Source organism: Helianthus annuus, chromosome 17, assembly GCF_002127325.2.
Source record: "Helianthus annuus cultivar XRQ/B chromosome 17, HanXRQr2.0-SUNRISE, whole genome shotgun sequence".
Classification (NCBI taxonomy): domain Eukaryota; kingdom Viridiplantae; phylum Streptophyta; class Magnoliopsida; order Asterales; family Asteraceae; genus Helianthus; species Helianthus annuus.
The window spans coordinates 119,951,156-120,095,334 of record NC_035449.2 but is presented as its reverse complement, the minus strand read 5'-3'; the positions used below and the strand labels follow the sequence as shown (position 1 = coordinate 120,095,334).

The 144,179-nt window shown below is 37.3% G+C and overlaps 4 protein-coding genes and 1 long non-coding RNA gene across 5 annotated transcripts; 1 reads left to right on the top strand and 4 right to left on the bottom strand.

The window, feature by feature from the left end:
* The first annotated feature begins 58,145 nt into the window (after window positions 1-58,145).
* On the top strand, window positions 58,146-59,105 carry LOC110869743 (protein PFC0760c-like). The gene has a single exon (XM_022118969.1). It carries the CDS (start codon window positions 58,146-58,148, stop codon window positions 59,103-59,105), a length of 960 nt encoding a protein of 319 aa, XP_021974661.1.
* A 5,060-nt stretch (window positions 59,106-64,165) lies between these two features.
* LOC110872413 (putative receptor-like protein kinase At4g00960) lies at window positions 64,166-87,471 on the bottom strand. Its single transcript, XM_022121204.2, has 7 exons — window positions 86,617-87,471; window positions 69,502-69,657; window positions 67,336-67,460; window positions 65,666-65,876; window positions 65,243-65,480; window positions 64,671-64,821; window positions 64,166-64,582 (listed from the first exon to the last, which is right to left on the bottom strand). Exons 1-7 carry the CDS (start codon window positions 87,440-87,442, stop codon window positions 64,238-64,240), a joined length of 2,052 nt encoding a protein of 683 aa, XP_021976896.1. The 5' UTR covers window positions 87,443-87,471; the 3' UTR covers window positions 64,166-64,237.
* A 1,766-nt stretch (window positions 87,472-89,237) lies between these two features.
* LOC118489181 lies at window positions 89,238-90,301 on the bottom strand. Its single transcript, XM_035986861.1, has 2 exons — window positions 89,854-90,301; window positions 89,238-89,528 (listed from the first exon to the last, which is right to left on the bottom strand). Exons 1-2 carry the CDS (start codon window positions 90,181-90,183, stop codon window positions 89,523-89,525), a joined length of 336 nt encoding a protein of 111 aa, XP_035842754.1. The 5' UTR covers window positions 90,184-90,301; the 3' UTR covers window positions 89,238-89,522.
* Window positions 90,302-91,913: 1,612 nt separating this feature from the next.
* Window positions 91,914-92,508, bottom strand: LOC110869744 (protein TRANSPORT INHIBITOR RESPONSE 1). Its single transcript, XM_022118970.2, has 2 exons — window positions 92,294-92,508; window positions 91,914-92,088 (listed from the first exon to the last, which is right to left on the bottom strand). The coding sequence occupies exons 1-2, from the start codon at window positions 92,416-92,418 to the stop codon at window positions 91,914-91,916; spliced, it is 300 nt and encodes a 99-aa protein (XP_021974662.2). The 5' UTR covers window positions 92,419-92,508.
* Window positions 92,509-104,189: 11,681 nt separating this feature from the next.
* Window positions 104,190-105,733, bottom strand: LOC110870945. The gene is made up of 2 exons (XR_002553365.2): window positions 105,298-105,733; window positions 104,190-104,427 (listed from the first exon to the last, which is right to left on the bottom strand). It is a non-coding gene; the product is annotated as an uncharacterized LOC110870945 (long non-coding RNA).
* Window positions 105,734-144,179: the final 38,446 nt, after the last annotated feature.

Sequence of the window (144,179 nt, the reverse complement as noted above, 5' to 3'; positions counted from 1 at the left end):
TCGCGGGAGAGGGTAACGGTTCTTGATGGTAACCTTGTTCAACTCACGATAGTCAATGCACATTCGGAACGTGCCATCCTTCTTCTTAACAAAGAGTACCGGTGCTCCCCAGGGTGATGAACTAGGGCGGATAAATCCTTTATCCAATAGTTCTTGTAGTTGCGTCGAGAGTTCCTTCAATTCTGCGGGGGCTAGACGGTAAGGTGCACGAGCTATAGGCGCTGCTCCGGGAGCTAGCTCGATTTGGAATTCGACCTGACGGTGGGGAGGGAGTCCAGGTAATTCCTCAGGAAATACCTCGGGATAGTCACGCACTACTGGAAAGTCTTCAATCCTCTTTTCCTTTTCCTGCGTGTTGGTAACAAGTGCTAAGATAGCGGTGTGCCCTTTTCGTAAACACTTCTGGGCTTTCAAGAAAGAGATAACGCCGGAGATTTCTCCACCTTTGCCACCTTGTACAATGAGGGGTTTGCCAGAACGGCGAGGTATACGAACTGCTTTCTCTTGACAAAGGATCTCAGCGCGATGCTTGGATAACCAATCCATTCCAATAACGACGTCGAAGCTTCCAAGAGTAACAGGGAAAAGGTCGATACTAAATGTCCGACCAGACAACTCTAGTTTGCAGCCTTTGATAACATGTGAGGCCTCGATGTTCCTACCATTAGCTAACTCGACGATATGAGGAGAACTTAGTAATGAAAGCGGACGCTTAAGCTTCTTACTAATACGTAGGGATACATAACTAGCATCGGCACCGGAATCAAATAACACAGAAACATAACGATCATCGAGTAGGAACTTACCCGTCACGACATTGGGGTCATTCCTTGCTTCTCCAGCTCCAATCACGAAAGCCCTTCCTCTAGCACCATTCCCAGCATTGTTGTTTTGATTGTTGTTCCCAGCTCCCTGATTATTGTTGCGATTCTGATTCAGTTCAGGGCAATCCTTCTTAAAGTGCCCCTCAGCTCCACACTTAAAACATGCCCGGTTGTTTCCCTGCTGCTGTTGCTGTTGGGGTTGTTGCTGATTCTGTCTAGCTGGGAACTGACTTCTACAATCCTTGGCTTCGTGCCCCATCTTGTGGCATCGCTGACACTGGCCCTTGTTACATGCCCCATTATGGTGTCTGTTACACTTGTTGCACTTTGGGTAGCTTCCCCGGTAGCCACCCTGTTGCTGGGTGCCTTTGTTGTTTTCAGTTTTCCTTTGTTGTGCTGGGGCCTGAGTGGGGTTAGCATCCTTGCTTTGACTTCCTTCCCACTTACGCTTGCTGTCACTAGAAGTTCCGACAGTAGCACTGATCCTTTTGGGCAACCGGCCCTCTTCTACGGCCTGATCAGTAAGTTTGTGAGCAAGTCGAACAATCGGCTGAATGGTAGTGTGGTTGGCTGAAGTGACATGGCTTCGAATTTCTGGAGCCAAACCCTTGATGTACAGTTCGATTCTTCGGTACATTGGTCGAGACATGTTTGGGCAAAGAGCAGCATAGTCATTAGACAGCTTGGTGTAAGTTTCAATTTCCGACCCAACCATCTTGAGCTCATAGTACTCATTCTCAAGCTTGTGGATGTCATCCCGGTGACAGTATTCATCCTTAATCATATCCTTGAAATCCTCCCATGCAGTAGCATTAGCAGTTTCCAAACCAAACATCTGAATCTGCGCCTTCCACCAAGAAAGCGCGCTTCCTTCAAGCGTAGCAGTAGCAAATTTCACCCAATTTGCAGGGGGACACTCGCAAACAGCAAAGACAGCTTCAATTTTCTCAATCCAATGCAGAAGACCTATGGCACCCTCAGTGCCGTTGAAAGGGATAGGCTTGCAATCCATGAAAGTTTTGAAAGTACACACTGGTGGTTGCGCAGGTGCATGCTGACCTGTTCGTGAGAAGCGAAGCGTATAGGTTTAGAGGCGAAAAGTCGATGTGGCGGTAGGATCTAAACATCCTAAAACAACGAGCTTACCTATAGGGTGAGCTGCGAAAGCTGCAGCCACGGTGTTGAGCAGGTTAGTGAACTGAGCCTGTGTCATGTTAATGTTTCCCCTTCCGCGTCCACTCATTATCTTCATAACCAGAGAACACAGTATGAGTGTGATGTCGTAATGTAGCGAGAATGAGATAGAAGAGAGAGGTGTATCTATCTAGTTTAGGCACACTAGTACGTATAGCATAACAGGAAACATAAAGTAAGCAACAAGTAAACACTGGTCCGAGCTATGAGGTCAAATGTGTCGAGCCTTGCACTAGGAGTGTAGTGTCGTTGCGAGTCACGGGTTATAGTCTGGTTTTCTCCAAAAAGATTTTCCCCTTTTTAAAACCAAGTTCACTATAACCAATGGCTCTGATACCAATCTGTCACACCCCCAAAATCCACCTGCGGATAACACCCGCTTCGAGGGCGTGACTGACCAGGATCCAGCCATCAATTACACTGAATATTTAAGTTGATAACAAAAGTAATACTTACTAACCATAGATTAGCAAATATCAAGTTCAGAGTTTAAGGTTTTAAGTTCAAACAGTTAATAAGTAGCGGAAGCATAAGTAAAGTAGTTTAAACAAAGTTCATAATTCAAAATAAGGTAACACCCAACACGAGGGTGAACAGACACTACACGTTCCCAAGCAGCAAGCTCCTTCGTCACGGGTTACCTGCAAAGCATGCAGTAAGGGGTCAACAATAATGCTGAGTGAGTTCACTAGTTGTCCAGTTTTAATTACCAAAAACTTGTTTCACCGGTTAATTTATCCGTTTATACATGCCATGGGGAGCTACCCCAAAAGTTAGCGACTAAACTGTTTTTCCAATACCGAACACTAAGTAACCGTTGCGTATCCGCAGGATGCCCCGATGTCAATGTTCTATCATCATTGACGGATATCTGAGTACATTAGTTCACGACCGATCCCAAACCAGGGCACGGTGTGAGGCTGGTAAACACCTAAATAGCGCTATCAACTAATAACCCGTTCGCCTGATCCCGGCGACTAATCGGTATTTGTAGTAGGGACTTGAGTGATAGAGTTTCGTTTAGTGCCGTTAGTTGCAATCCGTATAAACAGTAATTAACCAAAAGGTTTCCCAATACCAGGGAAGGAAAAGTAAGTTTTGTTCCCAATAACTAGGGATGGTATGTAAATGGTATCCCCTTTTACCAGGGGATAGGGTTGTTTTAGTCTCGTGTCCCAAACCACCGGGACGCATGCTTTTAAGTTGTGAACTCACCTTGGGTTGCTCGGTAGGTTTAGGTTACTTGTCAATCACGTTGGTCACCACGTCCTAACATGGTTACCGGTATAGGTCAGGTTCGGTGTACAAGCATTCACGTAAAACACATACAAGTACGTAACATGCATACAAGTAAATAGTCATGGGGTTATTGGGCCGGCCCTAACAGTAACACAGTCAAACAGAACACAGCAACACATAGTCCATTTAGATAGCCCAAGTTAACACAAAATGGCCCAATAACCAAAATGGACAGCCCACTCGCAACCAGCTGGTCTCGAGTCGCAACCAGGAGGTTTCGGCTTGTCACGTTATGGTTGCGAGTCGCAACCGTGGTCTCGAGTTGTCACGTTTTGGTTGCGAGTCGCAACCGTCGTAGTCTCGAGTCGCAATCGTGTGGTTTCGACTTGTCATGCTATGGTTGCGAGTCGCAACTGCGTGGTCTCGAGTCGGAATGCTGTGGTTGCGAGTCGTAATATGTCCCTTTCATGTACACGTGATGATGCAGATATGACAGTCCAAATTGTACCAAGAATTCAGGCCCAGATTAGGAAACAACCAATAATATTTCACTAACACTTTTCCTAATCTGCCCATATACAACAATAGATCAAACATTACCATTTTAAAATCTTCAAGCTATCTTCAACAAGTTCATCAAGTTCATAGTTTTTCTAGGGTTTTCATGTTAATCATAACCATGCATTTTGAACCAAAAATCATATATTTCAAACAAGATTGTCATGTAAGAACAAGAAACATATTATTTGTAGCCGAAATCTTAAGTCTAGCAACATCATTTTGCAAGAATAATAAAGCATAATATGTTTGGCTATGAACACTTTTAAACTACCCTTTTTCTTGCCATTTAAACATGTTATCACATATATTCAACTTCACAAATCATCCTAAATTCATACATAACACTATGAACCAAGCATACAAGTCCATTCAACATAACATAAATCCTATGCACAAGGATAATACTAACCGGTTGTGAAGAAGAAGAAGGAGCCGAAAACAAAGAGAAAGGAACCGAGAAGATGGAGTGTCCGAGTGATGATCTTGACCGAGTTTCTTGTCCGGGATTCTTGCTTGGACCGAAAATTTGGAAGAGTTTTGAGGGGGATTAGAAGTGTGTGTGTTTGTTGTTTGTGTAAAATGAAGGAAATAAGGAAAGGTGGGATATATATACAAGGGGTGGTTTTCGGGTTGGGCTTGGGGTTTCGGCCCAAACCGGTTACGGCCCAAAGGCCCACTCGCAACCGCCCGGTTGCGAGTCATGGTCTCGACTCACGTACATTTATATATAATACGTACATTCAACACACATTAAGCAAATAAAGATCACGTTTCCATTTAATAATATTTATATACACAAAATATTACAAGGTGTTCGTTCGGAAAAACCTAGAGTGTCACAATTATAGTAACTTACTACTAGCTCGAGGCTAGGGAAGATTCTAGACGCAAAATGAGTGGATAAAAGCAATGAGATGAGGTCCTTCGCTTTCCGAATGCACCAAGCCTCCTCGTATATGATCCTTAACACTTGTATGATCTTGGAATGAGATGATCAAGGCTCGAAAAATTGATGGATGATATAGGGGAGTTCGGCCGAAAGCTTTGAGAGGAGAGGAGAGAGTTTTTGTTGAGAGTTTAAGTGTTGGAAAGAATGTTGTGTTAAGCCTTGTTCTTATAGACAATTTCAAGTTCACTAACCTTTGGTTTCTATGCTTTCTTGATATGGGACAAAAGGATTAAAATAATCATCATGGTACAATGGGTGTCCCCCTAGGGGACGGTTCGGTTAGAGAGGGGGGGGGGTCTTGGTTCATTTCTAACCATTTAGTTAGTGCATAGTTAGGTTAGTTTAGTTAGTTTAGGGATTAACCCGGTTATTAGTGTGTTGTGCATTACAGTGGGTGTTAGGGTATTCAGGGACCCTAACTGGCTCAGAAAAAGATAAATAATGTTAATGGCAATATTTTTATGTTCCGGGTATAGTCCGGTTGTTCGGTTGGATAGTAATCCGTTAAAGCGCTTAATAAAGCTTTAAAGTGTCGTTATTATTATTTTTAGTGACACAACTTATTCCCGACACTTTGGAAAGTGTCTAGTAATATTTTTCTCATGTTTTGGCACTTTATGAGTTAGCCAAATGCTGAATTTTTAGTTAATGTGCTGAATTTTGTACTTAGAGTACGTTTTAGGCACATCCGATCACTGTAACTTATTCCTAGAGACGCAGTTCTACAACCCTTGTATCCCTACACTCACCACTAGTGTAGTAACTATTTCTGGCTCATGCAGGCCTTAGAGGCAGTGCCTGCCTGGTGCTGGCTATATCAGCACGTTCAATAGGTTATCCGTTCATTGTGCTACTGTGCTTTTGTGCATCATGTTTGTCACTAAGGTTCAGCATGTAAATAATGTAGTGACAGTAAATAAAGTATGATGCAAGTATATACATGTATCAGTATTTCAAGTAGCAGCTTATTCTCTACTTGAAATTCTCATGAATTTAGGATATTCGAAATTTGTTGATGCATGTTCGTTATATGATGAAATAGGAACATTGTAGTGTCTAGGAGTAAACCCTAGACAAGCATATGATGAAATTAGGTCTAAATCTTGTGAATTCATGATCACCATTGAAGGTGATAAGTGTGATGATGCTAAATTCGTGTAATGTGATGTTTTTAGGGTTTTTGATGGCTAAAAATAGTGCTATAATATCATAAACATGTTTCGATTGAAAACTGAAACAGCTTCTGATCAGAATTTACAGCCGAATTGTATTGGCTGTAACGTGGACAAAACCTGACAAAAACGTTTGCTTCTTGAGTCTAAAATGTAATTCCAGGAAATATCTTTAAAACCCCACTGGAATCGCATTTTTTCGACTAAAATTGAGCGTTTTATGAATTTTTCCATATCAAAGGTTCAAGCTGCGTTTTCTGGCAGAATTTGCAGCCCATTACGAATGTCATAACTCAATTTAGGAATTGAGTTATGATCTCAAATTCTTACTGTAGAAAGTATTAAGTTATTAGAAGAATCTCCAATTGGAATTTCGTCAATCGGATAAACGAAGAATTTTTAATGAATTTTTCCGTAAGCTGCAGTCAGAAGTGACGAATCTGATTGCAGCTTAGTAGATGAATAATCCTGGTATGTAGCAAATAAGGAAAAAGAGATCACCAATGGTTTGCAAGGCCATTGATATGTGTGAAGTGCAAGTAGGGAGACTCAAACCTAGCGGATTTATGCGTTGGGCACAAAGTCACCCCGAGGTCCGTACTGTTGGGCCTGGGGCTGGGCTGGGCTCGCTACACGCAAGTAGATCTACCGCTCCTGTCCCTCGGTCCTACCCTGAGGATTAATGGCCTCAAGTTTCCGCCTACCCACTCACATGATCTAAGTAGTAAACCTCCTTACGCTAACCATACCATGTATAAAGTATTCGTAAACATTGTAACATGCATTTCACCCCCGCAGTTTAGAAAACTGAAAACAATTAAGAGAAAAGGGGGACATGAACTCACAGTGGTGCGTCTCTACCAAGTATACCTCCTGATCAAGCAGCTGTGCGACGACCTACACGTACTAACTCTATTAGACGGACGGCCATGCCTTAGCTTTATGGTTTAAGTTTTTGAGAAATAGTTAGACAACTACTTCGTGTTTACATTCTGTATATACTTGGTGATTATTTTTCCTTCCCAAGGATGGGGGATTTAATACATGTGCGTTCGTATACTTCGGAATATATTATTAAGTCTCACTTAATATATATCTTACTTCTTATTCCAAAATATAAATATTCTTCCCAAAAATATTATATTTTAATACATATAATTTTCCCAAAATAATACCTTGACAAAAATACGCGTTCATAAATATTTCCTTAAATGCGTAAGTTACGTCTTAAAGATCGAGTGGTAATAATAATTACCGGTGTAACTTAAATAATTATTGCGAAGGCGTTCGTATTATTTTGGAGTCGTTAACATGATATTATTATTTTTACCCTAAAAATAATATTTGTATATTTCACAAAATAATCATAAACACATAACAAGTGACGTTATGAAAAATATATACTAAATATATATTTACCAAGTTTTATTTTGTGAAATCCCACCTCCGATATTTTGTAAATAAAGTCGTGGCGAAATCTATAATTTGAAAACAAGTCAAAATGTATTTCTAACACTTATAGTGAAAATATTTCTAAGTGTTAGGTTTTTGGAAAAATTTCGTCAGAGTTTCCTCTGTAACTGGAGGTGGCCACGCTTTCAAGCGTATCATTTTCTTTTATAAATCAAACCAACAATTTTCTCATTCAATCAAAACAACGTTCAAAGCAACAAACTAGTCAATAAATATGTAAATCGCAAGAATCACATGAACTTGTAGTTTTCCAAAACTATGAAGTAAATCTCATTACTTTTAGTGGATCTTTATATATATCAGTCCGATTTCGTAAAAAGCCTCGTCTTTAAAGAAATTCCATCTTTACAACTTCTTGTAAAATTTGACAAAACTAGTTCTTTGTCGAAACTTAGTGTTACACAAGTGTTTACACACTTGTGTGTCTTACAAACCATTCTTGTTCATGTAAGATCCGGCTTTAGAAAAATATGATTTCTTGGACACTTGGTCCTTTGAAGATACCGCTTGTAGATCCGTAGATCTACTAGTTTTAAACACTATTTCATAAGTAAAGTCACTTTTACACAAGTTCAAGTTTCTCGTGTGGTAGAGTTTCATCACTTTGCCCTTGTTACACTTAAACAAGCTTTATGTCATGATCCATGATCATGACCAATCCGGGTTAAACGATGATCCGAGCTACCACAACATAGATCGGGCCCAAATAACAATACAAAACAAATCCTACATGATTTACACAACAATCTAGCTTTTAACCATCACTTTTAGTATTTTTAGTAGACTTTTACGGATCATTTTGTATGTCCACGAGTTTTAACCGTCATATTCCGTTTTAACCACTTTAAAATAGATCGAGAGTGTGATTATAGTAACTTACTACTAGCTCGAGGCTAGGGAAGATTCTAGACGCAAAATGAGTGGATAAAAGCAATGAGATGAGGTCCTTCGCTTTCCGAATGCACCAAGCCTCCTCGTATATGATCCTTAACACTTGTATGATCTTGGAATGAGATGATCAAGGCTCGAAAAATTGATGGATGATATAGGGGAGTTCGGCCAAAAGCTTTGAGAGGAGAGGAGAGAGTTTTTGTTGAGAGTTTAAGTGTTGGAAAGAATGTTGTGTTAAGCCTTGTTCTTATAGACAATTTCAAGTTCACTAACCTTTGGTTTCTATGCTTTCTTGATATGGGACAAAAGGATTAAAATAATCATCATGGTACAATGGGTGTCCCCCTAGGGGACGGTTCGGTTAGAGAGGGGGGGGGGTCTTGGTTCATTTCTAACCATTTAGTTAGTGCATAGTTAGGTTAGTTTAGTTAGTTTAGGGATTAACCCGGTTATTAGTGTGTTGTGCATTACAGTGGGTGTTAGGGTATTCAGGGACCCTAACTGGCTCAGAAAAAGATAAATAATGTTAATGGCAATATTTTTATGTTCCGGGTATAGTCCGGTTGTTCGGTTGGATAGTAATCCGTTAAAGCGCTTAATAAAGCTTTAAAGTGTCGTTATTATTATTTTTAGTGACACAACTTATTCCCGACACTTTGGAAAGTGTCTAGTAATATTTTTCTCATGTTTTGGCACTTTATGAGTTAGCCAAATGCTGAATTTTTAGTTAATGTGCTGAATTTTGTACTTAGAGTACGTTTTAGGCACATCTGGTCACTGTAACTTATTCCTAGAGACGCAGTTCTACAACCCTTGTATCCCTACACTCACCACTAGTGTAGTAACTATTTCTGGCTCATGCAGGCCTTAGAGGCAGTGCCTGCCTGGTGCTGGCTATATCAGCACGTTCAATAGGTTATCCGTTCATTGTGCTACTGTGCTTTTGTGCATCATGTTTGTCACTAAGGTTCAGCATGTAAATAATGTAGTGACAGTAAATAAAGTATGATGCAAGTATATACATGTATCAGTATTTCAAGTAGCAGCTTATTCACAATTTCAAGTAAGCATAGTAATTAAGCAGTAATTAATTATTAATTAAGTCGTACGGATACCTGATTTAGTGAGGGTTGTCACAAAGGGCTTGCGTTTTAGGTCCGCGTAACTCTTTTGACGGCTTCTAGCTGTCTGAAGGTTATCACGAACTTTCTTTACCTTATCTGTTGTCTCTAAAATGAGGGCAGGTCCAGTAAGTTGACCCTCGCCGATCTCATTCCAGCAGATTGGTGAACGACATTTTCGACCATAGAGAGCCTCGAAAGGAGCCATGTTGATGCTGGAGTGATAACTGTTGTTATAGGAGAATTCAATCAACGGAAGGTGTGAATCCCAACTACCACTAAAATCGATCACACAAGCTCTAAGCATATCCTCTAGTGTCTGGATTGTTCTTTCTGATTGACCATCCGTTTGTGGATGATAGGCTGTGCTTAGATTAAGTTGGGACCCCATAGCAGATTGCATGGTTCTCCAAAAATGAGAAGTGAAACGAGCATCTCTGTCAGAAATGATGTTCAAAGGAACACCATGTCGAGCTACAATTTCATCTACGTAGATTTGAGCAAGTTTGTCAGCCGAAAAATCCTCACGGATTGGCAAGAAATGTGCTGACTTAGTAAGACGGTCAACAACTACCCAGATGGCATCGTGACCTTTCTTTGTGCGCGGGAGTTTAGTAATGAGATCCATAGTAATGTTTTCCCATTTCCAAACTGGGATCTCCGGTTGCTCCAATAATCCGGAAGGACGCTGATGTTCAGCCTTAACCTTAAGACAAGTAAGGCATTTGGATACGTATAAGGCAATGTCTTTCTTCATACCAGGCCACCAATACTGAATACGAAGATCCTTATACATCTTATCTGAGCCAGGATGAATAGAATAATGAGACTTATGGGCTTCATCCATAAGCAAGGTACGAAGATTATCTTGGCTTGGGACCCACAAACGGTCCATGAAGTAATACGATCCATTGTCCTTCAGTTCCAGAGCAGGAGTTATGTGATAAGGAAATTCCTTATCCATCAAGCCTTGTGAAACACAAGATTGTTGAGCCTGAGAAATAGGGGCTTGGATATTAGTTTGCGCTTGAATAACAGATTGGACACGAACACAATGAAGCCTAGTACGTTCCTTGCGACTCAAAGCATCGGCCACGACATTCGCCTTACCAGGATGGTAGCGAATTTCGCAGTCATAGTCGTTTAGAAGTTCAACCCAACGTCGTTGCCTCATGTTGAGCTCTTTCTGATTGAAGATGTGTTGAAGGCTTTTGTGGTCAATGAAAACCACACATTTTGTACCGTACAAATAGTGTCTCCATATCTTGAGAGCGAAGACAACTGCACCCAACTCAAGATCATGAGTGGTGTAGTTTTTCTCATGTATCTTCAACTGCCTTGCTGCGTATGCTATGACTTTGTTTCTTTGCATCAGGACGCAGCCAAGACCTAATTTAGATGCGTCGCAATAAACGACGAAATCATCATTGCCCTCAGGCAAAGTTAGAACAGGCGCGTCGCAATGTTTTTGTTTCAAAGTCAGAAATGCTTCCTCTTGTTTGAATCCCCAATCAAATGGCTTGTTCTTCTGAGTTAGAGCAGTTAGAGGAACTGCAATCTTTGAGAAGTTCTCAATGAAGCGGCGGTAATAACCCGCTAGACCAAGAAAAGAACGAACTTCAGTAGGAGTAGTAGGTGTATCCCAATCCTTAATCGCACTGATCTTGGAGGGATCTACATGAATACCTTGTTCGTTGACAATATGTCCTAAGAATTGAACTTATTTAAGCCAGAATTCACACTTGGAGAATTTGGCGAAAAGTTGCTCTTTCTTTAGGAGTTCCAAAGTAAGACGAAGATGTTGCTCATGATCAGCTCGCGTCTTAGAATATATCAAAATGTCATCGATGAAAACGATGATGAACTTATCCAAATAAGGTTTGCAGACCCTATTCATCAAGTCCATGAAAACAGCAGGAGCATTAGTCAAACCGAATGGCATGACTGTGAACTCATAATGTCCATAACGAGTGCGGAACGCTGTCTTGGGAATGTCTTCTTCATGCACACGAAGCTGATGATATCCAGATCGTAGATCAATCTTTGAAAAATAAGAAGCGCCTTGCAATTGATCAAAGAGATCATCAATGCGAGGTAGGGGATATCGATTCTTGATGGTAAGCTTGTTAAGCTCACGATAATCGATACACATCCTAAAAGATCCATCCTTCTTCTTGACAAAGAGAACGGGAGCACCCCAAGGTGAAAAGCTAGGACAGATAAAACCTTTGTCAGAGAGCTCCTGAAGCTGCTTAGATAAATCTTGCATCTCTGATGGTGCAAGACGGAATGGAGCTCTTGCAATGGGATTTGCACCAGGTACGAGATCAATACGGAACTCGACATGGTGTGCTGGGGGTAGACCAGGTAACTCTTCAGGAAATACTTCAGAATAATCCCGAACGACGGGAATATCTGAAATAGTCTTACCCTTGCCTTTATCTGCTGTAACATGTGCTAAGAAAGCCACATAGTTCTTCCGGAGATACTTCCGTGCTTTAAAACAAGACATGAGTTTGAGACCACCGGCAGGCTTCTCACCACGAACCTGTAGGATCTCGCCTATCGACAGCGGCACACGAACAATCTTCTCAGAATAAACTATCTCTGCGCGATGCTTAGATAACCAATCCATACCCACTATAACGTCGAAGCTTCCAAGTTGCATTGGCGTGAGGTCAATAGGAAAAACATGGTCGTTAAGGTTCAACTGGCAGTTGCGTAGAACAGAATTAAGAACAATGGGTTCACCACTGCCAACCTCTACTGTCAAATGTTTACCTAGTTTCGTTCTAGAGACGCGAAGCATTGGCTCAAAAGACAATGACACAAAACTCTTGTCGGCACCCGAATCAAAAAGAACAGATGCAGGCTGATTATTAATAAAGAACGTACCGTTCACCACTTCATTGTCTGCTTGTGCCTCTTGAGCGTTCATGTTGAAGACTCGCCCTCGAGCCTGAGCCTGATTCTGGTTTGCATTCTGGTTCTGGTTGGCTAGCCTTGGGCACCAGTTTCTGTAATGGGTCAGATCCCCACAGTTATAACAAGCACCTGGTGGGTATTGTGGTCGTGCAGCTTGACCCTGTTGCTGAGCAGGAGGCTGAGCAACTTGTTGAGCCGGGTTCAGAACTGCGCGATTCTGAGCGAACCGACAAACATCGGCAAGATGACCTGACTTCCCACAGTTAGTATAGAAACGGCACTGATGTTGCGGCTGATGGTGACTGTTGCATCGATTGCACAAAGGTGCACTTCCTGAATAGGGCTTCTTTCCTGGAGGCTGTGCGGCTTGGTTGGGAGCTGCCTGGTTAGCTTGGGCAGTGACAGCATAGTTTTGGGAAGCCTTACGCTTCCTTGACCCCCTTGAGGAACCAGAATCCTTTCCCTTCTTGTTTTGACCTTTCTTGCTATCTTCCTTGTCAGACGACTGTTTCTTGCCCTTGTCACCCTTCCTGTGTAATTTATTCTTCCGAATCTGCGACTCAGTTAATGTCGCTGATAACTCGATTGCCTGACGGAGTGTGGTAGGGTTGCTACCAGTGATAATGTCTTGTACCGAGTCAGGTAGGCCGTCGATGTATCTTTCGATAGCCTTGTCGAGTGGGGCGACCATAGTCGGGCAAAGCAGACTCAACTCCTCAAACCTATCAGTATATGCCCTGTGCTCGCCACTATCTTGCTTCAAATCATCAAACTCTTTCTCGAACGCTCGTTGCTCATGACGAGGACAAAACTCCCTCATCATAAGAGCTCGGAGTTCAGCCCACGTCTGTGCTAGAGCAACTTCTGCACCACGGTCTCTCATTACCCCATTCCACCATGTGAGAGCCTTCTTTTGAAACACGCTCGAAGAGAACTCGACCTTGCGATTATCCGGACACTGCACGTGGCGAAAAGTATTCTCGATGCTCTCGAACCATTGAAGAAGCCCAGTTGCTCCCTCAGAACCACTAAACTTGAGTGGTTTAGCCGAGTTAAAGTTCTTGAAATTGCATGTACCATTGTTGTTGTTGCTGGCCTGGTTCCATTGAGCAAAGAGATTTGGGAATTGAGCAGCCATCTGCTGCGCAATAATTTCTGCCAGCTCGGCAGTTGCTATCTGGTGTTCGCGTCGAGGAGGCATTCTAAAAGAGGAAAACATGAAAGGAAACGAGTGAGATGATTGGATGAAGAGAATGAGATGAAAAAGAATCAACAAAAGCAAAGATGGTGGTTCCGCATCGCAAAGCAAACAAGCGACATGAAACGTCTAGTCAAAGTAAGTGGGTCAAAAATAATGTCGCGAAGACATGTTCGCCTATAAGTGAACACTCACTCCAAGAGTTCCCAGGTAAGAGTGACTGGTCCGATTATGTGGATTTATACGAACACTCTAGCCTTAGATAGAAAACCCAGGGTACAGGCATTCACTCTTCCAGTTCGCACGTGTTCACACTATTTAAGCCCAAAACTTCGACGAGATTTTGAAAATTCAAAAGGGTTCAAAACCATATAACAGAGGGTTCAAAACCTAGTAATCAACCATCCTAGAACAGATGATTAATTTTCAAAGCGGATTCGGAATCGAAGTTCTCGTTATGGTTATCACCTAAGGATAGGTGATGTGCATGTTTTAAAATCTAAACACAAGATAACTTGTGTTAGGGTCCTAGAAAGTTATAGTCTAGGTCAAAGCATTACTAATAACCTAATTCCCTATAACCATTGGCTCTGATACCAACTCTTCTGTCACACCCCGGCTGCGTATAACATGCAACCGCGGCGGAAACGCCGGGGAGTGTTGGGACAGAATTAAATTGTTTCATAACCATGGCATACAAAGTTGTATTTTATTTATAAACAAGAGTGATATATTGTCTTAAACAGGAAAAACAAAGAGTTTAGAACATAATTAAACTAGTCTATCTTCATTTTTATTCTCTAAGGCACAGGTCTGCCCTAGTGTCATGATCATCATCCTATGGAATAGCTCCTGAAAACACATGTGAAAGTAGGTACGTCAGCATAAAAATGCCTGTGAGATACATAGGTTTTGTGAAAATGGGATTCATGACTTGAGTTTAAAGAAATGTTTAATAACAGTCAGTCATGAACCTTGTAATTTGTCTTGCTTTGTAAACCATTTGAAAAACGAAAATATCAGATGACATGTATAGATAAGTGTAAGGTTAAACGAGTAACCAAGTAAAATGAGTTGAATAAGATAAGTTATTTGTAAAAAATAATGTCTTGTGAAGAGTATGTTATTGTGTAAAATGTAATGTGTCTAAACTGAAATGACTTAGATAACGCTACGATATGTAATATTATACAAGCATTTATATATAGGAAGTACCAGCGGCGTATCCACCATGTTTGTATCATATTACATACGCCACGTTACTCCAACCATTTACCCAAACCAACCACCATGTAAATTGTTCATGTATAAATCAGTTGTCAAGTGTTATTGTGTAAACCATATCGAAATGTCTATGTTCAATGTAAACCACCAAATGTGTATATCAATGTCAAAATGTTTATGTTTAATATAGATCATGTAATGTGTACCCAAAATATATCTTGTATGGTAAGTGAGATGTATCAACTAAACCATATGTAAAATGCACAAAACGAGGTGTTGAAGTAAAACATGGTTTAAATCAACGTTATGTTTTGTGGAACAATGCATGCTCTACTGATATTAACATTTATGCGGTATTGTGAAAATGCATACATTCAAGCCTTGAGACTGTGGCGATAAACCCTTAAACAAATTAATGGTTTATCTAAGTTATGTATATCGAATTCGGTCATTCCTTCCAGTCCAAACAAACCCAGGACTTCAGGAACGGGAGTTTTCAATTCCTATGGTACCACTACCTACTAACGAATGGCGTGATCAATGTTAATGAATGTATTGTTCCATGTTAAACAAACCAAATGTTATACCAAAATGAAGGCATGTGATGTAAACAATTGTACTAAGTATGCACACAATGGGCATAAATAGCATGAAATGCAATGTGAAACAATGTACTAAGTACGCACACAATGGGCATACATAGCATGAAATGTAATGTAAAGCAATGTACTAAGTACGCACACAATGGGCATACGTAGCATGAAATGTAATGTAAAGCAATGTACTAAGTACGCACACAATGGGCATACATAGCATGAAATGTAATGTAAAGCAATGTACTAAGTACGCACACAATGGGCATACATAGCATGAAATGTAATGTAAAGCAATGTACTAAGTACGCACACAATGGGCATACATAGCATGAAATGTAATGTAAAGCAATGTACTAAGTACGCACACAATGGGCATACATAGCATGAAATGTAATGAAATCATGTACTATAATGTACTAACGAACATAGCAGGTATACGATGTGAAAACATGGAAAGCATGAAAGTAACAAGTAGGCACATGTGTTTCACCCAAAACAGTTTGGAAAACAGCAAAAGAGGGGTTCAATGTACTCACCTAAGATTGCTTTGAAGTTCTTGTATAATAACCAGATAATGCTAGAGATCACGGAATATCAAACGGCACCTAATAGGTAGCTATATTAATATACCGGACCAAAATCGGAAGGATCGGATAGTATGCGGGTTCGTAAACCAAACGAGTGTGGAGACTCGTGAAATATGGTTTAACAAAGCCTACATACTAAAATGAAACCTAACCTAAGTGCTTGCGACCCATTACGACCCGTTTAGGTAGCTTATGCTACCTTAACGCGTCGATCGCGTAGAACGCGTTTGGAACGCCTAACATCATGACCACAAGGTATAACCTCGGAAGGTTACAGCTATGGTCACCTAATGTGTTTGGTCGGATCCTAATGATCGACCAAATGGGTCGGGTTCGAAAGTATAAGCGATGGTTTAGATCGCTTACCTTACGACCCTATATATGCACTAAACTAAAAGTGACGAGCTAAGCATGTTAGGACATGCTTAACTAAGTTTAGAAAACAGGTTTGGCATCAAAACAAACGGCTTTGATGCTCACGAGTAGTTTGGTTACAAAATACGCAAGAATGCGCATTTTGGCCGAAACTACGACTCGTCACTGAGCCTAGATAACGTGGTAATTAGTAGGTATAGTCGCCATGGACTATGACCATCGTGATCACGCTCACGTTATGAAGTTCCATGAACTTCGTGTTGACCATAGGCTGGTCACACAGAAAGTCAAGCAAAACTTTGACTTTCGGACTCGAAAAGCGAATAAAAGAACGAAAGAACGCTTACGAAGGGTCCCCGAATGCTAATCTAGATCAAAATGGCTCAGGTATGAAACAAAGGTTCCAACTTAGAGCTTTTGATCAGATTTTTGTGGGTTTTAACCAAAGGGGGGGGGGTATTTATAGGAAAAGTAAATCCGTTAGGATCGTTTCTTGAATATCGTGCCACGATCCAAGCCGTACACTTGTCAAGATGTTGTGGTGGCTTAATGTGACCCTAACTCTACAGATTGTGAAAGGGCATTGCCCTTTGGAGTGTTTGAAAGGCCAATCTTTTCAAGAAAACAAAGTTTCTGTTACTGAAGGGGCCATGCGGCCCGCATCAGGATCAGACAAAACTCAGGCGGGCCGCCTGGCTATGTCTGATCTGCACAAAGTTTCAGAAATGGCAGTTTTGGTCCCTGTTGCATGTTTATGCCATTTCCGACACTTCTAAGGCCCGTAAAGCCAACTTCAAGGCCCTAAAATGATGCCTAAACATTGTGGACATGAAACATGCTCAAAAATGTGTCGGATGTTGGTTCGTTTGGCCGTACGATCGCGATGTTCGGTTAATTACGACGGAATGCGCATAAGCGCGAAAAATGATCCAAATGACGCGACGAATGGATTTTTCTCATGCCAAACACTAAGGCATAATATTATAATGCTTACATAAATTTTTGGATGTCCGGATTTATTCAGAACGTAAGTTATGCGCGAAAGTGCAAACTTGTGCACTTTTTGACACTTTTAGCCCCTGAATGATCCAAAAGTTTATTTTAGCATACCAAACCTCTCAAAGCCTATTTCTAAGCTATGTAAAGGATATTTATGGTATGTTTAACTTATGGACATGTTTCGGAATGTTCGTTACAGTTCAAATTGGCATACTTTCGCAGTTTGTCAAGTTTAGTCCTTGTAAGCGAATTAACTTGTTTTTGCCATACCAAAGCCTTCAAAACCAATTTCTAAGTTATGTAAAGGTTATTTAAGGTATGTTGAGTATATGTTGATGTTCCGGAGTATTTGTCGCATTAAACTGAGTACGTTTACCCACCAGTTTGCGTATAATTCTCTAGAAAGCGATGTAGAGTTTGAAATTGAACAAAAGTCAAAACATGAAAAATGTAAAACACAACCAAACAAACATTGGGATCAAATAACATTGTTTTATTGATAATAGAACTGTTCATAATGATTACAAGCACAAATGTTACAGTGAGAGTGGTAAGCGGCACAGCGATTTTAGAGAATCCTTCGATAAATCGGCGATAATAGCCTGCTAGTCCGAGAAAAGAGCGAACTTCAGACGGGTTCTTCGGTGTAAGCCAACTTTTAACTGCTTCAATCTTCACGGGATCGACATGAATACCTTGACTATTGACAATGTGACCGAGGAATTGAACCTCCTCCAGCCAAAATTCGCACTTGGAGAACTTGGTATAGAGTCGATTCCCCTGGAGTAGCTCGAGAACCAAACGTAGATGTTGCGCGTGTTCGGCTTTCCATTTGGAATAGATCAAGACATCGTCGATGAACACGATGACGAAACGGTCAAGATATGGTTTACACACCCGATTCATCAGATCCATGAAAACCGCGGGTGCGTTGGTTAAACCAAAAGGCATAACAATGAACTCATAGTGGCCGTATCGAGTGCGAAACACGGTTTTGGGTATATCCTCCTCTTGAATGCGTAACTGGTGATAGCCTGAGCGTAGATCGATCTTTGAGAAACACGTAGCACCTTGTAGCTGATCAAACAAATCATCAATTCTAGGCAGGGGATAGCGATTCTTGATCGTCAACTTATTTAACTCCCGATAGTCGATGCACATCCTGAACGACCCATCCTTCTTTTTGACGAAAAGGACTGGTGCGCCCCATGGAGAGTTGCTCGGGCGAAAAAAGCCTTTATCAAGTAATTCCTAGGGTTGACTCGAGAGTTCATGCATTTCGGATGGAGTGAGTCGATAAGGAGCTTTGGCAACAGGGTTGGCTCGAGGAATGAGGTCGATACGAAAGTCGATATCACGACTGGGCGGGAGTCTAGGAAGATCATCCGGGAATACCTGAGGAAATTCACGAACCACAGGAACGTCTTTCACTTCGGTCTTCCTTTTCTTTTCCTTCTCCGCTACTACAATGTTAGCCAAGAAAGCTCTGTATTCCTTGCGGAGATACTTGCTAGCTTGGACACATGACATGAGCTTAAGTGTCACACCCCTAATTTCCACGTGTCACCGGTGGGCCCGGTGGGGGATTAACGTGACGTAGTAGATATCATCATAGTCAAACAACACAGATTATAATGCACAGCGGAAGCAAAGATAGATTCATTTCAACTTAAATTATTGTAATATTCGAGTATCACAAAATGTCGAAATAGAATCCACAGGCAGAATCAAATAAAGAGGAAACTTTATTTCAACAGACTTCATGCATCCTAAGCTTGCGAGACTTCTATGGATGCTTAAGGAGTGGCCAGCCTATTACGCGTAGTACCTGCACTTAGTCTTTTTTGGAAAATACGTCAGTTTACACTGGTAAATACAATTTAACTGACTCATTTTGAAAATGTAAAAAAAATTGATTTAAATGCTCGTGGCACAAAACTTTTATAACTTGGGATAATTATTTGCTTAATAATCTTGTAAAAGAATTACATGTTCGTTCTGCATTCGGTAGCCCGGGTCATGCCGGGTTAAAGATATAGACACACCACTTAATATAATTCTGCCGCGAGACTTCTCTCGTACCGACGATTATACATGTTGTACAACACTACGGGTGTACGCCTACACCCGAGTGCTAAGGTCGTGGCCATTCTTTGAATGATGCCAAGGATATCCGGGACATGGTCATTAAGCCCCCAAAGGCGTTAAACAAACAAAACAGCATTTTCAAACGGGTTAATTTGACTGCACATAACCAAGACCGGTTAAGGTCAATTCCCCGACCAAGCGGTATTTTATATACCGTACCCCAAGCCCGTATAGGGAAAATAAGTTAAACGTATTTACCTGAGCAAAGTATAAACCAAATATAACGAGTGCACGTAGCTTTTACTGGGCTCCTAGATCTGGAAATTAAGGTTTTAATAACCTATTAGAATCCTAACGGGTCTTAAGCTTAGACCGGTTAGTTTTATATAAAGATTACGGTTTTAAACGCACAATAAGGCGAAGACCGTTTTAGAATGTGGTTTTGTCCCAACAAGTTTGCACACTTGTTTTATATGGGTAACATAATCACATTCTGGATTTTGAGACCAAAAAGATATGGTTTTACCCGTTTCGGCTAAAATGGCCAAACTAGTCACATAAGCCGACCCGAACGCGTATAATGCGTAACGAGTAACCATAAGAGTCAAATACAAGTTTCTGAAGTCAATATGCTTAAAATATGTTGTGATATTAGAATGATACCTTCCATTATGCCCCAAATGATTATAAACCAAAACTATGCCTCAAAAGGGCGTTTTGGTCATTTTATAAGGTCTAAAAGGGTTAAAATGATAACCTGAGTTACAGGTCTAATTTAATTAGTAAATATATTTAATTTACTAAGTTATAACAGTAGGGTATCAAATTTATGTGAAATTTATTATCTTTAACCTTACTATGCACCGTAGGGGCATTTTGGTAATTTCACATGTGCCTAAAAGATCAATTCTGGAATTCTGAGTTCAAAACATTTGCCTACTGTTTAAAATATAAAATTTCACTAATTACATCAGTAGGTTCAACCCCTTAAGCTTAATAAGGTTCTAGTGCACACTTATGCGTTAAAAATGCCTAAAAAGGCGGTTTAGAGCCATTTCTGGATTTTCTGTAAAAAGCTGATATTTTTAATATTCCAGAAGGCTCAAAATAATTTATTTATCATAACAAATCAGTAGAAGTTGGTTTGAGGTCAAAAGGATTTGTAAAACTCATTTTATGGCTAAAAAGGGCAAAATCGGCATAAACCGAATAAATCTTAGATCATTAAGTTATGCTCAGCCTAAAAATAAATAAAAATCACCAAAAATCCCAAAATATTATTTTACAACAGTGGGTAAAAAGTTTGGTATAAAAATTTGATAGGCTATACATAATTTACGCTATTTAATTATCAAAGAAGCCCTTAATTACGCTATTGAGCATAACTCTTAATCTAGACCTCAAACTGACTTCAAATTTTGGGTGCAAGTTTATAAATCAGTAGCTAAGGTGCTTACCCTTTTACATTTTCAAAAATCACGTTTTAAGGTCAAATGGGCATAATGGTCAACATATAAGCGATTAACGAAAACATGCATGTGAATAGGATATCCCATGAACCAAGTTGTATAATCTCAGAGAGTTATACTAACATGTAAATAGGTTCAAAAGAAGCTCTAAGGCAATCCTAATCTTGGCTTAAACGGGTCAGAACTGAAAGTCAAAGCAGAAGTCAAACTTTGCGACTTTCGGTTCCAAACCAAGCCTAAACTGAAAATTGTCGAGTTGAACATGTTGGAACATGTTCTTATATTAATTACCAAGTTACTTTACTGATCAAACAGGTTGCATGTAACCTACATTGCTAATTATGCATTAATTCGCAATTAACCTTTCTGTTGACTTTTTATAATAAGCTTTGACTCGACAATTAGCATAGTTAGAGTGGGATTCTGGAAATACCCTTTTGAGGGTTTGTTACCCACATAATTACCTACTTATAGGTATTTTTAACTCGGGATATTAGTGAGTAATTATAGACTAATCCCAAAGTCAAACCTTAATTACGATGGTTTGACTTTTAGCTAAATAACTAAGCTAAAAGTAATTAGAGAGGGTTAAGGACACTTACAAGAGTCCTAAGAAGGATTAGGGATTTAATAAGAACTTGATGTTGTCCAGAAAAGCTCCAGAGAACTCTTGAACCAAAGTTGCAAGTGAGCATGTAAAGTGTTCACAACTTCAAGCTCTTATATAGTGAACCTTGAGGTCCAAGATGATGCCAAGATAGCCTAGAGTGGTTACAAGATCATCCCAGGTGTCTCTATGATGCTATATACTGCCTAGCAAGTCCCTGGTTTCGAAAACCACTCATTTAAGTCGGTGTAACAGGCTGAACAGACAGCTGTCCATTTTCTGCTGCCAGCGACTGCCTTACGGACCGTAAGCTTAAGGCCTTGCGGTCCGTAAGACCCTCTTGCGGACCGTATGCTGAAAAGTTACGGTCCGTAACCGACCCTTGCTGAAATCGCCCAGGTACCCTCCTTACGGACCGTAAGACTAGGGCCTTGCGGTCCGTAACCAGTGGTCAGAAAACAAAAATTTCACAAACTTCAAGTCTTGACCATGCAACCTCGTGGATTCCGAATTACATGCTAACTTTCTCAGTTGTGGGACCTAGTGGCTCAGCCATTGCATGCTTGTATGTCCCTTACATGTTTCTACAACCTTGGCATCTTGTAATATTTTAAAGTGACGGATATTTCTAAGTCTTGGATTCTCACAAGAGTTGGTCATGTTAGTTAACTATTATTAATTTCTTTTACACAAGAATTTTATTCAGCATTTTAGTAACAACATTCCCAATAATCCAAATTCCATATAAAAGATGGAACTTTAGAAACGACCGGTTAATACATATATATATATATATATAAGATGTTTATCAAACGATTTAAGGATCTTGGGATTTATAAATTTTGGTCGCTCAGAGGTATTTTAATAACATGTCGCCCTTGGGTCGTTCAGAGGTATTTTGAAATAACATGACGCCCTTGCATTTAAAATCCTACCATACATCTTTATATTTAATCTGGTTTCCCTGACACGTTTGTCCCTCATGACACGTGTCTTTATTTTATTGGACAAGAATTTCCGAGGTGTTACATCCTCACCCCCTTAAAAGAAATCTCGACCTCGAGATTTAAGGAAACAAATGAGGGTATTTTTCCTGCATTTTGGACTCTAACTCCCATGTATATTCAGGACCTCTGCGGGCGTCCCACTTTACCTTGACAATAGGTACAAGCTTTCTTCGAAGCTTTTTCACCTGTCGATCTTCAATCGAGACAGGTTTTTCCACAAATTTTAAGCTCTCGTCTATATGCACATCCGTGTGTGGTATGACTAGCTGCTCGTCAGCTAGACATTTCTTCAGATTGCAGACGTGGAATACATTATGAATACCATCGAGCTCCTCAGGTAAGTTTAACTTATAAGCCACTGATCCTACACATTCGATGATCTCGAATGGTCCTATATACCTTGGGCTTAACTTACCTTTCTTGCCAAATCGCATCACCCCCTTCCAAGGTGATACTTTGAGCAAAACCTTATCGCCAACCTCAAACTTGAGAGGCTTTCGCCTTTCATCCGCATAGCTCTTCTGCCTATCTCGAGCAGCTTTCAGGCGGTCGCGAATTTGGACAATCTTGTCCGTTGTCTCGAAGACTAAGTCAGGACCTGATAATTGCGTATCTCCCACTTCTGCCCAGCAAATGGGCGTTCTGCACTTTCTACCATATAGTGCCTCAAAAGGCGCAGCCTTAATGCTAGTATGGTAGCTATTATTGTAGGAGAACTCAACCAACGGTAAATGCCTGTCCCAACTTCCTCCTAGATCAATTACACATGCACGCAGCATGTCTTCCAACGTCTGAATGGTACGCTCACTCTGCCCATCCGTCTGAGGATGGTAAGCCGTACTGAAATTTAATTGAGTGCCCAGAGACTGTTGGAAACTCTTCCAGAAATGAGATGTGTATCTAGTATCCCGATCTGAGATAATAGATATTGGTACGCCATGCAAGGCCACAATCTTATCTACGTACAATTGGGCTAGCATGTCCGAGCTGTAGGTCTCTCTAATGGGCAGGAAGTGTGCTGACTTAGTCAGTCTATCAACTATGACCCATATAGTATCATTTCCCTTCGGCGTCTTAGGCAATTTGGTGATGAAGTCCATCGTCACCATTTCCCATTTCCAAGTGGGAATTTCAGGCTGTTGCAGTAAACCTGACGGCTTCTGATGTTCAGCTTTGACTTTAGCACACGTCAAGCATTTAGCTACATAAGCAGCTATAGACTTTTTCAAGCCTATCCACCAATAATTCGCCTTTAAATCCTGGTACATCTTATCAGCTCCAGGATGGACGGAATACTTGGAACTGTGGGCTTCCTTGAGGATAACGTCACGAAGTCCTCCATAAACAGGAACCCATATTCGTCCATTTAATCTCAACATCCCGTCTTTGTCGTAGGACAACTGTTCTTCAGTCACTCCTAACTTCTCCTCAGGATAGTTAGCTTCCAACACAGCTTCCTTCTGTGCAGCTAACAACCTTTCATTCAAACTGCTCTTGATTTCAATGCTCTTGGCATTGATCCTTATCGGCTTCACCCTTTCCTTCCTGCTCAAAGCATCTGCGACTACATTGGCCTTGCCTGGATGGTACCTTATTTCACAATCATAATCGTTCAAGGTTTCCATCCATCGTCGCTGCCTCATGTTCAAATCCTTCTGATTGAACAGGTGTTGAAGGCTCTTATGGTCGGAATAGATTACACACTTCGTCCCATACAAATAATGCCTCCAAAGCTTTAGTGCAAATACAACGGCACCCAACTCCAAGTCATGGGTGGTGTAATTCTTCTCGTGCACCTTTAGTTGACGTGAAGCGTAGGCTATGACCTTGCCCTTTTGCATTAACACACAACCCATTCCGGTGTGTGATGCATCACAATATACTACAAATTCTTCAATGCCTTCAGGTAGAGTTAGCACTGGTGCGTTACTTAACTTCTGCTTCAAGATATCAAATGATTCTTGCTGCTTAGGCCCCCAATTGAACTTAATGTTCTTACGCGTTAACAAAGTTAAGGGTGCAGCAATTCTTGAGAAGTTTCCAATAAAACGCCTATAGTATCCAGCCAAACCTAGGAAGCTACGAATCTCTGAAGGTGTCTTTGGCTCCTGCCAGTTCATGATAGCTTCTATCTTTGCGGGATCTACTTGAATTCCACGCTCACTCACAACGTGTCCAAGCAACTGGACTTCGCAAAGCCAAAATTCACACTTAGAAAACTTGGCATAGAGCTTCTCTTGATGGAGCAGCTTAAGAATGCACCGAAGATGCCTCTCATGGTCAGCTTGGTTCTTTGAATAGATGAGAATGTCGTCAATGAAGACGGTGACAAATTTATCCAGATAAGGCTTGCATACGCGATTCATGAGATCCATGAACGCGGCAGGTGCGTTAGTGAGCCCAAAAGGCATCACTAGGAACTCGTAGTGACCATAACGAGTCCTAAACGCGGTCTTATGTACATCCTCCTCCTTAACCTTCAATTGATGATAACCTGACCTGAGATCTATCTTAGAAAAGTAACTCGCTCCCTGTAGCTGGTCGAATAGATCATCGATTCTAGGCAAAGGATATCTCTTCTTGATAGTAACCTTGTTTAGCTCTCGGTAATCAATGCATAGACGCATTGATCCGTCCTTCTTTTTAACGAACAGAATTGGCGCTCCCCATGGAGATGAACTAGGTCTAATAAAACCTTTAGCTAGTAAATCATCTAGTTGTGTCCTTAATTCCTTCATCTCTGTTGGTGCTAATCTATATGGTGCTCTGGCTACTGGTGCAGCTCCGGGGATGATGTCAATCCTAATTTCCACCTGCCTATCTGGTGGCAACCCAGGTAGTTCCTCCGGAAAAACCTCGGGATAGTCAGAAATGACTGGTATGTCTCCGGTCCTGGGCTTCTTCTCGTCAATGGTTACTCTCGCCACATAAATGACACAACCCCTACTCGTGCATCCGGACGCCTTAAGCATGGCCACACGCTCTGGCATTCCGTGTTGAGTATCTCCCTGAATAGTGAGCGGCTCACCAGATGGGGTCTTGATTACTACTTGCTTCATGTTGCACACTATCTGGGCTTGGTTACGCGATAACCAATCCATTCCTATTACTACATTAAAGCCTGCTAGCTTAAAAGGTAACAAGGATAAAGGAAAAGAGTGGTTCCTAATGGATAGGACACATCCATCTAACACAGTCGAAACTGTTTCTATTGTTCCATCAGCTAATTCCACTTCGTATTTCATACTTAAAACTTTAACAGGTAATTTCAACAGTTCACAGAACTTATTATCTACAAAGGACCTATCCGCCCCAGTCAAATAATACCCTTGCGTAGACATCATTAATGAGAAAAGTACCTGTTATGACATTATCGTCCTGAATGGCTTCCTTTGCATCCATGCGGAAGACTCTTGCATTAGTCTTCTTTCCTTCTTCTGTTTTCTTGGCAAGCTTCGGGTAGTTGGGTCTAATATGTCCCTTCTCATTACAATTGTAGCAGGTGGCATCCTTAAGCTTCTTGCAGTCTAATGCCTTATGATCCGGGGACTTGCAAATCCCACATAATTTCTGCTGAGATTGGGATCTAGACTCCTGCCTGCATTTCCCGAAATGGTGCTTCTTACAAACCTTGCACCTGGGCTTTTCACCCGACTGTTGATCTCCCTTCTTGGATCCCGACCCTTTCTTGTGGTCGTCATTGCCCTTACGCTTCTTATCCGAGCGTCGCGAACCATCATCTTCGCGTTTTCGCTTCTCGGCATATGCGGCTCTTAGTGATCTCTGTCTAACTGCGTCTTTTGTAAGGGACAGAGATATGTCAGCCACTGATCGAAAAGTAGTGGGCCGAGAGGCCTTGACGCTTGCTTTAATTTCTGGGGCCAGACCCCCAATGAAACGGGCTATCCTTTTTGGTTCAGGTGTTACAAGGTAGGGAACTAGCCTTGACAAGGTATTGAAGGTTGTGAGGTAAGCCTGGCAGTCCAGGTTCTTCATCACCAGTGACAAAAAAATCAGACTCTATTCCTTCGACCTCGTGCTGAGGACAGTAATTCTCCTTGATTAGGGCAACAAATTGTTCCCAAGACATGTTGTACAGCGGTATCTTTCCAGTGGCTTGAATCAACGACTTCCACCATTGCAGTGCATCACCTTTAAAAGATTGTGTCACAAACTTCACAATATCTTTTTCAGCACAACCACTTATATCCACTACTGTCTCCATTTCATCAAGCCAAGTCATACAGTCCACTGCCCCCTTCTCCCCAGTGAAATCCCGGGGTTTACAAGACACAAAGTATTTATACGTGCAACCCTTGGCACGTGGGGCATCATAAAGCACAATCTTCTTGGAATGGTTATCATTCTCATTCGAAGAGTGTCTATCATCCTCCTTCTTGGATTCCTCCTTTTTAGACTTGGGTTGGACAGAAGGTGGCTTGCTGTGAGCCTCAGAATGAGTCTTAGACTTATTATGCGGTTTAGACAGGGTTCTACTGTGGGTCCCACTGTACTCACTGTACTGTCTTTCTAATGCCTTTGTAACCGCGTCATCCACCAGTGCTTTCAACTCCGCACCAGTTAACTGTATCTTTGCATTATCGTGGTTCTCCACCGGATGACTATTCACTTCATCCGACCCCGCCATGTAGCTTCAATTGCTACATATAAACAATAATGGGCAAGGTTTTATTTAATAGCTAATACAGTATTTTATGTATTTTATCAACCATGGTTTTAAATAGCCATTGCAGGTTAATTTATTAATCAAATATTAATTCAGGATCTGTATTATAATCCTATATTATAGTTAAAAGTTAACATATAACTTAGTCACAAGGACAGTGTTAGTTTATAACCCGGATTCTTACAGAATCAAGGTATTAGGGTCTGAATCACAGTTCATTACCCTATTCTAGACAGTGAGTTGCAGACTCAAACTGTCTCTTAATCCCTAGAACATTAATTATTACCCGTAGGCACTTCATTCTCAAGGAATGGACATTTAGTTACAGGGAATTTTAAATTAACCCAATTTTCAATGATGGCTCATGTGACTTTTACTATGTCACAATTTGCCCAGTATATTAACATACTTACAGATGTTAACAGAATTTGGAATCTTCTAGACAGGTTCTACCATCTTGGCCATGTCTGTGACGACACGTGGCTAGGTCTTACCCCTTAGATTCTCTTTATAACGCAGATCAATCCTAAGTTGAGACGTTAATTATGGACCTGAATCTAATTATGGAGATACCATCTTGGACTTGTCTTAAAATGACATGTGGCTAGGTCTTGTCCCTTTTTAGATTTTGCCATTTATATTAATGGTAGGTCTTCTTTAATTTATGAAATGTTATGTTCATTTTTACCTTTTTATTTAAAGTTTATTCATATACTGATTTATAGCAATAATCATGAAAATCTAAAGGCAACATTTCATTAAATAAAGACTCAATAGTACCATACTTGCCCTAAACGGGACTTCTACAAATAACATGCCCACGCAGGGGCGAAATACAACTAACAATAAACAAAATAACAAACAAACTCACGCAGGGGTTAACTGAAATACATGCCCACGCAGGGGCAGAATACAAAGAGACAAGCTCGCGCAGGAGCTGAATACAGAAACAACAAGTCCATGCAGGGACTGATTACAACTAAGCAACAAACAACAAGGTCTTCAGTGACCCCTCCTCTTGGACTTCCCCTTTAGCAAGTCTGATAGACCCTTGAAGAAGCCTTTCCGCTCTCTGCGGTCTTCTCGAACTTCTTGTTCGACCTGGTTCAACCTATCAAGAACCTCCTGCTGACGCTCCGCGGGAATAAGCTGTGGCTGCGGCGGCTGGTACAACGGCTGAGGAGGTGGTGGCTGCTGGAACACATACGGAGGGTACCCGGTAGTCCAAGGACCACCATAGGGCCCTTCAGGGTGTCGAGCGTTGTAATCCCAAGCCTCCTGATATGGGTCCACGTTGGCATAGTTAAAGCTGTTGTGGCCCGGCATTTCAAACGGGTTGTATGCCGCAGAATAAGCAGGAATTGGGTTGTCAAAACCCGGCGGAGGTGCCACAGGCACTGAGTTGACTTCTGGTATAGGGTTTGATGGACCCCCCATTTGTGGTTCTTCCTCTTCCTCCTGAAGTGGCGGATAATGGCTGCCACTTGATGGTTGGGGTGTGCTGATACGGACACCCCCTCGCACGGACATCCGTGCGTTCGACCTCCTCCGCCTCGGTGGCTCCGGAGGCGGCTGCTGTTCCACTGGTGGTGGTGGTGGCGGAGTGACTGCCACGAATCGTTGATCCTCAGAAGGATCTTGCTGCTGCTGTTGCTGATACGGGGACGAGTGTTCAGAAGGCGTGAAGTACCAGTCCCACTGCTTGAACCTCTCTTGATAACTATCCGGACCGCGGTATGGTGATCCGTGGAAAGATGACCCATCCGAGATTTCGATGGGGTGGTTCGGCATTCCTCTAGCAGGCTCCATTGGATCAGTATCCTCGTCCATGTCATTATCCCCAGAGAAGTGGTCTTCCGGTCCGAGTGGGTTAAGACCCCCGGGTTCTGGAAAAATGTTGGCCGGGTTGAATCGGCTTTGAAAACTGGGGTTGGGTCACCAAAGGAATGGTGCGAGTTGGATCTCTGTAACGGTATGAAAGAGGGTGGTTGTTCGTTGGGCTCGTTTTCCGATTGGGGCCCAAAGGAGTGCTGCTAAGAAGGTGAAGAGCTGAGGGAAACTGGCCGTCTCCCGGGTTCAACATAGAGCCTCCACGGCTCTTGTGGACTAGTGCTCATGGTGATGGACGGGGTACGCCGGTGCGAAGGCCCGGCTTCGTGATCATGACCCGTGACTGGTGCTTTGCCTCGACTGCGAAGAAATCTTGGTGGCATGTTGACCTGCATACAAGTTTTAGATAACAACAACAACATAATAATAAGACCCAAAAATAAAACAAAACAGAGTTTGTCCTTTGTTCTTTGTCTAGACTCGGAACTCGAAGAATGTGCAATTCATGTACTAAGACTAAACACAAAAGGCTAGTGTTTAATTCACTCAGTGTTGGCTCTGATACCAACCTGTCACACCCCTAATTTCCACGTGTCACCGGTGGGCCCGGTGGGGGATTAACGTGACGTAGTTGATATCATCATAGTCAAACAACACAAATTATAATGCACAGCGGAAGCAAAGATAGATTCATTTCAACTTAAATTATTGTAATATTCGAGTATCACAAAATGTCGAAATAGAATCCACAGGCAGAATCAAATAAAGAGGAAACTTCATTTCAACAGACTTCATGCATCCTAAGCTTGCGAGACTTCTATGGATGCTTAAGGAGTGGTCAGCCTATTACGCGTAGTACCTGCACTTAGTCTTTTTGGAAAATACGTCAGTTTACACTGGTAAATACAATTTAACTGACTCATTTTGAAAATGTAAAAAAATTTGATTTAAATGCTCGTGGCATAAAACTTTTATAACTTGGGATAATTATTTGCTTAATAATCTTGTAAAAGAATTACATGTTCGTTCTGCGTTCGGTAGCCCGGGTCATGCCGGGTTAAAGATTAATAGACACACCACTTAATATAATTCCGCCGCGAGACTTCTCTCGTACCGACGATTATACATGTTGTACAACACTACGGGTGTACGCCTACACCCGAGTGCTAAGGTCATGGCCATTCTTTGAATGATGCCAAGGATATCCGGGACATGGTCATTAAGCCCCCAAAGGCGTTAAACAAACAAAACAGCATTTTCAAACGGGTTAATTTGACTGCACATAACCAAGACCGGTTAAGGTCAATTCCCCGACCAAGCGGTATTTTATATACCGTACCCCAAGCCCGTATAGGGAAAATAAGTTAAACGTATTTACCTGAGCAAAGTATAAACCAAATATAATGAGTGCACGTAGCTTTTACTGGGCTCCTAGATCTGGAAATTAAGGTTTTAATAACCTATTAGAATCCTAACGGGTCTTAAGCTTAGACCGGTTAGTTTTATATAAAGATTACGGTTTTAAACGCACAATAAGGCGAAGACCGTTTTAGAATGTGGTTTTGTACCAACAAGTTTGCACACTTGTTTTATATGGGTAACATAATCACATTCTGGATTTTGAGACCAAAAAGATATGGTTTTACCCGTTTCGGCTAAAATGGCCAAACTAGTCACATAAGCCGATCCGAACGCGTATAATGCGTAACGAGTAACCATAAGAGTCAAATACAAGTTTCTGAAGTCAATATGCTTAAAATATGTTGTGATATCAGAATGATACCTTCCATTATGCCCCAAATGATTATAAACCTAAACTATGCCTCAAAAGGGCGTTTTGGTCATTTTATAAGGTGTAAAAGGGTTAAAATGATAACCTGAGTTACAGGTCTGATTTAATTAGTAAATATATTTAATTTACTAAGCTATAACAGTAGGGTATCAAATTTATGTGAAATTTATTATCTTTAACCTTACTATGCACCGTAGGGGCATTTTGGTAATTTCACATGTGCCTAAAAGATCAATTCTGGAATTCTGAGTTCAAAACATTTGCCTACTGTTTAAAATATAAAATTTCACTAATTACATCAGTAGGTTCAACCCCTTAAGCTTAATAAGGTTCTAGTGCACACTTATGCGTTAAAAATGCCTAAAAAGGCGGTTTGGAGCCATTTCCGGATTTTCTGTAAAAAGCTGATATTTTTAATATTCCAGAAGGCTCAAAATAATTTATTTATCATAAGAAATCAGTAGAAGTTGGTTTGAGGTCAAAAGGATTTGTAAAACTCATTTTATGGCTAAAAAGGGCAAAATCGGCATAAACCGAATAAATCTTAGATCATTAAGTTATGCTCAGCCTAAAAATAAATAAAAATCACCAAAAATCCCAAAATATTATTTTATAACAGTGGGTAAAAAGTTTGGTATAAAAATTTGGGTTTTGATAGGCTATACATAATTTACGCTATTTAATTATCAAAGAAGCCCTTAATTACGCTATTGAGCATAACTCTTAATCTAGACCTCAAACTGACTTCAAATTTTGGGTACAAGTTTATAAATCAGTAGCTAATGTGCTTACCCTTTTACATTTTCAAAAATCACGTTTTAAGGTCAAATGGGCATAATGGTCAACATATAAGCGATTAACGGAAACATGCATGTGAATAGGATATCCCATGAACCAAGTTGTATAATCTCAGAGAGTTATACTAACATGCAAATAGGTTCAAAAGAAGCTCTAAGGCAATCCTAATCTTGGCTTAAACGGGTCAGAACTGAAAGTCAAAGCAGAAGTCAAACTTTGCGACTTTCGGTTCCAAACCGAGCCTAAACTGAAAATTGTCGAGTTGAACATGTTGGAACATGTTCTTATATTAATTACCAAGTTACTTTACTGATCAAACAGGTTGCATGTAACCTACATTGCTAATTATGCATTAATTCGCAATTAACCTTTCTGTTGACTTTTTATAATAAGCTTTGACTCGACAATTAGCATAGTTAGAGTGGGATTCTGGAAATACCCTTTTGAGGGTTTGTTACCCACATAATTACCTACTTATAGGTATTTTTAACTCGGGATATTAGTGAGTAATTATAGACTAATCCCAAAGTCAAACCTTAATTATGATGGTTTGACTTTTAGCTAAATAACTAAGCTAAAAGTAATTAGAGAGGGTTAAGGACACTTACAAGAGTCCTAAGAAGGATTAGGGATTTAATAAGAACTTGATGTTGTCCAGAAAAGCTCCAGAGAAGTCTTGAACCAAAGTTGCAAGTGAGCATGTAAAGTGTTCACAACTTCAAGCTCTTATATAGTGAACCTTGAGGTCCAAGATGATGCCAAGATAGCCTAGAGTGGTTACAAGATCATCCCAGGTGTCTCTATGATGCTATATACTGCCTAGCAAGTCCCTGGTTTCGAAAACCACTCATTTAAGTCGGTGTAACAGGCTGAACAGGCAGCTGTCCATTTTCTGCTGCCAGCGACTGCCTTACGGACCGTAAGCTTAAGGCCTTGCGGTCCGTAAGACCCTCTTGCGGACCGTATGTTGAAACAGTTACGGTCCGTAACCGACCCTTGCTGAAATCGCCCAGGTACCCTCCTTACGGACCGTAAGACTAGGGCCTTGCGGTCCGTAACCAGTGGTCAGAAAACAAAAATTTTACAAACTTCAAGTCTTGACCATGCAACCTCGTGGATTCCGAATTACATGCTAACTTTCTCAGTTGTGGGACCTAGTGGCTCAGCCATTGCATGCTTGTATGTCCCATACATGTTTCTACAACCTTGGCATCTTGTAATCTTTTAAAGTGACGGATATTTCTAAGTCTTGGATTCTCACAAGAGTTGGTCATGTTAGTTAACTATTATTAATTTCTTTTACACAAGAATTTTATTAAGCATTTTAGTAACAACATTCCCAATAATCCAAATTCCATATAAAAGATGGAACTTTAGAAACGACCGGTTAATACATACATATATATATATATATATATATAAGATGTTTATCAAACGATTTAAGGATCTTGGGATTTATAAATTTGGGTCGCGCAGAGGTATTTTAATAACATGTCGCCCTTGGGTCGCTCAGAGGTATTTTGAAATAACATGACGCCCTTGCATTTAAAATCCTACCATACATCTTTATATTTAATCCGGTTTCCCTGACACGTTTGTCCCTCATGACACGTGTCTTTATTTTATTGGACAGGAATTTCCGAGGTGTTACATTAAGACCTTTCGAAGGAGTTTCACCGTAAACACATAAAATATCACTGTTAGCGAGCGCGAATCGAATCATCTTATCAAAGCACACAACTTCAACATGGTTTTCATGAAGAAAGTCCATGCCTACTATGATGTCAAAAATTCCGAGCTGCATCGGAATAAGATCGATCGCAAAGATGTGATTGTTGAGTTCTAGAGTACAATCATGAAGAACGGAATTAACAACAATGGTTCTTCCAGTGGTGACTTCGATATCGAACGTCGAGGAGAGATGGGAGCGCTAACGATTTAGGAGCTTTTCAAACTCAAACGATACAAAACAGTTATCGGCTCCAGTATCAAACAAACACGATGCATAAATACCATTCACAAGGAACGTACCATTGATGTCACGGCCCTCGGCCCCGGTTTGACCCGGTCTAGAGCCGCGAGGAAGGAAATCCCGTGGTATTTAATTTAGGCGACAGCGGAAGTCTTTTTAATGAAAGATCTTTTGATATTAAAACTGCCTGTTTACATAATTTACATGATTTAGGGATAAAACCCTATAATTTATAATAATGCGATTTCCCTGGGAAATCTTTATTTTTCAAAACATGTTTCTTTTATTTATTTACATTGAGCCACGTCTCTAAGCTTGTAGTGCTCCATGGCACTTTTTCTTTGCTCACAATAGATCATCTGAAACATGTTTGAAAAAGGTTTTGTCAGCGGGAAATACTGAGTGAGTTCATTCAGGTTTTATAAAATGATCCTTAGTTATAAAATTACAGCATAAGAGCGATTACAATGGTTTATATCTTATTTTTATCTGGCGCCGTGTCACAATGGTGACATGTCACAATGGTGACGATGGTCATACCACTATTAGGTCAATGAACCCAAATAGTGATGATTATCCCTAGTAGGTTAATGAACCTAACTGGGAGAAAATTAGTAATGTGCACAATACCCCACTAGCCAGTGATTCAAGATATCCACGACTTAGTCTTTGTAATTATAACTTTTGAAAATAATTTGGAGTATTGTAAAACAGTTGATAAAAAGAGAATGACTCACATTGCAGATTTAACGAGCAGAGTATAAGCTTTACTGATTAGCCTAATTTAGATAACAATGCACACACAAACGGGGTTAGTAACTAATACAGCAGTTACGTCAATTCACGAGATTAAACCCTCACAACGATTAACAAAGTGCAATACTTAATAATTAAGCGGATTCACAACGAATGACAGAGTATAGTCCGAGTTTGGACAGCACTCAAACATTCAAGTCGAAATCACGATGAATAACAAAGTATAAACTCAATTTGAGCAGCACTCAAACAATCGTTGGATAGTTACAATCGATCGGACGTTGAATCGTAATAGCGATCGAGTTATTACCCTGATTGCGGCAGCACTTCGTGAATTGTGTGTGTTTAGGACTGATTCTACGATATCTTAGTGTAGAATTAGAGTTTGGACGTCGAATTATCAGCAAACTTCAAGCGCCAACATCCCCTATTTATATCTGAAAAATGCCCCCCTTCGCGCCACGCGAAGGATTCCCTTGCGCGCGTCGCGTGGCGCGACGGGTCTATTTTGTAGCCTACGTTGTTTCGTGTCCCAGATAGCCTAGATGAGTCAGTGTGTGATTAAGTTCAGTTTCAACAACGAATTTAGAAGATAAATATCGATTAGGGTTTATCCCCCTTGGATTTTAGGGGCCCTGATCCTAATTCTGATTGTTCTGAAAATTTTAGGTTTTAGGCAGAATTGCTTGGGTTTCTCAATTAGGGTTTCCTTAATAGACAATTAACATACTAAGTATTAATTTTAGTGAGTTGTTACAATTGACCACGTTGTTGTCAGCCTGGGCTTGGCGCGCATTGATGTTGAACGTTCTGGTGCAGGCGGCTTGTTGCTGTTGCTGTTGAGGCTGTTGCTGTTGAGGCTGTTGCTGTTGAGGCTGTTGCTGCGGCTGTTGGTGAGGCTGCTGCTGCTGGGGCTCTTGTTTCACAACCCTGTTCGGGCACATGTTCGCAAAGTGGTTGGGATCACCACATGCGAAGCAGACTCGGGCGTTAACCGCGGGTGCCTGAGCCGCGTGTTGGCCTTGAGGGGCGGGGAGCAGAGCTTGATGAGCAGTGGCTTGAGCTGGGGCTTGACGGGGACCAGTACAGCAGTTTGCAGTGAAGTGGCCGTACATATTGCAGTGCGCGCAAAAACGGCAAGCTAGACCCACTTGGTGATGGTAGGAGCATGTCGGGCAGGCAGGCTGAGGGCCTGTGTATGCACGCTTTGCATGTGGTGCACAGGTGATTGGAGCTGGAGCTGATCGGTGTTGTTGTTGTTGAGCTGGTACCGGTTGAAGTGGAGCGGCGGTAGTGACAGCACAGTTCTTGTTATTAGATCTGCTATTGTTGTTCTTCCTATTGCGACGAGAGGACTTTGATGACTGCGATGCGGTGGCGCGGGTGTCAGCGGTTGGTGCGGCGGTGGCTTGGTGTAGGTTCTTCGAAGCTTTGTCCCAAAAACCAGCTTTTACTCGCTTGTCATTGATTTCAGCAGCAAGCAAGTAAGTTTCTTCGATCGTTACTGGCTTGGAAGCTTGCACAAAGTCGGCAACACAATCCGGCAGAGCGCAGATATACTTCTTGATTGTCATGTCGGTCGTCTTGACCTGATCGGGACAGATAATGCCGAGCTGCTTGAAGAGAGCAGTCAGGGCAGCGTTGTCACCTTCCTTCTGCTGAATATGCCAGTACTCATCCTCCAGCTTTTGGTGCTCATGGGGAGGGCAGAACTCTTCGAGCATCACGTTCTTCAACTCGTCCCATGACAGACCATGGGCTGCATCATTTCCACGCTTGTTCCTTTCGGCCGTCCACCAGTCTAGAGCGCGGGACTGGAAGACGCCGGTCGTGTTTAGTGTGCGGAGATTATCAGGACACCCGCTCTGTCACAGGGTGACTTCGATCGAGTCAAACAATTGGAATAAAGCTGTAGGGCCTTCTTCTCCGGTGAACTCTTTCGGTCCGCATGCCTTGAATTGCTTGAAGCTGAAAGCAACTTTGGGATTAACCTTGGGAGCTTCCGTTCTGGATTCCTCGGATGATTTGTTCATGTTTTCGTACAGTTCGTTCACGATCTGAGGAACAGTCTTTGCCACTTGCTTAGCGATCATGGCGGCGAGGCGTTTTTCTCTCTGTTCTTGACGAGAAAGTCGTGGGTGACGGGGTCCAGATGACGACATTGTCTGCAGCAGACATTGTCATAGGTCTTAGGCACAACATAGTCGAATCTCACCTCACAATCCTAATACTGCTAAGCTCAGGAACACGTAAAACACATAGACACATAGACACGTATTCACATAGGCACAGAAGCACATAAGCACGTAGGGCATAGAAGCACAGAACACATATGCACATAATCACAAGAGGCAGTCAGAATACAGAAACCTATCATTCCAAGTTCGTAAGCGTTCGAGATTAGCGATCGCGAATAGTATAGCGAATAGCATAGTATAAGCGTATAACCTAGCATAAGGTCGTCCATAATTAGCGATTTGGTAGCGTTTTGAGATAAAGATGCAGTGCGAGTTGTGTGTATCAATCAAAGCGAAAGGTGAAAAGCGAACGAATCACCAAAAATCGTAACATATAAACAGGTAAAATCACATAAAACACATAAATTCATATAAAATAGCAAACATCAGAATCGGCAGTAGCGATCTCAGAATCGAAACACATAAAAATCGAGAACTAGATTGTCTTCGGCTAGATAGACATCGACTAACCAAAGTGATTCGACTATTCACAAGGACCTTTTGTACACACTTTAACTTTCGGGACTGTGCTCTTGCCTCGAATCTGGGCGAATGGCACTTATCCTTCCAGTTATGGTGGGACTTCAAGTCATTGGAGTCCTTCGAGACTTTGGTGAGAGTTTTGTAAGACAAAATTTAGGGCGTAATAAGTCGTCAAGGTTCGAGTTTCACCCTTAACTTAACAACTTTGCTCCTGTTTTCGATAAAAATAGAGACGAAAACCTGCGTTAAAGTACGGATTTCACTCCTAATTCAACGCAAATTCTCGTGTTTTATAGATAATTACAGATCAAATAAGCAATTTGATTGAGAGTTTGCGGTTTTCACACCTAATCTTGATCAGATTACTCGTTTATTTTCGAATAATCGTGCAGTGATAGTGTAGCGTGAGCGAGAATGGCTAGAATAGTAAGCAAATAGGCTCGTACAGCACCCCTAAGGGTACGCACAAGTCGGTCTGTTGGTACCTAAATATAGACTAGGTCATTTCTAAGACATTTACCCGGACTAGGTCGAGTCTTGCCTAATTCCCTATAGGTATGGCTTTGATACCAATCTGTCACACCCCAACCTATGGCGGAATCATCAGGGCGCGGCACTGAGCGAAACAGATTGTCCAGAAGTTTCCATAACAACTATATTTACCAAATATTTAAAGCAACATGTCCCATACCATGTGATATAAGATAATACAATTATTACAGAAAAGATCTAGTCAAATTGTTCTGTTCCGACAACTCAGATTTTTATTACAGACAATTTTTTATTGTTGACCTAGGTCTTTCCTAGCCTCGATTTCACAGCAAAGAAAGCAAATAAGCATCCTAAGCACTTGACACATACGTTAAAGTAAAAGTCAACACACATAGACTAAAGGTGAGCATACAAGTTTAATAGATATAATAGAGTTCGAAATTGATAACGCATAACCAGGATTTTCAAGAATACAAAATCCTAACTTGGATTTTCTGGTATGCTTTATTCTTATACTTCTTTATCTTATTGACTTCACCCTGAACCTTGCAAGTAAGGGTATATGACTTATTTACTTGTATCTAATCTGATTTTATCTATGATTGTTATATACAAGAATTGGCAAATTTTTTAACAACATGAATTTTTCTAAATTCTTATAAGGTCAAACTTATGATTTTTCACAAACAATCTATTTGAATGGGGAAACATAAGCCTATCAAGTAAACTTTACCAAACAAATAAACAACACCAAGTATAGTCAAAAGGCTAAAATTTCTATTAAAATCCTGCTAAGGTTCTAATATCCTCAACCCGAGCTTTGCCAGCAATCTGTGGCCCATCCACTCGGGTTGATGCAGGGTGTTGCTAATCGTTTCAAAATGCAGGAAGGTTAAGAGAGAAGGGTCTAAAAGGCTTGATCCTCCACAAACAGAAGGACTATCTGATCTTTTAAGAAAAGGGAGTTAACTCTAACCCTATATTTCGCAATGATGATTATAGCAGCTCTTATCAGTGACGTCAGACAGTGTAACGGCTAGTTACATGTGGCAACGGCTAGTCCGCATCCACCGGAAATATGACAGACTTGATTCACATCTTATCTGCCATATTTGGGGTGTCACACCCCAACCGATGGTGGAATCATCAGGGCGCGGCACTGAGCAAAACAGATTGTCCAGAAGTTTCCATAACAACTATATTTACCAAATATTTAAAGCAACATGTCCCATACCATGTCATATAAGATAATACAATTATTACAGAAAAGATCTAGTCAAATTGTTCTGTTCCGACAACTCAGATTTTTATTACAGACAATTGTTTATTGTTGACCTAGGTCTTTCCTAGCCTCGATTTCACAGCAAAGAAAGCCAATAAGTATCCTAAGCACCTGTCACATACGTTAAAGTAAAAGTCAATACACATAGTGTAAAGGTGAGCATACAAGTTTAATAGATATAATAGAGTTCGAAATTGATTATGCATAACCAGCACGTACACATAGTGAAATGAGGCATGTTAGTTATCGACATGAAACTATCGATACCAATGACTGCGGGTTGACTGCCTAAGGCAGTTCGCGATACATACTCACCACTATGAGCCATGTAGGTAATTGTCCTTAACAACCCCCGAGTGAACGGGTGCTGAGTCCAAACTAATAGTACTATCGTTGCTAAGGCAGGTAGACAGCATCCATGTGTAAACATAACAAACAAGCACTCATTAAGTCACGTATAACATGTGGTAACGGTTAGTGTTAAAAGTATTACGTAGTGTGATCGATGTGATTTAGAATAAGTAATGTATGTAACACCCAAAAGTGCATAAAGCAAAAAGGGATCGAGTATACTCACAGAGGTTGATGGATTGAAGGGAGCGCTCGAGAGTAGGGTTAGCCTGAACAGATTGATAGCATAACGATAAGCGACGTGTAAAACGGAACAAGTGAAGGTGGGGTCGATCAGCAGTTCGATCGAATGGTAGTCCGATCAGACGGCCGGTCGTTCGATTGACAGTCCGCTCGGATGGTCATCAGGTCGGGTGACCTTTCGAGTGGAATGCTTCTTCCTTTGAGAAGGATGCGTTTGTGTATGATGGTTTGACCTTTGAAGTTTTCGTTGTAGCATTTTGAAAACGTTGAAGTATCTCTACCTTTCAGGTCGGTCGGTCGGACGGCAACCCGATTGGTTGGACACTTTTTAGAGGGAACAAGTTTACAGCAGGTTGTCACTCAATCGGACGGTCGTTCGATCGGGTGGCATCCCTTGTGCATTGAACATGTTGAAAATTGTTTAAGTGTTTGAAGTTTCGGAACACCACATTGTCGGATGGTCGGTCGATCGAGTGGTAACTCGATCGGACAACAGTCCGTTCGGTGTCCCCAAAACTCTTGAGGATTGATTTGAAATTTAAGGTGGGACCAAGGTGCAAGTCGTTCGGATTGGCCAGTCATTCGGATTGGCTGTTCGAACGGACAACAGTCCGATCGGACGGCTCTCCATCCTGGTCGACCTGTTTGTGACAACCTGCAATTAACGGCTTCTAATTACGCAATTAACAAGTGTTTAAGGCGATAATTAACAGTGTTTAAGGCACGAATTAACCTAATTAGGCTTTAGTAATGCCTAGGAACGCCTACTCGACTTTACAATACGCGAACGATAATCTGCGGAGAAATCGATGGATATTAAACGAAAACGAGCAGTAACCAAACAAAATACTAACAACGCCGTCAAATACGAAGTTTATACATAATGCTTATGGATTCGTTTTGTGGAATTATTGTGTTTTCGAGCGACACAAAACACAAACGTGATCGAAAAATGGATTTAAAACGACAAACGAAACGTTTTACGCGTTTTAACGCAACCGACAAAAAACACATCTAATAACGATATACGACACAATTTTAGGTGTTTTGACCCTAAAATTTTATTTTCCGACGTTTTGTGACGATCGTGTTCAAAAAAAAACGGATTTTGGAAACATATCGGGCCGCGTGAAACGGGCTTGTGGGCCTGGGCCCAAGCCCACTTAACAACCAAGTATAAATAACCACTTATAACTTTCAAAACCCTAACCCTTCCCCTCATTTCACTCCAGCCGACACCCCTTTACATCTCCCCTCTTCTCTGCGTTTTTTTTTTTTTGGTGAAACCCTAACACAAGTAACCGCACCCCCCCCCCCCCCGTTACAAGACTGAACGACCACCACCACCACCACCGTCTGGTGGTGGTGCGGCATCGGAACCGAGAGAGAGAAGGAGGGTGGCAACGAGAGACAGAGAGAGAGAGTCGGAAAGAGAGGGAGCTCGAGAGAGAAGGAAAGCCGGCGAGCCGGCATCGAGCTCCGACGAGGGGCGACGGCGGCGTAGCCGCGACGGCGGTGGGGAGAGCTTTTGGTCCGACGATTTTTCACTGGTAAACCCCTCCCGATCTTTTCTTTTCTTTTGAAATTTTTTTTAGTCTCAGCTGTAGTCGATGGCGGATGGTTTTGTTTCGTCGATGACGATGAATCACAACGGTAATGGTGATGTTATGTTCAGGTCAGGTTCGTCGACACCAAGCCTTGTTCGATTCAGTTTTGCTTCGGGTTCGGTCAACATTAATTGACAGAAGATGGGGTTCGGTTCAAGGATGATGTTCTGGTCAGCTTATTACTCGGGTCAGCAGCAAGTCAACTCAGTCAACGACTTGGGTCAACAACGGTCAAACAGTCAACCGCAGTCAACGGGTGGTTTCGGGTCAAACCCGGTCAGCCACGGTCAAATCAGTCAACACAGTCAAGACTCGGTCAACTCTGTTCAGTTTTGGTCAACGCCCGGTCAGCTTAGGACCCGGTAAAGTTTAGACGTAGCAAAAAAATTTATTACGTTAGATTAGATTTTTAGATTACGCGAACCGAGCTCGAACCATCGTATTATAGTTATTACGTTTAGTGACTTATTACATTTTCAACGTATTTGACGAAAACTATATATGGGCTATTGAATTGTTGAATTTTGAAAAAATGACGACAACTTGAGTCGTCGGGTTATTCTAAAAACAGAGGAAACTCTGCCCGATTTTTATAAAAATCTGAAGCACGACACGCAAGTTCTAAAAAGGACACTTAACCGAATTCGAGTTTTATTATGAAATAACAATAAAACTATCTTTATTTTGACGACGATTTATGAAACACGAAATGAAAATTTTAAACGTTCGACAAACATGATTTCTTAAGTAACGAAACTCGAAAACTTTTATAACATAGATAATTATTTATATTCATTTCGAACGCCCAAAACCCGGAATTTATTTTGTAAAATAAATATAATTGCGTATATTTATATCCAAACGTCGTTATTCGTATATTTTTATAACATAAATATAATAGTTTATATTTATTTCAAATAACGCGAATTCGAATATTTATTTCAAGCGTTGACGGCTTGATTATTTTCGAGTGTTTTTATAACAACTGTATAATTGTTATATTCGTTTCAAGCATCAAGTTTTCGAATATATATATATGTGTATATATATATATATTTATTTATTTCCATCCTACGAAAACTACAACGGTATAGTACCGCACCACATACGACCTTTCGGATACGTACCACTATTCACCTACGCCTTCTAACCGCGACGACTAACACAACTACGTACATATATTTTGTTATATATAAATATATATATTCTAAATCACTCGGAAAAAGTAAGTCGATCTCGAGACTTAGTTTTATCCCGATTATAAATGGGATCAACTAACAATAGTTTGGTTATTTCAAACCAAAATAATACCACCTTTATAGAATCGCTTAGTTAACGATTCGGTAGAGCTCGGACACGTAGTTTATCTACGTTTACATTAGAAAACTTATAAGTATTCCTTCGTAGGAATGTCGTAGTTGCACGCTAGCTACTTCACGACTTGGAACGACACTACAGAATCACACTAAGCTAGCTTTGCACAGGAATATCCAGGTGAGTTCATAACCCCCACTTTTTACTGTTTTACATTTTTTTTAAATGTTTTCGGGGGTGGAAAGACATGCAAGTTTTTGCAAAAGAAAACACTATTTCGATGAACGAAAACACATTTTTATAAACTATGTTGCAAATGAATTTCAACGAACTCGAAAAGTTTACGAACGAATTATACTAAACATACCGGTTCTACAAAACGTGCATGATTTTCATGACTAGTGACGAGAATGTCCTAGATACAACAACGGGACTGGGTTGGCCTGCGTACGAAAAACGAGACAACTCAGTGAGATCATGTCCCCCTTTTCTTTCAACGTTTCAGTTTACAACTTTCGGGGGGAAATACATTCAAACTTAGGTATGATTAAGCTATGGAATGAACTCTTAGATCATGTGAGCATAGGCTGTAACTGAGGTGCCATTAATCCTTTTGAGGACCAAGGAACAAAGGTTAGATCTAATGGGTACGGGCGAGCCCCACTCACGGTCCATGGGTGACCACTTAGAGTGCTGTTGTGTCCAGCGTCGAGAGTTCGACACTTAAATTGCCTACGCGGGTTGAGTACCTCCTATGTCGTCGCATATATTAATGTCCTCGCGAAACATTAATGATCAACATGTTCATAGACGCTTTACATACCAACTTACAACACTATAACTTTCAAATGTTTTTAAGATTCATTTGACGCAAACTCATAATACATGTATTTACAAACTTTGATAATGTTTTCAACTTATGTACAAGTAAGAGGACATGTTGGTCCTGCTTACAAATACTCTTTTGGGCTTGGCCCATTATCTCTCGTACAATGCACAAAGATTTTTCGTTGGCTAGACTCACATTTTTCATATATCATGCCGAGAAATGATTTTATTATATTTTCTCAATAACTTTTAAACCGGTTATCAAAAAGATTTATTTTAAATCTTTTCAAAACAAACTATGAACTCACTCAACTTTATGTTGATTTTTCGCATGTTCTTTCTCAGGTTGCATTTTCAAAAATATGGAACGGTTGGAATAGGAGAACCCATGGGAATTCGAGTACTTAGCGGCGTTCATTGTTTAGAAGTCCTAGCTTTTTGCTTCCGCTGTGCAATGAAGATACCGGTCCAGTCACGCCATGCTCTGATATTTCGGGGTGTGACAGATTGGTATCAGAGCTATAGGTTTCAGCGAATTAGGTTTCTTTAGAGATACCTAGGCTTTAACCTCACTTTCCTTTGGGACATATATATCAAGAATTGAGCACATACAGAACGCCTAAGACTCGAATATGGGTTCCAACCGTTGCCAAGAACAATGAGTCAACATTTTTGGTTTTAAACATACACAAGTGTTGTGTTGGATACACGGTACATGAAACGATTACATACAGTAAGCAAGACTTTGAGAGTTTTCATAACACGCATTTAGGACCTTTGGAAAACTAATGGCGAAACTCATTAAGGGTCCTCACTTAGAAACCGTAACTAACAACTCGGGCATACGCCATTATCTATATTGTCTGTGCTATTTTAATTATCCGAGCAGATAATCTACGTGGAACGAAACGCTAGTGCGCGAATACACGTGAAACTTAAACTATACGTTAGCGGACGTTGAAATACATCACACACGACTTTCGAGGCAAGGCCTTTGGAAAACATGATTGAGCATGACAACAACGATGCTAACCCCGTCAGTGGGAGAACTACTGATCGAAAGCGGCAAATTGGCAAGTGATCCTGCAAACGACACGAATCACACTAAGGTACGCTTAAACAAGATTTCATAACGATCGATGCTTAGTCTAAAGAGACTCACAATTATTGGCGCTGCAAAAGAAGTCACACATCTTCGCATTTCCCCTACTTCGTTATGGCGATTACGCTATGTTCGACATTCCATGGTAATGTCATGTAACAATCGGTCATCACACGAAATTCCAGGTAAGTTCCTTAAATTTCTTTTATTGAAATTCCGACTTTTGCATCTAGTGAGTAGATTTTGCATTTCTACTCCCCCTAATGGCCATTGCATCACGAAGATTTTATTTCATGATAACGAACACTTAATTGCTTCATTCTTGACAAATTCATATGTTACACATGCGTTGTTCGTTACGCATGTGGCTTCACTTGAAATTGTTGCTTTATCAAGTTCAAATATTATTTCGCTATCTTCACTCCTTGCATTGTGATCTAGCTAAACCACATTATTGCATAATGTTGACTTTTTGATATCGAGTCAACGAACTAGTCGAAACTCTTTTCTTTTGAATACGTTACATGGTTTGTTCATTGTAACCATGTCGAAATCTCTTGTTAACACATGCATTTATCGTTGGAATGTGACTAAACCAAGTTTAATTGTTGAACTTGCTCGTAATATATATTCGATTCAAGATTCCATATGATGGATTGAGGCCATCATATTCTAAATAATCCCAACAAGCGCTTCATTTACTTTGAACCATAACATGCTTGTTTGGTCTTCGACTTCATTGAATCGTTTTCTTTGATCACGATCACCTTGTGGTGGCGTTTTCACAAGTTTGAAGCTTGCGCTAATCTCTTTGCTTAACTCATGTACGGATTTAATTATTTATTTAGTTGTTTATTGATATTAAATCCGCTTTGTTAATTATCATGTTAAAACAGTCTTAATACAATCGTGTGTTAAGATAATGGTACACAAGTTCATGTCATATTTCGGTGTGCCTCTTAACGGATCTTTCATCATCGAACGAACATTTTGGTGATATTCATTGCTTTTCATCTTTACTCGAAAACATTATTTATTTGTTTCATTATCAATTGAAAATCTCATGATGTTTGTTTAGAACAAACATTCACATTTATTTCGTTGAGCCCTTCATCTGATTTCATACACGGTGATACTTGTTCGGTCACCGCTATTATTGAATTGTTTCATTCAATACGACACTTTGTGGTGTTGGTAACCATGATCGAGCGTTTCATGCAAAACACGGTGATGCTTGTTCGGTCACCGCTATTATCGAATTATTTCATTCACTACGACACCTTGTGGTGTTGGTATAAACTTGTAGCTTGGGCTAATCATAATCGAGCGTTTCACGCAAAACACAGGTGATACTGGTTCGATCACCGCTATTATTGAATTGTTTCATTCACTACGACACCTTGTGGCGTCGGTAAAAACTTGAAGCTTGTGCTAATCACGATCATTTGTTTCATGCAAAACTATATATGCTTTTCGTTTGACTCGTCGTTTAAATAGTCTTAATGCAACTATGTATTAAGATGACGATACACCAGGTTCGGTTGTATTTGATTTCGGTGTATCCTTGCAACACGTTGATTTTATTCATTTAACGGTTCGATTGTTGATAAATCATTTTTATGACCCTATTTATTTATACTTGTTAAATTCGAGTTTCAATCATACAACAACCAACACCAGTTTCCGTTGGTAGTGAATTCTATTGTTTCAAAAATTGATTTGCAGTTTGTGAACTTTCATTTGGAATTCTATTGGTCGAAATTCCTCTTTTATTGGACCCTTGTAAACTTGCTCACATTGGTGATAGTATCACTACGCTTCGTTCACTTGACATCGATTTTTGAACAAACTCAGTTGAACCGTTGGGTTCTTATCAATGCAAAATGTCCCTACATTCACGTAATCTGAATAGATTTTGATTCAATTACGTGCTCATTCATTTTGGTATTATTCGGACTTACCTAGGAACGACACAGCTCTGAGGAGATAACATAGACTAAATTTCGAGGACGAAATTTCTACAACAGGGGGAGAATGTGACAACCTGCAATTAACGGCTTCTAATTACGCAATTAACAAGTGTTTAAGGCGATAATTAACAGTGTTTAAGGCACGAATTAACCTAATTAGGCTTTAGTAATGCCTAGGAACGCCTACTCGACTTTACAATACGCGAACGATAATCTGCGGAGAAATCGATGGATATTAAACGAAAACGAGCAGTAACCAAACAAAATACTAACAACGCCGTCAAATACGAAGTTTATACATAATGCTTATGGATTCGTTTTGTGGAATTATTGTGTTTTCGAGCGACACAAAACACAAACGTGATCGAAAAATGGATTTAAAACGACAAACGAAACGTTTTACGCGTTTTAACGCAACCGACAAAAAACACATCTAATAACGATATACGACACAATTTTAGGTGTTTTGACCCTAAAATTTTATTTTCCGACGTTTTGTGACGATCGTGTTCAAAAAAAAAAACGGATTTTGGAAACATATCGGGCCGCGTGAAACGGGCTTGTGGGCCTGGGCCCAAGCCCACTTAACAACCAAGTATAAATAACCACTTATAACTTTCAAAACCCTAACCCTTCCCCTCATTTCACTCCAGCCGACACCCCTTTACATCTCCCCTCTTCTCTGCGTTTTTTTTTTTGGTGAAACCCTAACACAAGTAACCGCACCCCCCCCCCCCCCGTTACAAGACTGAACGACCACCACCACCACCACCGTCTGGTGGTGGTGCGGCATCGGAACCGAGAGAGAGAAGGAGGGTGGCAACGAGAGACAGAGAGAGAGAGTCGGAAAGAGAGGGAGCTCGAGAGAGAAGGAAAGCCGGCGAGCCGGCATCGAGCTCCGACGAGGGGCGACGGCGGCGTAGCCGCGACGGCGGTGGGGAGAGCTTTTGGTCCGACGATTTTTCACTGGTAAACCCCTCCCGATCTTTTCTTTTCTTTTGAAATTTTTTTTAGTCTCAGCTGTAGTCGATGGCGGATGGTTTTGTTTCGTCGATGACGATGAATCACAACGGTAATGGTGATGTTATGTTCAGGTCAGGTTCGTCGACACCAAGCCTTGTTCGATTCAGTTTTGCTTCGGGTTCGGTCAACATTAATTGACAGAAGATGGGGTTCGGTTCAAGGATGATGTTCTGGTCAGCTTATTACTCGGGTCAGCAGCAAGTCAACTCAGTCAACGACTTGGGTCAACAACGGTCAAACAGTCAACCGCAGTCAACGGGTGGTTTCGGGTCAAACCCGGTCAGCCACGGTCAAATCAGTCAACACAGTCAAGACTCGGTCAACTCTGTTCAGTTTTGGTCAACGCCCGGTCAGCTTAGGACCCGGTAAAGTTTAGACGTAGCAAAAAAATTTATTACGTTAGATTAGATTTTTAGATTACGCGAACCGAGCTCGAACCATCGTATTATAGTTATTACGTTTAGTGACTTATTACATTTTCAACGTATTTGACGAAAACTATATATGGGTTATTGAATTGTTGAATTTTGAAAAAATGACGACAACTTGAGTCGTCGGGTTATTCTAAAAACAGAGGAAACTCTGCCCGATTTTTATAAAAATCTGAAGCACGACACGCAAGTTCTAAAAAGGACACTTAACCGAATTCGAGTTTTATTATGAAATAACAATAAAACTATCTTTATTTTGACGACGATTTATGAAACACGAAATGAAAATTTTAAACGTTCGACAAACATGATTTCTTAAGTAACGAAACTCGAAAACTTTTATAACATAGATAATTATTTATATTCATTTCGAACGCCCAAAACCCGGAATTTATTTTGTAAAATAAATATAATTGCGTATATTTATATCCAAACATCGTTATTCGTATATTTTTATAACATAAATATAATAGTTTATATTTATTTCAAATAACGCGAATTCGAATATTTATTTCAAGCGTTGACGGCTTGATTATTTTCGAGTGTTTTTATAACAACTGTATAATTGTTATATTCGTTTCAAGCATCAAGTTTTCGAATATATATATATGTGTATATATATATATTTATTTATTTCCATCCTACGAAAACTACAACGGTATAGTACCGCACCACATACGACCTTTCGGATACGTACCACTATTCACCTACGCCTTCTAACCGCGACGACTAACACAACTACGTACATATATTTTGTTATATATAAATATATATATTCTAAATCACTCGGAAAAAGTAAGTCGATCTCGAGACTTAGTTTTATCCCGATTATAAATGGGATCAACTAACAATAGTTTGGTTATTTCAAACCAAAATAATACCACCTTTATAGAATCGCTTAGTTAACGATTCGGTAGAGCTCGGACACGTAGTTTATCTACGTTTACATTAGAAAACTTATAAGTATTCCTTCGTAGGAATGTCGTAGTTGCACGCTAGCTACTTCACGACTTGGAACGACACTACAGAATCACACTAAGCTAGCTTTGCACAGGAATATCCAGGTGAGTTCATAACCCCCACTTTTTACTGTTTTACATTTTTTTTAAATGTTTTCGGGGGTGGAAAGACATGCAAGTTTTTGCAAAAGAAAACACTATTTCGATGAACGAAAACACATTTTTATAAACTATGTTGCAAATGAATTTCAACGAACTCGAAAAGTTTACGAACGAATTATACTAAACATACCGGTTCTACAAAACGTGCATGATTTTCATGACTAGTGACGAGAATGTCCTAGATACAACAACGGGACTGGGTTGGCCTGCGTACGAAAAACGAGACAACTCAGTGAGATCATGTCCCCCTTTTCTTTCAACGTTTCAGTTTACAACTTTCGGGGGGAAATACATTCAAACTTAGGTATGATTAAGCTATGGAATGAACTCTTAGATCATGTGAGCATAGGCTGTAACTGAGGTGCCATTAATCCTTTTGAGGACCAAGGAACAAAGGTTAGATCTAATGGGTACGGGCGAGCCCCACTCACGGTCCATGGGTGACCACTTAGAGTGCTGTTGTGTCCAGCGTCGAGAGTTCGACACTTAAATTGCCTACGCGGGTTGAGTACCTCCTATGTCGTCGCATATATTAATGTCCTCGCGAAACATTAATGATCAACATGTTCATAGACGCTTTACATACCAACTTACAACACTATAACTTTCAAATGTTTTTAAGATTCATTTGACGCAAACTCATAATACATGTATTTACAAACTTTGATAATGTTTTCAACTTATGTACAAGTAAGAGGACATGTTGGTCCTGCTTACAAATACTCTTTTGGGCTTGGCCCATTATCTCTCGTACAATGCACAAAGATTTTTCGTTGGCTAGACTCACATTTTTCATATATCATGCCGAGAAATGATTTTATTATATTTTCTCAATAACTTTTAAACCGGTTATCAAAAAGATTTATTTTAAATCTTTTCAAAACAAACTATGAACTCACTCAACTTTATGTTGATTTTTCGCATGTTCTTTCTCAGGTTGCATTTTCAAAAATATGGAACGGTTGGAATAGGAGAACCCATGGGAATTCGAGTACTTAGCGGCGTTCATTGTTTAGAAGTCCTAGCTTTTTGCTTCCGCTGTGCAATGAAGATACCGGTCCAGTCACGCCATGCTCTGATATTTCGGGGTGTGACACTGTTCGTCTTACACTTAGTTGTTTTGATTGTTTGTCGTTTTATCGAGACGTTTTGATAACGTATTAAGCAACAAAACTTTTTCAATACTTGGTACCCCTGATCGGACAGGAATCACCCAACTCCGACCAGTTAACTGTTCGAGACGGTGTTCCATGTTTAACCCGAAATCGGTAGTCTCGTGGATAGAATCCAGATCTTGAACAACACAACCTCATGAATGAGTAGAAAGTCAGTACAAGCTCCGATTATATCGGTTTTGAGTGCATTGAGTGTAAAAGAGTTGAAAGAAAGTTGGAAAACTATCTTTCAATCCTTTTCATTGTGAATATGTTTAGATCTTATGAAAGATCTTTGTTTGTTTATGTGGAAATCGGTTTGATCTAAGTTGTTCTTGGTGGATTTAGGCCAAAACATGAAGTTCTTCAAGAACACATGATGACATCATCCTAGAACACCTTGAATCTTGATGATTTCAAGGTTAAAAGTTAAGATTAAAAATTTAGAAAGGTGTAGGAGTGCGTGTAGATTAAGGAAGTACAAGATTTAGGACGAGATCTTACCGAAATTGAGAGAAATCAGAGAAAAAGCAAGGATAGAGCGCTGGTCGGACGTCAGTTTGCCAAAAGTGGAAAGTATGATGGTGACATGGGGTATTTATATGGTTACCCAAAGTGGAAAGGATTGGAGAGGGGTTGCTCAATCGACTGGTCACCTGGTCGATCAGTCACCTTGTTTGAGTGTTTGGTGTGACGAGTTTTGCCATTTCGATTTCGATTGTGAGCGTTTCGATGCGATAGAGTTTCCTAGTCAAATTACTTTTAATCCCAACTACTATGTCAACATACAATTATCCGTATCTCATATTCATTTAGCATTTGCGATTCGATTGCGATTGAGTTTGTAGGATCGTTTTACCGACCAATTGAGTCAATAAGAGGCAATACACATTGTTTGAGAGGCGGAACCAATCAAACAGAGTAGAATCAGTGAAGAATGGTGTAGAAAACAGAGATATCACTTTAAAACAACTTTCTCATTAAAATTGAACTTGATTACACGACAGGATTTTGGCAGCACTTCGTGACACTGTTCGTAATTCCGTATCAAATGAGAATGCAAACACACATATATGTAGTGTCCTAATTCCACACGAAACTATAACATGTCAGTTCATGCGGAATTACCTTAAGTAATTCCGTGCGGAATTAGGTCATACATCATTCATGCGAAATTACATAAACAACCCTAAACTATATAGTTTTGACACTCTAGACCCCTAGACTTAAGACGTAGGCTTTAGACATCGTGCATTAACAAACTCCCCCTTGGATACAGCCGGAGTCTTTAGTCTAGTCTTCTGCTCTTGAATCACAGCGACTTAAAAGTTTCTTCCTTCTGCTTAGGCTTTCGTGCCAACATCTTCCTAAGCTTCTCGTTTGCTTCCACTACTTGTTTTTCTTCGGCTGCCATTCTCTGGTTAAGAGTATGTCTCATCATGTAATCTTTGTCTTCTTGTGCCTTCCGTTCTTTCTCTCTTTTTAACTTTTCCTCTTCTTCAAGCTTCCACCACTTTGAATTCCATTTGTTGTCAGCATTAATACCCTTTTGAAAACAAACAGACATAACTCTCTGAAACTGCATAGCTTGTTCTCTATCTTCAGCTTTAAACCATATCTTGTTCATAAACAAACATTCGATGTCTTTTGCAGAAAAGTTCATCAGCCACAGAGGATCATACACAAAGATTTCCCTTATCTCATTCTCTGCTTTGTAGGTAATCACAGCTTCAGTCGAAATACAGCTGTATACCCAACATACAAAACCCTTATAGAATTCTTGTTCCATTTTCGGCACAGGGATATTTTTTATCACTCTCGGCTTTTTCACATGTAATATCGTCTCTTCATTACCAGTTTCAGGATTAACTCTTCTCACCTTCTTTGGTAATGTGGCTTCCAGTGCTTGAAGTTTTTCAACGACTCATACTTGATCAATCCCCACATAGGCACATCATTCTTTCTAATAGGATAGCCCAGCGTTCTCACCTTAGACAATTCTTCTACATCCCACCAAGGTAGGGACATAACATTATACAGACGTTCAAAATACTGCACACCGTATTCTCTACGAATAGCATATGCATTAACATGAGGCAGAAAGCCCCAGCTAATGATATCACCCAGCGACACATCCCTGTCTCTCTTGTAGAACTTCAAAGGACGCTTGAACTTCCTTTCAGTATCTTTACGAAACCACTTCTTTCTTTCTTCTTTCTGTGGGTCTTTTGTTGTTCCGTCAAAGTTTTTATCTTTCAAGATTTCAGCAACTTTCCTCCTCAATTCATCTCTATTTTCTTGACTAAAGAATTCAACCAGAGTTGGAATTCTGAAGTATCTTCATTCACATTCTCTTCATCTGTACAATCCTCAACCTCAACCCTGTCATAGACATCTGCCTCTTTGACATACTTGTACTCATACTCAGGTTGTTGATTGATATCGAAAGCATTCAATTCTTCTTCAAAATCAAACTTGAACTCATCTTCATTAACATTAAACATTTTGAGAACTTCATCCAGAGTATACGTATGCCTGATTTCTCCTTCTTCTACATCAGGCTCAATACGAAGAATTAACTTCTTAACTTCATCGACATTCTTGTCATCCACATTCTCCCCCTCACTTTCAGCACTTTCATGATCTTCATTTGCATCATCATGCAAATAATCATCAACGTTTTGTTCTTTTGATGCTTTAATTCTTTACTTGTACATCACTTGTGAAGTTGAAGTCACCAATTTCTTCAAGAGAAATACCTTCTGGTGGAATATTTGGAAACATTTTGTAACCAGAAGAACCAGGTGTGGTTTGAACATATGGTTGTGAAGATGGTGGTGTTTGGAAGATTTGTTGTGAAGTAAGTAAAGGTTGTTGTTCATGTGGTGGTGTAGCAGTATGAATATATGGTGGTGAAAGATGTGGTGGAGATAGATGTGGTGGTGATTGAATAGGAGATGGTTGTCTTGGTGGTGTAGGTTGTTTTGGAGGTGATTGATGTGGTGATTCTGGTGGTGAAGGATCATGTGGTGGTGAAGGAGGTTGTGTAGGTTGTTTTGTTTTTGGTGTACGTTTAGGTGCTCTAAGAGTCAGCTTTAGCTTTTGTCTCGCTGCTCTTAGAGATGCAACATTCTTTCTAGCACCTGCTTTCTTTCTTCCACCAGAAGGAGGCGTCTGAGACTCTACTACATCCTCTGGTGACGGAATATACACATCATCCTCTTTCTCTTATCTTCTCCTTTTTCTCAGCTACTTTTCTTTAGGAATCTCAGCTTGAATTTTCTTTGCACGCTCTGTCTCATCAATTTCTTCATCGGATGAACTCGAAGAGCTTTTATCACCATCGTCACCTTCTTTCTCACCAGCTTCCTTTTCTTTCTGAGCATTAAATTTATTAAGATCTTTCAACAATCTTTCAGAATTAGGGGATAAACGAACATCAATTCCCACATTCACTTCAGTTTCAGCTTCAGCTTCATCTTCAGCTTCAGCTTCTACTTCTGGTTCTTCTTCATCAGGTTCATCAATAAGCAAAGTCTCAACAGCTTTCTTTCGACGTTTTTAGGTTGAGATGAAGAACCTTCTTCAGTTTGAACTTTTGGTGTTGTTTTTCTGCTTTTCTTCTTTTTCTCTTCTTTTAAGAACCATTCACTGCGAGATTCTCTGAATTTTTCAAGAACTTTCAGCTCATCAACATAACTCTTTTCTTTTCTTTCTTCTTCATTCCTCCAGTTCTGATGATTAACTGGATCTGGATCTTTATAATTCTTATCTTTAACGAAGCCAAAGAATTCAACTACAAACGATGGCTCTGGATGATTCGGATGATATCCAGCCAACTGCATCAAAGACTCATTGTCCATGTGATACAGAGTCAACAAATCATTCTTCTCATCTCTTTCCAACTGAGGATAAGCATGATCTAAAATCATCTGAATAAAGCGTGGATACAACCAAAACCAAAAACTCAAAAATATGTTTTTGTTTTTAGGGGGAGAAAATTTACAGAAAATACAAAAACATGATAAAATTTCAAAATCCAAAAACAATAGAAAATTGGAAAAGAGTTTGTGTAAAAAGGGGAAATGATAGTACATCAGCTAGACAGATGCAGTACGCTAAAGAAATGTAAAGTCAAATTGTATTAAGCAGTCTCGCTGATGATGTGTCGATAGGTTTTTACACATTTAGTAGGTTTGTTTGGGATATAAACATAAAATCACAACTTGCTTTTACGTGGGGAACATCTCTCGGATATATAGGTAACCCCTGAAATCCTGTTTGAAAGACTCTATTTCTGACATACTAGGTCTTTGTACGTGATGATATCTGGGGTATTATACCAGGACTTCTAATTTTGCGGAAGCAATAGCCTAGTCCTCGTATAATACTCTGCACTGCTTTATTCATAAAGCCTCCCCTTAGCATAAAAGATGATGAAACATTGAAAGATGCTAATCATGTGCTGTTGAAAAGAAGATCCCCAAAGGGGACCCACCTAAACTCGAGCCATCATCTCTCTGATTGAACGGAAGTTCTAGCCTGAGCTCTCATGGCCTCGCATTCACCCATTACAGATATCATTAGTGTGCACTCACCTGTAAGACTAAATATAGTGGTCTGGATACGGGAGTATATTCTGAGGTGGTACACGCGTAAAAGTTAAGACTTTAAAACACTAAATTCGTATCCTGAACAGATTGAAGTTTGTGTGGAAGCTTAAGAGGATCAGTATATCGGCAATCACTGTGAATTGTTTAATGCTAAGTATGAAATCAAAGCTTAACGGTACTTGTATCTTGTCAGCAGCTGATATGATCCCCTAACACGCTCACCAAAAATATGTGTGTACAGTTTATTGTTTATCAAAATCCAAAAAGATTTCCTGTTTGTTTAGCAAAATATCATAAAATCCAAAAAGATTTGATTTTCATCTTATTTTCGACAACGGACGTTGGGGATCTAATGATCAAAGTCTCAAAGTGCTAAACAAGTTGGATCATGAGGGTTGGATAAACAAAAGTTTGTGAAAAGGTGTTGGTAATTGCTTGAAAAGTTCAAAAGTTCATTAATTTGAACTTAAAATATGTTTCAAAAGTCAGCAAGTTCATAAATTAGCCAGCCAAGGTCATTAACTTGGACTTGGCAGGCTAAACAGCTGACCAGGATCATTAACTTGGACTTGGTTAACTGGGTGTGATGGTAAAAAGTCAAAAAACATCAAAAAGTTAAAAATTTGAAAAATTTTGAAAAATTAAAATTTCAAACGAAATGACCATTTCGTACGAAATGGCCATCTTGTTTCAAATGCTCATTTCGCTTGAAACTGTTACACTGCCTCAATGTCCATTTCACACGAAATGGACATGTCTATATATAGAGGACCATTTCGCTTGAATCGGTCATTTCCTTCATTTCGTTTCAAAAACTCTGTCAAGGCGATTTCAGACGAAATCACTGACTTCATCGATTTCAAGCCAAATCTTGTTGTTCTGTTGCTCTTAATCCGTTTATAAGTTGGTTTATTCAACTTATAACATGGGAAAGGTGAGATTGATGTTCAATTTGAACCAGATCTGTTAATTTCGTATGAACCCAAATGAACAGGAACTTAAATCTTAGATCTAGGGTTGAATAATGGACAATAATGTTTAAGAAACACTTCAGTGTGTTCGGAATTTGTTATAGATTAAATCTAGGGTTTCAATTTGTCCCAGAAAATCTTGAATCAGTTGAACCCAGATGAACTGATTTTTGAACTTAGATCTAGGTTCTTTGTGTGGTCAAAAATGAACAATAATCATACCCATGTACTCGGAATCTGTCATAGAACATTCCTAGGACTTCAATTTCATCATCAAATCAAGTTTTGAATTCTGTAAAAACAATGTTCACCACTGCAGGTTTCAAACAAAATGATAAGCCATTTCGTACGAAATAGCACATTGCTAAAAATTTCAAACTCAAACGAAATGGCCATTCTGTTTGAAATTCATTTCGTTTGAAAAATGGCCATTCCGCTTGAAAAGTCATTTCGCTTGAACCAACCATCTCGTTTGAAACTCATTTCGCTTGAAATTCATTTCGTTTGAATGATGTGTATGTTTTGAAAATTATTTAAAGTGTTTAACATGTGTTTCTATTGGATCTTTCAGGCTTCGATTGTGCAGTTTGATCCGTTGCACAACATATGTTGTGTTTACAATGAAAAGGTTCCAAAAATGGCTGTATTCAAGGAGATTCTGGAATTTATGAAGCGTTTAACTATCCAGAAGGCATTGACGAATCAACATAGTGTTTTCAAGTCCCCTATTGAACGTTTCTGGAAGAATGCCAAGTATGACGAAGAAACTAAAGTGATTACTTCGATTGTTAGCTTGAATGGTGAAGATAAAGCAATTGTTATTACAGAACAACTCGTCCGTGAAGTGTTAGATTTTCCGGATGATGAAAATTCACCGACGAAGTTTCCAGAAAGAATGGTTAAGGGATGTATGTTGAGGATGGGTTATAATGGTCCGCTGAACAGTGCAAACTATTTGAAATCTTGTTTCTCAAAGCCCTACAAGTTTTTCATTCAATTGTTCACGCTCTCAGTCATAGAAAGGGTGGTTATGATGTGATGAGAGATTACCAGATGAACATGGTTACTGCTTTAGTGTTGAACAAGAAGTACAATTTTTCAAAAATCATTTTCCATTACATGAAGGAAAACATTACTTCTGGCAGCAAAACCTGGATTTATCCGAGATTTGTACAGATGATAATTGATCATGCTTATCCAGATCTAGAGAAAGATGAAGATAATGATTTGTTGGCATTATATCATATGGATAATGAGACGCTGATCGTATTATCAAGGTATCACAAAAATCATCTAGAATCAACAACAAAGGCAGAATTCTTTGGATTCATCAAAGATGCTAACTGCAAAGATCCAGATCCTGTTGATCATCTAAAGTGGAGAAATGATAAAGAAATGAAAGAAAAGAGTGCAACTGATGAACTTGCAAAGTTAGCAGATTTCAAAGAAACTCGAAATGAGTGGTTTTTGAAAGAAGAAAAGAAGAAAAGGAGTAGAAAGACAACTCCAAAAGTACAACCAGAAGAAGGTTCATCTTCACAACCAAAGAAGAAACGTCAAAAGAAAGTTGTCGAGACAATGCTGGTCGATGAACCAGAGGAAGATGAAACTGAAGCTGATACTGAAAGAGATCAAGTTTGTTTATCTCCTGAATCTGAACAACTGTTGAAGTCTCTTACTGAATATCTTGGAACAGAAAAAGCAGCTGGTGAGGAAGGTGACAATGAAGAGAAAAGTTCATCCAGTTCTGAAGAGGATGTTGATGAAACTGAACGTTGGAAGAAAGTAATGTCTGATAAAGAAAAACAAAAGAAGAGAAAAAGAAGTGGAGATGATGATGATTTGTATATTCCATCTCCTGAACATATTCAAGAAGAAGTTCAAACACCACCATCATCTGATGGTAGGAAGAAGTCTAATGCAAGGAAACGTTTTCAATCTCCAGCTGTTCCAAAGTTGACAATCAAGCTGAATCCTAAACATGCATCAAAACCAAAACCATCTACTCCACCAAAACAACCTACTCCGCCAAAACAGCCTACTCCACCAAAATAGCCTACACCACCACAACAACCATCACCACCACATCAGCCATCACCACCTTAATCACCACCACACCTTCATATTTCTACACCTACACATGAACAACCTATTATCACCTCACCACATATTCTCTAAACACCACCAACCACACAACCACAAGTTCAAACCACTCCTGGTTCTTCTGGATTCAAAGATTTCCCACATGTTCCAGAAAACATGCCTCTTGAAGATATTGGAGATTTTAGTTTTGTGAATGATGAGCTTGTAAAGAAGTTGCAACAGAAGGTGGAAGAAGTGTTAGTTGAGAATAAGAAGTTGGAAGATCGTGAAAAGAAGCTAGAAAAACGTGTTAAGACAGTTGAATCTGAGAATTCCTCACTGTTAAAAAAAGTTGAAGCTGATCAAGTTGAGATTGATATTATGAAAGTTTGAATTGCAGAGTTGGAAGAAGAAAAGGCTCGTAGAGATAAGTAAAATGAATATTTCAAATTAAAGAACAAAGAATTGGAAGCCAATAATGCATTGAAAGAACATGAGGCATATATGATGAGGAAAGTGTTAGAGAATTTGATCGGAAAGCCTGTTGAGCAAAGATTTGAAGAAATCAAGCTTGAGGAAGTCAGAGCACGACGAAAGGCTGAGATTGAAGAAGAAATGAAGAACAAGGGTAAAGGTGCTCAAGTTGAAGGTGTTAGTGAAGTAACTAAAAGAGCAATCATTCCATCAATAGTTTCTGAGTCACCTATTCAAAATTCTTGTCCTATATCTTCGGTTTCTGGTGTATTTGATGATGATGTAGAAATTGATGATGTAGTAGATGATGATGTAGAAGATAATGATGAAGAGGATGATGAAGAAGAAGATGATGATGAAGTTAAGAAAGATGATGCAGACGATGTATTTTCTGCAAGTAGTCATGATGATGATGATGATGATGGGAATGATGATGACGATCAAGGTACTTCAGGCATTAAAGTTACTGAAGCGTCGAATGAAGAGAATGTTGATGATTATCTTCATGATGATGCTAATGAAGAACCAGAGAATGCTGAAAGTGAGGGGGAGCATGTTGATGAAAGTGAAAAATTGATTCTACGTCTTGAACCTGATGTAGAAGAAGGTGAATTCAGGCATTCTTATACTTTAACCGAGATCATAAAGTTGACACACATTGATGAAAATGAGTTTAAGTTTGATTTCGAAGAAGAGTTGAACGAGTTTGACATCAATCAGCAGCATGAATATGAATACAAATATGTTGAAGATGCTGACAACTATGATAGAGTTGAAGTTGAAGATTGCAGTGATGAAGAACAGTCTGTGAATGTTGATACTTCGAATTTCCCAGCGCTTGCTGAATTCTTCAGTCAAGCTAATGAAGATAAGTTGCGAAGGAAGGTGGCAGAGAGTGTGAAGAACAAAAGTTTTCATGAAATGTCAAAGGAAGAACAGCGCGAAGAGCGTAAGAAATGGTTCAGGAAAGATACCGAAAGAAAGTTTAAATGACCGTTGAAGTTCTACAAGAGAGACAGAGCAGTTTCACTTGGTGATATAATCAGTTGGGGGTATCTGCCGCAGGTTAATGCATATGCTATCCGACGAGAGTTTGGAGTTCAGTATTTTGCGTATATTCAGGATATCATGTCTTTACCCTGGTGGGATGTCGAAGAGTTGCCAAAAGTCAGAACTTTGACTTATCATGTCAGAGAACGTGATATGCCTACCTGGGGTCTGATGAAATTCGAAGCGTTCAAATATTTTAAACACTGGAAGCCACACCAACTGAAGAAAGTGAAGAGGGTGGATCCAGTCACAGGTGTTGAAGAGACAATCTTGCAGATAAAGAAGCCCAGGGTGATCAAGAATATCCCGTTGCCAAAAATGGAACAAGATTTTTACAAAGGATTTTTGTGTTGGGTATACAGCTGCATGTCAACTGAAGTCGTGACCACGTACAAAGTGGAGAATGAAGTTAGAAACATTCACTTGTATGATCCGATGTGGATTGTCAATTGTTCAGCTAAAGATATTGAGTGTTTGTTCGTTAACAAGATTTGTTACAAAGCTGAAGACAAAGATCAGGCATTGGAGTTTCAGAAAGTCGCAACAATTTGTTTCCAGAAAGGAATTAATTCTAAGAATACATGGTCATCTAAGTGGAGGAAGATTGAGAAAGAGGAAGCTCTGAAGGCTGAAAAAGAAAGGAAGGCACGTGAAGAACTTAAAGGTAAATGGATGAAGATGCAAGCTGAAAAGAAAATGAAAGTTGTTAAAGAGAATGAGAAGCTAAAAAGTTTGTTGAAGAGAAAACCAAAGCAGAGAGAAGAAAAGTTCAAGTCTTTGTAAAGAAAGTTTTGACGACAACCTGACTGAAGACTCCGGCAATATCCAAGGGGGAGTTTGTTGGTACATAATGTCTATCGCCTACGTCAATAGTCTAGGTCGTGTCGGTAGTTTGTAATAGGGGGTTAAAGTGTAAAATGTTAATGTTATGTGTGTATGTAACCATTTCGTACGAAATGGGTTGTTGGACCATTTCGCACGAAATGGAGTTTGCCATTTCATGCGGAACAGATCTTATGATTTCGTACGAAATGGTTTCCCTATAAATAGGGAGGTTGGGTTTTCCATTTGGTACGGTTCGGTGAAGTCTGTAACGAAGTGCTGTCAATTTCTCTCTGTGTATTAACGTTGAAAATCAATGGAAAACTAGTTTTAAACGTATATCTCTGCTTCTACTCACTTTCTATCACCGATTCTCAGTTACTAGATTGTTTCCGCCTCTATACCTCTCTAGTGACTTAGATTTGACTCTGACCGAATCATATAGGTCGAATACCGATCCTACAAAAACTGGCAGCCGACACGGGGCCATGCTAAGCAACACGGGGTGTGGTCAACTCAAATATTTTCAGAATATGCGATAGTACAACAAGAACATTGCCCGTTGACACACGGGGTCGTGTTAGTACAAGACCTGATAAGCAGTTAATGAGGAAGAGAGAGAGAGAGATGACCACGAGGCTGTGCCAGGCGGGCACGGCCCGTGGTGAAGCTTCTGATTTCAGGTATAAATAGATGTGTTTAGTTCCACTCCAAATCATCCCTTGGCAAACCACTTCTCTCTCACTAGCTACCACTCCGCCACCGCTACAAAACCATCTTCCACCACCGTAATCCATTTTCCATCTTTTAGAGTGTATTTAGTAGTCTCGGGATCCAAGATTGATAGTAAGAGTCTTTGTCAAACAAAGGCCATGCTTGGCTCAACTATTACATCACTTGGTGAAGACAAATCTTTTACGTATTTTCTTTTATGATTTCCAACCTTTGGCAACTTTTTAATTGAGTATGATTTAATGACTTTAATAACTAGTTTTTTTATATTGAAGGAAAATTTATCTAATCATTCTTCATATGTCGTTGATTCACATATTCGTGTCTTTACGGTCTATATAAAGCGCGTTAATTGCCTGGAAGGGGGTTAGTAGGTGGTTGGGTAAATTTTATGTCTCGTTCAGTGTATAGATCCTGCGAGAACCTGGTTCAAGCTTAGTAACACCTCACGAGTCGGAGCGGGCATTACCCACCACGGGAGAGGTGCAAAACGCTTAAATCCCTTATCTATAAACTACTATTAAAACTTTAAACCAACCCCGCGAGGACTGTATCCCTGCTGACTTAGACCAACGGGTTGAGGGTGATCGCTGCCTGGAAGGGGGCCCACCACTTTTTGCATTAATAACTTACTTAATTATCTTTCAATAATCCGACCTAGTGGGATTGTATCCTTGCTGATTCAAACCACAAGGTTGAGGGTAACGTCGCCTTCACAAGAGGGCCTACTACTATAACTAAGATAATCTCTTAAAATGACCAAAGTGTGGAAATCATCAAAAGGATACATGAAAGTTAAGTCGGAACCAAGTGATTCTTTCTTGTCTATCTGTTTTTACTTTTATTTTATTTTCTGTTTTTAGTTTATCTTTTTATAGTTTAAAAATCTTTTCTCAAAGTTTGGTTCGATTAGACGTTGACGATAAGCCGGTACTAAAAGCTCTTGTGTCCTTGGACGACCTCGGTATCTTGCCATCACTATACTACGTCCGTGATGGGTGCACTTGCCCTAACATGTGTGTAGAGTGATAGTAGAATATCGTGTTTTAGAAATTTAAAACTTGATTTGGCGAGTAAAAAGAGCTAAAAATATACTAAAAATATATACACACCCGCACACGCCAAGTATACAATGTTCTAGTATCACCATATTCAAGAATTCTGAACCCTAGCTACGAACAACCCAACAAACTCTGGATACTAAAAACGCTATCTAAAGAATTACTAAAATTTATTAAACAACAGGCTCGCAAAGCCCATCAACTACTGCGTGTTGTGGGCATTGAGACAAGAACTGATAACGAATGAATTATTGGACTTCTTGTTCCAAATGCAACTGTAGGATCTATACTTAAATGTCTCTCTCTCTTACATAGTTGATATGATTATAGAATGAAAGTACTCCATCCGATAGTTAACAGACGAATAACAGTATCATTTAATGAAATTTAGCGTACATACCGCATTCTAAGATCTTTGCATCGGACAGAAACCCATGGAATTTGTTGTGGATCCGACTAAGTAGAAGAAATAAATTTATGGTGGATGGCATATGCTGAGATGTAAGAAAATCACAAGACGCAGGAATTCGTGGATTTAGCTTGCCTATGATCTCTATTCAATCATCTTTCCAAACTGTAACACACGAATATGTGGTTCCCAATTTTTAAGATATCATCACAAAGCCACTGTGTTTACATGCAGTGTACAGTGTTCTAATATCATCATATTCAAGCATTCTGAACCTTAGCTACAAATAACCCAACAAACTCCGGATACTGAAAACGCTATCTAAAGAATTACTAAAATTTATTAAACGGTTGTTCGGTTTTACACAAAAAAAAACTTATATACGGGTCGTACAGCTTTATACGGCCCGTATACAGATCTTAAAACCAAAAAATCTGGTCAAAACTCACAAAAATAAACACATTGGGTCGTATAACATATACACATGTATACACATGTATACGGCTCGTATAATGTTATACGGCCCGTATACACGTAAAACAAAAAAAAAAAAAAAGATTTCAGTGCATTCATTTCTGTGCAAAATCATTCTATATGGGCCGTATAACCTTATACGGCATGTATACACTAGGGATGTGAAAATAAGATTATAGGGGTGTGTGTATAGAATCAGCCCTTTTAATATAACCATCACTATTGCAGTCTAAGTGACGTATATATATATATATATATGTCACTAATATATTAAACCATATATGGTGCTTATTTATGTCTAAATTTTGCTAGAAACCAATGAAAATTGAGCATAATCCAGGTTAAAAAGAACATCAATTGAGCAGCCACTAATGAAGAAGAGAACCAACAACCTAATCCAAATGTTGAAAATGTCGGCACGCTGTTAGATAGGGTTTGAAACTTTGATTTAAAACCTAGGTCATCAAATAGATCAAGTGTTCACCATTTCTTATTTCATCATAGCTTTCAAAATCCAAAAATTGAAACACCTTAATATCAGAAATCAAACAACATAAACATAAAATTAAAAATCTCGAATAAAACCAAACCCCTAGATCGAGAATCTCGCTAAAATTGAAAACAGTGAAAACGCTAAAGATTTAAATCAAGGGTTATGAACAAAGAATCTTACCTTGAATATACGATGTTAAAGTGGGCAGATCATAATATCCTTCGGATTACTTCTCCGAAATCATGAACTCTTCTGTCGAAAAACCAAAGTCGATTAAAGATCATTAACATTGATTAAAGATCATTAACAAATGGGATTTAGGATCCGAGAGAGATGATTTAGATGCTTCTTACACACGATGCACATTAGGGTTATTGGATGTGAGAGAGGCGCCAATGAAAATAAAGGTTTAGGAGAAAAAAGGGAATCGAGTATGGATGATAAGAGGATCTGCGTGTTTCAATTAACACTGAGGCTAGATCGAAGAATGAAGAAGATGGATTGGAGTGGAGAAAGAAAGACAAACCCTAAAATATGATTTGTTGATTGTAAACGGGTTATGTCAATTTATATACCAACAACCATTTTGACCCGAATGTAGTGTAAACGGATCCCGCATGACCCATCACCAAAGGGAATGGATTGTTGTGAGTCTTTTGGCTGGAAAATAGTGAATTGAGGCCCTAGATGGAGGACATGTGTCCCCTAATTATGAACTTTATTAGGTAGGATATATGTATATAATGTAGCTCGGGAGAGGTGACCGAATATTTTAGTACCCAAAGGTTACTATAAATTAAAATTTAAAACAATCCCTACTTTATCAAGTAATAATATAAATGTTAGATTAGAATGGTTTAGATTACTTGATTTGTGTTTGCATCTACAACATTTTCTATTCACCTATAATAACTTAGAACATGTAAATCATGATACGATGTCTCAAACAAAGAACATAAACATACAAATACTAAATAGGAAAATCCGAATTTACATCTTTATGCTCAACATGTAATTTTAAATGTATTGTTTCTTAATGGAAATCATAAATAAATGTATATCATAGCAAGTTTATTCAAGATACCTATCTTGGAACAAAATCAGATATTGAAACCTCATTTACAGAATATTGGGACGATCCTAAACCACCGGTCCCTGTTAAAGAACTATACTCCTGTAGGAGTGGCACTTCAGGATCAAAGTTACTTCGCATGAAAAAAGCAGGTTCTGCTGGTAAGGGAAGTGTCATAGAGAAGCTATTAAGCATAAGAGCAACAGAAGCCATAGTTGGCCTATCAATAACTTTTTCTTGAATACATAATAACCCAATATGGATACTTCTAATGATGTCATGCAATGAACCTGATCCTGTCTTCAATGTGGGATCTATTATGTCTATTGTTGTCCCATTACTCCAACTTTTCCATACCTAAAAGATATTAACAGTTTTGTAATCAACAATATGATCATATTGTTATATATATTGGTCAGATTTTGTATAATGGGCAAATACTTACAAAGCTAATAAGATCTTCCCTTTTGTCTCTGATCTTAAAACATTGGTTCTTTTGACCGGTTACCATTTCTAATACCAAAATTCCATAGCTAAATACATCTGACTTTATCGAGAATTGCCCATGCATGGCATATTCTGGTGCCATATAACCGCTATAAGAGTAAATGAGAATAAAGTTAGCACTTGCGCACATACTTACACGGCTTTAATATTTTGAAGTTAATTTTTAGTAAAAAAATAACAATGAAAAACCCTCCTTTAAGTGACATAAAATGACAATGTTATTTAGCAACCGTTGGTGTGGGTATGCACAAAATCACTAATTCATGTTTGTAATGGTCATCGGCTACTATAATATGTTTTGTGATGTAATGGAGAATCAGTAGTTCATTGTAAAATGCGGTTTAAGAAAAACTACAATAGAATATTAATATTAGCATGTTCTAGCAACAACTAAACTACATTAGAGAGACTTTGAAAAAAAATGAAAAAGGTTTCGATGTTCTTGGGTTATAATTAAAAATACTCTAGTAACGTTTCATTAATTAATCTCTTCTAAAGAAGTGTACTTACTAGGTTCCAACAATCCGGGTTGTATCTCCTTCAGTTTCCTCAGTTTTAAACAATCTTGCCATTCCAAAATCAGCAATTTTGGGATTCATTTGCGCATCTAACAAAATATTACTAGCCTTCATATCGCGATGAATTATCCTTAAACGGGAATCTTCATGAAGGTATAATAGTCCCTTTGCAATGCCTTTGATAATACCATATCGCTTTTCCCAATCAAGAAGCATGCGTTTAGTTGGATCTACAAACACCGTCATTTATTTGTTAATAGAATATATGTTAAGTTGATCTTTACGATGTTATATGTATTACAAAAAACTTCCCACATGTAAACCAATAAATCTTTGCGTTTAAGTTGTAATTTTGTTTATGTTTCTTCTATACAATTTGTGATATTCAAAACACGGTGTGCTCGAAGTAACTTACCAAATATAAATTGATCAAGACTTGCATTTGGCAAGAACTCGTAAATGAGAAGTCGTTCGCTTCCTTCTACACTAAAGCCTAGCAGACGAACCAAATTACGATGTTGTAGTTTTGCGACTAGCAAAACCTCATTCTTAAATTCTAAGTCACCTTGTCCCGAATCCAATGCTAGCCTCTTTACTGCTATTTGGTTTCCGTCTTCAAACGTACCCTAAATATCATACGATAGTATATAAACCAGTGCATAAATAATATCTTGTCTCGGCACTCTTGTTACGTGTTGCACTCAAGTTAGGTGAATTTGAGCAACCTCAACTTGTTAATACTTACAAATTTATAATCATGTAAAAAGTATAAAATAAGATAAGTACGCATTCATGGTTGTTTAAGAAAATTGGTATGAGCTTTTAGGTCCGTACAAACATACAGCTTACCTACATATAAAAGTAGAGACATTAATTTGTTACACCGTTTGTTCCTTCATGCAATAGAAGATCGTACAAACTGATTATCAATTTATCTTCGCACTTTAAGATTAATATTTACACTTTTTAAGTACAAACATTATGATTTTCAATATACGCTTATAAGTGCAAGCCCTCTTTTCTACAGTTATATAGAAATTGTTGTCATTTTTTTGTATTATTCTTGCTTATAATGATTAAATACAAATGGACTTAACATACTGAGAAGTGAAGAATTCTTTTTTCATATCTAGTTAAGCATAATGTTTAGTTAAAAAATGTAATAGAAATACATTGTTTCCTGTATTTACTCTATTAGAATAATTATATGCAATTACACTAGAGTAGAGTGATAACATATATAATTACTCTACTAGTGTAAGTGGTTGTTTGACAACTTCTGAATGGTTAAGTGCTGAACCAGTAAGAGGTCCGAACCATTAAGGGGTTGTTTATTTACCTCTCTTAATGGGGCTCTTAATGGTTCAGACCTCTTACTGGTTCAACACTTAATGGTTTAGATTGTTTGTTTCACGAGCAAATGTCTGAATGGTTCAGACATTTGCCTCTGAATGGTTAAGCATTATACCGAGTCTGAATGGTTAGGACCTCTAATCTGAATTGGTCAGACATTTGCCTCTGAACTGTTAAGCATTATACCAGCTCTTTATGGTTCAGGCCTCTTACTGGTTCAGCACTTAATGGTTCAGATCTCTTACTCGTTCAGCACTTAACCATTCAGAAGTTACCAAACAGTCCCTAAGAGCCAATATAATTCTTAAAATTTCAGAGGCATATGTCTGATCAATTCATATTAGAGGTCTTAACCATTTAGAGACGAATGTCTGAACCATTCAGACATCTGCTCGCAAAACAAACAGTCTGAACCATTAAGAACTCCGTTAAGAGCTAAACAAACAGCCCCTAAATACACGTTTTTTTTTAGATTATGGGATTAAAATACGTTTTCAACAAGGCGGGACAAAAATTAAAAAAAATATATATATATATTTCACTTCTGACGTTTAGTATATTAAACTCATTTATACAGTAATCTTACCCTATAAATATAAGCTTTTTGTATATGTTTATTGGTGTCAAGAAGTTTAATGGCTTATTTATTTAACAAAACACTTACAAAATTTCTGTAAGTAATGTCTTTGTTTACTAATAAGTAATAATTACAAAATATCGTTTGTTTCGTACCTTGTAAACTGTTCCAAAACCACCTCGTCCAAGCTTATTTTCTTCGGAAAAGTCATTGGTTGCTGCTTTCACGCTATTAAAGTCGTAATGTAACGATTCTATGGTGCTAATGTCCACATTTCCGACTATTATAAAGAAAGAGGAGTAAGAAGTTGCTTTCAGGACAATGTGACTCAAATACAGATAACGTTGTTTAGCGTTGTTTAGCTAAACTATGTAAGTGGACAGCTAAGTAGTTAATGCGGTAAAAAATTCGATATCAGTAATCGTGAAGGGATATCAGTAATTTTAATATCATGCTGGGTCTATATATATAGCAATTTAATACTAATAATTCAGTATACCCTCCTACCATTAAAAAATTATTTTTTTGTAACTGGCAAAACACTAACAAGTAACAACTGTAGCAAGTGGAAACTGATTAAGACTTAAAACATTAGCATTTAACACTAACAATTTCAACTAAAGACTTAAAACACTAATAACAATAAGAAGAAGAAAGAAGAATGCTAGAACTAAAAAGAAAAATACTGATATCGGAAAAATCGGTGATATATTGTTCAAATATCGGTCCAATATTGTCAATAATACCAGTATCAATATTTTTCACCTATATCTCACCAGGGGATCGATAACCGGTGATATATTGCAATATTAACTGCATAGGGGGGCAGCGCCGGTCCAAACTTTTGAGGACCCAAAGCGAATTGAAAATCCGGGAGCCTTTTCAAATTTTCTTAGGCTTATAATTTTGATTTGTATCTGACATGAAATATATTAGGAAGAAACTTATATAGCACTTAACCAATATATAACCTAGATCATTTCCCTAATTAAATAATGTTAGGTATGTAATACATAAATCAAATTACATGAACATACCATGTTAAAAATTGTGTGAACAAAATCTTTTAGCCTGGAGGGGTGATTAAAAAAGATGCATTTATAACCGTTTACTAAACTAAAAGCATGAGGTGATTAATAATTTCTAAACTGGGTGGCTAGTGGGATTCGAACCGATCAACGCTCCACGAGAACCAAAACTTGTTTTTACCACCAGACTAGGGGTCTGTTTGGTATGACGTAATGGAATGGACGGATGAATGGAATGGACGAGGTAATGGAATGAACGAGGTAATGGAATGTATCATTACCATTCCATGTCTTGTTTGGTTACCATGTGAGAATGAAATGAATCATTACTTTGTGTTGTTTGGTAGAAAGAATAGACGGAGGAATAAAATTGGTGGTGAGTGACGGCAGTCGGTGGCGGTGGATGGTGATAGGTGGCGTTTGGAGCAGTGGTCGAAGGTGGTGGCAACGGCGGTGGGGTGGTGGAGGTGGGTAGCGCGTGACGGCGGCGGTAGGGGTGGGTGGCGGCTGTGGCGGGTGACAGCGGGGGCAGAGGTGTCGATGGTGGGAGACAGCAAGGCAGAGGTGGGTGGTGGTGGGTGACGGCTGGGGTGGTGGTGGTGGCGGCGGCGAAAGTGGGTGATGGTGGCGGTGGGTGGCGACGACAATAGTCATGAAGACGGTTGTGTCGGTAGTGGTGTCGCCCGTGGGTGGCGGCAGAGGTGGTGTCGTGTGACGGTGGAGGTGAATGACGGTGGTGGGTTATTAAAAATGATATTAATTTTAATAATAATAATAATAATAATAATAATAATAATAATAATAATAATGATGGTAAAAAAATTAATAACAATAATAATAATAATAATAATAATAATAATAATAATAATAATAATAATAATAATAGTAATATATTTGTTCCATTCCTTGAAGGAATGGAAAAAAAACACCACATTACAAAGGAATGAAAATTGTTATATTTGGAAGGTTTACATTTCTTGTGGAATGCTTCATTCCATTACCACATGATAACCAAACATGTTTCTTTTCATTCCATCGGAATGATCCATTCCATTCCGCCTTCTATTCATTCATACCAAACGCTACCTAGACGTATATTAATGTTAACAATTATCACTATAAATATAAAATCACTTTTTATAAATATATATATTTTTTAATTTTGGAGACCCTACTTTTTTAGAGATCCAAAGTCATCGTCTAGTCTAATTACACTAACGGCCAGCCCTGCAAGCGGGGACTTTAAGCCACAACAAAAGAATGCTGCTCGCAATATAAACCATTAACCCTTACCACTAGTAGTACTATTACTCCGAATAATTATGGGAGGTAATGGGGGCATCGCTTGCTTCTTCTTCCTCAATCTCATAACGATAAAAAGTAAAGTGACAATGACGGTCACAATTGCAATAATTATTATCACAATCCATGTCGTGATATTCTTTTTGCCTGCAAAATAATAAAGTATTGGAGTTAACCATGTTTAGTTTCAACTTTTAGCAAAAATGTGAATAAGTAGAAAGTTAATGAAAAAATGTTTTACGATGATTTTTTCGGTGATGCATGCAAAAATTACTTAAAAAATAAAACCAAACGAGTAATACCAAGGAAAAAATTGTTTACACTAAAATTATCAATCAGTTCATATTTAAACTCCTAATAACACTTAAATTTTAATGTTTTCAACTTTTTCGTAAAATTTTTCATATATGAATAACACTATGTGTAACCTAGAAGGAACAAAGCGATTTAAAAGTTGATTACTATTTAGCAATTATTCTTTTCAAATAACAAAAAAAAATGTTACTCATATTCTATCCTACACCAATAAATTTAAATTAGTCTTTTATCTAGGTTTGAATCTGTGATATTCCTTTTAAGAAGCATGAGTCTTTACCAATTGAGCTAGCAGTTAGCTCATGCAGTTTCGAATTATGAAAAACTATGAAATAACTAAGCACTTATGAAACTTCAGTTGTGAGATTTTGGCGTTTTGGACTCCAAAGCTTCTTGTCAGTCCACTCTTGATCCAAGATCCAAGTTTTTTTAGGCATTGATTTGTGGATTACGAAGATCGTTTAGGGAAAATGATGGTTGATTTCCATGGAGTGGGTAATTATGAAAGTTAGAGAAGATTAAGGGGACTAGGGGTGGTTCACTAGTGATAGAATTTATCACTCACAAGCACCAATCAAGTTTCGCCATGTCATTGACCATTTTTCCATCACTCACAACCATTTTTAGTGGGGGTGGTCATCACTCACCACCACACCCAACAATTCCCCCCCAACCAACAAATACCCTCACAAAACAAAACCATAACGCGTTGTCACCATCACGAAAACCGGGTTTGCGTTATAAAATAACGCGTTGAAAGAGCACCGGCGGCGGCCATCACGCGTTGAAGAATGATTCCGTTATTCTATAACGGAGTGCCCCGAGTAGCCTAATGGGATTTGACAAGGCGATGAGATAGCGAACGGTTGGCCGACTATGGTGTTGATTTAAATGTTATTTTTTAATAGTAAGGGTATGTAGGTCATTTCACACCCACTTAACTGAAAAGACTAACCTCTATTCGCGTTAGGGACCATCCAGGAACGAAATTGAAAAAGTTGGGGACTATAGCTGTAATTTTAGAAAATTAGGGACTAAAGGTAAAGAAGACCAAACCACAAGGACTATCCGGGCATTTAACTCTATTATAAATTTAGAATAAAATGCTAGAATTAAAAATAATATAAATTAAAATTAAGGGAAATTTACAAAAAAAAAAAAAAAAATAGTAGTTTAACCAAGTGCATTTTTTAAAATGTCAAACGCACGCGTCTTTGGAGCAACGCATCAAGCACTTGATGCGTCCATATGCAAACATCCAATATAAAATGGACACGTGTCCTTTCAAATGTTGCAGGTGGGCCCAGACGCATCTCATGCTTCCCCGACGCATCCCATGCCTCCCCGAAAATTCTCATGCCCTCCCTGAGGCATCCCATACCCTCCCAAATGCATCCCATGCTTCCCCGACGCATCCTATGCCTCCCAGACACATCCCATGCCCTCCCAGACGCATCTTTCAAGGGATTTTCAAAGACGCATCTCGTGCTTGATGCGTCGCTCCAAAGACGCGTGAGCTTGACATGGGATGCGTCTAGGCTCACCTGCACCATTTGAAAGGACACGTGTCCATTTTTTATTGGGTGTCTGCATATGGACGCGTCCCGTGCTTGATGTGCCGCTCCAAGGACGCCTGAGCTTGACATTTTTGAAAATGCACTTGGTCAAACCACTATTTTTTTTTGTAAACTTCCCTAAAATTAATCACGAATTCCTCTCTCACTCTTAAACAAGTTTAATCATAAACCCCATCATCCCAACAACCTACTCTTATTCTTATTCTTCTCCCAAACTACCCACCCCTATCTTCTTCATAATTGATGTATTGCAAAATACATACATTTATCGTGTGAAGTTTGTATAATTTTTGTTTCATTTTAATCGGTTTTTAGTTAGAAATAGTTTCTATTGATAGTTTGTTTGTTTGCAGGTCTTGGTTGCTAAAAAGTTGGAAAAAACGCTTGAAATAGGCTGAAAAGGAGTTAGCAACGAGAACCGGGTCGTGACGCAGCTGAATGGGAACGGTAAACGAGGAAATCTGGAAAAAGATCCCGTAGCGTCACGCCACCAATTCTTGGAAACAGCTTGAAGCAACGCGAAGATATAAAATTATAAATTTCAGTTTCATAATGTTGTGTGACGCGACCGATTTGGCAAGACCCTTTCGCATAGCGCGAAGGGGTTGAAGTCAGGGACAAAATTGTTGTTGCAGCTGGATTCTTGTTAGAAAATCATATATAAACATCATTAACTAACAAGTCAACCCTAATTACGAATTTGCATTAACATGGACGAATTCTCAGCTAAAGTTGGAGCTTTTTGGAGCGTTTTTGAGAGCTTGAAGCAGCCGGTTGAAGGTTTGAAGCAAAGGAAAGCATCTGGGTCGTGTTTTACCATCCGGATTTCTTAATTCTTCGTTTCTTGTTTTTGATCATGTTTCTTGTTCATAAAAATACTCTTGTTTTGATTGTTTCAACGACTATGATTGGCTAAGTTTATTTTCTGCCTAGACTGAGATGATTGGATTAAAGTTCTGAATTTATTATGATTTATTAATTATTAATGGATTTTTTCAAAACTAGCCAGCTTGGTTTATTGATTTTATGTTTATGCATGCTCAGGAGTTGCTTGATTTTTATTTGTTGCTTCGTATGAGTCTTGGTGAATGTCTTTCACGTAATAGGTTCATGCTAGATTATAGTTGACTTTGTAATCTTTAAGGTTAATTGGCCAATACACCTTAGAAGTAATAATTAATAATTTAATAATTTTGAGTGTTCTACTAATCTTTAAAGTTGTGAGGTGCGAGATTTTTGTTGAGTCTAATTCATTAAATTGCTAGGTACGGTTTTTGTGAGGAGTCTGAACTAGTTGCCTTAGTGATTGTTGTCTAACAAATCAAATTAAGATTCCAAGTCTATCCTAGGTTTATAGGCTGTGAGGGAGTAAATCATATTAGGATACTTTTGTAAACCCTTAGATAACACGTGAGAGAGTCTAGATTAACCGATGACCATAATAGCCTTTAGAGCTCCATAAGTGTCTTCTCGAGAAGGGTCGAGGGTCTTGTTCGGTGTCTCGATAGGTTTAGAATATAAAGATCCTGGTTCCATAATAATTAATAATCACAATAAATCATTACTATTACAATCCAGGATTCCAGTCTAGGTAATGTTTTCCATCATCTGAGTAAACCCGAGTTAGTTTGTGTTTCGTTAATTTAGTTAATTAATTTAATTTAAATCGCAATTTTAGGAAATTTAGACCCCCCCCCCTCAAATATAAAAAATGGTTAGTGTCGTGTTCGTGTCAGTCTAGGTCTAGATAGAGTCTAATTAACGTAGTTAAATAAAGTCCTATGGGTTCGATATCCGGACTTACTTAGCTTAACTAGAGTCGATGGGTTCACTTGCCAGTAGGGGTGTGCATGGGTCGGTTTGGTTCGGTTTTTACTATTAACCATAACCATAACCGCTAGTTCGGTTATGGAGTTTTGGTAACCATAACCATAACCAAACTTCGGTTATGGTTAATCGGTTATGGTTAATTTCGGTTAAGTAACCAAGCAAGGTTTGAAATAAATAGGGTTGTGCACGATTTGAACTTAGCTTGAGCCTATTTTATAAGATAATGGAGACTAAACGTTTTGGTTAAACTACCGAGTTAGGGTTCTTTTTAATAAGGTAATTCTCAAACAAAAACAATTATGACCATAACACCTTAGTTCTTTATCAAAATAAATAACATATACATCAAGATCATTTTGTTACTAACATATTTTTATCTTACTAAAAACCCTCTATATGATTTTGTAAAACACAAATCCATTATGTAAAGTTAACATCATAAGTTCGGTTCGGTTTCGGTTATATCGGTTAACCAAAACTTCATAACTATAACCATAACCGATTGAGCGGTTGTACAAAGTTTCATCACCATAACCATTGGTTATATTGATTATCGGTTATTAGTGGTTCGGTTATGTCGGTTATGGTTCGGTTGTCGGTTATGATGGTTAATTTGCTCACCCCTACTTGCCAGTTAGTAGTTTAGTCGAGTTTAGAGAGTCTAGAGTATTACTTTGTGTCTAGATTAGGTTAATTTAGTTTGTTTTTATTAAACTACTTTTAACACATCAATAATTCACCATACCAAGAAGAGGATGAGGAAGGGAAACGCTTGTTGATAAGGGGGGATAGCATCAAACATATCTTAAATTATTGCCAAAATAGGGATATGAAGCACCATCCCTCCTCTCTCATCTTCTTCAACGATAGTCTAGTTTTCTGTGTCTACTTGGGGCTAGACCAGAGATCAATTGGGGTAATGGTAGCCATACAGGCGGTAGTGTGGTGGTGTTGGTGGCCTACTTAATAAATTAATTTATATATTTATGTTTTTAGTAAATATTGAGTGTAGTTTCGTTTTTTTGCATGAACTGAACGGAGTAACGTAATGTCGTTAGCTAGTTAGCACCACCATAATTCATATTACAAGGAGCACTAGTGTAACTTAAAGGCATTGGTGAAATATATGCAAGTCACAGGGACCATACGATTAATTAAGTGTTCATGGAAACATGAGAATTATAAGTTTAGAAATATATATATATATATATATATATATATATATATATATATATATATATATATAGGATAAAGAGCGGATAAAAATCATTACAGAACACTAACTATTGCGAGAACAAAAAGAACAACTCTAAAACACTAAATTTTAGGATTTAGGTTTCATGTTTTTTAAAATTTTATGTTTCTTACATTCATATGTGTATTATATATACATAAAAACCATATTTTTTTTACCTACACATAGCTTACACACATGTTGGTAATTTAACATACACATAACCTACATATGTAGAGGTTATAGAAAAAGTGAAAATTTTTCATATTTTGTTTTGAATTCTAGTGTAAAAAACAATTAATCTTACATCTGCAACATTTTCATTTACTTTTTAGATTTTTAGGATTGAAAAAATAGGTGACTCACTGTGTTCTGAGTGTTCTCGTAATATTTTGTGTTCTGCATAGAACCTTCCCCTATATATATATATATATATATATATATATATATATAGGGTAAGGTTCATTTGAGAACCACCTTTATTGTGAGAACCATGAGAACTAATATGAACACACCACAAAAACCTTAAAAAACCTAAGAAAACCTAACCCCCCCACCACCCCCCCCCCCCCACACCCATAAAAAAAAAAAAGAAAAAAAAACCTAAACCCCCACCCCCCTACCCAAGCTAAAATGCTAAAAACTAAACCCCCAAAAAACCTATAAAAATCTAAAAAACACACAATTTTTTTTTAATATTTTTTAGCTAAAAATCACTACTTTTAGTAGCCAAAAAACTATTTAAAAAAAATTGGCAACGAAAATTAGCGATTTTTAGCTAAAAAAATATTAATTTTTTTTTTTGTGTTTTTAGCTATTTTTAGGTATTTTTGGTTATTTTCACATTGGTTCTCGCGGTTCTCGCAATAAAGGGTGGTTCCTAACGGGTCCTTCTCCTATATATGTATGTATGTATGTATATATATATATATATAGGTAAAGATTACTGTACAATATTGCTTATCGTACATTACGTACGCTTCAATCTCAGCCGTCAGATCATCTTCCCGCATTTTAAAATCGCATGTTGTTTTTTTTATAACAATTTTGCATGTGATAATTTTTGATGAATTCGCATGTTGTTTTTTTTTACCAATTTCGCATGTGATAATTTTGATGAAATAGCATGTTGTTTTTTTTATAACAATTTCGCATGTGATAATTTTTGATGAATTCGCATGTTGTTTTTTGTACCAATTTCGCATGTGATAATTTTGATGAAATAGCATGTTGTTTTTTTGTAACAATTTCGCATGTGGTAATTTTGATGAAATCGCATGTTAAAAAACCAACATGCGAAATTGTTACAAAAAAACAACATGCGAATTCAATGCGGGAAGATGATCGGACGGCTGAGATTGTAGCGTACGTAATGTACGATAAGGGCATTTGTACGTTAACCTAACCCTATATATATAGGATTAGGTTCAAACATGAACAAAATCCCAAGAGTGAACTGCGTGAACTGATCTAGGCCATTGATTTTTATGATCTTGAGATTTTTAGTGAATGGCAAGATGGTAATTATTTGGTTATTTGTTACTATTTAATTAAGTGAATAATTGTATATGTGTAATTTACATTTTAACTTGATTGCATAAATCTCGTTTATCTCCACATTTAGGTTTCAAACTCCCACCAAATCTTTCTCTCTCACATAGCAGCGTCGCCGACATCAACGAAAAGCAGAGGAGACCATCGAAGCCAGCAAGTCGCCGGAATTGCACACTTTCTGCTGACCTGGCCGGAAAATCCTAATGCCGATTCACCACTGCCGACATCGATCGATTTAGGGTACGTTTTTTGTTTAGGGATCCAAGGAAGGTGAATGGAAAAAAGGTTCACGTGAAGTTATCATAAATTGTTAGTTTTCAAAAGGTTCACGTGATTCACGATTTGAGGTCCAATAACTTTCTCTTTGTGTCATAGATTGTCATGTGAAATTCTTGATTCTATCAATTGTCTGATATTGAGAATGAAGGTGGTCCAATAAGAGAATAGTATATGGTTTGATCGTTTGGATTCAATTAAAGTTTGACAGATTATCACGTGCAGATTATATATATATATATATATATATATATATAAAGAAAATCAACAGTTTTGTTTAATTGTTGATATTGTATATTCGTAAAAATAGACTCCTAATTTTTAATTTTTTAAATTTCGCAAGAACATATTCAAAACATAATTCTTATATTCTTATTTTTTTTTAACAGCAATTCTTATCTTCTTATTAAGTGTATTTTCTAGTTTATGTATGTTTTTAAATCATTATGTGTGTTTTTTTAGTTTATGTATGTATAATCCTTTTTTTAAGTTTTTTTTTTATATTAGAAGCACATCGCATACGTAATGCGCTCGTATCGCGCATCAGATTTTTTGACCTAACACATTGGAGCGCATCAGGCAATTTAAAAAAAGCCGGAGGAACCAATCGTCGGAGGAACCAATTGTCGCCGAACACTTCGTCGGAAACAATCGGAGGAACCACTCGTCGCCGGAGTTACACCGGAGCAATCGAGTTCGACGGAACGTCTCAAGTCGTCCCCCACTGTTTCGGTATAATTTTCTCTTGCTTTTGTTTGATTTTTGTTAATCATTCGATACACAGCCATGTTCAAACCAATTGAAACTTGGAGTTTTATACAAACTGTATGTTAGTATGTTCTTTTTCTAATGAAGAAGAAGGACTAGTTGTTGAGTTAATTAGATAAAGATGATGAATGAGTACTGATCCTTTGTTTTTTAAGGAAAATGATCAACTAATATGTTTAAAATTGATAACAACTGAAAGTTTGGAAGAAAAAGAATATATGCACAAAACAGTATGTTCGATTGTTTTGTTTTTATAATTAAGGAGATGACATACAACGTGTGTTTAAAAGAATTTAAAATATAGTTATTATCTCAAACAGATGAGATAGAGGAGTGGTTTTGGTTTGTGGACGAAACACAAGGGGTCGCAGGTTCTTCTATGTTGTAGAGATATTTAGATTGAAGTTGATGCGATGTACACATGTGTATTCTGATTTTGCTATGTGTTTTATTGCGATGTACACATGTGTATTCTAATTTTAACGCGATGTACACATGTGTATAACGTATGTTTTGTGTTATCTCGGAATTTTTTGTGTATTGAATGTGTAAGGTTGTTGATGTACACTTGTGAATTATGCAAAGTATTAGTTGCTGAGTTTTTTTTTTTTTTTGTGTTAATATAGGAGATGTCGTTAACGAGAAAAGTGGAGATGGAAGGTCGATAAGGATGATTCACGTATGAGGTTGATAAGGATGATTCACATATGTTTGTTTGCTTGGTCGATAAGGATGATTCAGCATACAACATGGCGAATAGTTGTAAAAGATTATGTTTTTTGTTTTTTCGATTATGTTGGGTTTATTGTTTTTACGAAACTTGAACTTGTAATTATATATTTTTTTGTTTGGTTTGGAAAACATTATGGAACTTGTAATTTGTTAAATATAAAATAGTTTTACAGGTATTGTTTCTATGTATGTATTATGTAGCTAATTACACATACAAACGATGCTGAGTACACATGTGTACTGTTCTATTTATATCCAAGTATACATGTGTACTGTTCTATTTATATCCAAGTACACATGTGTATACCGTTGAAATATGAAGGTTACGTGGATCTTAAAAATCAAAATTTGAATTCTGGTGATGAAATTTAAAATAAAAATTAAAATTGAAATATGGTGATTTGTTGTTTGTTTTGATAATTATCTTATTAATAAAGAAAACATAATATGGATAATGAATTTAAAATAGGAAAGATGTAACTTAATTCAATTATTAAAATAATGATTTAAATCTAATTTTTTATATAATTACAATCCTACCCTTAACAACTAAAAAGGAAATCAAAGGTCCAGATCTGTTCACGCAGTTCACTCTTGGGAGGTTGTTCACGCTGGAACCCTACCCTATATATATATGGTCAGGATTTAGAGAGAACGGTGAAAAGTGTGAGAACGGTGAAAACGATTTTGGTGGTGATATGTGGCATTGATGTTAAATTACACTAAGGGATAATATTGTCAAAAACCCCACTCACATGAAGTGGGTGTTCAAATAAAACGCCATAAAAACACCAAATTCAGAAAAACGACATGAAAAATACCCCAAGTTAAAACGCCATAAAACACTCAAAAACTATTTTTTTGAGCTATAATTTACAACAGCTCAAAAAAAACATTTTTTAACACCATAAAACACTCAAAAGCTATTTTTTTGAGCTATAATTTACAACAGCTCAAAAAAAAAACTATTTTTTTAACGCCATAAAACACTCAAAAGCTATTTTTTTAGCTATAATTTACAACAGCTCAAAAAAAATCATTTTTTTAGCCTCCCAGTTAAAACGCTATAACAAAAAAAAAACTATTTTTCTTGAGCTATAAATAACAACAGCTCAAAAGAACCATTTTTTTGAGCCAGCTCCCAGTTAAAACGCCATAACAAAAAAGCTATTTTTTTGAGCTATAATTTACAACAACTCAAAAAAACCATTTTTTTGAGCCATAAGCCTAAATTAATATTTTTTGAGCTCAGAAAAATCATAATTTGTACTGTAAAAACGCCATAAAACACCCAGTTCAGAAAAACGTCATAAAAAAACTTAGTTGAAAACACCATAAAACACTCAGTTCAGAAAAACGCCATGAAAATACCTAGTTAAAACGCAATAAAAACACCTAGTTCAGAAAAACGTCATGAAAATACCTAGTCTAAAACGCTATAAAACACCCAGTTCAGAAAAACGTCATAAAACCCAGTTAATTTTTTTTCGAAAAGTATATCAATAGTATACTCGTTGGAAAGATAAAAAACGCTGAGTTTTATGGTGTAATTTTTTTTTGAAAATAATCACGTATAAAAAAGTTATTGTCGTTTAAATATGATGGGGGAAAATGGCATGAGATTAGCATGTGCATCTTTGTTTGAATCTTCCTATTTTACCTCTCCTGGTAGTTTCAAAACCCCTATTATTTACAAAAATGCCACCGCATCAATCTCAGCCACAAACCAATAAGATCTTGTGGCTGAGAATCGTTCTCACCATTCTCACACTTTAAGGCGTTCTCTCCTGATCCTGTTCCTATATATATATGGGAGGGTTTATTGGTGAACACTAAAAAATGGGGAACCGTGGAGAACCGACTCAAAGAACTCTGATTGGACTCATTCTAGCGGCGTTGGAATCAGCTCGTCGAACCCTAACATAGATCTCTTAACCCTAAAGCTAAACAATAAGGCTAAAACCTAAGCTAAACCGTAAAATCTAAATTATAAACCCTAAAAGCTAAACCATAAAGCTAAACACTAAATATTAATGTTTAAACCTAAAACTAAACCCTAAAGCAAAACCCTAATATAAGACCCTAAAAGCCAAACTCTAATATATTTATGGTTTAGGGGTTAGGATTTATGGTTTAAGGTTAAAAGATCCTAGTTATGGTTCAACGAACCGGTTACAACGCCGCTGGAATGAGTCCAATCGAAGCTCGTTTGAGTTGGTTCCCCACTTTTTTAGTGTTCCCCAATGAACCACACACTATATATATATATATATATATATATATATATATATATATATATATATATATATATATATATATATATATATTGAGGATCCTGTACATTAATTCAGAAGTGTGAGAAGTGTATTATAACACTATATATATAACACTATATAACACCATATAAACACCGTATAACACTATGTAACACCATATAACACAACATAACACTATGTAACACTATATAACAAATATAACACTATATTTTGTCTGATAGCATGTCTATGATAGATGTATAGTGTTATAGTGGAGAGTTCAAATGAGAAGAAATTTTTTGTAAGAAGAAAAAAGAACAAATTTCAACCAATAAGAATGCTTTATTTTACTTCATTTAATATAAGTATTTAATGTTACTATAAGGGTACATTGGTAAATCTACATAGGTCATTAATTTGTAGTCTTCCTCTTTAAATGCTAATACATTAAATTTTTTGTAACTTATCTTCAAAATATATATTTTTTTAAAAAATAAAATAAAATAATTTAAAGTGTAGGATAAATTAGAAGTTGTGTAGGATAAATTACGAGTTGTGTAAGATAAATTTCAACGTGTAGGATGAATTTCGAAATATGTACGACAACTTTTTGATGTGTGTAGGCAAAAAAAGTTAGTGTGGAGGATAATAGTCTTTATGACTAATTAATTAGTCAAAAATAATAATAAATGAGATAAGTGAAAAACTATTTAATGTTTTACAAAATTACCCTTTGTTCTTTTTCTTCTCAATTAATTTTTCTTCTCAAATGAACCTTCCCCTAGTGTTATATATTGTTATATAGTGTTATATGGTGTTATATGGTGTTACATAGTGTTATACGGTGTTTATATGATGTTATATAGTGTTATATATAGTGTTATAATACACGTCTCACACTTCTGAATTAATGTACAGGATCCCTACCCTATATATATATATATGGGAGAGTTCATTGGGAAACATTAGAAAGTGGGGAACCGGAGAACACTCTTCAAAATTCAACTTAACATGTTAAAAATAAATTTGCTAAAAATTTTTCAGCGCTTTTCCTAATAAATACATATAGAAACATTTTTAATAAGAAAATAAAAAACTAAAAAGTATAAAAAATATATTTAAAAAACAGTTAAAAATATATCTTATAAAATTAACTTAACATGTTAAAAATCATTTTTTTTTCAAAATTTTAGTGCATTTCCTTATAAAAATGGGTAGAAACTATTCCAATAAAAAATCATTTTTGTAAAAAAAAAAAAACCTTAAGCCTTTTTTAACTGTATTTTTTATATTTTTAATTTTTCATTTTTTTAATAAAAATGCTTATACAAGTATTTATAAGGAAAATTGCAGAATTTTAAAAAAAAAGAGTAAATTACTTTTTGAGTCCCCATGTTTTAGTGGTTTTAACCACTTGAGTCCAAAATAAAAAAGTTTAACGCCCTGAGTCCCTAGCCATTTATTTTATAACGTTTTGAGTCCAATTTTATTCATTTTATAACAATTTGAGTCCAAAAAATTGGACTCAAAAGGTTAAAATTTGGACTCAAAAGGACTCAAATGGTTAAAGAAAATACTTATAAGGACTCAGGTCATTAAACTTTTTGCTTTTGGACTCAACTAGTTAAAACCACTAAAACACAGGGACTCAAAAAGTAATTTACCCAAAAAAAAAATTTGACATGTTAAGATAAATTTTATGAGTGTTCCCCGGTTCCCTACTTTTTTTAGTGTTCCCCATTGAACCTCACACACTATATATATATTTATATATAGGGGCATGATTTAGAGAAAACGCCTATAAGTGTGAAAACGGTGAGAACGCATCTCATCCGATGGATCAAAACAATCTATGGATTAAATTGGCACTGTGGCGTTTTCGTAAATAATATCAACTTTATTAAGTGGGCGCGCTTCATTAAGGGCAAAAAAGTAAATGTGCATCTACAAAACCCATCAAAACACGATCGAAACATATATACTTCCTAGAGAAACCTCCCAAATTCCAAAGAAAAACGCTTAAACCCTAGACTATTGCATGTTGACTTATGTATTTGGTTTAGACTATTGCATCTACTTGTTTCTAAACGTCATGAATCTTACTTACAATGTGCATGTCTGATATATGTTTCAAAACGCTATCTTTGTGTTTCAAACGCCATAACATTATTTTTCCTTACAAAAGTTAATTAGTTGTAATTTTTTATATTTTTAAAACCTCATAATTACTTATCACGGTATAGATCTGCATCCTACATCACATGACAAAGATAAAAAATACACTTGAAAAAAAAAGATATTTATTTTTATAAGACAAAAAGGATTAATTCAAAACTCCATAATTACTTGAATTATTAATGAATTATTAATTAATTATAATGAATTTGGGAACGCCATGCACGCCAAGATATTTACTTTTATAAGACAAAAAGGATTAGTTCATCGAGACAGATCTACAAAAAACAATGAAAACGCCAAAAAAATGTAATGTTTGAATTATTAATGGTTTATAATGAATTTGGGAACGCCATGGACGCCATGATGTTTACATTTATAAGACAAAAAGGATTAATTCATCGCGACAGATCTACAAAAAAGATGCCAAAAAAATTGTAATGTTTGAATTATTAATCGATTATAATGAATTTGGGAGCGCCATAAACGGCAATATATTTACTTTGTAAGACAAAACACAATTAACTCATCAAGGCAAATCTAAAAAAACAAAACACCAAAAAGTTTTTGTTTATAACTACGCGCCAAAAAATCTTCCACGCCACAAATGAGAAACCGTGAGATGCATTGGAAAAAAAAATAAAATGACAAAAAAGCTCCTCCGCCTTGATAATATCGTGCGCCACGTGTTCGTCCAGGATCCGTTCTCACTGTTTTCACACTTCCAACCGTTTTCTCCTAATTCTATTTCTCTCTCTCTCTCCCTCTATATGTATATATAGAGAGAGAGAGGGAGAGAGAGAGAGAGGGGGGAGAGAGAGAGAATTAGATTCATTTATGAACAACTTCTTGAGAGTGAACTGAGTGAACTAATCTTAGCCCTTAATCATCTTTTAGATTAAAAGGGTAAGATTGACATTAGCCAAGTATTTTTAATTAATATCCTTTAATTTTCTAATTTCTTAACTCTTTCTCTCTCTCTCTCTCTCCCTCTCTCTCGTTTTTAATTATTTCTCCATTATTTTAGTTATAAGAGATTGAAGGGCTAATGTTATTTTTTCTAAATAAACTCTTAGTTCTTTTTAAAATTAAATACTAGACCTAATTAAATTATGTTTTTTGACATATGTGTATACAGGTCAGTGTATACAAGACTTATACACTTGTGTAATATTACATCTTGTTCCCACAGGGCGCTATAAACCAGATTTATACACCTGTATATTATTCAAGTACATATGTGTATACATGTCGGTATATTGCAGACGTATACACCTGTGTATTATTCAAGTACATAGTGTATATAGGTCGGTATATACCAGACTTATACACCTGTGTATTATTACATCTTGTTTCCACTATGCATCTTTTCATCAAACATTGATCTAATACATATATGTATAGAGAATGTAATTAAATATTTTTAATCGTGTTCTAGATTGAACAATATTTGATAATGTTTGTATTTTTTTTAAATTATCAAATATTAAGTTAGTTAATTTGTGAGAGGAAAAAAAATATAGAGAATGTGATTAAATATTCTTCTAATTAGAAATAGAAAATCAGGAGAGAGAGAAAAAATCAATAAATTAAATGGAGAGAGAAAAATACAATTATACCTTTATATCTATTAAAATACATATAAGTTACGAAAGATAATTACAATCTTGCCACTAAAAAAAACTAGATCTACAAAATCAATTGTCAGGATAAGTTCATTTTGTTTACAAATACATCATTTTTCCCTCATAAACTCTACCATATATATATTTATACATATATATATATATATATATATATATATATATATATATATATATATATATATAGTGTGAGGTTCATTGGGGAACACTAAAAAAATGGGGAACAGTGGGAAACCGACTCAAACGAACTCCGATTGGAGTCATTCTAGCGGCGTTGGAACCGTATCATCGAACCCTAACTAGGATCTCTTAACCCTAAACCCTAAATCATAACCCCTAAACCCTAAATATATTAGGGTTTGACTTTTAGGGTTTAGCTTTAGGGTTTAGCCTTAGGGTTTAGCTTTAGGGTTTAGGGTTTATCTTTAGGGTTTAGGGTTTGGCTTTAGGGTTTAGCTTTAGGTTTAGCCTTTAGGGTTTAGCTTTTACGGTTTATAGTTTAGATTTTATGGTTTAGCTTAGGTTTTAGCCTTATTTTTTAGCTTTAGGGTTTAGAGTTTAGGAGTTAGGATTTAGGGTTTATGGTTAAGAGATCTTAGTTAGGGTTCGACGAACCGGTTCCAACGCCGCTGGAATGAATCCAATCGGAGTTCGTTTGAGTCGGTTCCCCGCTGTTCCCCACTTTTTTAGTGTTCCCCAATGAACCTTCCCCTATATATATAAACTCATCGTTAATGAGAAAACTAAAAAACTCTTTTTGAAGTTGTATTACATATTTGTAATATATTGAAAAAACACGTTGCGTACAACAAGGAAAAGTGCTTGCGGTTCGCAAGGGTGTTTTTTATATTACACAAGTGTAATATAAAAAACATCCTTGCGAACCGAAACACTTTTATATACAGGGGAGGGATCTTGAGAAAATTCATCTTAATGAGAAAACTAAAAAAACTCTATCTGAAGTTGTAATACATATCTAGAATTAAAAGAAAACACGTTGTGGACCGCAAGAAAAAGTGCTTGACTGAAGCACTTTTTATATTACATATACTAGGTTAGAACCCCATGTATTACACGAGTTGAGTAAATATAATTTTATATATTAAATAATAAAAAATTATATGTTTGTGAACCCCGTATATTGTACGGATTAAATAAATGTAATTTTATATATCAAATAATAAAAAAGTTATATATTTAGAAACCATGTGTATTACACAGATTAAATAAATGTAATTCTGTATACTAAATACTAAAAACGTCGTAGAGTTAAAAAACCCTTGTATAATCGGGTTGAGTAAATCTACCAAATAATAAAAAATTATATCCTTAAAAACCTCGTATATTACACGTGTTGAATAGATCTAAAATGAGTTATATCTTTAAAAACCATGTGTATTACACAGATTAAATAAATGTAATTTTGTATATTAAATATTAAAAACGTCGTATCTTAAAAATACTCGTGTATAGTCGGGTTGAAAAATCTATCAAATAATAAAAAAAATTATATCCTTAAAAAACCTCATATATTACATGTGTTGAATAAATCCAATTTTACATAGCAAATGATAAAAAGTTATATATCTTTAGAAACTCCGTGTATTACACGGGTTATATAAATGTAACTTTGTATAGTAAATAAAAAGTATATTTTTTTTAAAAACCCCATGTTTTACATGAGTTGAATAAATATAATTTTGTATAGCAAATAATAAAAAAAGTTATATTTTTAATAAATTAGGATAACATTTAATATTAATTTATTATTTATATATTTAATATAAGATAAGTAGGAAAAAGATGTATTTGTTTTAAAAATATATTAAATTAACAATTTACGTTTGAGGATAATATTTTATTAAAGTATGATATAATTTAATATTAATTTATTATTTATTTATTTAGTTTATATAAGATAAGTATAGATTTGAGAATAACTTCGAATGACACGTGTTCAAAAGTTACTTTCTTTTATTATGGTAGATAGAAGATTAGTAATGGGGTTTCAACAAAACTAATATATATTATTTATTTATTTATTTATTTATAATGGGGTTAGTTTAAATATATTTTGATTGTAAAACATAAAAATCAGTTATGATTAAGATTATTTTATCGCTTTGACAAACAAAAATGGACCAACGAATTTCGTTTTAAAAATTTGCTAAAAAGTAATTAATTTTCTATTAAAAACTTTAAAAATGACTAAATACATCCGGAAACACGATTTGAAATTTATTTTAATATTTAAAATTCAGTAAGTTAAAAATATGGTGTGTAGATTTTAGATTTGATTAAATATTATTAATAATAAGAATTTGTATTAATTTAGATTAAATATTATTATTATTAATATTATTAATAATTTTAATCAATTAAACGAGAGAATGACAAGTGTATCAAAATAGGTTTGTTTTATTATATAGTATAGATAGATGTGTAATATAAAAAACGCCCTTACAAACCGTAGTTTTGTCAAAGTAGTTGTGTCATTTCACACCTACATAAAATGAGAAAAGTGACATTCATCCACTTCATGGATACTTGGCTAAGAATTCAACACATAGAATACTATTTATTTATTAAACTAGCAGATGGGTAACGCCTACCCTAAACACGTATTTGACTTGGTGTTTTAGTGTATTGATTTAAGATTAGGACATAACTGGGTACGCCAAGAACGTTTAAGACGTAGTCAAAGTAAACTGCCTTGTTTTTTTACAATATACTAATATAGTACATACCTGGTGGGGGTGTTGGTTGTGGGATTGACGGAGATGGCGGTAAAATTGGTGGTGTTGGTGGTGACATGGCCTGACCACTCCCGTTAAAAAACCGATATATCTCGTATCTAAAATTACACATAGGAAGAAGAATTCTTCCTCCAACTCTCCCATTAAAATATAGTGTAATTCGATTGATTATATCCTCCAAGCAATCACTGCACTGTTGTTCGGATAGATCTGGAATACACTGCATAAGCCCATAGATCGTGGAGAAATCTGGACCACTCGTGTTCCCAGTGGCAAACTTCCCAAGGGGACCGGCAGCGGCGGCATAACCTCTCAGCTCCCTCAATAGTGGCGCCAAAGCACCATTGAACCGATCAATATCCGTTGCATTTCGGGCATTGGCCATATATATATAAAACTTTATTTGTGGGTTATTCAGTATAATCTCGTTGGAGTATGACAGGAAACAGTAGTCGTAGTATCCTGTTGCTGCCTTTTGGTTTGGGCAGAGTCGTGGCAATTTAACAATGGAGTCATTAACACAAGTGTCACACGCATCTGAGTTGACGTCACCTCGACAAAGGGCGACGGAGTTCACGGTATCATTGCCTTTCCCGAGGGAGAGCTTGTAGAATCCAAGGCCCCTGTTGGTGGTGGGGAGGGCGGGGAGGGCGTTATTGAGATTACTTTGGTACGTACTGTTTACAGTATAGTTAGCCGCGTTTTCGCAGTAATAGAAAATGAATTCGGGTTGAGCTAAGGTGGTGGTAGTAGGATTTGAATGTATGAAAATAAAACATAACATCCATAAGAGCAATTTTCCTGCAAGGATGAGCATAGTTTCTGCGATTGTGGAGAGAGAGGAGATGTAGAATAGTTAAGTACTTGGGTAATAAATACAAAGACTTTATAATTAAGTATTGACCGGGTCATATGGATGATATGCCTAGAAGCAGGGCTATCCAAACTGCTCGACGATCGAGACTCGTTCGACGATCGCTCGAAAAATACTCGTTCGATTCCCGCTCAGTTTGTAAATGAACTGCTCGGATCGGTTTGATTCAAATTCAATTCAAGCACGAGCAAAGCTCCGCTCGCTCGTCGATCGTTTGGTTTCGCTCGAATTATTTTTATGAATATTAATATATATATATATATATATATATATATATATATATATATATATATATATATATATATATAGGGGATCGCTAAAATGAAAACCACCTCTAGTTGTAAGAACCATATGAACCACTTTCTGGCCCTTAGATCAACTAGATGGATGTATGTGATTAAAAGTAGTAAATATTAATATTAAAAGCTTTTTGTCTTATTATGTCTTTAATATTATAATCCAAAAGGGTATTTAAGTAAAATCATTCTATTTTGTCTTTTTATATATATTAATTTTAAATTACCTTTTTTCTCTTATTCATTAATTAGTTTTTTAACTTAATTATTTTTTATTTATAAACAGATTTTTTTTTGTAAAACAATTTTTTTAAATCAAAATTTTATTATAATTTTTTTAATTTTTAAGATTTTTATGCCCGGCCTTTTCACGTCTCGTTTTTTGACGCGCCGTTTTTTCGCACAGCTTTTTCACGCGTCGTTTTTTCAACGCGCCGTTTTTACGTTTTACGCCCCGGTTTTTTACGTTAACGTTATTTACGTTTTACGTCCCGGTTTTTTACGTCAACGTTTTTTTGCGTTTTACGTGACGGTTTTTTACGTTAACGTTTTTTTACGTTTTACGTGCCGGTTTTTACGTTAACGTTATTTACGTTTTACGCGCCGGTTTTTTGCGTTTTACGCGCCGGTTTTTTACGTTAACGTTATTTACGCCGGTTTTTTGCGTTTAACGCCCTGGTTTTTTACGTTCTACGTAAAACTTTTACGCTCCGTTTTTTCACGCCGTTTTTACGACCGGGTTTTTAAGTGCCGTTTTTTATGCCCGTTTTTACGCACCGTTTTTTGCCGCGCCCTTTTTACGTCACGTTTTTACAAGCCGTTTTTTCGCCCCATTTTTTACGTCCCGTTTTTATGCGCCGTTTTAGCGTCCTGTTTTTACGCGCCGTTTATAGGGCCCGTTTTACGCGCCGTTTTTTTTACGCCCCGTTTTTTCCACGCCGTTTTTTGGGATCGGGTTTTTACGTGCGGGTTTTTATTCCCGGTTTTACGCACGCCGTGTTTTACGTCCCGTTTTTACGCGCCGTTTTTTTGCCCCATTTTTTCACACCGTCTTTTACGCCCTCGTTTTTTACGTGCGTTTTTTACGACCCGTTGAACGCCCCGTTTTTTAAACTTTTTACGTTTTAAGTTTTACGTTAAACTTTTTACGTTTTACGTAAAACTTTTTACGTTTTACTTTTTACGCTTTACGTTTTACGTTTTTACGTTTTTACATTTTACGTTTTACGGTTTTACGTTTTACGTAAAACTTTTTACATTTTACGTTTTACGTAAAACTTTTTACGTTTTACGTAAAACTTTTTACGTTTAACGTTTTTACGTTTTACGTTTTATGGTTTTACGTTTTATGTTAAAAAGTTTATGGTTTTACGTTAAAAAGTATACGGTTTAACTTTTTTTTTCCACAAACTTTTTTACGCAAAACGAACACACCGATTAATCGCAAACTTGGTAGGTGTCTCAGATAGATTTTTATCATCATCGACTAAGGGGAAAAATATAAAAAACCAACAACATCAAAACAATGTGTAACTAAAAAAACGGGGTTTGGCACAGATTTTCCGATAATCAGAGGCTGCATCGGCGCCAATCAGGCACCATCGGCGCCACAGGCACCATCGGCACCACCGTCACCCACCACTACCGCCACACCACCAAACCCACCGCCGCCGCCACCAACCCCCAACGTTATAAACAACCAACACCGTCACTGAGTCTAAGACGACTCAAGCCTGCTTAACAAAACCAAAAAGAATATAAAAAAAACTTGAATTAAAAAAAACAATCTCTATTAAAACAATTATCATCATTGCCTTCAAATATCAAAATGACAGCTAATCAACTTCTGTCTCGTTTCTCTAACCTAGGGTTTTTATTTTCATCAAATTAAAAAAATAAACAAATCATTCTAACTAAATCTGATAATAACATCATAATTCCCAATCAACAACAAAAGCTTTACATAAATCATACAAGATATTGCATCAAAAAGATCAACGGTGCAGGGAGTTCTTAATCCAGATGAAGAACAATAAACAGATTAAACAAATTGAATACCTTGTGGAATCGGGAGAACTGATCACCGCCACCGTCTCTGTCTCTCTCTTCGCTTGACATCGGAAGCTCACCGCCACCGCCGCCGTGGCGGCGGCGCCGATCGTTTCCGATTCCTCCCGCGTTTTGACCTGACCAGAAATGAGAGGGAGACACCGCGTGCTCGGAAAAAAAATAGGGAGGAAGTGGTTGTAGGGTGAGGTTGTCGGTGACCGGGGAGAAGGAGGATGGTGGTGTGTGACGGAGAAGTCGCCGGTGAACGGAAACGAGGTAGCTCGGTGGGTTTTTGGGGGGTTCGCCGAAGGTGCTGGGCGCCGGAGCACCGGCTGACATCCGGCTGCGGTCGCCGGTGAGATGAGGGAGGAAGCATAGGTGTGTTTTGAATTTGAAGTTCTTGCTGCTGAGTATGTGTGTGTTTGGTTATGAGAGAGACAAAGAGGTAGAGATATGGGTTTCAAAAATTAAAATTAGATATGAGGTTTAAAAAAGGTGGAGAGAGAGATAGAGTCTGAACATAATAAATGAAGAGAGAGACAGGGAAATGACATTTTGAGTAAAAGACCAAAATAACCTTTTAGTTGGCATAATCTGATTGGTTGATAGTGGTTCTCGCGGTTCTTACAACTGAGAGTGGTTTTTATTTTAGCGGCTCCCTATATACACACACACATATATATATATATATATATATATATATATATATATATATATATATATATATATATATATATATATATATATATATATGGGACTGCTAAAATGAAAACCACATTCAGTTGTAAGAAAACCGAGAGAACCACTTTCTAACCACTAGATCAACTAGATGGATGAATGAGATTAAAAGTAGTTAATATTAATATTAAATAATTTTTGTCTTATTATGTCTTTAATATTATAATCCAAAAGGGTAATTTAGTAAAATTACTTTTTTTTGTCTTTTAGTCTTTATTATTTTTTTATTACTTTTTGTTTTATTATATTACTTTCTATTTTTTAAACAGAAATTTTTTTATTAAAAACCATTTTTAAATTCAGATTTTTTAACAAAACAATTTATTTTGCGCGCCGGTTTTTGCACGCCTTTTGCACGCCATTTTTACACCCGGCTTATTTACTCGTCGTTTTTGGACGCCGTTTTTTACGCTCGGCTTTTTCAAGCGGCGTTTTTTTAAATCGCCGTTTTTACATACCGTTTTAACGCGGCGTTAAAATTTTTATGTTTTACGTTAAATTCAGATTTTTTAACAAAACAATTTATTTTGCGCGCCGGTTTTTGCACGCCATTTTTACACCCGGCTTTTTTACTCGTCGTTTTTGCACGCCGTTTTTTACGCTCGGCTTTTTCAAGCGGCGTTTTTTTAAATCGCCGTTTTTTACATACCATTTTAACACGGCGTTAAAATTTTTACATTTTACGTTAAACTTTTTAAATTTTTTACGTTTTACGTTAAACTTTTTATGTTTTACGTTTTATGTTAAACTTTTTAAAATTTTTACGTTTTACGTTAAACATTTTATGTTTTACGTTTTACGTTAAACTTTTTACCTTTTACGTAAAACTTTTTACGTTTTTACGTTTTACGTTTTACATTTTATGTTTTAGGTTAAACTTTTTACGTTTTACGTTAAACTTTTTACGTTTTATTTTTTACGTTTTACGTTAAACTTTTTACGTTTTACGTTTTTACACCGTTAAACTTTTTACGCTTTACGTTAAAGTTTTTAGGTTTTATGTTTTTAGGTTTTATGTTTTTAGGTTTTATGTTTTTAGGTTTTATGTTTTTACGTTTTACGTTAAACTTTTTACGTTTTACGTTAAAAACTTTACGTTTTACGTTAAAAAGTTTACGGTTTTCATTTTTTTTACAAAAACTTTTTGCAAAAACTTTTTACCCACCCTTCCTCTGATTCACCATCATCCATTGTTAATTTATCGGTGACAAACCAGACCAAAAAAAAAAGTCAAACTTTAGCAATAAAAACACTACAAATCATGTCAAACCACACAAATTATTAACGCAAGAGCAAGAAGCTTTCCCAATTGCTCCAAATTTATTATTCGATTAACTTTCAAAACTCGTAACGATTTGCATCTCCAGGGCATCAAAACTGACTTCACTAGTCAAGGGTAAGAAATTGAGAACTTCTAACGAGGTTAAGTTTTCTGGGAAGTAACTTAACCAGTCTCCACCAAGATCATCAATCCCATTCTCTTGTATGTCTAGTTCTTTCAGGTTTCTGCAAACTCAAAATTTCAAACCTCATCAAGAAACAACTTAAATAATTGTCTTAACTTTCATGTTTAATATTTTTCATTTTTTTCATTTAAGTAGGGGTACTAAGATACGAATGCACATGTTACATGTATCATAACTTATATCAATAATACATATTCACAATTATTATTGGCAACAAAAGATAGTGCTAAAAAGTAAAAACTTACTTGCAATGAGTAGCAATAGCTTCCAATCCAAGAGTACTAAATCCCTCACAACTCAACATAGAAAAAGCTTTAAAATCATCAAAATTCAGTGCTAAAAACTCCAAACTCTCATCACTAACCGCCATTCGCTTCAACCTAAGCTCCTCCAGGAACGGATATGCAGTCGCGAAAACATTCAGCCACGGTTGCACATCCGCTCCCCAATCATCCGGCACTAGATTGACACGTGGCGCCTGCTCATTCGCTCCACGTTGTACCAGTCCTTGCATACGAGTGACACCGAGTTACGATCCTTATCGGAGTTAATCAACGAGAATGTTCGTTTTAGAAATTCTTCTGGAAGCATCGTCATTTTGGCTGGATCTGCACCGGTTCCGGCGTCTGTGACTCCAGTGGCAGCCGGATCCATGCTTTGTTAGTTCGAAAACTGTATCGATTCATGTAAACTATTTCAGATCGGAAATAAACTGAATGAAACATATATTAAAATCAATATGATGTATGTTCTGTTACTTCAAAAACTTCATCGAATCATGTAAACTGTTTCAGATCGGATAAAAAAACTGATGAAAAACGTAAATTAGAAGTTAAAATAAAACGAAATTAGTGTTATGTTACGGTCTGCTACTTCAAAAACTTGTTTGAATCATGTAAACTGTTTCAGATCGGTATAATACTGATTAACTGAAAGAAAAACGTAAATTAGAAGCTAAAATAACACAGAATAAATGTCATGTTACTTCAAAAACTTCATCAAATCATTTAAATCGTTTCAGATCGAAAAAAAACGGAATGTAAAAGGTAAATTTGAAGCTAAAATAACACAGAATCAATGTGATGTGATACTATGCTCTGGTGCTTAAAAAACTTCATCAAATCATGTAAAAACTGAATGAAAATACGTAAACTAGAAGCTAAAATAACACAAAATCAGTATGCTACTTCAAAAACTTCGTTGAATCATGTAAACTGTTTCAGATCGGAGAAACAGCAGCAAGAAACGAACCAGATCGGGAATGGCCGAAACCCTAGGATCCAAATTGGGGGAAACGACTGAACAGATCGTCGTCATCTCCACCCTCGTGTCATCATCAATATCGTCGGCCACCTCCACCTTCATCTTCAAGGCATCATCGTCTTCAAACGAACCAGCGCCACCGTCGGCCACCTCCACCTTCGTCTTCAAAACATCATCGTCGTCATCTCCACGAGTGTTCTGGGAAGCAAGAAGGAGGCTGGTGAGGCTCCGGCTCCAGCACGAGTGTTCTCCGTTTTACAGAGGAATGAAAGAGAAGAGGGATTTCAATTTGAATGAGAGAGATGAAAGAGAAGAGAGGATGGTGTGAAACTTTAAAGAGGCAGAGACAAATGACAGTAGATTAGACATTAGGAGTAAAATACCAAAATACCCTTTAGGATATAATATAATAGTGTATATATGGCAAATTCTGATTGGTGGAGAGTGGTTCTCGCGGTTCTTACAACTGGGGATGGTTTTCATTTTAGCGGCTCCCTATATATATATATATATATATATATATATAGGCCGGTTAACGTACAATACCTCTTATCCTACATTATGTACGCGATGCCCTCAGCCGTACGATCTTCAATCGATCAAACGCGGGCGAAATCAATTTAAATGATTAAATTAATCATTTTAATATATCTAAATCATACCAAGAAGGTTAAAAACGTCATTGTGAGGTCATAAATCTCTGTAATTGACCGATGATAGTTCAAAATCAAACCCTAAATCAAATTCAAAAACCTGAAATTCTTCTTCCCCAACCTCCCTTCGTTCCTTTTGGTGCGATATCGATAATAAGAACTACTGATTTGAGACTTGTAAGGGTCAAACGGAAGAAGACTAACAACGATCGACCAGCAATAGAAGAAGATGAACAGTAACACACACAGATTATACACATGCGATTTGTTTTCTTGAAAAAAATAACATGCGATTTAACTGGGAAGATTCACATGCGAATTAAAAAAAATATTTAGTAATATGCGAATTCCTTGAAAAAATAAGAACTGGGTAACACACATACGAATTCCTTGAAAAAGACAAAAAAAAAACATTAAGACGTACATGCGAATTCAAAATGAAACATTACAATACATATTCATTTTATTGGATTTCACATATTACGATTTCCCAAATGGAATTCATTAAAATAATTTAATGGGGGAATCGGATGTTACAATTTTTAATTAGTTATGGGAATTCACATGTACATATTTTAATGTGCATATTTTAGTTAGCTGTGGGAATTCGCATGTTACAAATTTTTTTTGGGAATTCGCATGTTACATTAAAACATAATCGCATGTTATTTTTTTAGTGTATATGTTATATGTTATGAAATCGCATGTGTATATTATTATTTAATGTGCACAACGTCTAATCGCATGTTATTATTTTAATATGCATGTTATTGTTCATGAAATCGCATGTGTTTAGGTTTCTTCAAACGTAACGCTCCGATCTAATATGAATCAATCAAACAATCAATAAAAACCTAAAAACCGAACTAATACGAATCATAATTACAGAGATAGTTGTGTAACGAACTCATGATATGCTTGCTTGTTGAAGGAATTGTCTAATTTGCCCTCTGATGATTGAACGGGATGTCTGATATACCATTATCTAAGAAAAATGAATCAGGGACACGTGTAGGGTTGTGGGCATCGCGTACGTAATGTAGGATTAGAACTATTGTATTCTACACTTTCTCTCTCTCTCTCTTTCTCTCTCTCTCTCTCTCTCTATATATATATATATATATATACACACTATAGATTTTAAAGATTAAAAACCCAAAAAATATACTAGCCCAAAAAAAAAAAGTTAAAAGCCCAAAAAATATTCAGCCCAACTTAATATTCAGCCCAAAAAAATTAAAAGCCCAAAAAAATTAAAAGCCCAAAAAAAATTCGCACTTTATTTTGTGCTTCTTGATATTGTGAAGAACATTTTTAGGATCATGATTTTAGTTATGTATTGCATTTGTTAGTAAAGTGTTAGACATGTTTTAATTAAGCTATGGTTTGTTTTTGTTGAACGAAGCCTTATAATTCAATCGAGCGAAACCGAGTGAAAACGATCCGCTCGATTTTTTTTAGGATTTGAAAAAAATTGAGCGAAAACGATCCGATCGATTCAAATTCAATCTGAGCATGAGCATCACTTTTGTGCTCGGTTTTGCAAATTCGATCCGATCAGATCGGATCGGTTGTAATTCAATCCGAGCATGAGTAGACCCTCGATCGGATCGGATCGGCTCATGAACACCCTTATCTAGAAGCTACAAGATAACCAAAAACGTCTACGTATTCAAACACTCATAGGCCTATTTCCACACACTTCGCCTCGTATAAGCCTAGACGAGACGTCTAGGGCTCAAGTCAACGACCAGTTGGTCAACCTCATACAACGTCAAATGAATCACTTCATACGCCAGGTATTGATCTAGACGATGGACTTAGATGATAGAGGAAGACGCCTCGTACAGGACTAGACGAGACGTCTTGAAGACTGATTTGACTATGTTGTCGGGCATGTGAATAAAGTAATACGCTAGGTATAGAGCTCTACGCGGCGTATATTTGTAATTCAAACTATTGAAATAGGGACATGCAGAGCATTCTTCAACCATCGACACAATTCTTTACTTCTTCTTTGCGTTCTATTTGATTTCATTCAAAGGTGCTGAAAGATAGCCATATTAATTCAACACACTACAGATGTCATCATTCTAGGTCGACAACTATTTCTTTGGGCCGTATTCTAGCGAGTCATGGGTGCCCGAAACCGATCTGGTAACAGTTATTAGCTTAAATTACTTGTTTTCAATATTTACTCATGATCATACCGTTTTTAGGAGGAGACTGGCATTCCCGATTCTAACGAGCAAGAGGAGGTTGTGTTCGGTGTACAAGGAAATCAAAACAGACCGTTTCTAGATTTGGACATGTATCCTCCTGTTGAGAACCATCCCTTGTAGATGACTTATCCCATGTTGATGAACCATGTTATCCGGCGCAACAAGGGTATCCGGATTATGGATACGAGTGTGAATATTCTCACGTGCAACAACACTATCTGGATGGATACGGTGGTCATGAGAAATTCATTTCCTCGAGCAATCCTTACGAAAGTTACAATGCATCACAATCTTTGTACGTTCAACAAAACTATCCAGATGGTGGAGGATATGGTGGTGAGCCTCCGAAAACACCACCGTATGATGATGAGGCACCCCCAGCCCGGGCAATCCGTACTTCACAAAGCATGTATCAAACTTATTTAGTTACGCGAGACTAATTAATAAGGGTTATTGGATTTTAATAATCCTAAGTTTCACCAGTTGGCCGATAATAATCCCAACTTTAAAAATTCCCTTCAATAATCCCAACTTGTAAAAGTTGGCTGCCATTGATCCTTTTCAAACATATAAGAATTTGGTCTCCTCAATAAATTCAATTACACCTAGAGACTCCTTAATTGATTTAAGCGCACCTATGTAAGAAAAGGATCAATGGCGGCCAAACTTTTACAAGTTGAGATTATTGGAGGGAATTTTTAAAGTTGGAACTATTATCAGCCAACAGGTGAAACTTAGGGATTATTAAAATCCAATACCCAATTAATAAATATAAAATCTAACTTAACCCTATCGATGTTACAGGTTTTCAACTCTCTAGATGAACTAAAGAAATTGGTACAAGCATGGGCAAACGTGAATGATTTTCGTTATTGTGAGCCGTTGATCAAAGAAAATTAAGAGAAGGATCGTGAGGGTATGGCGTGAATGCGACCGTGGTGGTGAGCACTATACTACAACAACAGTTAGAAAGCCGACAACAAAAAAACCGGTTGCCCGTTTTATCGGCATTCAAATATATTCAATGGAAGGGTGGGTTTGTTCTTTTTAACATTTCTAAAATCATGTCTCACCACCTCTATCCTCATCCCTTCTCCTTTCTTCTTCTCTTACCTTTCTTCTTCATCGCCTTGAATGCCGAATCTAATAATTCGAGATACCCGAATTGACGATTAGACCAATGCGGTTTGTTCTAAAAGGACGAAAATGACATTTAACTCATAAATAAAAATTGGCGTGACGCCATGCCTATGTTGATAAAACGGGCAACCGGTTTTTTTGTTGCCGGTCTAATCGGCAATTCGGGTATCTCGAATTATATTAGTCCAGACCAAATTTCAAATTTGTACTATTTTCGTCCCTGACATTCTTGAAACATGTCAATTCCGTCCAAAAAAACTAAGATTAAATTGGATAATTGGACAAACCACATAGACGAAAATGACTGTTAACTCATGTTTTTTTGGACGGAACTGACGTGTTTCAAGAATGTCAGAGACGAAAATGATATAAAATTGAAATTTGACCTGAACAGACATAATTGGAGAAACCACAGGGACGAAAATGATAGTTAAGTCTTTATTTATTGATCAGTTTATAGTTTGATATGAGTAAATTGCCAAAATCGTCCCTGAGGTTTGGGCATGTTTGTCATTTTCATCCAAACCAACTTTTTTTTGTACAATAAAGTCCTTCACTTTTAAGATTTTTTGCCATTTTCATCCAAACATCTAATTTGCTTTATTTTTTCTATCAAACATTTGGATGAAAATGACAAAAAATCACAAAAGTGAAGGACTATATGGTACAAAAAAGTTGTTTTATATGAAAATGACAAACATACCCAAACCTCGGGGACGATTTTGCAAATCTACTCTTTTGATATTAACTAGTATATAGGACCCGTACGTTATAACATAGCCATTATATCAAACAAAAACTAGACGTACAAACGTTGAACCATGCACGCACGTTGCGAGGTGTGAACTCACCAAATGCAGATCGCAACGTAAAATAATAAGGGGTAGCGGAGTTCAAAGGGTCATGTACAGTAATATTGTGACCTCAAAATCTGTAGATGTCGTTTTTAAAAGACTTTGCTTTGCTATTAAAAAATAGGAAGCAACATAGCTTGTTGTCCGTTTACCTGTAATTTCTTACTTTCAAAAATTCTTCTTTTGTATTCAAAATAAATAAAAAAATAATAGTGATGATGATATAATAATAATGAAAATATATAAAATTGGGTGCTTCATTAACTTCAACACTAAGGTTTAAAAAATTGTAAAAAATAAATAATATATACCACTCATAAAAGAAACCTGGAAATTAATATATGAGATTAATTTAAATACCAAGCCTTAAAGATTTGTAAATTAATAAGGGGATATATGTAAATGAACCTTTATATTATAATAATATAACATAATATAATATTCTTATTATTGAAATAATAAACTATTGTAACGAAAAATAGATATCGAATATTTTCTTTATAATGTGAGTTGAATGGGTCAAACGTAGGTCAAATTACAATTTTACATCAGTGTAAAATTAAAGTCATAATATATTTTTTAGTTGGTTGACTCGGTGTAATTTTTTATTCGGGTCAGTCGGCTGCTTGGCACACACTCATTTGTCCTTCAAAATTACAATTTTTTCCCCAGATTAAAATTATAATCTCTTTATCGTTTTAGTTTTTTTTTTAGCAAAAGTATGGTAGTGTTTTGTTTTAATTAGTTGACTCGATGTAATTTTTTTTAGATTGTGTTATGAATAGTATGTACAGCTAACCGAAATACAGACGTATGTGTTATGAGAGAGAAATACTCGGCTTAGTGCCCACAACGTGGACATAGCAAAAACTAGTTGAAATATATGTGTGCGTATATATTTGAGAATTATAAATATACATATTTTGTTGTAGAAAAATATTTTGTTGTAGGAAAAATAAAAGAAAAAGACAATTGAAGGCAGAATGTTGTAGTTTTGTATTAGATAATCTAGAGTTAATAGCCAAAATGGTCCCTGAGGTTTGCTCACTTTTGTCACTTTAGTCTAAAATCCAAAATTTTTAAATCTGGGTCCCTGGGGTTTGCATTTTATTGCCATTTTGGTCCAAATCTCAAATCAGGTCAGATTTCTAAAAAAAACCTGTTTTTTTCCTTTTCCTCATGGGCATTTTGGTCATTTGTCTATAAACCCTACTCTCTCTCCCTCTATAAACTCTGTCCTCCTTTCCCCTTCATTAACACCACCACTGCACCACCACCATGCCCACCGCACCACCACTAAACCACCACCCCTGTCTCTCTCTCTCTTCTCTCTCTCTCTAAACAACCCTCTGTCTCTCTCTCTTCTCTCACCCAGCGGAAGTACAGATCGAAGAAAACCGGAAGGTTAAACCACAAACACCACTCCACAACAAACGACTAACCCTAGCCGTCGCCGTGCAACCAGAACCCAGTCGCATAAACCAGTAGCTGTGCAAACCAAAACCCAGTCGCATAACCCGCCGTCTACACAACCCATTCGAAACCTGCAAACAGCTAACCCTAGTCGTAGTGCAAACCAGAACCCTAGCCGCTCCTAACTTGAACCAGATCTAAACTCAAAACTGCCAAGGTTAACCACCGTCATTCCTGTGTTCCGACGACACCTAGCGGCGACTAGGGTTTACAATCACAGATCTCTCTAGAATTGTTCAGATCTACCAGGGATAATTGGTGGTAATGGTGGCGGTGGCGGATTGGTGGCTGTAAGAGTGTGTGTGTGTGAGAGATAGAGAGAGGGAGAGAGAGTTGTGGCGGCGGATTACGGTGGCGGCGGATTATGATGGTGCTAATGGTGGTGGTGGGTGATGTTTAAGGGTGAGAACTTGTGCCTGTACATATACGATGATTGAGAGAGAGTGTGTGTGTGTGCAATTAATAATTATTTATAATAAAATTATAATGACCAAAATGCCCCTGAGGAAAAGGACAAAAACCAGGTTTTTTTTTTAGAAATCTGACCTGATTTGAGATTTGGACCAAAATGGCAATAAAATACAAACCTCAGGGACCCAGATTTAAAAATTTTGGATTTTGGACTAAAATGGCAAAAGTGAGCAAACCTCATGGACCATTTTGACTATTAACTCCATAATCTATATTGAAGGTAGAATGTTCTTCCAATATTTCCAAAATCATGACTAGCCTCTTCTACCCACATCATCACTCTCTCCTCCTCCCCATCTTTCTTCATTGCCCTACATGCGACTGAACAATCTAATAATCCAATTTTCCACTATTGCCTTCATCGCTACTGCTGTGACGTCCTTATCAACTACCCCTTTTGAATCTGATGCGGGAGCATAACATCATATCATTTAATTATTTAATTTTTTTGTTTAATCATTTTTATTTACTAGTCTCATTTTCTATCGCTTTCTAGAAGAGTAACTCAAATTAAATATTCAATAACCCCAAAAGTGAAAAGTCAAGCGATTTATTTCTTTCTTCTAATTTTCCTGGGAAACTTCAAGCTACCCCACTTCTATTATTTCCACACGTTTCAACTCAATCGGTCTCACGCGGAAATTGCCATCTCCGTCTTCACATATTCAATTCAACAATAGCATAATGAACCATTAATTTAAATTTTACCTCTATTTATAGTTTACTATTAGGGTTTTCTCTAACTTAGGATGAGCTCCGATAAGTTAGTGATTTGCATGATCTTCCCAAAAGATTGGGGATTTGGTTACATGGTTTATCCATGCAGTATGGAACATTCTAGAATAAACATGTGTAATTAAATATTTATAATAAAACAATAAGTGATGACCGGGTCGGGTTAGTCGTTCTGGGTCATACCTCGTCAAAACCATTTTCAAGAAACAGAAGAATACTACGTATTAAAATTTTGTTTTATTATGTTATGTTCGTAAGCTTTTTCTTGCTTCCAACCACCACCACCACACCACCAAACTCCACCGCAAACCATGACCGATCATTATAGTTTAAAATTTTGCATACTAAATTTTGTAAATGACAAAGTTGACGTCACTCCACACGTTGTAGCAGAATGTTAACTATGAAAGTCTTTAGTAACACAATATAAAATGCGAAATTCTTTAGTTTATTAAAAAAAAATTCATTTTGTTGTATTCTTAGATTACATTGCCACCCTAAATCAATTTTCAGAAAATTGTGAATTCGCTTATGAAAGTGACCAAAACATTAATAAGACTATGGGGTATGGGTCTTGGGTTGAGGCGTGGTTGGAGGAAAACGTCCAAGCCACCACCCCGGGTGGGCTTGGGTTGAGGCGTGACCCTTGGGGCTTGGGTTTGAAGCCGGGCGTGGGGCGGGCTTGAGATCCGATGTGGCGGCTTCCTATTCGTTGTCCACCGCCATGTCATAGCGGGTTTGAATTTTTAAATTCCAACCGTTTGGCCAAGCCAAGCGGTCACCCCAACCCCTAACATCCCCTATAAATGTAATCCCAAACCCCACCGGCTACCCCATCCCATCCACCGCTACCCCACCGGCAACCCAACCATAACCCACTTGATCCCACGAACCCGCTACCCCAACCCGAAGATCATGGCCTCTTGGACCCACGAAGAAGAATTGGCTCTCGTCATAAGCGTCGTTGACGCTATGAAGGGGCGGCAACCCGACCAAACACGATATTGGCCGGAAGCATTCGTAAGCTACCGACATAACGTCGGACACGACCGGCACAACCTCAACGCGTGCCAACATAAATGGCGCGAGCTACGACCCAAGCTCGATCGTTTCAAGGCCTACTACGAAGCCGTTCCGAGCGGCGAGTTAAGCCACGAGGACCGGGTGGCGGTGGCGAACATTGAGTTTCGAGGCAAGGAGCGAATGGGACAAGCTCGCCCTTTTTGAAATTTATCTAACGCTCTAGTTTTTTTTATTTTGTAATTTTTAGGAATTTATGTAATTTTTAGGATTATGTGATTTTTAGGATTATGTAATTTTTAAAAATTTAATAAAATTTTAGGTTTTTTTTTTATAAATGTTGTGTGAATTTTTTAAATTTTTTGTATTTTTTTTAATAACCTGCCAACCCAAGCGGTGCACCCACGCCCCGCCATACCCCACGGACACGTCACTAGGCGGTTGGGGGGGGGGGGGGCTCGAAATCCACGTGTCAACTCATGCCCCAACCCAAGCCCCACCATACCCCACGGTCTAATGAAGTTCTACAAAAAATAGTTGGATCAAAAGCAAATTATATTTTGCATATATATATATACACACACACACACACATATAGAAACAAGATCAGGAGAGAACCCCTCAAAGTGTGAGTACGGTGAGAACAATTCTCAGCCACAAGATCTTAGTGGTTTGTGGCTGAGATTGATGCGGTAGCATTTTTGTAAATAATAGGGGGCTTGTAACTTCCAGGAATGGTAAAATAGGAAGATCCAAACAAAGGTGCACATGCCATTTCCCCCCATCATCTTTAAACGACAATAACTTTTTTATACGCGATTATTTTTCGAAAAAAAATTACCCCATAAAACTTATCGTTTTTTTATCTTTCCAACGAGTATACTATTAATATACTTTTCGAAAAAAAAATTAACTGGGTTTTATGGCGTTTTTTCTGAACAGGGTGTTTTATAGCGTTTTAGACTAGATATTTTCATGGCGTTTTTTCTGAACTAGGTGTTTTTATGGCGTTTTAACTAGTTATTTTCATGGCGTTTTTCTGAACTGAGTGTTTTATGGCATTTTCAACTGAGTTTTTTTAATGGCGTTTTTCTGAACTAGGTGTTTTATGGCGTTTTAACTAGTTATTTTCATGGCGTTTTTCTGAACTGAGTGTTTTATGGCGTTTTCAACTTAGTTTTTTTATGACGTTTTTACAGTACAAATTATGATTTTTCTAAGCTCAAAAGATATTAATTTAGGCTGTTAGACACAAAAAAAAATGGTTTTTTGGAGCTATATGGCTAAAAAAAAATAGTTTTTTTGAGCTGTTGTAAATTATAGCTCAAAAAATAGTTTTTTTTTTTGGCGTGACGTTTTAATTGGGAGCTTATGGCGTTTTTTGAGCTATATGGCTCAAAAAATGGTTTTTTTGAGCTGTTGTAAATTATAGCTCAAAAATAGCTCTTTTTTGTTATGGCGTTTTAATGGGAGCTAGCTCAAATTTTTTTTTTTTTTTTGCTAGGAACTTATGGCGTTTTTAGAGCTATATGGCTCAAAAAATGGTTTTTTTGAGCTGTTGTAAATTATAGCTAAAAAAATAGCTTTTTTTTGGCGTGTGGGTTTTAACCGGAGTTTATGGCGTTTTTTGAGCTATATAGCTCAAAAAAAATGGTATTTTGAGCTATTGTAAATTATAGCTCAAAAAAATAGTTTTTTTTTTGTTATAACGTTTTATTTGAACACCCAGTTCACGTGAGTGGGTTTTTTTTGACAATATTACCCCTTCGTATGATTTAGCATCAATGCCACATGTCACCGCCAAAATTGTTCTGCCCGTTCTCACACTTTTCACCGTTCTTTCTAAATCCTGACCACATATATATATATATATATATATATATATATATATATATATATATATATAGGGCAAGGATAAATCGAAAACCCACTCCAGTTGACTAAACCCTGAAAACCCATTAATCACCATTGATCAAAGTTGATGGATGGCTAGGATTAACTTTTGCCCCATCAATTGCTTTTGTGTACTTTGTCTCAATTTTTTAATGTATTTAATGTAATGAAGGATATTATTGGAACAAAGAAAGTGCAAAGTACTGTCACCCATTAATTTATGTTTTCTCTCTCTCTCTTGATTAAAGTACTTTTCTTTCATTATTTTATGTTTTCTCTCTCTGATGATTAAAGTTCTATCACCCATTAACAAAGATATTCAAGCAACCATCAACAAAAGCACTGATCAAACACACATAGAGCAAAAATGTACAAAAATCTCAGTGAAAAAAAAATGTAACACGGATACAGCAAAAATGTACAAAAATCTGAGGCAAAAATAAAATGTAACATGGTAAAAACAAAACCAAAAAATCCATAACATATAAAATTCTCAGATTCAACACAGCAAAAAGTCTACATAAATCTCAGGCATTTTTGCTTTAATTGATTGTTACATTTCTAACACAAACATCTTTTGAATCATCTTCAACATCTTCAACATCATCTTCAACATCTGAAACATCATCTTCAAAATGTAGATTTCCAAACAAAGCTGAAAAAAACATAGTTATTCACCTTCTTGAACAAGATCTAAAACAAATTTTACACAAAAAATGATGTAATCAATAATAAAAACAACAGTCTAAAAAAGTGTACAACACACTTTATTTTCAGTAATGTGCATTATTTATGTAACACGAAAAAATGTAACATGCATTTTTTAATTATCAATTTATGCCAGAAAAACAACACACTTTATTTTCAGTAACGTGCATTATTTATGTAACACGATAAAATGTAACTATTAATGTTTTTTTAGAATTTTTAAATATATAACTAACAAAACATATTAGAATTGTTACATTACTAAACCCATCTATGTTGGGTTACATAAAGATGTTACACAAAAAACAAGAAAAGTAACTTCAATTTAATTCAATAAACAAGAACTTAAATCAAATTGTTTCGATTTGTTCAGAAATCTGAAACAAATTTTACACAAAAAAATTGATAAAATCAATAATAAAAAGCAATATGTATAGAAAACAAGAACTTAAAAACCTTCATCTTCTTGAACAAAAAATAAAAAAAGTTATAGATCCACAAAAAACAACAAAAATGCAGAGTAAAAAAATAGCAGATTTGCAAAAAAAAGCTTAAAAACATACATATTCACCTTCTTGAACAAAAAATTCGAACAAAACCCTTCAGCATCCTCAAAAAACGTAAAAAAGGATGTGTAATTTTACTGGATCTTTGCCTGGTTCGAACAAAAACATCATCTTCAACATCGGATTTGCAGATCCATAAAACAAGAACTTAAAAACCTTTATCTTCTTGAACAACAAAAAATTGCAGATCCATAAAAACAACAAAAATGCAGACTAAAAATGCAGCCTAAAAAATGAATCAAATCGAGCACCTGAAATTGGCTTTAGCTTTGATTATTCATGTTTTCAGCTAGACCCTCCACCACCGTAGCTCCCAACAACCACCACTACCACCGGACCACCACTTGCCACCATCCTTCATCAACCTTCAACGATCACCACCCACCTGCGATCCAGATCTAGATCTTGACGGGTTTAAAAGAAACATGATGGATCCAGGTCTAGATGACGGTACAGATCTAGATCTAGATGGCGTCTACATCGATCTAATGCTCATCAGTTTCTCCGATTTCATTTTTGTTCTTGTTTTCTCTATAATGGAACAAGAGAGAGAGAGAGGGAAAGAGGGAAAAGTGTGCTAGAGAAGAGAGATGATGGAGGAAATGATCTGGTGAGTTTTGAAAAGGTTTGGTGAGATTTAATGGTAGAGAGAGAAAATGGTATTAAATGAGAAAGATGACAAGAAGAAGAAAAGTCTTTGTAAAGACTTACACATTTCCATTCAATCAAAAAGGTAAAAAGAAAAAGACCGTTATGCCCTTTCCTACTCTCAATCTAAATACATACGTGGATCAATCCTAGCCACATGTGTGAGTTTTCAGGGTTTAGTCAACTGGAGTAAGTTTTCTCCTTATAATTAGCCTATATATATATATATATATATATATATATATATAGGGGAAGGTTCATTTGAGAAGAAAATTTAATTGAGAAGAAAAAGAACAAAAGGTAATTTTGTAAAACATTAAATAGTTTTTTCACTTATCTCATTTATGATTGTTTTTGACTAATTAATTAGTCATAAAGACTAGTATCCTCCACACTAATTTTTTTTTGCCTACACACGTCAAAATTTATCTTACATATTTCGAAATTCATCCTACACGTTGAAATTCATACTACACAATTCGTAATTTATCCTACACAACTCGTAATTTATCCTACACTTTAAATTATTTTATTTTTTTTTGAAAAAATATATACTTTGAAGATAAGTTACAAAAAATTTAATGTAGTAAGCTATTAAAGAGGATAACTACAAATTAATGACCTATGTACATTTACTAATGTACCCTTATAGTAACATTAAATACTTATATTAAATGAAGTAAAATAAACCATTCTTATTGGTTGAAATTTCTTCTTTTATCTTCTTACAAAAAATTTGTTCTCATTTGAACTCTCCACTATATATATATAGGGTAGGGATATGGTAAAAAGTGTTTAAAATGTGAGAAGGGTAAGAAGTATTTTAAACCATTGGATATTTGATCTAATGGTTGAGATCAATAGGGTATAAAAATGTGAATTGTGTTTTAATTAGAGGGACCTTATGTAAAATTAAAGGGCAATAGTGTCTTTTTCAATGTTTCAAATATGGTAACTGTATCCTACACAACCAAAAACACCTACATTCACTCCTTTTTTCTTAAATATCGGAATTAATAACCAAGATCTAAATCGGAAGCCTCTTTGTTTTATATAAGATTCAAGGTGTGGTGTTTTATGTTTAGAAGAACTGTAATCAGATTCATGGCGTGGTATTTTAAAACATCTGGATAAATTGACTATTATTCAAGTCATGGTGTTTTATCTGGAATCCAGAAAACACCATGACTTGAATCATAGTGTTTTATCTGGAGACATTGTTCAATACAAAATATGACTATGATTCAATACAAAACATTCCCAGATTTTAAAACACCATGACTATGATTCAAGTCATGGTGTTTTATCTGGACAGTCAACACAAAACATTCCCAGATTTTAAAACACCATGACTATGATTCAAGTCATGGTGTTTTATCTGGAGACATTGTTCATGGCGTGGTGTTTTAAACATCTGGAGATATTGTTCATGGCGTGGTGTTTTAAAACATCTGGAAACATTGACTATGATTCAAGTCATGGTGTTTTATCTGGAATTCAAGTCAGATAAAACATCATGACTTGAATCATAGTCAATGTCTCCAGATGTTTAAAACACCACGCCATGAACAATGTCTCCAGATAAAACACCATGACTTGAATCATAGTCAATGTCTCCAGATGTTTAAAACACCACGCCATGAACAATGTATCCAGATGTTTAAAACACCATGCCATGAACAATGTATGATTAAAAGATGTTGCGATTAAAAGATGATGAAGAAGATAAAACAATCAGATGTATAAAATCGTAAAAACAAATATGTTTCCTAAAATTTCTCCTAATTCAAAATTCGATTCAATCCCTATAAAAACTCATCGCCAGTTTTTTTTGGCAGTTATCTTGGAAATCAATTAAATGATAAGAATATCAAATTACTAATATACCCTTTTGAATTAATTAGGATAAAGGACACTTGTCATTCCCAAATTATTTCTCACACTTCTCACAAAAGTTCCACTTTGTACAGGATCCTCTACCTATATATATATATATATATATATATATATATATATATATATATATATATATATATATATATATATATATATATATATATATATATAGTGAAGGGTTCAAATGAGAAGAATTTTTTTGTAAGAAGAAAAAAGAAGAAGTTTCAACCAATAAGAATGTTTCATTTTACTTCATTTAATATTTGCATTTAATTTTAATATAAAGGTATATTGGTAAACTTATATAAATCATTAATTTGTATTCTTCCCCTTTAATAACTAACTAAATTAAATTTGTAACTCTTTTTCAAAATATATACTTTTTCCAAATTAAAAAAAACAACTTAATTTAAATTGTAGAATAAACTACTAGTTGTGTATGATAAATTACGAGTTGTGTAGGATATATTTCGAGGTGTGTATGATAAATTTCGACTATGTAGGATAAAATTCTATAATGTGTAGGGTAGGTATATGTAGGAAAATTTTAATATGCGTAGGTTTTGGAGATTATATGTAGGATAATTAATGATTAGTTGACTAATTAATTAAAGAGAGAAAAATTAATGATATGAGTTATAAATGAAATAGTATTTTACTAATATGCCCTTTCTTCTTTTTCTTCTCACATTAAATTTCTTCTCAAATGAACCTTTCCCTATATATATATATATACACATCAATAATTTACAAAGAACCCCTTTGTGTTATAAAAAAAAAAATAAAAGTGGACGCCTCACAACACCTAATATGTCCAAGAAGAGTAAATTACATCAAATGTAGCAAATAACCTTCTCCATAAGTGAGTGCATCCCAAATGCTACCTAACTTAACACAATAAGACACAATGAATGTATCAATACAACCAAAAATAAGACACAATGAATGATCCTATACAAATACATTAAATAAAATCTGCATGTTAATGATCTTAGCAAAACTAAACTAAAAATAGTATAATTCATTTATCCATGAAACTTTTTGTTTAGACAACTGTTTATATACACTATCTTTTATATTCTTACTTTCAAGCTTTTTTATTTTAATTTTGTTTTTGTTTTTTGGTAGTAAATTAGAAATGTAAAAAAAGGAATAATCATTCTTCTAAAAATCGTTTTCTTGAAAATTGTGTCTTCTAAAATATAAACCTAATTAAAAATAATAGAAACCAAAAATTTAAGTATACTAAAAAAGTTATTACTTATTTTTAAAGAAAAGTATTAGGTAACTGAATGTAATTTGAAAAAAAAAAGTGAGTAAAACAGTGAAGAAGAAAAAAAGTATTTATTTATGTATTATGGATTATTTTTCCAAATAAATTTATTTTTAAGTGAAGAATGTAAAACGTAAAACTAATAATATTCATGCTAAAGTCCTGACAAGTTGGTCTAGTGGTTAGTCACTTGGTTTCTCTCCTTGAGGTCCCAAGTTCAACTCCCACTAGCATCACTTTGAAGGACATTGGTGGTGGCAATGAAGTTTAGAACTAGGCCTCTCTAGAGGTCGCCAGTTTGAAACCGAGCCAAACCGATTTTTACAACAGTGGGCCTTCGGGCGACGGGTTTTCCCTGGAACTGGTGGCTTGGTGGCTCGGGTGTGCATCCAACTCTGACCTTATGGAGGAGGGGATGCATTTGTGTTGGGATTGAACCCTACAGAGGAACAGTTGATTAAAGCCAAAACTGGATCAGAGCAGTGGATTCAGAATAAGCAGATGTTCGTACTCAATCTTTCCCCTTGACAGTGGCTCTAACATCTGATGGATTCAAGTACTGTCCTTCCTAACTACTGCTGACCCAAAAGACTGATGAAGACTAAGTGCAGATGCTCAATCAACTGTTATGTCTCAAGTACTGCTAAAGACCAAAGCACTGCTGGAGCCTAAGCAGTGGAATGAAGAAATAATTGTTTCATTTATGCTTTGTATTTTGTTATCAGTTATTTGTAATCAATGGTTGTAATAGGTCAGTAGTTTGAGTTTGTTAGGAGGTTAGATGTCACTATCATGGTGACGTCAGCAAAGATGCCACAATGGTTTGTTTTGTACAATAAATAGAACAGTACCTTGTACTGTTCTATTAGCTCTTTCATCACAAGTCATTATGTACGAACAAACTATGTGAGCTCAGGCTGAGGGGGAGATTGTAATACATGCATGCAAGTGTAATTGAATAATTGAAATAAATTTAATCAATCGATTTCATGAACAAACATATGTGTTGAAAGCAATTCTTCTATTTGATTGTGTGTGAAAGTTTGTTTCCATTTTAATTTCGCTGCAATTACTCATTCATCTTCATAATTCTCAAACAAAAACAAAAACACAATCACAAGAAACTCAGATCCTAACAATTGGTATCAGAGCTAGGACAGTCAAATTTGATCTAACAATCATTTTGACGTAAAAGTTCAGCACATAATCGTTGATACTTTTAATTGTTCGTTTTGTTGAAAAACAGAGTAAGGTTTAATCACGAGCAAAGTTGATTAATCAGTACCTGTAAAACAACCAGGATGACGTCACAATCACAAGACGTTAATAATAGCATCGGTTCACTCTTCAAACCACCCATGTTGAAGCGAAATGAGTACAACATCTGGCAGAGAAGGATGGGTCACATCCTTGCTCAACAGAATACCTGTAACAACTGCCACTAAAATCCATAATTAGGATGATAATTAGCTAGTAAGGAAACCCTAATTAAGAAACCCAAGTAATTCTGCACTAACCCTAAAATTTTCAGAATAATCGGAATCAGGATCAGGGCCCCTAAAACTCAGGGGGGGGGGCAAAACCCTAGTTACGATTATCATCATAACTCTCTGTCGAAATAGAATTTTAAAAATCTAACGACTCAGCAAGCCTACACACGCAAAAACCTAGTCTATGAAAGTAGGGTGGTCACTCGCGTAGCGCGACGCCTAAAGGGGTACCCCCTCGCGCTACGCGACGGTGTCAAAATTTCAGTATAAATAGCAGGGGTTGGGACTTGAAATCTGGCACTTGAACGACGTTAAAATTCATAATATACGTCGAGTTATAAGCAAAACAGTTCACAAACACACACGATTATCGAAACGCTGCCGCAATCAGGGTAATAACTCGATCGCTATTACGATTCAACGTCCGATCGATTATAACTATCCAACGATAGTCCGGGTGCTGCTCAATTGAGCTTGTACTTTGATTATTCGTCGTGATTTCGACTTGAATATTAGAGTGTTGTTCGAATTCGGACTATGCTCTGTTATTCGTTGTGAATCCGATTGAATTATCGAGTATTGCACTGATTAATCGTTGTGAAAGTTTAATCTCGTGAATTGACGTAACTGCTGTATTAGTTACTAACCTGTGTGTGTGCATTGTGTTAAATTAGGTTTAAGCAAGGCTAATCAGTAGGCTTATATCTATTGCTCGTTAATCTGCAAAGTGAGTCATTCTTCTTTTTAACTGTTTTCTCACAGTTTGTGAGTAAGTATTACAATACCTCAAATTATTTTCAAGGTTATAATTACAGGGATTAAGTCTTTGTAATCACCAAATTACAGCTGGTATGTGGGGTATTGTGCACATTACTGTTATTATCACTCTATGTGAGTGAATATTACTCTATGTGAGTTATTATTACTCTGTGTGAGTACACCGTCACTATTTGGGCAACGGGACCCAATAGTGGTATGACCACAGTCACAGAAATTCATCGAGTGACAAATACCCATTCTTGATAATTGGTTGATAGAAACATTGTAATCGCTCTTAATACTGTAAATTATAACTAACGAGTCGTTTTAGAAAACAGAATGATTCACTCAGTATTTTCCGCTGACAAAACCTTTTTCAAACATGTTTCAGGTGATCTGTATGATCCAGGAAAAGTGCAGTAAAGCACTATCAAGCTCAGAGAAGTGGCTCAGTGTAAATAAATGAATAAAACGTGTTTTGAAAAATAAAGATTTCTGTGTGAAATCAACGTATTGTAAATTATGGGATTTATCCCTTAAACTTTGTGTAATATATTAAACGAGCATATTTCACGGATAAAAGATCCTGTTATAAAAAGACTTCCGCTGCCACATTAATTAAATACCACGGGAACTGTCTCGCGGTCCCCCGACTCCGTCCAGGGTGGGTTGGGGAGCCGTGACAGCGAAGGTGGTATCAGAGCTAATAATTAAATTGAGCCACTGATCGAGCCACTGATTAAGCCTAAATTAAGCATTTTGGACCACAGTGCTTAATTTTACTAATTGTTATTCTATGATTATTTGTTTTATTAACTGGCTATTTTTAGTTACAGTATGGGTAAGCAAAAGTTGTCTGCTATCTACCACAAACTAGATGTGGCATCTTCTTCTAAAAATCCAGTAAATTTAGAAGAAGGAATCTTTGTCCGCAAGGCAAACTATGAGAATCCACTTTCCCCAGAGAAAAGGGATTCGATACTTAAAAAGAGTCAGGAGACAAAGAAACCCCGAACCAAGAGAGTTAGGTTTAACCCCGAAGTCCAAGAGTTGGGTAATAGTACACCTTGGGAAGATAAAATAGACGGGAAATGGGCAAATCTCTATATGCTAGCTACTGTAGCAGAAAATGCTAATCTCTAAATATCCGATAAGTTAGGTCTAGTAAGAGAAATCACAAACCCGTAAATAAATAAAGTCCTAAGTGTGTTTATTTCTGTTGTTCTCTGTATAAATTAGTATGCAATAAAACTTCAGTATTTTGTTTGTTAAACTTTGTTCCAAAGTTTTAACATTGCATTTTACATATATGCTATGCAGCATGAATGAGATGTCGGCAACATTCCAGAATCTCAACTTATATCCAGTGCCTATCGAAGTCTCTCACGACTTTACTGGTTACATTGCTGACATAGAAGAACCTGTGGAATTCCAAGCCCCACCGCTGGAAAAAGCCAAACCTAAAAAGAAGAGAAGATATGTAGGGTGGAGGAAAGTGCGCCGTAGGAAAACTGCCACTAGGAAACTCCCTAAAATAGAAAATCCTGTGATCATGAACAAGGGAAAGGAAATAGAAACTGGAGAAGGTTCGAAATCACCTGAAAAAGAAATAGGAATAGATCTGAAGCAAAAGGGAATAGAGATTGGCGAAAGCTCTAAACAGTCTGAGGAAATCACGTTCCAGGACGAAATAGATCGCCTATTGGAGAACTGTGATGTTTTAGAGCCTATCAACGATAATCTCTTTTCTTACCCGGCTACAGTTCAATTCCCACTAAACCTAGGACCAGCTATTCCAGAACCACTAGTTCATAACAGACCATTAGGCCAAATGGAGGAATGGTGGACCAATGACTGGCAATTCCAAAATATAGTTAACAGTCCTTATAGCTTCCTTCCACAATTTGACCCAGAACCACTCCCAAATCCTCCCATGAGTAATGAAAACCTAGCTGAACTCCGTCAGTTCGGTGAAGAACTGATAGGTACAGGTAATAGGATCAGGGAAATGGGAGAGCATCTAACTTGGAAGTACGATGAGAGGGAGCATCGTTACTAGAACTGTCAGTTAAACCACAGAAAGCCGTATTGTATAATAGTAACTTAAAATTCTGTAAAATGGGCAATAAAACTCTGTAAAATACAGGTGTGTATGGATGCATATACAATATACTAACAAAGTAAAAGTCGAGAAATCGACAATTTTGGTTATATTCGTATGATGTGATAATCTATGTGTATCTATGTGAATTTTGTCATTTGAAAGGTTAGACACTAATAATTTTACCAATTAGCAGATGGAAAATGCTAACAATGAACCAATTAATGAAGAAAATCAATCTGAGCAAGAACAGGAAGATCAATATATAACTCGACAAGATGTCGAGCATTTTATCGCCCAAGGGATAGCTCATGCTATTCCAGAAATTGTAGCTGCTGTTCGAAAACCTGCCGAACCACAATTAATTCCTAGTAAACGTATTCCAGAAAATAACGGCAGTAACAACATAAATGGAGGCGGTAATCATGACGATCATGATCCGTAGCAGGCCCCACTCCCTAAAAGAATGAAAGCTGCAACGCCTGGTTGCACTTACAAAGAATTTCTTGCTTGCAAACCCGCTGAATTTGCAGGTAACGAAGGGGCAACTGCAACACTGCGTTGGTTAGAGAAAACCGAGGCAGTAATTGCAATAAGCAAATGTGCCGATGGAGACCAGGTGATGTATGCATCAAATCTGTTCAAAGAAGGAGCACTCGAATGGTGGAACACGGTCCTCCAGGCAAAAGGGAGAAGGATAGCCTATGCAATGAGTTGGGAAGAATTTAAGAGTTTGGTAGAAAGAAAATTCTGTCCCGAATACGAGAAGGAACAAATGGCAAACAAGTTCCTAAGTCATCGTATGTTAGGTGTAGATTGCCGGGGCTATACTTCGACATTCTTTGAATACGCAAGGGTAGTGCCATCACTGGCTTCGCCAGAACCGGTACTTATCTCTCGTTACATCTGGGGGTTAATTAGTGAAATCCGAAACATCGTTAAAGCTGCGAGACCTCGTACTATTGACGATGCTGTAGAATTAGCTAATACCCTAACAGATGAATTGGTACGCACAAGAGAGGAAGATCGCAAGAAGGAATTAGCTCACAAGATTACCCAAGGATTTCGTGTGGGTAATGCCAAGAAGAGAGGAACCGGACAATCCTCATCATCTCCTTTCTGCAAAATTTGCAAAAAGAAGCATTATGGACAATGCAATATGGTTTGCAATTTTTGCAAAATGAAAGGACATCGGGAAGAAGACTGCAGGAAGAAAACAAAAGTTTGTTATAATTGCAGAGAGAGGGGACACTTTCAATCTGAATGTCCTAAGTTAGCTAAACCTGTAGTTAACCAAACCAAACCAGCTGAAGGAACAACCAAGAGAAATGCACGAGCATTCCAGCTGACCACTCAAGAGGCCGAACTCATTCCAGATGTGATAGCTGGTACGTTCTTAGTTCACAACGTATTTGCAAAAGTATTATTTGACTCTGGTGCGAACCAAAGTTTTATAAATACTTTATTTTGCCAAGATCTTAAGTTACCATTAACCACTCTTAGGCAAATCTTCACAGTAGAAACCGCAGAAGGAAATTCTGTGAACATAGATAAAATCTGGCAAGGAGGAAAAATAGAATTATTAGGCCATAAGTTTTCTGCAAATTTGTTACCAATGAATTTAGCAGGATTCGATGTAGTATTAGGAATGGATTGGTTAGTAGCCAACCATGCACGAATCCTATGTGACAAAAATGCAGTAGAAATTCAAACCCCTACAGTAGAAGTAATTTTAATTACTGGAGATAGACCTCGAAAGCCACTAAAATTCATCTCAGTAATGAAGTTGGCTAGTTATTCGAGAAAACAGGAAATGGTGTATATGATTTCAGTAATCATTAACACTAAGGATAAGGAACTTCAGGACATCCCGGTAGTGTCAGAATACCCAGACGTTTTTCCAGAAGAATTACCTGGATTACCACCTGATAGAGAAGTAGAGTTTAGAATCCATTTAATTCCAGGTACTGCACCAATAGCTAAAGCACCATATAGATTAGCACCTACCGAAATGCTAGAATTGAAAAAGCAATTAGATGAATTATTAAGCAAAGGATTCATACAACCTAGTTCATCCCCTTGGGGTGCACCGGTACTGTTTGTGAAAAAGAAAGATGGATCGATGAGAATGTGTATCGATTATAGAGAATTGAATAAGGTTACGATTAAGAATCGATACCCACTACCTAGGATTGATGATCTTTTTGATCAATTGCAAGGAGCTAGGTAATTCTCTAAGATAGATTTAAGATCTGGATATCATCAGTTGAAAGTACAAGAAGAGGACATACCTAAAACTGCTTTCAGAACTAGGTATGGTCATTATGAGTTTACAGTCATGCCCTTTGGATTAACGAATGCCCCAGCAGCATTCATGGACATGATGAATCGAATCTGTAAACCATATTTGGATAAATTTGTAATCGTTTTTATCGACGATATACTTATTTACTCCAAAAGCCAAAAAGAACATTGTGAGCATTTACATGTTCTCTTAACTTTGTTAAGAAACGAAAGGCTTTATGCAAAATTCTCAAAATGTGAATTTTGGCTACAAGAAGTACAATTCTTAGGTCATGTGGTAAATCACGAAGGTATCCATGTAGATCCTGCTAAGATAGAAGCAATTACGAAATGGAAAGTTCCACAAACAGCAATGGAGATAAGAAGTTTTCTAGGCTTAGCTGGATACTATAGACGATTTATCAAAGATTTTTCTAAGATAGCCGTACCATTAACTAAGTTAACCTGTAAAGCTGCTAAGTTTGAATGGGGACCTAGACAAGAGGAAGCCTTTAAGATTTTAAAGCATAGGTTGACGAATGCACCAATCTTAGCTTTACCCGAAGGAACAGAAGATTTTGAAGTATATTGTGATGCTTCAAAATTAGGATACGGATGTGTGTTAATGCAACGCAAGAAGGTAATTGCGTATGCCTCTAGACAATTGAAAAAGCACGAAGAAAATTATACGACTCATGATCTAGAATTAGGAGCCATAATCTTTGCCCTTAAGATATGGAGACATTATCTGTATGGAAGTAAGTTTACTGTCTATACCGATCATAAAAGTTTAAGATATATATTTGGGCAAAAAGAATTAAACATGAGGCAAAGAAGATGGATGGAGATGCTAAGCGATTACGACTGTGATATCCAATATCACGAAGGAAAGGCAAATGTAGTTGCAGATGCCTTAAGTCGTAAGTACCATGAGAAACAGAAACGAGTCCGTGCTCTGAGGTTAAATCTACAAGTAGATTTAATGGCACAAATTAAAGAAGTCCAGAAAACAGCAATCCAAGACGATGCTGAAGGAATGAAAGGTTACCTAAAAGAATTAGAACAAGGAAATGATGGAATTTGGAAATTCCATAAGAAACGAATTTGGGTACCTAAGCAAAGAGAATTAAGGAATAAGATTTTAGAAGAAGCTCATAAATCTAGGTATACCATGCACCCAGGAAACAATAAGATGTACCAAGATTTAAGAAATAATTTCTGGTGGATAGGAATGAAAAAGGATATAGCCGAATACGTATCCAAGTGCTTAACTTGTTCACAAGTTAAAGCTGAACACCAGAGACCTTCAGGACTACTACAACAGTTAGAAATGCCTGTATGGAAATGGGAACTTATAACAATGGACTTTGTTACAAAGTTACCCAAAACCAAAAGAGGTAATGATGCGATTTGGGTAATCGTAGACCGATTAACCAAGTCAGCTCATTTCCTACCAATGAAAGAAACCTTTAGCATGGAAAGGTTAGCACAACTCTACGTGGACGAGGTAGTATCCCTACATGGAGTCCCGCTCTCCATTGTATCGGATAGAGATAGTCGATTTACTTCGCATTTCTGGAAAAGTTTTCAGAAAGCAATGGGAACTCGACTAAATCTAAGTACTGCTTATCATCCACAAACAGACGGACAGAGTGAAAGGACAATACAAACTCTAGAGGACATGCTCCGAGCATGTGTAATTGACTTTGGTGGTAATTGGGATAGCCACTTGCCATTAATTGAATTCTCCTATAACAATAGTTATCATTCAAGCATCGAAGCTGCACCATTTGAAGCACTATACGGACGTAAGTGCAGAACTCCAGTATGTTGGGCAGAAATCGGAGAAAGTCAATTATCAGGTCCTGAAATAATACAAGAAACTACTAATAAGATAACTCAGATCAAGGAAAGACTGAAAACAGCTCGAGATCGTCAAAAGAGCTATGCAGACAATCGTCGCAAGCCTTTAGAATTTCAAGTAGGAGATAAAGTACTTTTAAAAGTCTCTCCTTGGAAAGGAGTAGTACGATTCGGTAAGAAAGGAAAGCTAAGTCCAAGATACGTTGGACCATTCCCCGTGATTCAACGAATAGGACCAGTTGCTTATCGTTTACAACTACCAGAAGAATTGGCTGGAATACATGATGTATTTCATGTATCCAATCTTAAGAAATGTTTAGCAGACGAATCCCTGGTAGTACCTATTCAAGATGTAGAGGTGAACGAAAATTTAAAATTTATAGAGAAACCACTACAGATTGAAGATAGAAAAATCAAGTTTCTCAAGCACAAACGATTAGTGCTAGTAAAAGTCAAATGGAATTCAAGAAGAGGACCAGAATACACTTGGGAACTGGAATCAGAAATGAAGCGAAAGTACCCTCATCTATTCCAGTAAATCTCGAGGACGAGATTTTTCTTAAGGTGGGGAGGATGTAACAACTGCCACTAAAATCCATAATTAGGATGATAATTAGCTAGTAAGGAAACCCTAATTAAGAAACCCAAGTAATTCTGCACTAACCCTAAAATTTCCAGAATAATCGGAATCAGGATCAGGGCCCCTAAAACTCAGGGGGGGGGGGGGCAAAACCCTAGTTACGATTATCATCATAACTCTCTGTCGAAATAGAATTTTAAAAATCTAACGACTCAGCAAGCCTACACACGCAAAAACCTAGTCTATGAAAGTAGGGTGGTCACTCGCGTAGCGCGACGCCTAAAGGGGTACCCCCTCGCGCTACGCGACGGTGTCAAAATTTCAGTATAAATAGCAGGGGTTGGGACTTGAAATCTGGCACTTGAACGACGTTAAAATTCATAATATACGTCGAGTTATAAGCAAAACAGTTCACAAACACACACGATTATCGAAACGCTGCCGCAATCAGGGTAATAACTCAATCGCTATTACGATTCAACGTCCGATCGATTATAACTATCCAACGATAGTCCGGGTGCTGCTCAATTGAGCTTGTACTTTGATTATTCGTCGTGATTTCGACTTGAATATTAGAGTGTTGTTCGAATTCGGACTATGCTCTGTTATTCGTTGTGAATCCGATTGAATTATCGAGTATTGCACTGATTAATCGTTGTGAAAGTTTAATCTCGTGAATTGACGTAACTGCTGTATTAGTTACTAACCTGTGTGTGTGCATTGTGTTAAATTAGGTTTAAGCAAGGCTAATCAGTAGGCTTATATCTATTGCTCGTTAATCTGCAAAGTGAGTCATTCTTCTTTTTAACTGTTTTCTCACAGTTTGTGAGTAAGTATTACAATACCTCAAATTATTTTCAAGGTTATAATTACAGGGATTAAGTCTTTGTAATCACCAAATTACAGCTGGTATGTGGGGTATTGTGCACATTACTGTTATTATCACTCTATGTGAGTGAATATTACTCTATGTGAGTTATTATTACTCTGTGTGAGTACACCGTCACTATTTGGGCAACGGGACCCAATAGTGGTATGACCACAGTCACAGAAATGAATCGAGTGACAAATACCCATTCTTGATAATTGGTTGATAGAAACATTGTAATCGCTCTTAATACTGTAAATTATAACTAACGAGTCGTTTTAGAAAACAGAATGATTCACTCAGTATTTTCCGCTGACAAAACCTTTTTCAAACATGTTTCAGGTGATCTGTGTGATCCAGGAAAAGTGCAGTAAAGCACTATCAAGCTCAGAGAAGTGGCTCAGTGTAAATAAATGAATAAAACGTGTTTTGAAAAATAAAGATTTCTGTGTGAAATCAACATATTGTAAATTATGGGATTTATCCCTTAAACTTTGTGTAATATATTAAACGAGCATATTTCACGGATAAAAGATCCTGTTATAAAAAGACTTCCGCTGCCGCATTAATTAAATACCACGGGAACTGTCTCGCGGTCCCCCGACTCCGTCTAGGGTGGGTTGGGGAGCCGTGACAATACCGGATGTTGGAAATTGATTATCTATGGACCACATGTTCCAATGGTGCCGAGTACTGAGGATCTAAAGGTTTTTGTTCCTAAGAAATTAGAAAACTACACTGATCAGGATTTTCAAAAACTTGAACTAGATGCCAAGGCATTCAACATAGTTGCATCTGCACTACCAAATGAGATCTATGATGGACTGTTACACTGTAACAGTGCCAAAGAGTTGTGGGATGCACTTAAGGAACAATTTGGGGGAACTGAAGAAGTAATTAAAAACAACAGGGAAATTTTGAACCAACGGTATGAAACCTTTTGTCACACTAAGGGTGAAACATTAACATAGCAGTTTGAGCGATTTAGTTGTCTCATAAGTGAACTTAAGCTTGTTAAAACTGAATTTCCTAAATCAACTATTAACAACAGGTTTTTAAGATCACTTCCTGAAAAATGGGACACAATTGCTTTTGTAACCAGAAACTCTGTTGAGTTCAAAGATCTGACACTGACCCAGCTTCATGGTAGACTCCTGACCTATGAAATGGAGTTGAACCAGAAAAAGAAGTTGCAAGAATCTGGCAAAGTTGCAGATGACTACTCATTTGGCAACACAACTCTTTTGGGCCAGGAAGAGTTTGGCAGTAGTAAGGATCAGAGTTATGATCACTTTATTGACATAACTGCTGGTGGAAATTTCAACTCTGATCCTCACTCATCCAATTATGCTTTCACAGCAAATGGAGAAAGCCAGAACTCTGATAATCTGTGCTTTGAACTCAATGACCTTCAGCATTTTGATCCAACTGATTTAGAGGAAATGGACATTTTACACCAACTTGCACTGCTGAGTGTTAGAACCAGCAAGTTTTACAAAAGGACAGAGAGAAAATTCCCAGGGTTGCATGGGAATCTAAAAGTAGGGTTCGATAAGTCAAAAATCAAATGCTACAAGTGCAACAAGTTAGGTCACTTTGCTAGGGAATGTAGGAGTCAAACCAATGGACCTATTATCACTCACCCTAGCCCAAGACCACAAAATAACCAAAGCACTATGCAATATTCCCATTATACCTCTGCTGCCCATGTAAACACAACCCATTATGCACATCTTGCAACCCCTGTTCCTGTGCATTATGTCCAAACCATTGTTCCCCAAATTTAGTATGTCCAAGCCCCTGTCCCTCTAGTTCAAGTGCAACCAGTTGCACCTCAACAAGCTACACCAGTAGTGGTTCAACCAGACCAGCAAAGCTTTTTCACCCAAGGCTTTGTTGACTGGAGTAGCTTACCTGATGAGCTAGGTGATGAAAATTTTACACTCTATGCTACTAATGATGCTTCTAATGATGAATATTGTTTTATGGCATTAGAGTCAATACCAGAAGGGCTGGAAACTGAAGAAGGACAGTCAAATGCTGAAACAGTGGATGAAATTGCTGAAGCAGTGGTTACTGTGACAACTGTCAAATTTGCATACATCCGTACAATTACTAAACATAGATTAGTGCTTAATGACTGTGCTGAATTATAATTAATCACTTGAATTGCTTTCTGATTATTGCCTTATACATACATGTGCATCACATATTGCTTAATGTCATATCATTGTTGCATGAGAACTTTATTGATTCAAATGATGCACGAAACACAGTTAGCACAGTTATCAGACAAATCAGAAAAATGCTGACAGAGTTCAGTAGATAGACAGACATTGTATTAAGGCACAAAATGAGCCAGAAACCAAGTATTACACAAGTATAGTGTGTAGAAAAGTAAGGATCATAAAACTGCCTTCCTAGTGATAGTATAAGTGCCGGAAAGTGTCTAAAACTCACATAAACTGCAGAATTCTGCAGAAAATCAGCAAATTCAGCATTTAAACAGCTTAATATCATGCAGAAACATCGTTAGTTGGTCCTGAATTCTTTCCTAAGTGTCGGAATCGAAACTGTCATAAAAGGGTACATAAAGCACACTAAACTGCGAAGTTTAGCACCTTAACGAACCGGTAACCAACCGGACACTACCCGAAACACCAAATTTTCACTAGAAGCGTTGTTTTAACATTACCAAGCAAGTTATGATCCCCGAACATCATAACACATCATATAAATATATAATAACTAATCACCTAACTAGATACTTGGATTTTAACTACAAACTAACCATATAGTTAGAACCTAGTCTACTACCCCCCCCCCACTAGTTCACGGCCCAAGAGTGGGTCCCACCTTTGATTTTATTGGCTTATAAAATAAGATCATGTCTCACTCTTTTAGAACATAAAAATCCATGAAAGATCATGTGATTATTGGTTATAAATAATACCTTCAAGATTATACATTCACTTCTCATTCCACACCTTGCAAAAGCTCCTTCCTTTTCCTCGTCTATACTCACGGCTCACACACACCTCCCACACATCTCCATTTTCACTTCCATTCCATCCATTCCCAAGTGATATTAAGGTGTAAGGAGCTAAGTTAGGAAGCTTGGAGCTTTCGGAAGTTCAAGGACCTTCACCGTTTGGTTTTATCCACTTGTTTTCTCCTCTTGATCATCCCTAGCCTTGTGCTAGTAGTAAGAACCTTGATCTTGCTATTTTACTTCCATTTTAAGTGGTTAAAATAAGAATCATAATCATAATCTTGAAGAACACTAAGAATCACAAGAAGTAAACTTGAACATAAGCTTAAAGTATGAAGAAATCTTGATGAATATGAGTTATGCTTAATGATTGTTGATTGTTTGTGAAAATGATGTTGATCATCATATGATCTTGCTAGATCATGATTAAAAAACATAATCTAGCAAGATGAGAGGATAAACATGTTAAGAGATTAATGGATCATCCACACAAAGATCATGAACTTGAAAGAATAAAAGTTGTTTCTTGTTAAGAAATGATCAAAGTAAGTTGTTAATCATGTAGATCTAAAAATTTCATGGATGATTTCTAAAGAAACCAAGATAAAAATATAAGTTTTTCTAAATCTTGGTTCTTACATAAACAAACCTTATTTTTGGTGGTTAAATAAGTGTAGAAACACTTGTGTAACAAGAAGAATTCATAGAGAAACATTTTTAGAAATGATGATCACAAGTTGTAAAGATCCATATTCCTTAAAAATAAAGTTTTTGAAGAACTAATCACACTTTAGAAGGTAACAAGGCTTACTAAGAACACTAGTAAGTTCCTACAAATTTTTACAAAGATTAAGTTCATGAAGTAGTAGATTATTACTTGTTTTTGGCAAAGTTGGTAAGTAAAAGTTGTTTGTTGTGAGTGTGGATTTATTGTGTTGATTTTTACAAAAGAAAATGATATGCTTGAAAGCATGGAAACCTCCATTTTTAGGGGAAACTATGGCAAAATTTTCTAAAAATCTAAACATTTAAAAAAATATTTATTAACATACACTTACAAGTATATTCTAAACCATGGAGATTTACAAAAACTTTGCCATAAATTTTGTTACAAAAATTATAATTATTGGAGGTTGATTTTTATAAATAAAAGTGACTAAATATGTATTTAGGAAATATATATTTAGATGATACCATGTGTGTGATTATTTATATATTTTGTGTATTAGTTATATTATTTTAGGACTTGAAATAATATAACACATCAAAATACCAAAAATTACAATCCAAAATATTAACAAAATTTCCAAGGAATAAATATACCCATTTCACACAAAATATTGGTGAAACCGAACTATGGAGTAAGACTTACAAAATATTCCGGAAATTTATTCACAAAATATATTTTGGTTAGATAATATTTTGGACACCAAGGAAACGAAAATATGACTTTACAATTTCTACAAGAATATGTCACATTTTTGACAAGGGAAAAATATATTATTTTTGGCAAATAGGAATATATATTTTTCTTGAAATCTTTAGAAGATATATTATTTTTTATGTATTTTCTTACACAAACACAAAATACAATATTTTTGGGGTGAAAGATATACTTTCTCAAATAAATATGAAATATATCATTTTTGGAGAAAAATGAGTTTATATATATATTTTCCAAGTTAGACATGAAAATATATTATTTTTGAAACTTATGAGAAAATACAAATATTTTTGACAAAAGAAAAATTATAAATAAATTTTTTTTTCTAAATAATGTCTATTACAATATATATTTTGGAAATATATATTGGTGGACTTTTATTAAAGATAATATTCCGGAAAATTAATACGAAATTAAGTATAAGAATACTTAAATGCATATAATAAAAATACGTATGCTCATACGTAAAAATACACACCGGAATACGAGCCCACATGCAATGCAAAAATATACAAGTATAAGAATACGAATACAAATACACCCATCATTGGGAAGGAAATACATGTATAAATACTTGAGGAGTATCAAGTTAAACTATATTGATTTAACAATTATTCCAAAAACTTAATAAATATAATTTAAGTTAAAATATTTTTTATTTTAACAAATAATTATACAACTTGGAATAATGATAAAGACACTTGGAAATGTAACTCAGAGGCACTAATTAATACTAAGTCAAGGCACGACCCGCTCGTCTAATAGACCATAGTACGTTGTAGGTAGTCGTGTACACCAGAGGAAACTTTGAGTTACAGGCGGATTCGAAGAACGCAAACCAGTGAGTTCATGACCCCATTTTCTCTAACTGTTTTTGGTTTTATAACTTCGGGGGTGAAGTACATGTTTCAACTGTTTACAAACATTTATACATGGAATGGTTAGCTAAGGAAGGGTACTGCAAGATCATGTGAGTGGTGGGTATGACGCTTAAGGCCATTAATCCTTTTTGTAGGACCGAGGGACATGAGTGATAGATCTATTTGGGTGTAGCGAGCCCCACCCATGAGTCCGTCGAGTGGACCATGTGGTGACTATTTCTTATTGCCGGAGACAAAGTCTGCTAGGTTTGAGTTTTCCTACATCACGTCACAAATATTAATGTATTAGCTACACATTAATTGATCTGTTTCCTTGTTGCTTTCATACCGGGTTTTCAAGTACATACAAACATACTTACAAATGTTTCAAATGTTTATTCACAAACACACACATGAACTCGCTCAACTTTTGTTGATGTTTTCAAACTACATGTATTTCAGCAAATTAAGTATGGATCTGGCGGGCGTTGGAGTTTACAAGTCATGTCTCTAATAAAAGGTGTCATCCGAAGTCGAAGGGTTTGGGATATGTATTTTATCTTGGATAAGGTACATGGCTCGAAACCTATTTTGATGGTGTCTTTTGAGAAGTCCAGTATGGAACTTTACGCTTTGGTTGTCATGTGATCTAAACTTGAAGTCTTAGTTTGATGTTAAACAATGACGGTTGTATTATTTTAAAACTTAATCAATGGATGAACATCTTGGATATATCATATAGTTGTTTGTTATGGTTGAATGCAATGATATTAAGCAAGTCACACCAAATCACGCTTCCGCAAAAGTCAGGGTGTGACAGTTTGGTATCAGAGCGTCGATTGTAGCGAACTAGGATTCCTTCTCGAGTCTAGACTACAATCATTAGGGCTCTCATGAAAATATTTTACAACATGTTTTTCATTGCATATACAAAGCGCCTAGATCCAGGAAACAAACATTTTTACAAAATAAAAAGACAAGAAACACAATGCACAGTTACTTTGTTGGTTTAGTCTGGGAGACTAGTTGGTTAAGTCTGAGAGACTAGTTGGATTAGTCTGAGAGACTGGTTGGTTTAGTCTGAGAGACTGGTTGGTTTAATCTGGGAGACTGGTTGGTTTAGTCTGGGAGACTAGGAAGGATAGAAAGATTTCATGAAGAATAACAAGGATACATGATTACATGATAAACTACCTTTGTTTGCATATATTGGGTGATTAGTAATTACTATACGTACATATGTTAGGATTACGATGTTGCAAACACACATGTTATCCTCAGAGAATGGGTTGTCGGATGCCCGCAACCCGAAGGCAGTCGCATCAGATGAAGAGGTCATGCCCGCGCCAGAGGTATATACGTTAGACACTGGGAGTGACCCTGACATGCTGACCAAAGATGAGGACGACTTCTGACCATTCACACTACCAGACTTTGGTGATGATTTACCCTTGCTGATGGCTTCCCTGACGAGGATCCTTTTTTCATTCCCGTTTCGGTCCATGACCACCTCATCACTGGTCATTCCGATGGTGAGCACACCGCGACTCCGATCCTCGATGTTGTACCTTCTGTGGTCATTCCTCCTGAAGATTGGCTTTTTGATGATTAGTTTGATGACGATGTTGATTTGTTCGTAGATGATCCTCCTGTTGACGCCCAGGGTGATGGGGAGATAGATAAGGATGTTGTAGCTGTTTCCACCTCCTGCTGCTCCTGTCTGGGGAGATATCTTCTGACATTAGTTTTCATTCAGTTTCAGACTCTTTTGAGTCTGTGACACCTTCAGCTTTACAGACGGCCGGATTACAGCTTTTTCTACTGACTCAGACGACGACACCACTATGACTGCTGCACTGTCCCCTGCCCGAGACCCCACACCTCCACACGACCCAGAGCCTGCTCTTGAGCTAGCTTCTGTTCCTTTGGGGTCAGCCTGATGTTGCGCCTATTGATCCTGAGCTGATTCCTGATCCTGACCATGTTTCTTTTGGTTTACCAGACATTGCACCCCTTATACCTGATCCAGTTCCTGCACCCATTGACCATCCTTTGCCAGGCCATTTATTCCGCCACATGCACCCGCTGATGTTGCTCCTCTCCCTCCTGTAGAAACCGATGTCCATCACACTGAATTACCGATTGCTTTTCCTTCAGGACATCCCTGCACCCCGTCCAGGGGAAGGTACTTTTGGTCAACACCCACGTGACGATCCCTTTTGCTTCAGCAGATCCCTCAGGCTGCACCATTTTCTCCTTTCACTTCTTCACCGCTGGACGAGCCATTCCGATGGTTGCTACCACACACTATGACGATTTCAGACCCCCACCATCCCTCACATTATGGAGGCTACACACGGGATGAGTTTCTCCTGTCACTTCAGCTATAGTTTGAGGTTTCGAGTCGCAGAGTTTTGGAGCTTGAGCTGACACCACGTCCTCCACCCTGTCTATGCCAGTATACTTTGATCCTCCACATTCATCAGTATCTCCTTTTGCACTCTCACCTACTGCTCTTACACCTTTCCCAGGTTTCGATGCTCGTTTCTTTACTATCGAGCAGCAGATCGGTTACTTACTTCGCCGTGTATACAAGCTCGAGGAGGAGCTCGCACATGTTAGCAGTTTGCTTTTCTTCCCTCCTTCACCTCAGTCACCAGTAAAGTTGGTTTCTGGTTTTATGCGGATTGCCGTACTTTTGGGTAAAGACACTACTGATGAGCCGAGATTGTGGAGACTTTTGAAAACCACTTTTGACCACGTGATTTTGATACACTGATGGACTTATTGGACAAGGGTAGGGTGACCCTGTGTCCCTATGATGTGATACACTTTGCAGACAATGTGAATGTGGTCGGTAAATAATGAAAGCCCAATCGTCATATTCCCCATCAAACATGTAAAGCAACAACGTGCTTGCTTGTTATGTTCTCATTAAATATGTTCCCATCTACATGTTTGTGCTATAATTGTGATGTTATATGATTGCTTGCTATGACGATTGCTTATATACATATGTATCCGCACTTCCTAGGTCTTATTCGCTAAGTAGAGGCTTATGTGCTTGTGTCCTTAATAAGACCTAACTTAACCGATCTTCTTCTTAGAAGATGTCGCTTCAAAGGAACACCGATACGAACAACCCTCTGCCAACGACAGAGGCAGAATTACAAGAGCGCATCTCACATGTCATCGCACAGCATGAGGCCCTTCGCTCCGAACGCAGCGGAGGTACCTCAGGAAATAACCCACCCAACGGTAATTTTTCGTCACTTAAGACACATTACAAAACGTTCGGACATTTCCAAGTGTGCATTGCTAATGCCTTATGTGAATGATGTTGCGTATGTCGCAGGTTGCACCTACAAGCAGTTCTTGAGCTGCAAGCCTCGGGATTTCGACGGCACTGGGGGCGACATAGCCTTCGTGCGCTGGGTTGAGAAGACGGATTCTGTTTTGTGTTTGAGCAAATGCGCCCCATAGCATCAGGTCACGCACATATCTAGACTGTTTTTAGATGGGGCTCTGTCATGGTGGAACCTTCAGGTTCAGACATTGGGTGAGACTGTTGCATATGCTTTAACGTGGGACGAACTAAAAGAGCTGATGCGTAAGAGATATTGCTCGAGGGAAGAAATCCAGAAGTTGGAAACTGAATTCTGGAACTTGAGAATGGAAGGTTCAAAGATAGCTGAGTATGTGCAGAGGTTTCACAATTTATCGCAAGTTGCTCCACGTCTGGTGGAACCAGAGTTTAAGAGGATCGAACGCTTCATCTGGGGATTGGCACCTCAGATTCTAAGCATGGTGACAACATTTAAACCTCCGACGATTAACGATGCTATCGACTTAAGTGTGGCGCTCACTGAAGAAGCGGTTAGACTAGGAAAATTTTCCACCTCGGAGGAGAAAAAGGAAATTCCTGTGGAGCCATCTGGAGATAACAAGAGAAAGCTCGCAAATTTCAAGAAGGGTACTCGGGCGAATAACAAGAAGAAGGCCAAAAAGGGAAAAGAGTACATGGGTATCCTACCTAAGTGCGACAATTGTCGACGTTACCATGTCGGGCGATGTAAATATGGAAAATGCGATAACTGTGGCATGAGGGGGCACGTCAAGGAGACTTGTAGGCAAGGTACTGAACGTGGAAATGGAGGTCAAGATGGTAGCGAGAATTGCGAAGGAAACGACGACAACAACGACCATCAAGGCAGGAAGAGTGACAAACAAAAACGTGCTCAAGGTTGTTTTAACTGTGGAGACAAAAGACATTTCAGAAAATATTGCCCTAAAAACAATCAGGCACAAGGATGAAAGCTCAATAGCGGAGCTAGGGAAGCACGCCGGGATCCAAATGTGGTCATCAATACGTCCCATATTAGTCAACGTTATGCATCCATGCTGCTAGATACTGTTGCCAATTTTAGCTTCGCATCTCTAGAGTTTAAGAGTATACTTGGTTTAGTAGCAAGTAAATTAGATAACCTGTACTTGATAGAACTAGTTAAAGGGAAGCTTCGACGTGGTAATTGGGATGGATTGGTTGTCGAGCAATCGAGCGAAGATTGTTATCCACATCCCAATGGCGAACGAAGAAACGATCGTGCTTCATGAAGCAGGATACGCCCCTACGGATTATCAATCGTTGAAGACACGGAAGTTTTCGCGCAAAGGATGTGTTGCCTTCTTGGCTCATGTTGTTGATAAGGAAGCCGAAGAACCAAAGCTTGAAGATATCCCTGTGGTAAGGGAATATCCTGAAGTCTTCCCCTGAAGACACAACAGGGTCACCTCTTCAACGACAAGTCGAATTTCGCATCGATTTGGTTCCAGGCGCCGCGTCTGTAGCCAAGGCACCCTATCGACTTGCACTTCTTGAGATACAAGATCTGTCAACATAGCTTCAGAAGTTGCCAGATAGGGGATTTATAAGGCAAGCTTTTTGCCCTAGGGAGATTCAGTGTTGTTTGTCAAGAAGAAGGACGAGGATTTTCAAATGAGCATCAACTACCAGGAGCCGAACAAGCTAACCAACAAGAGTCGGTAACTCTTGCTGAGGATTAACGAATTATTTATTTAACTAACTGTGAGGATCCAACTACTATTCTAAGACTGATCGTTGATCGAGTATCATTAGCTGTGAACTTAGGATAAAAGCATACCAAAGTACAGTGAGTCAGCAATTTGTTTTAAACATACACTAAAATTGTGTTTCCTACACGATGCACAAAACATTTTACACAGAATACGGAACTTTGAGAACCTAGAAAACATGTACTTAGGACCTTTGGGAACTTAGGTCAAAACTCGTTAAAGGTTATCACTTAGGAACCACATCTGTTAACTCAAGCAAACCCCATTATTCTGACGTATATGCTATTTCAGTTAACCAAACAGGTAAAGCACTCAAATTTCTTATATTGAAATTTCCAGTTTTGCTTCCAACAAGTAGAATTTTTTATCTCTACTTCTCCTAATGATAGTTGCATCATAACGGTTTCTTCATTAAAGCGAGCACTCCTTTGTCTCGATACTTGATCATTTCTTCATTATAGCAAATAATCATTGTTTCATTTCTTGGAAATTCATATGTTACGCATGCACCATTTCTTACGCATGTGGTTTCGTTTTGAATAAGCGCTTCATCAAAGTTCAAATATTGTTTGCTAAAGCTAATTATTTATTTGTGATTCGATTAACCTACATTATTGTAATTATTGGCTCCTTTGCTATCAAGTCAACACACTTTCTTAAAATTTCATTTCTTTCAATTTACATTCATGGTTTATCTTGGTAACCAACTCCCTTGTCGATACCTACGTTTATTGTCAGATTGCGCTGAAACCAAGTTCAATTGCTTGAACTTATCCATTTCGCATATTCAATTCAAGGCGTCATATGATGTATTGGGAGCATCATATTCAAATTTATTTTTGCAAAAGTTCTTTTGTTTCGAGTCATAGTGGACTCGTTTGGTCCACGACTCCACAAAATCGTTTGTTGGTTTCGACACCTTGTGGTGATGTTTTCAATAAATTGAAGCTTGCGCTAATTTCGTTACGCACCTCATACACAGATTTAATTGTTTATCTATTGATTTGCTCTAAATCCGTTTTATTTATCACGATTAAAGCGGTCTCAACACAGTTGTGTGTTAAGACAATGGTACATAAATTCATTTTATATTCAAGTATACCTCCTAACGGTTTTCATTATCGACCGAATGCCTTGCAGTATTTATTACTTTTTCATCTTCGATCGGAAACAGTAGTTCTTTGATGATCCATATGCGATTGAAAACCCTATGACGTTTTTTAAATCAAATTTTCAGATTTGTTTCATTATACTTTCATTTGAATTCAAACACGGTGAACTTGTTCGGTTACCGCTATTATTGAATTATGTCATTATGACACCTTGTGGTGTCGATAAAAACTTGTAGCTTGTGCTAATCATGGTCACTCGTTTCACACAAAACTACACATACTTTTGTTTGACTTTTCATTTAAACACTCTTAATGCAACTACGAATCAAGACAATGATACACCAAGTTCAGTTGAAATTCATTTCGGTGTATCCTTAGTATTCCATAATGTCAACACGCTAATTTTATTCATTTATTTATTCGAAAGTTGACAGATCATTCTCATGTTACTATCATATTCGAGTTGTTGGTTTTGAGTTCATACAGCGGATGCTATTGTTTCTGAAAACTCATTAGCATATTGTGATCAATTGTTTGAAATTCTATTGGTCGAAACTCCTTTGATGCACCCCTGTTAACTAAGTTACACAAGATTATACATCTATACATCTCGTGTCCTTTGACATCAAATTCTGAAACACATACCTTTTAACTGCTGGGTTCTGATTACTGTAATATGTCATTGGATGCACCTGTTTCGAGTAAGTCTTAATTCGGTTTTGTGGTTACCTACCTCGGTATTATTCATATCCATACACGCATATGGTAACCTTAAGGATTTAAGGTAGTATAAATTTCGAGGACGAAATTTTCTTAACAGGGGGAGAATGTGACAACTGTCAAATTTGCATACATCCGTACAATTACTAAATAATGATTAGTGCTTAATGACTGTGCTGAATTACAATTAATGACTTGAATTGCTTTCTGATTATTGCCTTATACATACATGTGCATCATATATTGCTTAATGTCATATCATTGTTGCATGAGAAATTTATTGATTCAAACAATGCATGAAACACAGTTAGCACAGTTATCAGACAAATCAGAAAAATGCTGACAGAGTTCAGTAGATAGACAGACATTGTATTAAGGCACAGAATGAGCCAGAAACCAAGTATTACACTAGTATAGTGTGTAGAAAAGTAAGGATCATAAAACTGCCTTCCTAGTGATAGTTTAAGTGCCAGAAAGTGCCTAAAACTCACATAAACTGCAGAATTCTGCAGAAAATCAGCAAATTCAGCATTTAAATAGCTTAATATCATGCAGAAACATGGTTAATTGGTCCTGAATGCTTTCCTAAGTGTCGGGAATTGAAACTGTCATAAAAGGTTACATAAAGCACATTAAACTGCGAATTTTAGCACCTTAACGAACCGGTAACCAACCGAACAACCGGACACTACCCGAAACACCAAATTTTCACTAGAAGCGCTGTTTTAACATTACCAAGCTAGTTATGATCCCCGAACATCATAACACATCATATAAATATCTAGTAACTAATCACCTAACTAGATACTTGGATTTCAACTACAAACTAACCATATAGTTAGAACCTAGTATACTACCCCCCCCCCCCCCACTAGTTCACAGCCCAAGAGTGGGTCCCACCTTTGATTTTATTGGCCTATAAAATAAGATCATGTCTCACTCTTTTAGAACATAAAATTTCATGAAAGATCATGTGATTATTGGTTATAAATAATACCTTCAAGATTATACATTCACTTCTCATTCCACACCTTGCAAAAGCTCCCTCCTTTTCCTCCTCCATACTCACGGCTCACACACACCTCCCACACATCTCCATTTTCACTTCCATTCTATCCATTCCCAAGTGATATTAAGGTGTAAGGAGCTAAGTTAGGAAGCTCGGAGCTTTCGGAAGTTCAAGGACCTTCACCATTTGCTTTTATCCATTTGTTTTCTCCTCTTGATCATCCCTAACCTTGTGCTAGTGGTAAGAACCTTGATCTTGCTATTTTACTTCCATTTTAAGTGGTTAAAAGAAGAATCATAATCATAATCTTGAAGAACACTAAGAATCACAAGAAGTAAACTTGAACACAAGCTTAAAGTATTAAGAAATCTTGATGAATATGAGTTGTTATGCTTAATGATTATTGATTGTTTGTGAAAATGATGTTGATCATCATATGATCTTGCTAGATCATGATTAAAAACATAATCTAGCAAGATGAGAGGATGAACATGTTAAGAGATTAATGGATCATCCACACAAAGATCAGAACTTGAAAGAATAAAAGTTGTTTCTTGTTAAGAAATGATCAAAGTAAGTTGTTAATTATGTAGATCTAAAAATTTCATGGATGATTTCTAAAGAAACCAAGATAAAAATATAAGTTTATCTAAATCTTGGTTCTTACATAAACAAACCTTATTTTTGGTGGTTAAACAAGTGTAGAAACACTTGTTTAACAAGAAGAATTCATAAAGAAACATTTTTAGAAATGATGATCACAAGTTGTAAAGACCCATATTCCTTAAAAATAAAGTTTTTAAAGAACTAATCACACTTTAGAAGGTAACAAGGCTTACTAAGAACACTAGTAAGTTCCTACAAATTTTTACAAAGATTCAAGTTCATGAAGTAGTAGATTATTACTGGTTTTTTGGCAAAGTTGGTAAGTAAAAGTTGTTTGTTGTGAGTGTGGATTTATTGTGTTGATTTTTACAAAAGAAAATGATATGCTTGAAAGCATGGAAACTTCCATTTTTAGGGGAAATTATGGCAAAATTTTCTAAAAATCTAAACACTTAGAAAAATATTTATTAACATACACTTACAAGTATATTCTAAACCATGGAGATTTACAAAAACTTTGCCATAAATTTTGTTACAAAAATTATAATTATTGGAGGTTGATTTTTATAAATAAAAGTGACTAAATATGTATTTAGGAAATATATATTTAGATGACACCATGTGTGTGATTATTTGTATATTTTGTGTATTAGTTATATTATTTTAGGACTTGAAATAATATAACACATCAAAATAATCCAAAATATTACCAAAATTTCCAAGGATTAAATATACACATTTCACACAAAATATTGGTGAAACCGAACTATGGAGTAAGACTTACAAAATATTCCGGAAATTTATTCACAAAATATATTTTGGGTAGATAATATCTTGGACACCAAGGATACGAAAACATGACTTTACAATTTCTACAAGAATATGTCACATTTTTGACAAGGGAAAATATATTATTTTTGGCAAATAGGAATATATATTTTTCTTGAAATCTTTAGAAGATATATTATTTTTTATATATTTTCTTACACAAACACGAAATACAATATTTTTGGGGTGAAAGATATACTTTCTCAAATAAATATGAAATATATCATTTTTCTCATTTTTGGAGAAAAATGAGTTTATATATATATTTTCCAAGTTAGACATGAAAATATATTATTTTTGAAACTTATGAGAAAATACAAATATTTTTTGCCAAAAGAAAAATTATAAATAATGTCTATTACAATATATATTTTGGAAATATATATTGGTGGACTTTTATTAAAGATAATATTCCGAAAAAATTAATACGAAATTAAGTATAACAATACTTAATACATATAATAAAAATACGTATGCTCATACGTATAAATACACACCGGAATACGACCCCACATACAATGCAAAAATATACAAGTATAAGAATACGAATACAAATACACCCATCCTTGGGAAGGAAATACATGTATAAATACTTGAGGAGTATCAAGTTAAACTATATTGATTTAACAATTATTCCAAAAACTTAATAAATATAATTTAAGTTAAAATATTTTTTATTTTAACAAATAATTATACAACTTGGAATAATGATAAAGACACTTGGAAATGTAACTCAGAGGCACTAATTAATACTAAGTCAAGGCACGACCCGCTCGTCTAATAGACCATAATACGTTTTAGGTAGGCGTGTACACCAGAGGAAACTTTGAGTTACAGGCGGATTCGAAGAACGCAAACCAGTGAGTTCATGACCCCATTTTCTCTAACTGTTTTTGGTTTTATAACTTCGGGGGTGAAGTACATGTTTCAACTGTTTACAAACATTTATACATGGTATGGTTAGCTAAGGAAGGGTACTGCAAGATCATGTAAGTGGTGGGTATGGCGCTTAAGGCCATTAATCCTCTTTGTAGGACCGAGGGACATGAGTGATAGATCTATTTGGGTGTAGCGAGCCCCACCCATGAGTCCGTCGAGTGGACCATGTGGTGACTATTTCTTATTGCCGGAGACAAAGTCTGCTAGGTTTGAGTTTTCCTGCATCACGTCACAAATATTAATGTATTAGCTACACATTAATTGATCTGTTTCCTTGTTGCTTTCATACCGGGTTTTCAAGCACATACAAACATACTTACAAATGTTTCAAATGTTTATTCACGAACACACACATGAACTCGCTCAACTTTTGTTGATGTTTTCAAACTACATGTATTTCAGGAAATTAAGTATGGATCTGGCGGGCGTTAGAGTTTACAAGTCATGTCTCTAATAAAAGGTGTCATCCGAAGTCGAAGGGTTTGGGATATGTATTTTATCTTGGATAAGATACATGGCTCGAAACCTATTTTGATGGTATCTTTTGAGAAGTCCAGTATGGAACTTTAAGCTTTGGTTGTCCTGTGATCTAAACTTGAAGTCTTAGTTTGATGTTAAACAATGACGGTTGTATTATTTTAAAACTTAATCAATGGATGAACATCTTGGATATATCATATAGTTGTTTGTTATGGTTGAATGCAATGATATTAAGCAAGTCACACCAAATCACGCTTCCGCAAATGTCAGGGTGTGACAGTTACTGCTGTTGATGGTGAAATACTGTTGGGAGAAAGTTTAAGAACCCTTGTTGGAACCACTGTCTGACCCCTGGTCTGAAGAAGAAGAGAAGAAACATGGTGAAAAGGAAGACAAGGTGGCTGATGAAAAAGAGCATGTTTGTGATTGTGTCATGATGGCTGCAGCTAAGGTATCATCTCAGGTTCTTAAAAATCTGTGTTCAGACAAATGCATCATAGCATTTGCTAACATTAAAGAGGTGAATGAAAACCTTAGGGATAGAGTGTTAAATGATGAAGTTCAATTTGAAAAGTCTTTAAAAGAACTGAAAATCAAATTGGCTGAAAAAGATAATGAAATCTGCAGTCTCAAACAAGAGCATAGCATAACCAAGGACCAACTCCAGACTATGATAGAAAAATATCAAGCCTGCAAAAAGGAGTTGGAATCCACCTAAATCACTTGTGAAAAATGGGTGGAATCCTGCAAAGGTTATGAAATTATGCTTGAAAAACAGCTTGAAAGTAATGTAAAATTTGGCATAGGGTTTAGGAAAAATGACCAAGTTGAAAACACTGTTGCAAATCAAGCTGGTTCTGTTGAAATTATACCAACCAACAAGAATGGCCAAGAAGTTAAAATAACTGACAAACTTGGTAACAAAATCACTTTGGAAAGATCTGTGGGGTCCTCAACTTTTGAGGAGATTGAGAAATACCAATTCAAACCCACATGGTCTGATGATTGTGACATTCTTGAAAATTTCAAACCAATGGACTTCATAACCATTGATGGTGTAAAAGCTCCTAAGGCCAAGGTCATTCCTCTTAAGGACATCCCAACAGTGGTTCAAAACTCTGTTGCAAAGGAGTCTGAAAAAAGGAAGAAAAGAGAAAAGATTAAAAACTTGTTTTCTGACTTTTGTGAAAAGAAAAATCATTTGACCAAAGATTGTTTTCATTTAAAAGCCTATGATCTAAACAAAACAAGTACTGTTGTGCCTTCAAGCAGCTGCACCATCTGTGGTAAATCAAACTATTCTACTCAGCAGTGTGTGTACTTGAAATCCTTTGAGGTCAAAAAGGAAGAGTACATGTCAAAAACACCAATGAGTTCATCAAAATCATCTGTCAAGAACCAACCACTATTTGTGCCAGTTCAAACAACTGTTACAAAACAGCTGAACCAAACCTCTGCTAAAAGAGAAGTTCAGGTGACTGATGCACCCCCTGCAAACCAATACCGAAGAGGTAAAGGTCAACCACCATACCCTAGGGTCCCACATGTTTATGAGGTTTACAAAAGGCATTCTAAACCAAGAGTGAATAGGCATCCCTTTGGGTACCAGCAGATGATAGGGCAAGACCCCTAACAGTGGTTACAGAAAAACAGTTCCAAAACTGTCCAAACCCCTGAGCTAACCACTGTCCATCCATCTGAACTTAACACAGACACTGTTGAGACCCATCCAAAGACTTATTGGCTTTGGAGACCCTCATGAACTAACCTTTTACTTGATGTGCAGGGAGCTTCTGCATGCTTAGATAGTCTTTGGTATGTAGATAGTGGAGGCTCCAGGCACATGACAGGATGTAGAGCCCTACTCAAAGAATTCAAAACTCATGGAGGGGGTGATATATCTTTTGGTAATAATAGTAAAGGGAAGGTTATGGGGTCTGGTACAGTTCAGTCTGGTAATGTTAAGTTTGAAAATGTCAATTTAAGGATAAGGGCTATGGCTCATTCTTTACTAAGGATTGTTGGACCAGAAATGGTTAAAAAGATTGAAGAAATAATAAAAAATGGAAAAACCCAACTTGTTGCTCAAAGGAGTGGCAATGTTTATGTAGTTTATCTGTCAAAAGAGAGCCCCAGGACTGATGCCTGTCTGTTCTCAACTGCCTCTAACAAAGAGACAAAATTATGGCACAGGAGATTGGGGCACACAAATCTCAAGACAATCACTGCTTTGTCAAAACAGGGTTTAGTAAGAGGTCTTCCTCAAAACTATTCACCTGTCCTGAGCATTGTGTCTCCTGCTTAAAAGGAAAACAACATAAAAGCTCATTTAAGTACATTGAAGAGTCCAAAACAACCAAGTGCTTGCAAATGTTGCACATGGATCTGTTTGGCCCAGTAAAAGTCATGAGTCTTACAAAGAAAAGATATTGTTTGGTAATTGTAGATGACTTTTGTAGGTTTACATGGACTTATTTCTTACATTCCAAAGATGAGATTGCAGGCATTCTGCAAGACTTTGTCAAACAGGTTGAAAAGCAGTTTGACTTGCCAGTAAAAGTCTTCAGGAGTGACAATGGCACAGAGTTCAGAAATAGGGAGTTGGATGAGTCTTGTGTGTAAAAAGGAATTGTAAGGCAGTACAACATTCCAAGGACATCAGAGCAAAATGGGGTTGTTGAAAGAAAGAATAGGACATTGATTGAGGTTGCCAGAACCATGCTTGCAGATTCAGGTTTGCCATTAACTTTCTAGGCAGAGGCATTAAACACTGCTTGCTATGTACAGAACAGAGTTTTAATCAACCCCACCCATCAAAAGACTGCCTATGAACTGCTGTATAAAATCAAACCACTGATCTCATACTTTAAAGTATTTGGCTGCCCATGCTTTATTTTGAACTTAAAGACTCAATTTCAAAATTTGCAGCCAAAGTAGACAGTGGATATCATTTGGGATACTCAACCACTGCTAAGGCCTACAAACTGTTTAACACAAGGACCAAAACAGTGGAACAGACTTTGAATGTAAAGTTCAATGAACTTTCTTCAATGAAAATCCCTGCAAATTGTCTTTTGATATTGCATTCTCAACCAAATAATGAAACACAATCTTCGAGAAATTATACTTCCTGTTCAGCACTAAAGCTGTCACCATGTTCATCTGGTAGTCTCTCATCACGTCGTAACCACCTTTCCTGCGAGTAATACATAATGAATCAGAAACTTATACAATCTTGGAAAATTTGCCTTCAAATAATTTGCCTTGTTGAGATCACCGTTGTAACCCATTCTTAACATGCACCCCCTTTACCATCCTCTCTGGAAACCGCGTTGGAGAGTTCTCATCATCAGGAAAATTCATCACCTCTCTTACAAGCTGTTCTGTTATAATAATTGGTTCGTCTTTTCCCTTCACCTTCACAAGTGAATTAATGGTCTTGTTTGCTTCATCATAAGCTACCTTCTCCCAGAAATACTTAATATGAGATCTGAACACCAAACGTTGGTCTGCTAAGGCTTTCTGTATAGGCAGTCTCTCCATAAACTCCAGAATATCCTTAAATCCAGCCATCTTTGAAAGGTCTTTATCATATACACAACAAGTGTTGTGCAATGGATCAAACAACACATTCGAACCCTGCAAAATCACAACATACAAACAGATTCAATACTTAGAAAAATTTTCAACTACAACAATTTTCAAGCGGAATCAAATACCATGCGGAATTACATCCCCAAATGAGATTACATCTACAAACTAAATTACTTTCATGCGGGATTACTTTCAAACGAAATTACTTTCATGCGAGATTACATACACGCGGAATCACACTTGAAACGAAATTACATTTCACACGGGATTACAGTTCAAGCGATATTAACCTTTTCAAACGAAATTACCCAAAGATAAGATCTAATGAACTGATGTTTAAATTGATGAATTGGGTTTGTTATTTGATGGATTCCGAGCACCATGATGTGTTTTTTAGGCATTTTCGTCCAGTACAAAGCCCTAGATCTAAGTTTGAAACACCCTGAATCGCCGACAACTTAAAAACCGACAAAATTGAAACCCTAATCATGATCTATGTCACAATCTGAGTACAGTTGTCTGTTATTTGATCAATAAACATCACACATAAGTCCCAGATCTAACATATACTAACTGTCTGTTACCGTTCAAACGAGATTAAGTCAGATTCGAGTTAAATCACACAGAAACCCTACCTTTCCCATGATAATAGTTGAACCAGCCAACTAAAATCAATAATCAGACAGAAATTTGGCAGAGTAACGGATGTAAATCGAGGGTTTGTGATTTCGTTTGAAATCGTCTTTGACCAGGCTTTGAAACGAAATCAGATGATAATGAGTTTCAAACGGAATTACCATCCTATTTATAGACAAGGTAATTCCGTGTTGAATTACCTTTGGTGACCTTCACGCGGAACTAAGTTCAAGCGGAAACACGGTTCACGCGGAATTACTCGTTTAAAACGAAATTACTATTCAAGCTTAATTTCATTTCATGCGGAATTAATGGTTCAAGCGAAATTAAGACCAAATTTTCGATTTTTCAACTTTTTGAGCTTTTACCGACACACCCAGTTAACCAAGTCCAAATTAATGACCCTGGTCAACTGTTTAGCCTGCCAAGTCCAAGTTAATGACCTTGGCTGACCAGATTATGAAGATGCTAATTTTGAAACAAATTTTAAGTTCAAGTTAATGAACTTTTGAACATTCAAGCAATTACCAATCACTTTTTCAAACTTCTGCTTACCCAACCCTCATGATCCAGACATGCTCTGCACATAAGACTTTGATCATCTGATCCCCAATGTCCGTTGTTGAAAATAAGGTGAAATGAAAATCTTTTTGGATTTATGAAAATGATAAGCAGAAAACTGTACACACAATATTTTTGTGAGCGTGTTAGGGGATCATATCAGCTTCCGACAAGACACAAGTACCGTTAAGCTTAGATTTCATACCCAGCATTAAACAGTTCGCTTAGATTGTCGATATACTGATCCTATTAAATCTTTACACAATTTTCAATCTATTCGGGATACGGATTTAGTGTTTTAAGATCTTAACTTTTATGCGTGTACCACCTCAGTGTATACTCCCGTATCCAGATCCCAATATTCAGTCTTACAGGTGAGTATACCTAGATGATATCTATAATGGGGTGAATGCGAGGCCGTGAGAGCTCAGGTCAGAACTTCCGTTCAGCAGAGAGATGACGGCTCGACTTTCGGTGGGTTCCCTTTAGGGAATCTTTTTTACAACAGCACATGATTAGCATTTTGCAATGTTTCATCATTTTTTATGCTAAGGGGAGGGTTTACAAGTAAAGCTTGTGTAGAGTATTATACGAGGACTAGGCTATTGCTTCCACAAAATCAGAAGTCCAGGTATAATACCCCAGATATCACTAAGTATAAAGACCTAGTATCTCAGAAAGAGGGACCTTTCAAACAAGATTTCGGGGGTTACCCATATATCCTGGAGATGTTCCCCACGTAAAAGCAAGTAATTTTTTATGTTTATATCCCAAACAAATCTACTAATTTTGTACAAGCTATCGGCACATCATCAGCGAGACTGCTTAACACAGATTAAACATTACATTTCTTTAGCGTACAGTATCTGTCTAGCTGATGTACTATCATTTCCCCTTTTTACACAAACACTTTATCAGTTTTTCAATGTTTTTGGATTTTTCAAATTTTCTATTGTTTTTGTATTTTTCTGCAAACTTTCTCCCCCTAAAAACAAGAACATATTTTTGTGTTTTTGATTTTATCGAAAGCAGAAAATAAACTGTACAGAAACATTTGACAACAAGACATCAGATCACATTAGATCGCCGCCCTCCTCGGCTTCACATTCCACCACCCTCCCAGAAAACAAATTTTTCATCCCATTTAATTTCAAAAGATAATTAAATCTCTTTTTATCAAACGGTTTGGTGTAAAAATCAGCCTTCTGCTCATCGGTGTGTATATGTTCTATCCGGATCAATTTCTTCTCGTGACAATCACGGATGAAATGATGACGAATTTCAATATGTTTGGTTTTAGAATGGTGAACCGGGTTTTTCGTTATTTAAATCGCTGCTTCATTGTCCACGAAGATCGGCGTGTCCAAGAACTGCAAACCAAAGTCTCGCATCTGCTGTTGGATCCAAAGGATCTAAGAACAACAGCTCGAGGCCGAAACGTATTCAGCCTCGCAAGTAGAGAGCACTACTGAGGTTTGTTTCTTGCACTGCCAAGTGACTAATCGAGTCCCGAAGAACTGACAGCCTGCAGTGGTGGACTTAGCGTTTTGCTTGCAGCTACCAAAGTCAGAATCAGCAAAACCAGTAAGAGAGAAGTCACCTGATCTAGGATACCACAAGCCAATGCTTGGGCAGCCTTTCAAATACCATGAAATTCGTTTGACGATTGTCAGGTGTGACTGCTTTGGGCTTGACAGATATCTGGCGCATAAACACGTTGGATACATGATGTCCGGGTGAGAAGCAGTAAGATACATCAAGGATCCGATGATCGACCGATACAACGTCTCTTCCACCTTTACACCACTCTCATCTGGACAGATTCCATGATTCTGTGCTAGGGGGGTTGCTGCTGGACTGGATTGAGCCATGTCGAATTCCTCAAGTACGTCGTTCACATATTTTGTTTGATGAATGAAGATTCCATCGGGCATTTGCTCCACCTGCAGCCCTAGGAAGAACTTCATCTCCCCCATAGAACTCATCTCGAATTTCTTTTTCATCATCTTCTCGAAATCTTTACACAATTCGTCATTTGTCGAACCAAAAATGATGTCATCGACATAGATCTGCACGATTAAGAGATGGCCTCCAACTTCCTTTGTAAACAGAGTACTATCAACTGTCCCTCTGGTGAACCTGTTGGCCAGCAGATGTTGGAAAAGCGTCTCATACCAGGCTCTCGGGGCCTGGTGAAGTCCGTAGAGCGCCTTATCCAGAAGATAGACTTTGTTCTTGTGTAGTGGATCAGTGAAACCCGGTGGTTGTCCCACATACACTTCTTCTTTGATTCTTCCATACAGGAATGCAGATTTCACATCAAGTTGGTATACTTTGAATCCTTTCCACGACGCAAATGCTAGGAAGATCCTAATAGCCTCAAGTCTAGCAACAGGCACATAAACCTCATTATAATCAATGCCTTCTTGCTAACTGAATCCCTGTACAACCCACCGTGCTTTGTTTCGAACAATGACTCCTTTATCATCTCTCTTGCACTTGAAAACCCACTTTGTCTTTATCAGCTTTTGGTTTTCAGGAAGGTCTACTAGTCTCCACACTCCCAACTTCTCAAATTGTTGCAGCTCTTCCTGCATTGCATTCACCCAGCTTTCCTCCGTTAAGGCTTCTTTATACGTTCTGGGTTCAATCTGCGAGATAAAACATTTAAGTGAGAATTCTTCCTGTAAAGGAGCAACAGATGAATAAAAATAGGTAAGTGCTTTGTTGATCTGATCTCTCGTCTTTACACCACTCTGTAGGTCACCGATAATCTGCTCTGAAGGATGATAAGACAATGTTCGTGGCATAACAGTGTCAGGCACATTAACTTCCGATTGCAAGTTCGTAACTCTAGATCAACGGTGCGATCCTCAGCTTCTGTCGTTTCAACATTTGGTTCCTCGTCAAAAGTCGGACCGGATTCCGATTCTGAGTCGTCAGAATTGTCAAATGTTGGAACTGGTTCCTCTGGTGGTTCATGAGCAGTTCCACTTGGACCAGCCTCATGATCGTGTGTACCCTCGGTGGGTGGAGAAACTACTAGCGGTCTAGACACTTGTTCTTGTGACATGGACTGCTGATATTGATATAAAAGTGCTAGTTCCTCATCACTTGGCTGAATCGGTAGTTGGAAAGACTCCCAGAGTTTGTCATAATCGAACAAGAATCTTTGTCCGGGAAGTTGTGGTGGAGCAGTGTGCTTCTGATAGTCTACATGCTGAACTTGAATTACTTTCCCAGGCATGGCACAAACACCCTCCTCAACGGGCTCGCGTAACCTACAAAGAAACCATCATTAGTTTTAGCACCAAATTTGCCGTCTGGATCTATGAAGGTACATGGAGATCCAAACGGTTCTAGAAACTTTAAATTGGTCTTATAACGGTGCAAAAGTTCAAAACACGTTTTCTTATATTTCTTGACGGTGAGCACTCGGTTCAAAGTATAGCACGCTGCTGCAACTGCTTCACTCCAGAAGAATATGGGTAACTTGGAATCGGCAAGCATTGTTCGAGCAGTTTCAATCAAAGTACGATTCTTTCTTTCAGCTACGCCGTTCTGCTGTGGAGTGTATGGCGCGCTGAATTCATGAAGAATCCCTTTCTCGTTACAGAACTGGATCATTTGATTATTCTTGAATTCCGTTCCATTATCACTTCTTATTCTCCTGATCGGCAGCTTATACAGTGTCTCCATCTTCTTGAATAGAACCATCAGTGACTCAAACGTCTGATCTTTCCTCTCCATGCACACCACCCAAGAGAATCTTGTGAAGTCATCAGTGACTACCAGACAGTATAAGTCACCACTGATGCTCTTCACATTAACCGGCCCAAAGAGATCCATGTGGAGTCTCTCAAGCAGTACTCTGATCGAATTCAGCAACTTCTGCGGGTGTGTTTTCCTTGTCTGCTTTCCTTTCTTGCAAGCTACACAGTCATCATTCAAATGAAAATTTTTCAAATTTACACCTTCAACCAAATCATTATGTACAAGAAAGTTCATTTTCCTAACATGAATATGGCCCATTTTTGATGCCACATTATCGACTCTTTTTCTGTCGCTTTGGTTTTCATCACAAAACACTGTTTTTGATGATCTGTTGTTGTTGCGACACTCATATCAAGAATATATAAATCATTTTCTCGTGGAGCACGCAACAACACCATATCCTCAGGGATTTTAAAACCTGGTTTTAAGACAAGACATTCATTTTTAGTGAAATGTATAGTAAAAGACTTGTCACAAATTTGCGAAATACTCAGCAGGTTGTTTTCAAGTTCTATTATGTAGTTCACTTTTTCAAATGAGATAACTCTATTCGTTAAGGTTCCTTGACCAACAATCCTTCCACCCTGATTCCCAGCGAATCCGACGTATCCACCATTAATAGATTTCACGTCATAGAGCAACGCCAGCATTCCAGTCATGTATCTTGAGGTTCCGCTGTCCATTATCCATTTTGAAATTATCGACCTCGGCAGCCCCTGCAAC

Coding starts and splice junctions, on each gene's coding strand:
- LOC110869743 (XM_022118969.1), top strand. CDS start 58,146: ATGAGGAAAGTGTTAGAGAATTTGATCGGAAAGCCTGTTGAGCAAAGA.
- LOC110872413 (XM_022121204.2), bottom strand. CDS start 87,442: ATGCTCATCCTTGCAGGAAAATTGCTCTTATGGATGTTATGTTTTATT. Junction 67,461..69,501: donor GAGTAATAGTACTACTAGTG/GTAAGGGTTAAT, acceptor TCTTTATAATAG/TCGGAAATGTGGACATTAGC. Junction 65,877..67,335: donor GTTTTGGAACAGTTTACAAG/GTACGAAACAAA, acceptor TATGATATTTAG/GGTACGTTTGAAGACGGAAA.
- LOC118489181 (XM_035986861.1), bottom strand. CDS start 90,183: ATGTCAGCCGGTGCTCCGGCGCCCAGCACCTTCGGCGAACCCCCCAAA.
- LOC110869744 (XM_022118970.2), bottom strand. CDS start 92,418: ATGGCGGTTAGTGATGAGAGTTTGGAGTTTTTAGCACTGAATTTTGAT. Junction 92,089..92,293: donor GCTATTGCTACTCATTGCAA/GTAAGTTTTTAC, acceptor TTGAGTTTGCAG/AAACCTGAAAGAACTAGACA.